Source organism: Oryctolagus cuniculus, chromosome 16 (genome assembly GCF_051225735.1).
Source record: "Oryctolagus cuniculus isolate XC-2025 breed Fujian yellow rabbit chromosome 16, ASM5122573v1, whole genome shotgun sequence".
Taxonomy (NCBI): domain Eukaryota; kingdom Metazoa; phylum Chordata; class Mammalia; order Lagomorpha; family Leporidae; genus Oryctolagus; species Oryctolagus cuniculus.
Window position 1 is genome coordinate 4,285,807 of NC_142882.1, and position 144,179 is coordinate 4,429,985.

Here is a 144,179-nt window from a genome sequence, read left to right on the forward strand (position 1 = left end):
AATAAAGAATCATGTCATCTGCAAAGAGGTATAGTTTGAGTTCTTCCTTCCCAATTTGTATCCCTTTAATTTCTTTTTCTTGCCTAATAGCTCTGGCTAGAACTTCCAGAACTATATTGAATAGCAGTGGTGAGAGTGGGCATCCCTGTCTGTTACCAGATCTCAGTGGAAATGCTTCCAACTTTTCCCCATTCAATAGGATGCTGGCTGTGGGTTTTTCATAGATTGCTTTGATTATATTGAGGAATGTTCCTTCCATACCCAGTTTGCTTAGATTTTTCATCATGAAAGGGTGTTGTATTTTATCAAATGCTTTCTCGGCGTCTATTGAGATAATCATATGGTGTTTCTTCTGCAGTCTATTAGTGTGGTATATCACATTGATTGTTTTGCACACATTAAACCAACCCTGCATACCAGGGATAAATCCCACTTGGTCTGGGTGGATGATCTTTCTGATGTGTTGTTGCAATCTATTGGTGAGAATTTTATTGAGGATTTTTGCATCTATGTTCATCAGGGATATTGGTCTGTAATTCTCTTTCAATGCTGCATCTCTTTCCGGCTTAGGAATTAAGGTGGTGCTGGCTTTGAAATAATTTGGGAGGACTCCCTCTTTTTCGATTGTTCTGAATAGTTTGAGAAGAAATGGGATTAGTTCTTCTTTAAATGTCTGGTAGAATTCAGCAGTGAATCCATCTGGTCCTGGGCTTTTCTTTGTTGGGAGGGCCTTTATTACTGTTTCAATTTCTGTCTCAGTTATGGGTCTGTTTAGGTTTTCGATGTCTTCCTGGTTCAAGTTAGGTAGGTTGCATGTGTCCAGGAATCTATCCATTTCTGATAGGTTTCCCTGTTTGCTGGCATACAGGTCCTTGTATAATTTCTGATGATTCTTTTTATTTCTGTGGTGTCTGTTGTTACGTTTCCTTTTTCATCTCTGATTTTATTGATTTGGGTCTTTTCTTTTTTTAGTTAGTTGGGCCAATGGGGTGTCAATTTTGTTTATTTTTTCAAAAAACCAGCTCCTCTTTTGGCTGATTTTTTGTAATGTTTTTTTGGATTCAATCCTGTTGATTTCTTCTCTGATTTTAATTATTTCTCTTCTCCTACTAGATTTGGGTCTGGTTTGCTGTAGGTTTTCTAGATCCTTGAGGTGAATGGAAAGCTCATCTATTTGGTGCCTTTCCAATTTCTTGATGTAGGCACCTATTGATATAAACTTTCCTCTTAACACTGCTTTTGCCGCGTCCCATAAGTTTTGGTATGTTGTGCTGTTATCCTCATTTACTTCCAGAAAATTTTTGATTTCTCTTTTAATTTCTTTTATGACCCATTGTTCATTCAGGAGCATGTTGTTCAATCTCCATGTGTTTGTGTATGCTCTAGGGATTCCTGAGTTGCTAATTTCCAACTTCATTCCACTGGAGTCTGAGAAGCTGCATGGTATGATTCTAATTCTTTTGAATTTGCTCAGACTTGCTTTATGGCCTAGTATGTGGTCAATCCTAGAGAAGGTTCCATGTACTGCTGAGAAGAATGTAAAATCTTTAGCTGTAGGATTGAAAGTTCTGTATATATCTGTTAGATCCATTTGGTCTATAGTATCGTTTAAATCTACTGTGTCCTTGTTGATCTTCTGTCCTGTTGATCTGTCTATTTCTGAGAGTGGAGTATTGAAGTCCCCCAGTACTATTGTATTGGGGTCTAAGTCTCCCTTTAAGTCCATTAACAAATCTTTTAGATAAATCGGTGCCCTGTAGTTAGGTGCATATACATTAATAATTGTTATATCTTCTTGTTGTATTGATCCCTTAATCATGATATAGTGTCCCTCTTTGTCACTCTTAACAGTTTTTGTGGTAAAGTTTATGTTGTCCGATATTAAGATGGCTACACCCGCTCTTTTTTTCATTTCTGTTGGCATAGTATATCTTTTTCCAGCCTTTCACTTTCAGTCTGTATGGATCTTTGTTGGAAACATGCATTTCTTGTAAGCAGCAAATAGATGGGTTTTGTTCCTAACCCAATCAGCCAATTGGTGTCTTTTAACTGGACAGTTCAGGCCATTAACGTTCAATGTGACTAATGATAAGTGGTAACTTTGCCCTGTCATTTGCCAAAGATAAGTTCTAATATATGCTTTGAATTCCCTGTGATCTTTTGCTGTGAGCTTTCCTTCCTTTACCTTCTTTCATATTGATGACCGTGTTTCTTTGTTTCTGTGTAACACATCTTTAAGCATCTTTTGCAGGGCTGGACGAGTGGCAACAAATTCTTTCAATTTCTGTTTGCTATGAAAAGTCTTTATTTCACCTTCATTCACAAATGAGAGCTTTGCAGGATATAATATTCTGGGATGGCAGTTGTTCTCTCTTAGTACCTGGGCTATATCTTGCCATTCCCTCCTAGCTTGTAGGGTTTCTGATGAGAAGTCAGCTGTGAGTCTGATTGGAGATCCTCTGAGAGTAATCTGACGTTTCTCTCTTGCACATTTTAGGATCTTTTCTTTATGTTTCACTGTGGAGAGTTTAATTACAACGTGTCGTGGTGAGGATCTCTTTTGGTCGTGTTTATTAGGGGTTCTGTGGGCTTCCAGTACTAGGATTTCTCTGTCCTTCTCCAAACCTGGGAAATTTTCTGCTAATATCTCACTAAAAAGGCCTTCTAATCCTTTCTCCCTCTCCATGCCTTCAGGAACTCCTAGAACCCGAATGTTGGTTTTTTTAATAGTATCCTGAAGATTCCCAACAATATGTTTTAGATTTCTAATTTCCTCTTTTCTTTGGTCTGACTGTATCCTTTCCTGTTCTCTGTCTTCTAAGTCCGATATTCTCTCTTCTGCTTCACCCATTCTGTTTGTAAGGCTCTCTATTGTGTTTTTCATTTGATCTATTGAATTCTTCACTTCATTACGATTTCTCGTCACTCTCACAGTTTCCTGTTGTACTAGTTGTTTCGTTTCATTTTTGATTCCTCCTTAATATTTCATTTTCATGAGAGAGGTTTTCTATCTTGTCCATTAAGGATTTCTGTAGTTCAAGAATTTGTTTTTGAGAACTTCTTAATGTTCTTATCAATTTTTTGAGATCTGCTTCTTGCATTTCTTCTAACTCATCATCTTCATAATCTTGAATTGGGGTGTCTTTTTCATTTGAGGGCGTCATGGTGACTTCCTTGTTTTTATTACCTCTGTTTTTGCATTTGTTATTTGGCATATTGGAGATATTTGGTTTCTTCCCTGTGGTGCTTTTTCTTGTTATACTATGACTCTAGATTAAGTGGACTTTCTGTTTTTGATGGAGCCTTAGAGGCTTGAGATGGGTGTGGCCTGAGAGCTCTGTTTGGTGTGCCGAAGGTGACACTCCCAGGTTAGGCGTAGTAGATCTCTCTCTCTCTTTCTTTCTTTTTTTAATTCAAACAGGAAGTTATTCCACAAAGCTGAATGAAGTTGGAGGTAGTTAGTAGGCAAATGATATACCCACAGGAGTCAGAGATCGGAAGCTCTTTCCCAAGGACCACACAGGGAATCTGTTCTACACTCAGAGTAGGCTCAGATTCTCCTTCAGTCTCCCACTGGGTTGCCAAAGTTACGGAATTGTAGCGTCTCTGGAGAGTACTCACGTGAATTCCATGAGTTCTCTCCCCCACCATCTCTTTGGTCACAGTCTCAGTTCAGTAGCACCACAAATTTACTAGGTCCTAATCTGTTAATTCGCCCCGCCCAGAGTCAGGTTTTTCTGCTAGGCTCAGGGCCGGTGCAGACCTGAGGTTGCTCTGCTTATGACGTATGTCCAAGATGGCGCCTGCCCTTTGTCTTGCTTGCCCTTGAGAGGTGAGCAGAGAGAGAGAAACCCGTATCCGTACCAGTCACCGTTTTTTCTCTCTCTCTCTCTTCCAGTTAGCCTGGTGAACTTTTCCCCCCAGAGGTCGTTCCTTCTAGTCTCCTCTCTCTGCTTGCCTGCCAGTGTCTCGGGCTATTGAGGTTCGGCTCACCTCGCGTTCCAGCGCTGGTTTGTTGAGTCTGCCGCTGGTGTCCCAAACTGTGGGCTCCCACGCTCTCCATGCAGGTCCACTGTGAATCACGCATTCCGGAAGAGTTTCTTCTGCTGTTTCCTCCCCTACTCTTCCTTGAACCTACAGTATCCCCACTTTTATTAAACTGTCTCTCCCCGGACTATCAGTGTGCTCCCTTCCTATTCCGCCATCTTGTCTCCTCCCCCCTCATGTTCAATAATTTTAATGTGTGTAATGCCTTGTCTTGAAATGCCTTAATTTTATCACATATCATATAGATTTGAAATTTTGTGATAATCACACACAAACTTTTCATTATACATAGAAGTGATTATGCAGACTTCTTTTCCATCTGCTCATTTCTGTTTATTATCAATTTGGCTTTAGATTTACTTTTGCCAATACCAGGCAAAAGAAAGTGATTTTACATCTTGACCTGAAAATAATTCAAAAGAAAGTAACAATTTTAAGCTGATCTAATGACATTTAGACCTTTCACTCTATTTTGCAACTATTATCTCTGTCATATTTTAAAATATTTTCATCACTCAAAATCAGGTTCCTTATGCATAAATGGTCACTCTCAGTCCCTTGTCTTGCTGGTAACACAACCACCAATCTGTTTCTATTTCTGTGGATTTAATGGTCCTGAGTGTTTCATATAAATGAAATATTGGACTCTGTGGATTTAGGTGACCTTTCATTTTGCATGGTGTTTTCGAGGGGCCTCCACATTATTGCAGGTATTTACATTTTTTATGACAAAATGATAATTCCTTATAGTAATTCATTGTTACAAAAGACAGAATTTCTTTTTTTAACTGCAAAATAATATTCTTATAGTGTACATACCATGATTTCTTTATCCAGTCATCAGTTGATGAATTGCTGGGTTGATTCCATACTTAGCTATATAGAATTGAGGTGCAATGAACATGGGGGTGCAGAGACCCCTTTTCATGCTGATTTCAATTTGTTTGGGTTAATTCCTAGGAGTCAGTTGGCTGGGGCATATGGCAGATCTCTTTTCAGCTCTCAGAGATTTCCATACTGTCTTCCACAATGAATGCATCAGTTTACATTCCCACCACCTGTGGATTAGGGTGCCTTTTCATACAAATCCTCTCCTGCACAGGTTGGTTGTTGATTTCTGTATGAAAGCCATTCTGATGTGTGAGGTGAAACCTGATTGTGGTTTTGATTTCATTTCCCTGATGGCTAGTGGTCCTGAACATTTTTAAAGTGCTTTTGGCCATTTCAATTTCTTCTTTTTGAAAAATGCGTGTTAAAGTCATTTCCCATTTCTTAACTGGATGTTTAGTTTGTTGCTGTTTTGTTCCTATTGCTATTGCGGGGAACTGGATCAGATGTGGAGCAGCCAGAACTCAAGCCATTGACATATAGGATGCCAGCACTGCGTGTGGAAGCTTAATATACTACACCACAGCCCACCTCCAGTTTCCATTATTTTTTATTTTTTTATTTTTATTTCATTTTTTAAGGTTTTTATTTAATGAATACAAATTTACATATGTACAGCTTTTAGTGTTATAGTGTTTCTTCCCCCCTTTCCCACCCTCCCACCTGCACTCCCATTCCCTCTCCCATTCCATTTTCTTTTTTTTTTTTTGCACGTGCACACACACTTTTATTTAATAAATACAAATTTCAAAAGAACAGCTTGTGTATTACAGTGGCTTTCCCCCCTCAAAATTTCACTCCCACACGCAACCCTCCCAACTTCTGCTCCCTCTCCCATCCCATTCACATCAAGATTCATTTTCAATTATCTTTATATACAGAAAATCCATTTAGTATATATTAAGTAAAGATTTCAACAGTTTGTAAACACAGAGAACACAAAGTGAAAAAGACTGAGTACTAGTTATGGCGTTAATTCACATTGAACACCTCATTAAGGACAGAGATCCTACATGAGGATTAAGTGCACAGTGACTCCTGTTGTTGACTTAACAAGTTGACACTCTTGTTTATGACGTCAATAATCTCCCTAGGCTCTTGTCATGAGTTACCAAGGCTATGGAAGCCTTTTGAGTTTGCCAACTTCGATCTTATTTAGACAAGGTCATAATCCAAGTGGAAGTTTACTCCTCTCTTCGGAGAAAGGTACCTCCTTATTTGAGGGCCCATTCTTTCTACTGGGATCTTACTCGCAGAGATCTTTCATTTAGGTCCTCTTTTTTTGCCAAAGTGTCTTGGCTTTCCATGCCTAAAATACTTTCATTCTGTTCCATTTTCTATTCAGATTCTTTTTCAACTGACTTCATATATTGAAGACCTACTCTTTACTAAGAGAGATTTCCACTCTTTGCACCCAGACACACATGATATGAAGTACAGTTTGAAGACAAGTTTTCCCTTTAATTCTCATAGTACAACTCATTGAGGACAGAAGTCCAGCATGGGGAGCAAGTGCACAGTGACTCCTGTTGTTGATTTAACAACTGACCTCTTAGCTATGAGGTCAGTGATCACCTGAGACTCTTGACATGAGTTGCCAAGGTTACAGAAGCCTTTTGAGTTCACAAACTCCATCAGTTTTTTATATAGGGGCATATGTGAAGTGGAAGTTCTATCCTCCCTTCTAGAAATCCCTGTCCTTGCTCTAGGGAGTGGTTTTAGCTACTTGAATGAATATAAGTTGGTTGCTGTAGATTGTTGGATTGATTTCTGCATTTCTATTCTGTTCCAAAGAAGTACATCCTTCTTTGATGGCTTTTTCTTTCCACTGGGGTCTCACTCACAGAGATCCTTCATGCAGAACCATTTTTACCACTATGTCTTGGCTTTCCATGCCTGAACTTATCTCATTGTGTTTTCAGTCAGGTCTTAGTGGCTGATTCTGAGGTCAGAGTGCTGTTTAGGGTGTTTGTCATTCTATGAATCTGCTGTGTGGACTGCTTCCCATGTTGGAACTTTATCTTCTTTGTAATTCTGTCTATTGTTATTACAAGGCACTTGTCTTATTTATGTGATCCATTTTTCTGATGTTCCCATGTACATGATCAAGTCCATACTTAATACGATCACTTTTACACATAAGATGGGAACAGTGCCACCAAGCTAAATGGGATTTGGAGTCCATGGAACATTTTTGGCTTCACCCTTAGGGGTAGATCTGTGTGAATGTGTGCTGATCTGTACAGCTCCTCCCTCTTCCATTCCCATTCTTATTTTTAACTGGAATCTATTTTCAATTGATAATACATTTATGATTAATTCTAGGTTAAGTAAGGAGTTTAGCTAATGGTATTAAGCAGAGAAGAAAAAAAGAATGAAGAAATAGAAAAAGTGAAATAATAAAGTGTACCCTCGACAGTCAATCCAAGGGCTGTTCAAGTAATTGCTTCTCATAGTGTCTATTTCACTTCAACAGGTTCCCTTTTAGATGCTCTGTTAGTTGTCACAGATCAGAGAGAAGATATGATATTTGTTCCTTTGGGAGTGGCTTATGTAACTAAGTATGATATTTTCCAGATTCATCCATTTAGCTGTAAATGACCGAATTTCATTTTTTTAAACTGCTGTGTAGTATTCCACAGAGTACATATCCCATAGTTTCTTTATCTAGTCTTTGGTTAATGGGCATTTATGTTGATTCCATGTCTTGGCTATTGTGAATTGAGCTACAATAAACATACAGGTGCAGATTTCTCTTTTATTTGCTGATTTCATTTCCTTTGGGTAAATTTCAAGGAGTGGGGTGGTTGGATTGTATGGTAGGGATATATTCAGATTTCTAAGGTATCTCAAAACTATTTTCCATAGTGGATTTAACAGTTTGCATTCCCAGCAGCAGTGAATTAGGGTTCCTTGTTCCTAACACCCTCACCAGAATTTGTTGTTTGTTGATTTCAGTATGAGAGCCATTCTAACTAGAGTGAGGTGAAACCTCATTGTGGTTTTCATTTGCATGTCCCTGATGGCTAGTAATCCTGAGCTTTTTTTCATGTGTCTGTAGGCCACTTAGATTTTGTTTTTTTTTTGAGAAATGTCTACATCCTTTGCCCACTTCTTGACTGGGTTGTTTGCTTGGCTATTGTTTTTTTTTTCTCTTTTTTTTTTCTTTTTTTTTTTATTTATTTAATGAATATAAGTTTCCAAAGTACGAATAATGGATTACAATGGCTTCCCCCCATACCGTCCCTCCCACCCACAACCCTCCCCTTTCCCACTCCCTCTCCCCTTCCATTCACATCAAGATTCATTTTCGATTATCTTAATATACAGAAGATCAGCTTAGTATACATTAAGTAAGGATTTCAACAGTTTGCTCCCACACAGAAACATAAAGTGAAAAATAATAGATGATTTTTTTTTAATGATGATGAAATCAGATCAGACCTATTGTCATGTTTAATCCCAGTGAGAGTCAAGTTGGGAGTTGATAGTTTTTTCTTTTTCTTTTTTTTTTTTTTTTTTACAGAAGATCAGTTTAGTATGCATTAAGTAAAGATTTCAACAGTTTGCACCCCCATAGAAACACAAAGTGAAATATACTGTTTGAGTACTCGTTATAGCATTAAATTTCAATGCACAGCACAGTAAGGACAGAGATCCTACATGAGGAGTAAGTGCACAGTGACTCCTGTTGTTGACTTTACCAATTGACACTCCTGTCTATGGCATCAGTAATCTCCCTATGCTCCAGTCATGAGTTTCCAAGGCTATGGAAGCCCTCTGAGTTCTCCGATTCTTATCTTGTTTAGACAAGGTCATAGTCAAAGTGGAGGTTCTCTCCTCCCTTCAGAGAAAGGTACCTCCTTCTTTGAAGACCTGTTCTTTGCACTGAGATCTCACTCACAGAGATCTTTTGTTGCTTGGCTATTGTTGAGTTTTTTGATCGCTTTATATATTCTAGTTATTAATCCTTTATCAGTTGCATGGTTTGCAAATAATTTCTCCCATTCTGTTCCTTGCTTCTTTACTTTCCTGTTTGCTGTACAGAAGCTTTGCAATTTGATGCAATCCCACTTGTTAATCTGGGTTTTTATTGCCTGTGCCTCTGGGGTCTTTTCAAAGAACAATGTGCATAGGCTGATGTCTTGCAGGGTTTCCCCAATGCTTTCTTTTACTTTGATGGTATTGGGTCATAGATTTAGGTCTTTAATCCATTTTGAATGGATTTTTCTGTAGGATGTAAGGTAGGGGCCTTGCTTCATATTTCTGCATGTGGAAATCCCTGTCCTTGCTCTAGGGAGTGGTTTTAGCTACTTGAATGAATATAAGTTGGTTGCTGTAGATTGTTGGATTGATTTCTGCATTTCTATTCTGTTCCATTGTTCTATGCATCTGTTTTTGTACCAATACCATGATTTTTTGATTATAACTGCTTTGTAGTATGCTTTAAATCTGTTATTGTGATGCCTCTGGCTGTATTTTTGTTGTATAAGATTGCTTTAGCTACCCTAGGCCTCTTAGGTTTGCAAATCAATTTCAGCATCATCTTTTCTACATCTGAGAAGAATGTATTTGGTATTTTCATTGGTATTGCATTGAATCTGGAAATATTTTCAGAAGAATGGACATTTTGATGATGATGATTATTCCAATATATGAACATGTAAGTTTTTTTCCATTTTTTAAATGTCATCTTCTATTTCTTTTTTTAGAGTTTTGTAATTCTCATCATAGAGAACTTTTACCTCCTTGGTTAAATTTTTTCCAAGGTATGTACAATTTTTGTAGCTATTGTGCATTGGATTTATCTCAGAAGTTCTTTCTCAGCCGTGTCATTGTCTGTGTATTCATGGGCTGTAATTTTTTGTGTATTGATTTTATATCCTGATATTTTACCAAACTCTTTTGTGAGTTCCAGTAGTCTCTTTGTGGAGTCTTTCAGTTCCCCTATATATATATAATCCTCCAACACCTTGACATCAGGTCCAGGTGCTGTCTTCCACTGTTGTATTTTTCTTGCATCCCTAGCTTTTAAGACAGTAACATCTGCTCCCATATCAATTAAACCCACAAAGGCAATGTCATCTAAATATAGAGTCAATTTTGGCCTCAGATTGAAGATGGGCATCGACCAGTTAATGGTGGTGGGACTCCCTTTTACTTGCTGGGCTGAGGGCTGCCCCACTGGGAGTTTAAATGCTTAGTCTTGGAATCTTTTGCCCAATGAAAGCCTTTTTTACATCTGGGACACAGCATTTTGGGCTTGACCCGTCTTTCAGCATTTGGGCAGTTTCGCCATAGGTGTCCTATTTCCTGGCATCCCCAACAAACTGGAGGGTCATTAGACTTCTTTGTGTTCAGTTTGTTAATGGCTGCAGTTAGGGCCTGTATGGATGTATCGGCAGGGTTTACCTCCTTTGTGGCTACTATCCATTTAGAAATGTCTTCATTATGGACTGGGGTGATTGCTGCTTTTGCCTCTTTGGTAGCACCTTCCCAAGCTAATTGTTTGATCAAATTGTCTTGATGGGGGCCAGGCAGTAGTCTTTTCTCTACTGCCTCCAAGACTCTGGCAAGGAAATCAGGGAACCATTTGCCTGGGCCTTGAATTAGATTTCTAAAGAGCTGACTATAATTAGGAGGATTTATATTTTTAAGGCTTTAATTGCCAAATCTCTGACCTGATCAAAATAGGCAACTACTCCAATGTGGGCCTGTTCTTGAGGATATATGTAGGTACCACGGCTTGTAAACATATCAAAGGTTACTGCTATTCCATAGGCAGCATTATTCCTTGCCACAGTTTCATCCTCTTCCTCATAAGAGGCTTTCCACTGTAAAAACTGTGGTCTCGACAAACATACTTTGAGCAATGCAACCCAGTCAAAATGCATTTAAAGGTTTGCTGCCCATTGTGTGAGCATTTGTTCAAAGTAGGGAGAGTCAGGACCTGACTCTTGAGAAGCCTTTTTTAGCATAGTGAGGTCATTTATGGGTGTTGGAATCCAGGGTCTGAAATCTGCATCCTCTCCTACATTAACAGCAAACGTGCAGGTGGGATGGGGTCTAGCAGCTGCCCTAAGAGCTTAGGGTGCCTGAGTACTACCACAAATGTGGGGATCCTCACTGGGTGTGGATGGGATGACCTCGCATGAGTTATTGTCTAGAGGTCCTCTAAGTTCATCACATGGGTATGTGGGGGGTGGCTGACTAGGCATTGATACCTTGTTTGCTAAAGATACAATGATGTTGATGAACTGATTAGGAATCTCTGAATTGAGAGTGATGAGTTGAGCCACGGTACTTGGGATACCTGTACTTGTGGGTTTCTCTGTGCATAGGATTGCTATGAGATATGTGTGGGAAACAAGGAAGTGTTCTGTGGCTGCCCTGGATACTGGGTGTGTGGGGCTACCCCTTCCTCTTTTGTCCTTTGGGGAGTCTGATGCTGGAATGCTCTTGGCTATACCTGACTGAGACTGGCCCTTCTAGGTTCTCACCTGACAGCTCCCATTGCACCCTGTGAGGCAGTCTATTTGTGTCATATTAAACAGTAAAGTTTTTGGATCAAATTTTACAGCAGTTCATCTCTAGGATCTTGCTAACCATAGACTTTGATATCATCAAAGCACCTGGGGGTAGAAAATATGGGCCAAAAATAGGTTTTCCATCTTGTATTTTTCACCTGGACACAAGACTTGAGCTGGAGAGCCCCAGGGAAGAAAGGATCCCTTACTCTAGGAAAAGGGAGGTGGCTTGGCAGAAAGGAATTAGACTGAAAAGCATTGGAACGGCCATTCCAGTCCAGTAGAAAACCACACAGATGTGCATACATGAATGCATAAAATACAATATGTGAGTGTACCTGCCTAGGACTGAAGGTTCCTCCACAATTGAGTTCTAGGGTTTTGTACAGATTTCCTAAATGCTTCCTTTGCTTTTTCTCATTCCCCTACTGCAGATTTCCTTCCTGTGTGTTGGCTGGTTGATAGTTTGTGCTTCTTTGAGATGCAAAACAGCCTTCATAAGGATGGAGATATGGTGATTGCTGATCCCCTGCCATGTATAGATACATCACTAACTGAAGCATCAATAATCCCATGTTATATGCCAAGTGTAAGTGGCCTTTGATTTATTCTTATTTCTGATGGCTGTCCTGATAGTTACTTCTTGAGGATTCTACAAATGGCTAGATAAATGCTTAGATAAATGGTGAGATAAAATTCTGTGTCCCTGGCCTGTCCATCCCTTACCTCACATAGATATTGTTGATAATTTATTTGTGGTCTCTTGATCACATTTCTTTTTTGCCTATCTCTTATTGGTGAAGTGAGAGACTGCTTCTCCTCATAGAAGAAAAGTGAGGGTATTGGCTTCTCTTCTTCTCCACTTTGATCAGCTCAGTAATCCTTTATGCCTCGGCAAAACACTGTCTCCCGATGGTTACCATGAAATGAACATCCTTGTGTTTACTTGAGCTCTTCTTGCTCTGATCAACTTTTCTGCAAGGCACTTGTTTTGGAGTCCATGGAAATGCATTTTTTTTAAAAAAATCCCAAGGAAAATAAAAGATAGACCAAGACAGAAAATGTTTCATTACATACGATGAACATTTTTGTGTTTAGACAACTACCTAAATATAGATATTTCAAAATATAGGTTATTCTGACTCCTCCCTTATGTTTTCCTTCCATAGTAAAATATAAAAAATATTTTTCTTTTATGATTATTCAGGCCTAAATACATATTTTAGGTCTAGCATAATTTATTTGAAATCAATTTTAGAATGTTCCTCACTTTCTAACTGGCTTCTACCTTAATAATGCAGTTATTAGGAAGACAGTACATAGATCTTTGATAGAAGACATATGTTAGGGCATCAATCTTTGCATTATGACTTAAGCCAATGGATTCTGAGAATCCAAGATAATGGACAATATGATTTGTGCAACCAAGCAATTCGTATGATACAGTATTGTAGGCATATATCTGCAGAGCACTCCACTTTTATGATGATGGATACTAGCCAGTTATAACAATATTATTCCCTTCACATTGATGATCTTAACAGGTGGCCTGAGTTGGTATGTGCAAATAGCGTCTCATTGATACTCTGATTTATTAGTAATTGTGCTGGCCTGCTGCACCAGTCTAACAGAACCTGAAGGAGGGAGTGGGAATGAAAAGAGGGACAAAGGCACAGAGAATGCAGCCAAGACAACATGGCTGATAAATACTTATTTATTTATTTATTTTTTATTTTTTGACAGGCAGAGTGGACAGTGAGAGAGACAGAGAGAAAGGTCTTCCTTTGCCATTGGTTCACCCTCCAATGGCCGCCGCGGCTGGCGTGCTGTGGCCGGCGCACCGTGCTGATCCGATGGAACCAGGTGCTTTTCCTGGTCTCCCATGGGGTGCAGGGCCCAAGCACCTGGGCCATCCTCCACTGCACTCCCTGGCCACAGCAGAGAGCTGGCCTGGAAGAGGGGCAACCGGGACAGAATCTGTACCCCAACCGGGACTAGAACCCGGTGTGCCAGTGCCACTAGGCAGAGGATTAGCCTAGTGAGCCGCGGCGCCGGCTGATAAATGCTCATTTATTCCAGTGTCTCAGCGATATTTATACATAACCAGCTACAGCTCAAAGAAGCACAAAAGATAACAACATATGCAAGCAGCTTATCAAGCCTCCAGTAACACAGATAATTTTTACACAGTGTTCTTTATCATCATCCTCCTTCAGGATGGGAGTATGTGACTTTCTTATCCCAGGAATTCCACAAGCCAAGATTGGCCTTGAGTTGTTCAAAGGCTGCCTACATCTCCTCCTTTTTTATTTTGTTGAGAATGGTCTCTGTCTTAGGTTGCCCTCAGTCATCTCTGTTCTTACCCATCATTGGTAACTCTGGCAGCTTGGCATAGAGCCCTGTCTTAGGTTGGTACAGGATGCTGAGTGTCCTATCCAACTCTGAGGACCGTTCCAGCTAGGCATTAGGTGAGAGTCAAGGATGGATACGATATTTGGCCAAATATCAGTTATTTTTATTACAAGGGAGGTTTAGTGTGAAGTTTTAAATGATGGATCTCAGTCCATATACACTGTATTGAAGTTAACGTAAGTTGTAAAACACACGGAAAAATTCCAGTACAAAGTAGGAAAAGCAGTAGCGGTCCAGCCAACATTAATAACCAATGGATCCACTGAAAGCCTCCAAATTATAGGGGGTTGGTAATGGACATATGTTGTATTTCACTCTTAAGCTTATCAATAACAGACGCTATGTATGGCATTGTTAGTAATGTTAAAACAGCATCCCCCAGGCAGATTCACAACTTATATGATCTTTCAACAGCAAGTAATTGATAGCTGCATGGTTTAAAAGTACTCCTGAGTGAACTTGATCCAATTCTTTGGCTATATTGGACAATGCAGTAGCAGTAAGATTGATCATTTTGGTCACCAAACATGCAAGCCTTCGTAGTCCATGATTATTTCCATAAGCCAATCCAGGAACTCCTGTACTGATATAGCCATGGTAAAGGCAGTGTCTTCTCTGATTAGGATGACATTGTCATCTCAGTTCTCAGGTAATGAACATAATAGTACTGCTTCTTCCTAGCAGAATCCCAAAGTATCCCTTATGCAACAGCTCACAGATCCCCATGGGGAGGGCCTGCGCTCCCATTTTGGGCATTAGGACTGTGTAGGTGGAGGTACTGAGGTCTAGTCGTACGCTCTCCCTAGTGGCTCACTGCAAGGTACCAACTGATTTAAGGTGTTTTGTTGAGGAACAAATGTCATGGCCCCAAAGATTTGTCGGCTCTGTCGGGCCAAGGCCTTGGACTGGCTCCGCTTCCAGTTTCCCAAACTCCATTCTTTTAATGAATTACCTTCTTTATCAGTTTTGGAGTGACATTCATTGGCCCAATGCCTTCCCCTTTTGCACTGAGAGCAAATCCCAGGAGGAGCCCTATTTTGATTTTTAGCTTTTGGACAATTTTTTGGACATGTCCCTGCTACCCATATTCATAGCACCCTTGTTTATTGGGCATAGCCCTCCTTGCTGATTCTTATAATGACATACCATGCAGAGAGGCAGCCATGGCTAATCCTTGAGTATAAGAAGGTCCTATGTCAGCACATAGATTAATATACCCCTCCAAATCTGTCTTTTTTCTATAAGGACGAATAGCCAGCTTACATGGGATATTGGCATTTTAATAAGCCAATTGTTTTACAAAATCCATTCCTGCTTGTGGATCCCCAAAGATCTTTCCTGCTACTTGCAACAAGAGATTAACAAAATCATCATATGTCTCATCAGGCCCCTGCATGGTCTTTGAAAGTGACTCTCCCATTTTTGCTCCTTTTGAGGGGAGAGTGATCCAAGCTCAGTGCGCAGCCACAGCTGTCTCCTGAAAAACAGCAATGGGCTGTACTATTTGAGCTAAGATATCCTCATATGCCCCTTGCCCTGCCAACATATCAAAAGTCCAGCCAGCATTAGCTCCCTGAGCATTAAGTCGAGCAGTTTTGCGGCATTGATCAAAAAATTCTGACTTCTATACCAGGTAATCTCCCCCAGAAAGACATGCTCTAGCTATTGTCTTCCAACCAGCTGGTGCAAGTACCATGGATTCTAAGCTTTGTAGCAATGTCATTGTATATGGGGCTATAGGGCCGAAAGAATCACAAGCAAATTTTAATTCATTCAACATTTTAAATGATACGGGAGTATGTTTCCTCATGTTCTGCCCATCTTCTTGATATTCCTCTACAGGGAAAGGTGCCAAAAATACTTCAGCCCCATCTTCTCCTGCCTTTACAGCATTTTGAATAACTTGTTCAACCCCAACATGAGGGCAATGGGAATAAGAAAGGTCTGGGGGGAAAGTTCCTGTTGATTACGAAGACTTTGGAATTGTCTAACTAATCTTGTTTGGCCTTTTCCAATAAAACCTGTTTCTCTAATCATTCAACCTCCTCTTTCAACCGACTGATATATGGGAAGCTTTGGGCCATGGATCCTGTCCCAAAGGACCCAGAGGGTCCCTTAAACATGGTCCATATTCTACACTTTTCTCTTCTGGGTTTGCTATTTTCTGTGGCACGGTGTCACAAGAGAGCTGTTCTGCCTCTGATATCTGACTGTGTGCCTCCTCAATTGTTTCCTGAAGATTCTGTACAGCCCATTGAACACTAGCCTTTCCTTTTTATGCTAATAGCGCTTCTTTTATCAGAGACCATAAAGAAAATACCATAACAGGAAGATCATCGGGACTGAAAGTCTGCAAATGGGTATTCAATAATAAATCCCAATGTTCCTCATCTACAACTCCCTCCTCAGTGAACCAAGGACTAATCCTGTCCAGAGCACTGACAAATTGCCCTACAGTTTGCTCTTTAACCCCATTCCCTGCACCTGAAGTAAAACTTTAACGGCTTTAATTACCTCTCTTTTTCCTTGTGCTTGTCCCATATTGTGCTGTTGCTTACTGAGGATTAGAGGTAGTGGGTACTTACCTACTCCTCTGCATTACCGAGCTTGCAGCTTCCTTCTTTTTTTGGGATTCCTCACATAGTTCCCCCATATTCAGGTCCCTGTTCAGGCACCACCTGTGTGGGCCTGCCACATCAGTTGAACAGAACCTGAAGGAAGGAGTAGGAATGAAAAGAGGGACAAGGGCGCAGAGAATGGAGCCAAGACAAAGGGCTGATCAAGGCTCATTTATTCCAGTGTCTCAGCGATATTTATACATAACCAGCTACAGCTCAAAGAAGCACAAAAGATAACAAGATACACAAACAACTTATCGGGCCTCCTGTAACACAGATAATTTTCACAGAGTGTTCTTGATCAACATTCTCCTTCAGGATGGCAGTATGTGACTTTCTTATCCCAGGAATTCCACAAGCCAAGATTGGCCTTGTCTTGTCCATAGGCTGCCTACAGGTATGTACTGAGAGTTGCTGCCCTGGATTCAGGAAAACCCCTCTGGAAGGAAAGCCTACCTGTTGTTTTGATTGCACACCTTGTCTTGAGACTGAGATTTCCAATCTAACAGGTAAGTCAGTGCCTGCATCATGGAAAGTTGACACCTGTTTCCGATAATTTTCAACATCTCCATGGAAAGAAGAAGATGTGGAATATGACTGCTGAGAAAATTCTTCCACCTTCACTTAGAAATTAATCCTTATAATCAGTAATAATTCTCAAAAGGTAAAACTTTACATGACACTCTACTCTATGTATTTATGAAGGCATCTGAAAGAATGAGTGTCACAGGAAGGCTGACCATGTTGAGTTCATGGTGAAATAGATGGTAAAAAATGAATAGAATCAGAAATTGGAGAATATCCACCACATTAAACAGTGTGGGATTTCTCAGATTTGAAGCAGTACTTTGCTATCATCACAATATCATAAAGATTTTACAGTTTTTGCTTGTGTTGTATGAGTAGTTATTTGAACCATATATTTTGTATTATTCTAATTTTTATTGTTGATAGTGAAAGGTTTTATTGTTGATAGTGAAAGTTTATGGCAGCAGAGTATAACTCGTGGTATTAGTGTAGTGTATGTACTAATTCAGTATAGGAAAATCATGTCTGTGTTCATGTGCATGTATAAATAAAAATGTTTTCACCAAATTCAAGTGTAGCATGCTTGGAGTGAGAAAGGGCAACCCTAAACAAACTGTGTGTTATATGAAAAACTGTCTTAGAAATCATAGAGCATATCATCCTGAGGATAATACTCATCAAATATCATGAAGAGTGCTAACATTAAGCTTTGAGAAAGTCACTGTTGCTCTAAACATAAATCTTCAGGAACATTCATATGCTTACACATGTACACACATATATAAAATTATATCAAAAGAACACAGGCTCACATACAAGGTAGTAAGTATGCATAGCAGGGCTTGAACCATGGCACAGTGGGTTAATGCCCTGGCCTGAAGTGCCAGTGTCCCATATGGGCCCCGGTTCTAGTCTAGCTGCTTCTCTACTGATCCTGCTCTCTGCTATGTCCTGTGAAACAGTAGAAGATGGTCCAAGTCCTTGAGCCAATGCACACACATGAGAGACTTGGAAGAAGCTCCTGGCTCCTGGCTTCAGATCAGCACATCACCAGCCACTGAAGCCATCTGGGGACTGAACCAGTAGACAGAAGTCCTCTCTCTCTGTCTCTACCTGTCTCTGTAAGTCTGTCTTTAAAAAAAGTAAGTATGCATAGCAAGGTAGGTCAGTGACAGCAAATTCAACACAAGCCCTTGAAGGTAAAATGTGGACATTATAAGGAAACTGAAGTAAATAAAAATTTGAAGAATTTAAAGTTGGTGATCAGAAAACAAGCAAAATTTATGAACCTCAGGCAAGATGGAACACTATGAAAATAAGATCACACTATGTGTGTGGGTGTATGTGTGTGTGTGTGTGTATACACAAAGACAGCTGAAGAGGTCTCTGTCGATATTAAAAATAGTAATATTAGAACATATTAATCATTTAATGGTGATACATTGAAGAATACAGAAGAAATTCAGAAATTTCCTGATAGAAATCTTGTCCAATACATTGAGAAATATTTGAAAAATCCAAATATCCTCACAGTTATTAAAATAATTCCCAGTACTTATATGTGTTCCACAATTTTAAGATGACTTTTACCAAACTTTCACATAGGAAAGGAACTCTTTTCTCAACTCCTGTAGAGAACAGGAAAAATGGAAAAATTCTGTTTCTTCTACAGGAACATCTTAAATTGATTGATCAAATACTTCCAGACAATTCAGCAAAATGAAATTGTAAGACACTGTTGTTGAAATAAATTCTCACATTTGAAATCTGAAACAATGTAAATCCAACAGTATTTTAAAATAGGTTACATAATGCCAAAGTGATGTATACAATCTAATTCAGTTTATAGTCCCTGAAAAAATGTAATACTAGTTAGAATAATGGAAGAAAAACACTTGATGTAATCTAACTGATCTAAGAATTGTTAAAAAGAACAAAACAACTCAAACATAACAAAAAGAAGAATCAGTTTTCATTCTTAAAGAGTATTTGCAGAATTCAATAACATAGAAGTTATGGCTGAAGATTGGACACAAAGTTGAAGAAAAAATGCAACTTCTGCAGGTAATTATCCGAGGCTTGGCTCCATGCATATTGTCAAAAAATGACATACAAGATATACAAGTGGCATCATTTACAGCTGCTACTGGGATGGTGTAATGAAATGAGGGATTCAGTAACTGAGTTAAGTAGTGCTGGAATACAAAATTAAACACACAAAACAGTTATTTTTGCTTACCAATTCTGGGAAATAAGCTGTGAAAAATGGTACATGTAATGTCTCCAACGTAGGAAATATCCCAAAGTAAGAATACAGGTTGGAAGACATCTGCATGTTCAGACATTGGACAATGCTGGAGCAATGTATAGAAAAAAAGAGGATGCAGAAAGAGCTGGAGAGAAAATTCATGTTCACAATAAAAAGACTAGTGGAAAGATGTCAGTAGCGTACAGGTGTTCTACATACTGACTTGGATTACAGGCAGCATCCTAGTGTGTTCCTTTATGGAAGCCTGCTCAAGGGTGGCAACTACTCCACTTGGTATCAAGTAGACAGCTCTTCTGTGTTTTTCTAGAACTTGACCATTTGCCTTCTAATGGTGGTCTGTCCAGCAGTGCTTACTGCTAGAATGACATGATCCAGATTCTACCTTAGAGCGATGTGCTTTAATGAGATCACTGGGTGCTTCCTGCACATTCAAAATTCACAAAGTAAACCTCCCAGTCCATGATACTTAAAGTGGGAACAGGGGGCCAGGGCTGTAACATAGTAGGTTAAGCCTCCGGCTGGGATGCCAGCATCCAAGTTGGGCTGCAGTTCCAGACCCAGCTGCTTCACTTCCAATGCAGCTCTCTCCTGATGCTTGAGAAAGCAGCAGAAGATAGCCCAATTTTCTGAGCCCACACCATGGAGAAGACCCAGAAGAAGCTCCTAGTTACTGGCTTCAAAATGGTCCAGTTCCAGCTATTAGCATCATTTGGCGTGTGAATCACTGGGTCAAAAGTTCTCTCCTTTTCTCTTTTTCCTCTCTCCATTTTTCCCCATCCCTTTTTCCCTGTCCTCCTGTCCTCCTTTCTCTCCCTCTTCCTCCTTCCTGCTTCTCCTCCTCTTTCTGAATCTGACTCTCATGTAAAGTATAAATAAATAAATAAATAAATGCTCATTAAAACAAAGACTGCAACCCTTGGGTGGTTGAATACACCATGAAAATACAGAGTGAATAGCACCATTAAAACAAGTCCTCATTGCAGGCATGGAAAGTCAAGACTTTCTAGCAAAAATAGACTACATGGAGGAACTCTGTGAAAATGCAACCCAATCCTTCTTCCTTGCTCTGTAGTTCCAAGGTGTAAGGCATGTAGCAACATATGGATTCTCTTCTCATTATTCATTCATTATAAAGGCAAGATCACTGGAACTGAAATTCCATATTCTTTGCATGAAAAAACTAAGTCCTGAGTTAATGTGCGAATGATATTTCTGATTATAATTTCTATCATTTATAACTAGATCATATGTTTCTTTATTAACTAAATAGTACATTCTGTGAGGGCAGAGTAGGAACCATGTCCTGTACAGGAATATGGGTCATGAGGCATGGGGAATGAGAAGATGCCCCACCTTGCCTTGCTTCTTTGGTGCAAAATCTGAGGATATGGGGCTTTATTTGTGTGGTCACCAAGGGGCAAGCTGCAGAGGAGCAAAGTGTTTTCCCGCCACTGCCCCCTGTAAGCTCCTCACTGCTCTGCAGCTCAATGGGCCCTCCCAGACTCTATCCCAAGTGGTGAGACCTGGGGAAGAGTGGAGATGTGTGAGTAGGGGGGTTCCCCTGGGGTTCTCCTTGTGAATTGTGAGTAGAAAAGAGGAGGAGGGGGAGGAGATGAAGAGGACAGAGGAATTAGAGGAAAACTGCAAGAATGACAAGGAAGAGAAAAAAACAATATAGAAGAGGAAATATATTTTCATGTAGAAGGAGAATTTTCAACTTAACATAGCGAGAAAGCAACAAAGACAATAAAAAAGAAACCTCAAAAGTCAAGTTTACTGTAATCAATACACAATTCTTCTTAAGTGCTGAAACTTAACTGAAAAGTGATCGCTGTTAAATGTAAGAGTGGGAATAAGAGAGGAAAGAGATGTGCAATTTGGGACATGCTCAAGCTGACTTACCTCAAACAGTAGAGGTAGAAACATACCAGGGGATTCCAATTCAATCCCATCAAGGTGGCATGTACTAATGCCATCTCACTAGTCCCAGTGATCAATTTCTGTTCACAATTCATCATAAAGATAGGACTAAGAACCAAAGAGATCACATAAACAAGACTAGTGTCTGCAAATACTAGCTGATAGAATAAAAAAGGGAGAGAATGATCCAACATGGGAAGTGAGATACACAGCAGAACCATAGAATGGCAGATGTCCTGAACAGCACTCTGGCCTCAGAATCAGCCCTTAAGGCATGCAGATCTGGCTGAAAAGCCCATGAGAGTATTTCAGGCATGGAAAGCCAAGACACTCTAAAAAAAAAAAAAAACTAAATGAAAGATCTCCATGAGTGAGATCCCAGTGGAAAGAACGGGTCATCAATGAAGGAGGTACCTTTCTCTGAAGGGAGGAGAGAACTTCCACTTTGACTACAACCTTGTCTAAATAAGATAAGTCAGTGAACTCAGGGGGCTTCCATAGCCTTGGCATCTCATGACTACTGATGGCACAAACAAGAGTGTCAACTTGTTAAGTCAACAACAGGAGTCACTGTGCACTTACTCCTCATGTAGGATCTTTGTCCATAGTGTGCTGTGCATTGAGATTTAATGCTATAACTACTACTCAAACAGTATTTTTCACTTTATGTTTCTGTGTGGGAGCAAACTGTTGAAATCTTTACTTAATGTATGCTAAACTGATCTGTATATAAAGAGAATCGAACATGAATCTTGATGTGAATGGAAAGGGAGAGGGAGTGGGAAAGGGGAGGGTTACAGGTGGGAGGGACGTTATGGGGGGGAAGCCATTGTAATCCATAAGCTCTACTTTGGAAATTTATATTCATTAAATAAAAGTTTAAAAAAAAAGTCAAGTTTACAATTTCATTTGTTGGAAACATAAAATTCTGTGCCCAACATTTGAAAGATGGCTCTTCTGTCAGGAGCACAGCAAGCGTGAACAAGTCTTCAACATGAAGTAGACAGTTCATCACAACTGAATACACAGGGCATTTGAAATACAAGGGGCACCTGTGTTTTCTCCTTGAGGAAGTTTTGTGTCAGTGTCTGTAGAAATGTGTGGTGTTTTTTTGTTTGTTTGTTTGTTTGTTTGTTTTTTGGCATGCAATTCTATCTACAGGCAAGTCTTGAAAAAAAACTTCAGAGAATAAGACCTTTTTGTAGTTAGAACTGCTACCAATAGTAATTTTTATATGAAAATACTTTTCAGATTTCCATATAAAATAGACGGCAGGCCTTCAAATTCACTAGGTGCAGTGCATTTTGATCTACGGTACTTGAACCCACACAGTGATTCTGACATCTTCTAAAGTTCTGTATTTTTATGATCCTCCTTCTTTCAGGCTTTGAATTTGAGTTTGTTTTCTGATTTGGAATGGGAGCTGATGCCTAGGTTTTATAAGGCAAAGATTAACCATTGTAAATGCCAAGCCTTGTACTCACTATTCTCCACACTTTGATAGCCTGCCTCTGCTGACCACATAGCCTTCAGGTGAGTTATTCTTCAATCCTATGACCTTGCAAAAAGTTGTGTTCATGTTGACACTGTTCAGGGAATCATATAATGCTGTGCTAACTTAACCACTTTGGCCCATGAATGGAACATGTGCAGTAATTCACCAAGAGTGATTTGCATTTAATTCATTATCCTTTCCTTTGAAAATTAGTTTATCCTCGTCGCAGTGTATGGAATGTAGACAGAACATTCCAGAGCCTGTTCTGGCATTTGCTACAAATCCAAGGAGATGGGAGAGCCAGCCATTGACACAAAAGAAATCAACTAATGTTCATCCAAACTTGATTGTTGTGTTGGTCACCTAGATTTTCCGTATAACAACATACCATGACGTTGTGAATTAACTACAGAAATTTATTTTTAGAATTACAGAGGGAAGACAAGGGTCAAGATACATGAGGTTGGTGATTGTTAAAGACACATTTCCTGCCTCAAAGAAAGACATTTTTTTCTTTTCCTCTTCACACTGTCTTCACCAGGTGGAGATGTACAATCTCTCTCCACATGCTCATATTGAAAACATCCAAGAAAGTGGGTAGGTAAGTCATAAAAAATTGTAATTACCTCCCAAAGACCTCATCAGCTATGATCACACAACAGAGCAGTATTTCAGCCTCTGTATATTTGCACAACACATTCATTCTATAGCAGTGATAGGATTGTAGTTGGTAATAATCATGGTTGGAATCTTTTCCCTAAGCATCTCTGTGTCCTCCGTGCTGGTTTGTGTCCTAGAACTACCAGTATGTTCTGGCTCTGGTATTTACCAATGAGGACATCAGCTGGAACCCCTCTCTTTTGCCCAACATGACTCTGGGATTTGATCTGTATTGTGTCATGCACAGTGACCTAAGGACAAGGGAGAGTCTCCTCATCTGGCTTTCAGGGCTAGACAAAGACTTCCCACATTGCAGCTAAAGAAGAGTGAGATCTCTACTGTAGAGGTACTCTCCAGGACAAGAATTTCTACTCAGATTGGGCCACTCCTGGAACTCTACAAATTCCCACAGATTGGTAAGAAGGGGAGACAGAAAACCCACATTCATCTGGGTGACCTTCTCAAGTGTACAAAAAGATGTAAAATAAAAATTTTCTTTGTCCAAAGGTAGAATATAAAGAGGAAGCACTCAGAGATAGGAGTAGTGATATTTTCTCTATTTTACATAGAGAGAAGAAAATGGTAAAGGAGAAAAGGACTTTCCTGGACATGTTTTATAAGAGTTGTGATCTATAATGCTCTCAAACTGGTGCTGGCAAATTGTCATAGTAGGTACATCCACTCCCTGCAGTGCTGGCATCTCATATTGGCACTGTTTCCAGTTCTGGCACTTTTCTTGTGTTCCAGCTCTCTGCTGAAAGTTATGGATTTTATAGCTTGTAATGAATGCTTCAAATGTAGCACTTCAAACTTATTTAAGGAAAATATACATTCTAATTGTAAAAAAAGTATAGAATATGATCATACATTTCTGTCTAAATTGAAGTTTAGGGGCAAAGAACCATGGAAAATAACATTTTGGTAAGGAGAGATCAGACTGCAGTGGCCTGGGCTATAAAAACCATAATGTTCAGCATTAAGAATGTAGAAGATGGAGTTACAAGATGGTGGAATAGGGAGGGAGCTTACTGATCCAGCTCAGGATAAAATAGTTGTAAAAAAGTGGAGATAGTGTATTCTCAGGGAAGAGTTGAGAAAAAAAGGCAGAGGAAACTCTTCCAAAATTAGAGAGAGACAGTGGACCCATGGGGAGGATGTGAATGCCCACAGCTTGGGACTCCAATAGCTGAGAGCTACACATGTGTGCTGGAAAGTGAGGTGAGATGAGACCACAGTAGCCCAAGACACTGGTGAAAAAGTGGCAGGAAGAACCTAGAAGTAATGAGGCTTGAAGCCCCATGGGTGAAATTTCACCAGCCTAACTAGAAAAGAGAGAAAAAAGAGGATGGTGCAGACAAGTTTTGCTCTCACTGATCACCCTACAAAGACATACAAGCCAATAGAGCAGTTGCCATTTAGGACATAAGTAGCAGCTGCACTTGCTCGTGTCTGCACCAAGCAATCAGCTGAGTGGAGACTCCTGATTCTGGTTGGGAGAAATAACAGGTGAATCAGAACTTGTGATTGTGTGAGGCTTCTGTACTGGGACTGTGAAAAAAAAAAAGGTTGTGTGGGAGAACTCAATGTGTGGCTGAGACTTTAAGCAGTCTCAGAGGGAGATGCCACAAGCTTGGTTGGTCCTCGTAACTCTGTGAGAGACATTTCTGGGGAAATACACTGAGGACTGCACAGATCCTTTGTGTGGTCCTTGGGACAGAGTAGATAAATATTATACCCACTGGGGCTCCTGCTTTTGCATTGGTCTCCATCGAGGAGAATAGCTCAGCTGCGAGGTATTACTTTCCTTCTGATTAAAATGAGAGGAGATTGACCGCACCCAAAGTGGGTTTTTCACTTTATGCACACTCTTGATCCTGGAGAACTAAACAGAGCTCTCTGGCCACACCCACCACAAGCCTCTAGAGATTCACTGAAAACAGTCCACTTATCTACAGGGTCATAGCTCAATGCTAAAAGCTGACACAGTGGACAAAAAAGAAGAAACCAACCACTATTTCATAAAATGCAAAACAACAAATGCAACAATCCAGGAAATAAGAAGAAGGATGAAAATATGACACTCCCAAAGTAAAATGACACTTCAATACAAGATTAGGTAGAAGAAATGCAAGCAATGGAATTTAAAATACTGATGATAAGATTGCATAGAAGGAATCAAAAGCAAATACACAAACTGCTGAAATCGACGCAGGAAATGAAAGAAAATCTATCTCATGAAAATGAAATCCTAAGGAGGAATCAAAATGAAATGAGGAATTTAGTAGAACATGAAATTGAGATACTGAAGAGAAATCAAAATGAAATGAAGAATTCAAGAGAACAAGGAAAAAATGCCATTGAGGGCATTAAAAACAGAATCAGTGAGGCAGAAGAGAGAATATTGGTCTTAGAAGACAGAGCACAAGAAAGTATACAGTCAAACCAATGACAAGAAGAGGAAATTAGAAATATAAAAAATGTTGGGAATCGACAGTATTTATTATGAAACTCAACATTCAGGTTTTAGGAGTTCATGAGGGCATGGTGAGAGAGAAAGTATTAGAAGGTCTTTTTAGTGAGATACTAGCAGAAAACTTCCCGGGTTTGGAGAAAGAAAGAAACGTCCAAGTATAGGAAGCATACAGAACTCCCAGTAGACATGACCAGAAAAGATCCTCGCCACAATACATTATAATCAAACTCACCACAGTGAAACATAAAGAAAAGAATCGAAAATGTGCAGGGGAGAAACACCAGATTACTTTCAGAGGATCTCCAGTTACACTCACAGCAGACTTCTTATCAGAAACCGTACAGACTAGGAGGGAATGCCAAGATATAGCCCAAGTACTAAAGAGAAAACTGTCATCCCAGAATATTATAACCTGAAAAGCTCTCATTTGTAAATTAAGGTGAACTAAAGACCTTCCATTGCAAACAGAAATTGAAAGAATTTGTCACCAGGCTTCCAGCTCTGCAAAAGATGCTTGCAGATATGTAACACACCGAAACACAGTCCTCAATACAAAAGAAGGTCAAGGAAGAAAATCTCTCAGTAAATAATCATGGGAAGTTCAAATTATATATTATAAATCTCTTTGGAAAAAGGACAGGGCAAAGTCATTACTTATGAATAGTTACATTGTATACAAATGGCCTCAACTCTCCAGTTAAATGCCAGAGACTGTCTGAATGAATTAAAAAACAAAACACATCTATTTGCTACTTACCAGAAAGACATCTTTCCAACAAAGGAGCATGCAGACTCAAAGTGAAAGGTTAGAAAAAGTTATTCCATGCCAACAGAAACCAAAAAAGAGCTGGTGTAGCCATCTTAATATCAGACAAAATAGACTTTAACATGAAAAGTGTTAAAAGAGAGAAAGAGGGGCACTATATAATGAGTAAGGGATCAATTCAACAAGAAGAGGTAACCATTATAAACATTTATGCACATAATTACAGGGCACTGGACTATTTAAAAGAAATGTTAAGTGATTTAAAGGGAGATTTAGACTACAATACAGTAGTATTGGGGGACTCGAATAATCCACTTTCAGCAATGGACAGATCAACCAGACAGAAAATCAACAAGGAAACAGCAGATTTAATTGACACTACAGACAAATGGATCTAATGAATACCTATGGAACTTTTCATCTTTCGGTTGCAGAATACACATTCTTCTCAGCAGTGCATGGAACTTTCTCCAAGAATGACCATATGCTAGGCCATTAAGCAAGTCTCAGCAAATTCAAAAGAATCAAAATCATACAATGCATCTTGTCAGACTACAATGGAATGAAGCTGGAAATTAGCAACTCAGGAATCCCTAGCGCATATGCAAACACATGGAGACTGAACAACATGCTCCAAAATGAACAGACTCATAGAAAAAATGAAAAGAGAAACTGAAAACTTTCTGGAAGCAAATAAACAACACAACATATCAAAACTTATGGGATACAGCAAAAGCAGTGTTAAGAGGAATGCTTATAGCAATAGGTGCCTACATTAAGAAATTGGAAAGGCACCAAAAAATGAGCCATCAATGCATCTCTAGGCTCTTGTATAAAACACAGCAATGCAAACACAAAACTAGTAGAAGAGAAATAATTAAAATTAGAGAAGAAATCAACAAAATTGAATCCAAATAATAAACGAAAGATCAGAAAAATTAAAAGCTTTTTTTGAAAAAATAATCAAAATTGACACACCCTTGGCCCAACTAACCATGAAAAGTTGAGAGAAGACCCAAACCAATAAAATTAGAGAAGAAAAAGAGTTTAACACAGAAACCTCAGAAATAGAAAGAAAAGTCATCAGAAATTACTACAAAGAGTTGTATGCCAACAGACTGGGAAATCTAACAGAAATGGATAGATTCCTTGACACATACACCCTACCTAAATTGAACTATGAAGACATAGGAAACCTAAACAGACCCATAACCAACACAGAAATGGAATCAGTAATAAAAGCCCTCCCAACAAAGAACAGCCCAGGACCGGATGGACTCACTGCTGAATTCTACCAGACATTTAAAGAAGAACTATCTACAATTCTTCTCAAGCTATTTAAAACAATCAAAAGAGGGAATCCTCCAAGATTCTGTCTTTGAAGCCAGTACACATTATTTTCTAAACCTGAAAAAGATTCAACAGAGAAAGAGAATTACAAACCAATTTCCCTCAAGAGCATAGATACAATAATCCTCAGTAAACTCGGGCCAGTAGAATTCAACAACATATCAGAAAGATTATCCACCCATACCCAGTGGGATTTATTCTTGGTATGCAGGGATGGTTCAATGTTCAAAAATCAATCAATGTGATATCCACATTAACAAACTGCAGAGGAAAACCATATTATTATCCCAATAGATGCAGAGAAAGCATTTGATAAAATACAACACTCTTTTATGATGAAAATTCTAAACAAATTGTGTATAGAAGGAACATTCCTCAACACAATCAAAGCAATTTATGAAGAACTCACGGCCAGCATGAAAAATGTTCAGATCATTAGCCATCAGGGAAATGCAAATCCGAATCACAATGAGGCTTTACCTCACCCTGTTAGAATGGCTTACATACAGAAATAAACTAACAACAGATGCTGGTGAGGATGTGTGGGAAAAGGCACACTAATCCACTGTTGCTGTGAATTCAAATTGGTAGAGTCACTATAGAAGACAGTTTGGAGTCTTCTCAGAAACCAGAATATAGCCATACCACACGACCCAGCCATCACACTCCTCAACATTAACATAATTGAAATTAAATTGGCAAATAAAAGAGCTATCTGGACCTCAATGTTTATTGCAGCTCAATTCACAATAGCTAAGACATGGAATGGGCCTAAATGCCCATCGATGGAAGACTGGATAAAGAAACTATGGATATGTATTCTATAGAATTGTACACAGTAGTAAAAAAAAATGAAATGCAGTCATTTGCAACAAAACAGAGGAATCTGGAAAAATCATGCTGAGTAAAATAAACCAGTCCCAAAGGGACAAATATCATATGCTCTCCCTGATCTGTGACAACTAACTGATCACCTAAATGGAAACCTGTAGAAGTGAAACTGACACTATGATAAGCAATGACTTGATCTACACTTGTTCTGACTTTCAAGGAACAGCTTACTATTTTATTCCTCTTAGTATTTTTTTTCTATTCAATGCATTCTTTGAACTCTTTAATTAACACAGAAATTTTCTTAGGGGTATAAATCCAACTGAAGTGATATCCCTGTTAAAAATAGGAGTGGAATAAGAGAGATAGGAGATGTACATATTGCCATATGCACCCTTGGACTTACCCCTAATGGTAAATCTAAAAAGGTGCCATGGGGCTCCAAATCCCATTAAGTTGGCAGATACCAATGCCATCTTACTAGGTAAATTGATCAGTTGAAGTTCATAACTGATCATAAAGGTATGATTAAGTGTCAAAGGAATCACATAAACAAGTCCAGTGTCTGGTAATAATAACTGATAGAATTAAAAAGGAGAGAACGATCCCAACATGGGAACAGGATACACAGCAGACTCATATGCCCTTAACAGCACTTTGGCCTCAGAATCAGCCCTTAAGGCATTTGGATTTGGCTGAAAATTCCATGATTGCAACAGAGGCATGGAAATCCAAGATACTGTGGTAAAAAAAAGGCCTAAATGAAGGATCTCTGTGAGTGAGATCCATTGAAAGAAGCAGCCAAGAAAGAAGGAAGTACCTTTTTCTGAAGGAAGGAGAGAACTTCCACTTCAATTATGACCTTGTCTAAATAGTTTAGGTGAGAGTTTGTGAACTCAAGAGGCTTCCATAGCCTTGGAAGCTCATGACAAGAGCCTCAGATGATTACTGATGTCATAAATAAGTGTGTCAATTGCTAAATCCACAACAGGAGTCACTGTGAACTTGCACCCCTTGTAGGACCTCTGTCTTTAATGTGTTATACTTTGAGAATTATCGCTAAAATGAATCTTCAAAATTTACTTTACAAAAAAAACCACTTTACTTTATAGTTTGTGTGTCTGTGTGGGTGCAAACTGTTGAAATTTTACTTAGTATAGAGTTGATCTTCTGTATAGAAACATAATTACAAATGAATCTTAATGATGAATAGGATGAGAGAGGGAGTAGGAGATGGGATGGTTTGTGGGAGGGTGGGTGGTTATGGGATGAAGAATGTAATACTTTATCCATTTTAGTATTTTTTTTTGTTCTAGTACTATTGGTTGAACTCTGTAATTAATGCACAATTATTCTTAGGTGTTTAAATTTTAAGTGAAAAGTGATCCCTGTTAGGAATCTGGAAAGCATTATGCTGAGTGAAATAAGCCAGTCCCAAAGGGACAAATACCATAGGTTCTCCCTGATCCGAGACAACTAACTGAGCACCAAAAAGGAAACCTGTTAAAGTGAAATGAACACAATGAAAAATGATGACTTGATCAGCCCTTGCCCTGACTGTTGATGAACAACTTAATATGTTATCCCTCTTAGTATTTTTTGTTTGTTCTACTTAATACTTTTTGTTGAATAATGTAATCAATACACAGTTATTCTTAAGTGTTGAAACTTAACTGAAAAGTGATCGCTGTTAAATATGAGTGGGAATAAGAGAGGGAAGAGATGTGCAATTTGGGACATGCTCAAGCTGACTTACCTCAAACGGTAGAGTTAGAAACATACCAGGGAATTCCAATTCAATCCCATCAAGGTGGCATGTACCAATGACATCTCACTAGTCCCGCTGATCAATTTCTGTTCACAATTGATCAGAATGATAGGACTAAGAGCCAAAGGGAGCACACAAAGAACACTGGTGTCTGCAAATACTAGCTGATCAAATAAAAAAGGAAAGAATGATCCAACATGGGAAGTGAGATACACAGCAGACCCATAGAATGGCAGATGTCCTAACAGCACTCTGGCCTCAGAATCAGCCCTTAAGGCACGAAGATCTGGCTGAAAAGCCCATGAGAGTATTACAGGCTTGGAAAGCCAAAACACTCTGGCAAAAAAAAGGGACCTAAATGAAAGATCTCCATGAGTGAGATCCCAGTGAACAGAACGGGTCATCAATGAAGGAGGTACCTTTCTCTGAAGGGAGGAGAGAACTTCTACTTTGACTACAACCTTGTCTAAATAAGATAAGAGTCAGTGAACTCAAAAGGCTTCCATAGCCTTGCCGACTCATGACAAGAGCCTAGGGTGATTACTGAGGCCATAAACAAGAGTGTCAATTTGTTAAGTCAACAACAGGAGTCACTGTGCACTTACTCCTCATGTAGGATCTCTGTCCTTAATGTGCTGTAGATTGTGATTTAATGCTGTAACTAGTACTCAAACAGTATTTTTCATCTTGTGTTTCTATATGGGTGCAAACTGTTGAAATCTTTACTTCATATATGCTAAACTGATCTTCTGTATATAAAGAGAATTGAAAATGAATCTTGATGTGAATGGAAGGGGACAGGGAGCAGGAAAGGTGAAGGTTGCGGGTGGGAGGGAAGTTATGTGGGGTAGCCATTGTAATCCATAAGCTATACTTTGGAAATTTGTATTCATTAAATAAAAGTTAAAAAAAATTTGCACAATTGTTTCATAACATACATTTTCCATGAATTTTTGAAGACTTCTCATTGCATGGAGTGCATCTTTTCCATTCCTAATCTTTTTTAGTGAATCATTTGCATTCAGATTGACTCTACTTTTAGTTTCTACACATTAGAGAGAACAGGAGATATTTGCTCTCTGATTTAGATTTACTTTTCTTGTTAACTGAACAGACTACAAGTTTCATCATTGTACTGGTAATAAATCAAACTCATCAAGACAATGAACTTTCATTTTTATGTAAGTCAGTGAATTCTGTGTGTGTTGTGGCTATACTTCATCTCAATTGTATGAGCCTCTATTAAAAACCTCACTAGTAGCATCAGAGCAGTGAGTACCCAATGGAAAATGTGTTTTGCTTAAAATACTAGGCATCTCATTTATAGCAGTATGAGTTTAGAAAACTTCTGAGTGGAATACTAGAGTTCTCTTATTGCCCTCTTGTCCCATCCTTATTAGATTTACTTCATTAGCAATACATCACACTGATATGCAAGCACAAATGATTAGTCAGTGTTGATCATCACTATTACCTACAGGACATACTATCCATTGTGTTCACTCTCGTGTTGTGTAGTATGTGGGTTTTGCAAAAGATTAAAGGTATGTAGCTGCCCTGTCCATCATAATAGTTCTGAAAGTCACTTGCATTCAAGCAGTACAGTTGTCTACAGCCATCACCCTGCCCTTGGTGTTTGTGGTGGTGGGAATAAAGAGGTGACTTCTGGCTGCTGTTGTCTGTCTTATGGTAAAAAGCAAAGAGTACTCAAATAGTTACTAGTTCTCATGAGAGCATCAACCAAGGTTGAAGGTGCAAAAACAGATCAACATGAGATGACCGTGGTTAACACTAGTGGAAGGGTTTCTTGTTTTACACCTGAAGATGTGGTGATTTGACATACAGAATCGGAACTTCTGAATTCAGGGTGATTACTGGTTCCACATTGATTGAAAACCACATGTCCTAGTGGGTATCTCTATACATGATTTGTTTGGGGTCTATGTGGCATCAAGACCATATGTGCCTGCCCAAAAATGCAGTGTGGGAGGCTGCCCTGTGGCTCTTTATCTTTAAAGTGTGTGACACAGGAGTTTTCTGGTCTGAAACCTTTATGAGAACCTTGCCTGATGCTGCCCTTCATGCCATCTGATGTAATCCAGGTACATAATTGCCAAAAGTTCATGGAGAGGTTTATTGACAAAGCCCATTGACCAAATGTAACTGAGAGGAGTTTCTCCCTTGAGTCTTTTTATCCATGAACTTGGAGGAAATCCTGGCACCTGGGGTGAAGAGGATGAATCACAAACATGTTTTCTTTCCTGTATTTTGCACCTGGCAGAAGACCTGAGCTGCAAAGCCTGAGGGCAGAAAGGGTTTACGATTCCCCCATAGACAAATGGACAGCTGGTGGAAAAAGTCAGATGGAGCAGTATTAATGTGGCTTGATTCAAGGAATCACACACACACACACACACACACACACATGCTATATGTATGCACCTGCATAACCCTGCACGTTCCACTGTGGTTGTGTCCTAGGGTTTTTCTCAGACTCTGAAAATGTTTCCTTGGATTTTTCTGTTGCTTTTTCTGCAGCTATATCTCCTTGTGATTTGTCAGGATGGTCCCAAGTGCTATTCCGAGATTGAACGGAGTTTTTACAAGGATGGAGACATTGAGATTGCTTCCTTTTTCCCCATTTACATACACCGCGTTAACAGAATCATGAATATTTTCCAAAGAGATCTCACATTCATCCGGTAAGTTCCATTTGCCATAATCATTTTCCCTTGATTTACATAATAGCTACTTGTTATTGGGTCTGCAGACCCAATAGACATATGTGGTTTCCTACTCTTTGCATTCTCTGTCTCTCCTAAAAAGTGCTGATAATTAATTTGGAGCATGAGGTGACATTTTCTTTCTTGTGTTCATGCACGGTTCAGGGAAAGGTTTTCTAATTGTAGGAAGGAGGAGAGTCAGGTTGGGATCTTCCTGTGCTTCCCTGTCCATGTTCATCTACTCAGGTGCCTGTTGTGCCTCAGTATTAGATTCTTACGGAACCCATGCACTGTAATGAATGAACTGAGTTACATGAGCTCTTCCACATGTGCACACAATCTTTTCTGCTATGTACTAGATTTGGGGCCATGAGAACACTTCATTTCTTCTACATTGTAAAGAAGAAAAGATATTCAAGAGAGTAAGTTTTCACTAGTTAAAAGCAATCTTGGCTCAACACCTTTGCACAAATATAATAATTATATTTTAATGATGAACATAAGAAATTTAACGTTTGGAATCTACAACCCTCATGATGTGTCCCTGATTCTTTCCTTTTCTGGGAAAAATACATTTCAGAAGGGGGATTATTCTGCTTCCACCCCTCTTTAAGATACATTTTTAGAGCTAAATATAAATGTTTTATATATATATACATAATATACATATATATAAAACATTTATATCTATATATAAATAATATTTATATATCAATAATATATATTGATATATAAATATATATAATTATTTATTTATATTTATTTGTTATATAAATAAATACATTTTATATAAATAAAATATATTTTATATAAATATATTTATTTATTTATTTATATATAAATTATATATATATATACATATATATATATAAAGCGACTCCAGTCCACCCAGGGAGTGTTTCCAGCTTCTCCAAAGTGCTCCTCCCCTTTCACTGTTTCCCTTCTTTCAAGCTCTGAATCTGATTTCAGTTTTCTGGCTTGGGGTGGTCCTTGATCGGTACATTTGATGGGGAAGAGATTTTTCTCGATAAACTCCAAGATTCCATCTACCATCTCCATGCTTTGATGTCATCCAAATTTCTGATCACATAGCCTTCAGCTGAGTTATTCTCTTTCCCCATTGCATCCTGCAGCCTTATGATCATATGACTCTTATTTCAAGAAGTATTTGTGATGTGACATTATGGTGTAAAAGCAGATCTTATTTTATAGAATCTTTTAGGCTGGGTGACCGGATAAAGATACTAGCAGCTTTGGTTCTGGTGAGGACAACTGTCCTGCAAATACGATGCTCTTGACACTCTGTCCTAAGCAAATGCACATATAAAGATTAGAACACTTGAATTTTTGACCATGACCAATCCATCTGTCAGAGTAATTACAGAAGAATTGATGATAATCTGGATTGCAGGCTTTTCCCTTAAAGATCCTTGTGCCTTTCATGCAGGTTTCAATCCAAAAACTACCAATATGTTCTGGCCTTGGTTTTTGCTATTGAGGAGATCAACAAGAACACTCAGCTTTTACCCAACATGACATTGGGATTTGATCTCTATAATGTCATGCACAGTGACATGATGGTGATGGAGAATCCCTTCATCTGGCTTGCGGGAATGGAAAAGCATGTTCCCAATTACACGTGTAGGAAACAGAGCAAGTCTGTAGCCATAATATCAGGAACAAGCATTGCTGTCCAAATGGGGACACTCCTGGAACTCTACAAAATTCCACAGGTGAGTGTGTAAGGGAGAGGGAAAAAGCACATCACCTTAGGTGCCTTACTTAGACCCAAAAGTTTAAGTGACAGAGACCTTATATATTTCACACAGTGCATATTCTAAGTAGAAGGTGTGCAGAGATTTGGTGAAGTAGCCACATTTGTTCTAAAGTGATGTGGGTGAGTGATAATGAGAAATGTTTTCCTCAACCTGTGAGTCTAATGACTCATGAACAAGGAAGTTTATATGTAATGGGAGATGAGAAAAATGAAATATTCTAAAATCTTCTGATCCATCCATCATTTGTTTAATTTCTTCAGGAATAAGATTATTCACTATAGCAATAACCTTACACAGATTTCTTGCCTTTTCCCTTAGCTGACTCTTGGATCTTTTGAACCTCTTCTGAGTGACAGTGCTCAGTTTCCTTCCATCTATCAGATGGCCCCCAAAGACACTTCTCTGGCTGTTGGCATGGTCTCCTTGATGCTTCATTTCAGCTGGACCTGGGTGGGTTTGGCCATCTCAGACCTCCCAAAAGGTATTCAGTTTATGTCCAATTTGAAAGTCGAGATGCAGAAGAATGGCATCTGTGTAGACTTTGTGGAATTCATCCCAGTCACTGAGGAGTCACGTATTTCACTCCAGAATAGGTTTCATATCCAGATCCTAAAATCATCAGCAAATGTGGTGATTCTTTTCTGTGACACTGATTCACTCATAGGTGTCAGCTTTCCAACATGGAAACATGTAATGACATGGAAAGTCTGGGTCACCACCTCACAATGGGATTTTGCCAGTGATGAGCGTCATATTCTGCTCCACTCATTCCATGGGACTCTCATTTTTTCACACCACCATAGTGAGATCTCTGGTTTCAAAAACTTTCTTCAGACAGTTAACCCTTCCAAATACCCAGAAGACTTTTACCTCTCTACATTCTGGTCACTATATTTTGATTGCTCAGTTACTGGGCCATCCTGCAAAACCTTGAGAAACTGTCCACTGAATGCCTCCTTGGAATCCTTGCCTTTTCATCATTTTGATATGAGCATGAGTGATGGGAGTTACAACATATACAATGCTGTGTATGCTGTGGCCCACAGTGTACATGAGATGCTTCTACAAGAGTTAGAAATGCAGCCAGTGAGCAATGGGGCAAAGGTGGCATTTTCTCCTTGGCAGGTAATTTGGTTTCCTTTGCATGACTTGTATTATTGGAATGATCCCCTTAAAAGCTTCTGCGGGTTTTCAAACCAATAACTTGGGATCCTTCCTTCAATCACAAGATATAAATGAGCCTTTTTTTGTAATTTGTGATTAGAAACAGGGTTCCATTTTCAAGTGGGAAGGTAACTTGGATAAGCATCACTGCTGTGTCTTAAAAATTACTCTCCCATCCTGACAATTTAATTATGACTTGTGAATACCTAGACTGTGTCATTCCATTTTCAATCTAAGCAGTAAAAAAATTATTACTTTTTAGTGTCAAATGTTGCTGAGTATGCTCATCCACAATGTACATAAGACATCTCATTAAATTGCATACTATTTTATTCTGGTAACTGCATTACAGATGGTTGTCCTAGGGACACTGGGAAAATAAGTGAGTGTTGGTAACGTGGACCACATTTTGAAACTGTCATAATTTTACAGTTAGATATTTTTGATTGCCCTTGTTTTTGGATGAGCGTGAGTGAAATCACACTTATTTTGATGTAGTCCTCATCAGGTTTTTAGTTTTAATTCATTGAGTGGCTATAAAAAGTTCCCTTTGTTTATTTGTGATTACAGACAAAAGGCTTTCTCTAACCTGGGTTTGATGTGTTATTGCTTGGGCAGTCTTCATGAGAATATGATGCATTTTTTCAGTTGCACCCATTTCTCAAGAACCTCCAACTTACCAATCCTGCGGGTGACCTAGTGAATTTGAATCACATGAGGAATTTGGAAGCTGAATATGACATTCTCAACTTTCTGAATTTTCCATATGGTGTTGGACATAAGGTTAAAGTAGGACAGTTTTCCCCGTATGTTCCACAGAGCCAACAGTTGTCTCTCTCTGAGAATTTGATAGAGTGGGCCACAGGAATTACAGAGGTAAGTTGGTCTGATCATAAGATTCACACTATACATTGTTACCCTCCAATTAATATGGGGATTTGTGCAACTTGGCTTATTATAACTTACTTAGAGACATTAAACCACACCCCTCCCAATCTAAATACTTTGTTATGTTTTTAGTGTCTGAGGATGGACAGTACACACACTTGTTCCTCCACATGTTTTGAATCTTTTTATTTAGGAAATAAACTTGCATGTCATGATTGTGTCAGAAATAGGTGTTTACAGTTTCAGTGAATAGGTTATGCAGGACTTGAAAACCCTCTACTTGGAACAGAAGTAACATTCCCAATATGACCAATATTCATTTGATTTTTCTCAGACTCCACGTTCAGTATGCAGTGAGAGTTGCAGCCCTGGATTCAGGAAAGCCCCTCTGGAGGGGAAGCCTACCTGTTGTTTTGATTGCACACCTTGTCCTGAGAATGAGATTTCCAATCAGACAAGTAAGTCAGTGCCAGCTTCATGGAGAAATTAACACCTGTTTCTTAGAATTTCCTCTTCTCCATGAAAAGAAAAGGATGTGGATTATGACTGCTGAGAAGATTCTTTTCATCTTCTGGTGGAAGTTAAACCTTATATTCAGTAATAATCCCTAAAAGGATAAAATTTTGCACACTATACTTTACCACATGTAGTATTTGCAAAATCATTTAGGTAAATTCATGTCTGCATTCCTTGTGTGTGTTTAGATAAAATGCTTTCACCAAATTCAAATATAGCATGCTTGCAGTGAGAAAGCACAACTCTCATCCAACTGTGTGTAAGACGAAAAGCTGTATTAGAAATTATATAGTATATCATGCTAAGGATAACACTCATCAGATATCATAAATGAGCTAAGCTTAGCCTTTGAGAAAAATCATTGCTTATGAAAATATATATCTTCAGGAACATTCCTATGCATACACACATACACTCATGAGTAAAATTTATTTCAAAATAATACATGCTGACATGCATGGTAAAAAGAATGCATAGCAAGGTAGGTTAATGACATCAAATTCAACACAAACCCTTGAAGATAGGATGTGGACATTATAAGGAAACTGAGGTAAATAAAAATTGGAAGAGCTTATAGGTGGTGCTCATAAAACAAGCAAAATTTATGAACCTCAGAAAGTTGGAACAGTACTAAAAACAAGATTACAATGTCTGTGTGTGTTACACAAAGAGAGCTGAAGAGATCTCTGCACAGATATAAAAATAGTAATACTAGAACTTTTTAATCATTTAATGGTGATAGTTTGAATAGAGAAGAAATTCAGAAATTTCCAGATATAAAAATGATGAAATACATTGAGAAATTTTTAAAAAATTCAAGTATCTTGAAGATTATTAAAATAATGCTTAATACTTTTATTGTGATAAACACTTTCACATAGGAAAGGAACTCTTTCTCAACTCCTGTACAGAATAGGAAAAATGGAAAAATTCTGTTTCTTCTACAGAAACATCTTAACTTGTTTGGTCAAATACTGCCAGATATTTCAGTAAAATGAAATTGTAAGACACTGTTGTTGGAATAAATACACAGATTTGAAATTTTAAACAACATAAATCCAACAGTATTTTTAAATAGTTTACATCATGCCCAATGGCTTGCATACAATAATAATAAGAAGAATAGCATGACTGAAGAAAAACATTTAACAAATCTAAGTGATCTGAGAATTATACAAGAAGAACAAGACAACTCAAAAATGCCAAAAAGAAGGATCAGTTTTCAATCCTAAAGTGTGCTTTAGAATGCTAAAATCATGGAAGTTATGGCTGAAGATTGGATACAAAGTTGAAGAAAGAGTGCAACTTATGCAGGAAATTACCAGGATGGTCTGCTTTGTGCATATAATAGAAATGAAAGCCATGCAACTTATTATAAAGGAAGATATAAAAGTGGAATCATTTTCAACTAATCTTGGGATGGTGTAATACAATCAAAAATCAGTAACTGAGTTAAGTAGTGCTGGAATACTAGATTAATTACAAAAAACCAGTTATTTTTGCTTACCAATTCTGGAAAACAAAGCTCTGAAAATGAGCACATGTAATATCTCAAAAGTAGGAACTATCCAAAGATAAGACCACCTAAATTTTGGAAGACATCTTCAAGTTGCAATATCTGACATCGATGGAGCAATGTATAGAAGGGGATACTGACAGAGAAAGAAACTGATCCTCTGTAAAAAAAAAAAAAAAAAAGAAATTATCAATTCCCAACTTGACTCTCACTGGGATTAAACATGACAATAGGTCTGCTCTGATTTCATCATCATTTAAAAAAATCATCTATTATTTTTCACTTTATGTTTCTGTGTGGGAGCAAACTGTTGAAATCCATACTTAATGTATACTAAGCTGATCTTCTGTATATTAAGATAATCGAAGATGAATCTTGATGTGAATGGAAGGGGAGAGGGAGTGGGAAAGGGGAGGGTTGTGGGTGGGAGGGACGGTATGGGGGGGAAGCCATTGTAACCCATGAGTCGTACTTTGGAAATTTATATGCATTAAATAAAAGTTTAAAAAAATTAAAAAAAAAAGAAAATTCATGTTCAAGGATAAAAAGGTAGCAAAGTGGAACTATGCCAGTAGGGTTCAAGGTGATCTCCAGACTGACTTTGATTACAGGCAGCATCCCAGTGTGTTCCTTGATGGAAATTTGCTCAAGGGTGGCATCTTATCCAGAAGGTATCAAGTGTACAACTCTTCTGCGTTTCTCTAGAACTTGACCATCTGCTTTCTAATGGTGATCTCTCAATCAGTGCTTGCCCATAGAATGGCTATCCAGATCCTACCTTAGAGAGATGTGGTTTAGTGAGATAACAGGGTACTTTCTGTGCACCCAAAATTCACACAGTAAATATCCCAGTGCATGAAATTAAGAGTGGGAACCTGGGCCAGTACTGTGACTAGGAGTTGAAGCCTCTGGCTGGAATGCCAGCATCCCAGTTGGGCTGCAGTTCCAGTCTCAGCTGCTTCACTTCCAATGCAGCTCTCTGCTGATGCTTAGGAAAGCAGCAGAAGACAGCCCAAGTTTCTGAGTCCACACCATGTAGGAGACCCAGAAGAAGCTCCCATTTATTGCCTTAAGACAGCCTAGTTCCAGCTATTACCATCATTTGGGGTGTGAATCACTGGTGGAAGATTTCTTCCTTTCTCTTTTTCCCTCTTTCTCTTTCCCCTTCTCTTTTTCCCTGTCCTCCTGTCCTTCTCTCTCTCCCTCTCACTCTCCCTCTCTCCTACTTTTCCTCCTCCTTCCAAAACTCTGCCTTTCATTAAATTATAAATAAATAAATAAATAAACACTCCTTAGAAATAAAACTGGGATCCTTTGGTCATTAAGAGGGCCATGAGAATCCAGAGGGAATAACACCATTAAAACAAGGGCTTACTGCAGGCATAAAAAGCCAAGACTCTGGCAAAAAATAGCCTCCATGGAGGATCTCCGTGAGACCTCAATGGAAAGAAATGGTCATCAAAGAAGAATATACTCTTCTCAGAAGGGAGGAGAGAACATCCAACTGCTTATGGCAATGTCTAAATACTGATGGCAGCCCATGTCAAGAGCCTCGGCTGATCACTGATGTCATACATAAGAGTGTTAATTGTTAAAGGAATAACAGAGTTACCGTGCATTTATTCCCCATGTAGGAACTCCATCCATAATGAGTTGTGCTTTGAGAATTGACTGCAATTTTTCCCCAAACTCTATTCTATATGTAGTTTGTCTTCATGGATGCAAACTGTTCAAATCTATGCTTAATATGGAGTTGGTCTTCTATATTTAAAATCAAACTAAAAATGAACCATAATAAAGAAGGAGATGGGAGAGGGGGAGGGAGGTGGGATGAGAGTTGGGATGGGAAGGTGGTTTTAGGGGAAGGAACCCCTATATTCCCGAAGTTCTATCTATGAAAAAAGCATTAGTTAAAAAAAGTTGAATTATGAAAGAATGTATTCATTAAGAAAACAAGGACTGCTGCTTGCTCTTGTTCAAAGTGAGGATGCAGCAAGCATGTGCAATGTATAAAGGTCAGAGTAGTCTTTACCACACATAGAAACTCCTGGCATCTTGATCATCACTTCCCAATCTGAAGAAACTGTGAAGAATGAATTTGTGGTGTTAAAATGAAACAGGTCAAAAAGGTAGGTTTTTAAAGTACCATGAGTAGGTTCAGAGAGTAGCCCTTAGTACTTTGTTAGGACAAAAAGAGCATGTACTCATGAGTATGTAAGGTACTTAGGGAGATGGAGTAAGAACTCTGGCTAACATGAGGAAGATGGCATGAATAATGGCCAATAATTTGTAGATGTCATCTTATATGCTATTTCAACACCAAATAAGGACTACTTGCTTAAACTGGCTAAGTCGGGTCCTTGTGAATCAGGAAATTGGGATGATGTTATTGTATGTTTCTCACTAGATATGGACCAGTGTGTGAAGTGTCCAGATCTTCAGTATGCCAACACAGAGCGAAACCAGTGCTTCCACAAAAGAGTGACCTTTCTGTCGTTTGAAGATGCCCTGGGGATGACCCTGGTCTGCACAGCTCTGTGCTTCTCTGTCCTCACCGTTGTTGTCCTTGGGGTCTTTGTGAAGCACCGAGACACTCCCATAGTCAAGGCCAACAATCGTTGTCTCAGCTACATCCTGCTCATCACCCTCATCTTCTGCTTCCTCTGCTCCTTAGTGTTCATTGGTCGTCCCAACAAAACCACCTGTGTCCTCCAGCAGACCACATTTGGAGTGGTATTCACTGTGGCTATTTCCACTGTCCTGGCCAAAACTATCACTGTGCTTCTGGCCTTCAGGGTCACTGGCCCAGGGAGAAGAATGAGACACTGGCTGATATCAGGGTTACCTAACTCCATTATTCCCATCTGCTGCCTGATCCAACTGGCTCTCTGTGGCTTCTGGCTTGGGACTTCTCCTCCCTTTATTGACACAGATGCACACTCAGAGCATGGCCACATCATCCTGGTGTGCAACAAGGGTTTGGTCACTGCTTTCTACTGTGTCCTTGGCTACCTGGGTTCCTTGGCCCTGGCCAGCTTTACTGTGGCTTTCCTAGCCAGGAATCTGCCTGACACCTTCAATGAAGCCAAGTTCCTGACATTCAGCATGCTGGTGTTTTGCAGTGTCTGGGTGACCTTCCTGCCTGTCTACCACAGCACCAAGGGGAAGGTCATGGTGGCTGTGGAGGTCTTCTCCATCTTGGCCTCCAGTGCAGGGCTCCTGGGCTGCATCTTTGTTCCCAAGTGCTACATTATTCTCTTCAGACCTGAGAAGAATGCTTTGAAAGGATTCAGGGATAGAATAATTTCCAAGGAAACAGATGTTCTCAGGAATAGCTCTTAGGCTCTCTCATTTTTCAATGGTTAGAAACTAAAATTTATAAAACTGATTTTGCATTGTGATGTTATAAAATAACTTGCAGCATGTGACCTCCTTATGAACAATTTATACTTTTCTTAAAACATTTTTGTTCTGAAGGACCAATCCACAGAAAATGAAGAGAGAGTGGGATAAACCTTCCATCTTGTGATGGAATGTGAAGATATCTGTAGTGGGCCAGTGCTGGTTCATGCCAAAGCAAGGAGGTTAATTCAGGTGTCCATGTGAGTACCAGGGATGGAAAGGCTTAGGCCATCTTCCAGAGACTTTTCTAGATCTTAACAAGGAGCTGAGTTGCAAGTGGAGCAGACAGGCCATGAACTCGCACCAACATGGGATGTTAGGTTTACAGGTGGTGGTTATATCCACTACACCCTCATGGTGGTCCTAATCCTCCTCCTTCAAAATAATACTGTGTACTAATTTCTTAGCCTGGGTTTTATGTTCATAAGCACAAACCCATCTCATTTCTTTTCAATCCTGTATTTTCATTGTCAACTCATTGACCTTGTTATCTTCCTATTTTGATAAAATGAATTACACATTTGGTTGCTACTTTTAATCATTCATTGGAGTCTATACTAAAATCAGCTTAGTAATATAGTTGGAATATTTCAGTGCAATCATTAGACATGTTGTCATTATAATATGTATAATTCATTGTCCAGAAACTCCTTAATTATATATCATTTCATATGAATTTCAAATGATGTGATACACACCAAGATTTCATTATATGTAGAAGTGATTCTGCAAACTTTTCCATCTGTTCATTTTGTTTATTATAAATTTTGCTTTGATTTTCTTTTGCCAGTGCCAGACATAAGAAGTTTCTATTTGATGTAATCCCAATTGTTAATTTTCGCTTTGAATGCCTGTGATTCTGGGCTCTTTTCCAAGAATTCTTTGCCTGTGCCTATATCTTACAGGGTTTCTCCAATGTTCTCCAATTATTTGATGGTGTTGGGTCATAGATTTAGATCTTTAATACATGTTGAGTGGATCTTCGTGTAAGGTGTAAGATAGGGGTCTTGCTTCATGCTTCTGCACGTGGAAATCCAGTTTTCCCAGCACCATTTGTTGAATAGACTATCCTTGCTCCAGGCATTGGTTTTAGATCCTTGATCAAATACAGGTTGGCTGATGATGTTTAGATTGATTTCTGGTGTTTCTATTCTGTTCCATTGGTCTACCCATCTGTTTCTGTACCAGTACCATGCTGTTTTGAATATAACAGCCCTGTAGTATGTCTTGAAATCTGGTATTGTGAAGCCTATGGCTGTGTTTTGTTGTACAAGATTGCTTTAGCTATTTGAGATATCCTGTGTCTCCATATGAATTTCAGCATCATTTTTTACAGATCTGTGAAGAATGTCTTTGGTATTTCGATTGGTATGGCATTGAATCTGTAAATTGCTGTTGGGAGAATGGACATGTTGATGATACTGATTTTTCCGATCCATGAGCATGAAAGATTTCTCCATTTTTTGGTATCATCTTCTATTTTTTTCTTTAAGATTTTGGAATTCTCATCATAGAGTTCTTTAACATCCTTGGTTAAGTTTATTCCAAGGTGTTTGATTGTTTTTGTGGCTATTGTGAATGGGATTGATATTAACAGTTCTTTCTCAGCCATATCATTGCCTGTGTATACAAAGGCTGTTGATTTTTGGGCATTGATTTTATATCCTGCTACTTTGCCAAACTCTTCTATGAGTTCCAATAGTCTCTTAGTAGAGTTCTTTGGATCCTCTAAGTAAAGAATCGTATCGTCTGCAAAGAGGGATAGTTTGACTTCTTTCTTCCCAATTTGTATCCCTTTAATTTCTTTTTCTTGAAGGTACCTTTCTCTGAAGGGAGGAGAGAACGTCCACTTTGACTATGACCTTCTCTAAATATGATCAGAGTTGGTGAACTCAAAAGGCTTCAATAGCCTTGGTGACTCATGACAAGAGCCTAGGGTGATTACTGATGCCACAAAAAAGAATGTCAATTTGTTAAGTCAACAACAAGAGTCACTGTGCACTTACTCCTCATGCAGGATCTCTGTCCTTAATGTGCTGTAGATTGTGATTTAATGCTGTAACTAGTACTCAAACAGTCTTTTTCACTTTGTGTTTCTATGTGGGTGCAAACTGTTGAAATCTTTACTTCATATATGCTAAACTGATCTTCTGTATATAAAGAGAATTGAAAATGAATCTTGATGTGAATGGAAGGGGGGGAGAGGCAAAGGGGAGAGTTGCGGGTGGGAGGGAAGTTATGGGGGGGAAGCCATTGTAATCCATAAGCTGTACTCTGGAAATTTATATTCATTAAATAAAAGTTAAAAATTTTCTTTTTCTTGCCTAATTATTCTGGCTAAAACTTCCAGAACTATATTGAAATGCAGTGGTGAAAGTGGGCATCCCTATCGGGTACCAGATCTCAGTGGAAATGCTTCCAACTTTTCCCCATTCAATAGGATGCTGGCCGTGAGTTTTCATAAATTGATTTGATTGTACTGAGGAATGTTCCTTCTATACCCAATTTGCTTACAGTTTTCTTCATGAAAGGGTGTTGTATTTTATCGAATGCTTTCTCTGCATCTGTTGAGATAATCATATGTTGTTTTTGCAGTTTGCTACTGTGGTGTATCACATTGATTTATCTGCAAACATTGAACCATCATCCCTGCATACCAGAGATAAATCCTACTTGGTCTGGGTGGATGATCTTTCTGATGTGTTGTTGCATTCTATTGGCCAGATTTTATTGAGGATTTTTATGTCTATGTTCATCAGAGATATTGGTCTGTAATTCTCTTTCTCTGCTGCATCTTTTTCAAGTTTAGGAATTAAGGTGATGCTGGCTTCATAGGAAGGATTTGGGAGGATTCCTCTTTTTTGATTGTTCTGAATAGTTTGAGAAGAATTGGTGTTAGTTCTTTAAATGTCTGGTAGAATTTAGCAGTGAATCCATCTGGCCCTGGGCTTTTCTTTGTTAGGAGGGACTTTATTGCTTATTCAATTTCTGTCTCAGTTATGGGTCTGTTTAGATTTTCTATGTCTTCATGGTTCAATTTATGCAGGTGGTATGTGTCCAGGAATCTATCCATTTCTGATAGATTTCCCTGTTTACTGGTATACAACTCTTTCTAATAATTTCTGATGACTCTTTATTTCTGTGGTGTCTGTTGTTACATTTCCTTTTTCATCTCTGATTTTATTGATTTGGGTCCTTTCTCTTCTTTTTTTAGTTAGTTGGTCCAATTGTGTGGCAATTGAGTTTTTATTCAAAAATCCATCCATTCATTTTGCTGATCTTTTGTATTTTTTTGATTCAATTCTGTTGATTTCTTTTCTAATTTTAATTATTTCTCTTCTCCGAATAGTTTTGCATCTGGTTTCTCTAGTTTTTCTAGATCCTTGAGATGCATTGGCTCTCATTATTTGGTCCCTTTCCAATTTCTTGATGTAGGCACCTATTGCTATAAACTTTCTTCTTAACACTCATTTTGCTTTATCCTGTAATTTTTATATGTTGTGTTGTTATCCTCATTAACTTCCATAAAGTTGTTGATTTCTGTTTTGCTTCTTCTATGACTCACTGTTCATTTCAGAGCATGTTGTTCAGTCTCCATGTGTTTGCATGTGATCTAGGGATTCCTGAGTTGCTAATTTCCAGCTTCATTCCTTTGTGGTCTGAAAAGATACATGGTTTGATTTCGATTCTTTTTAATTTTCTGAGACTTGCTTTATGGCCTAGTATGTGGTCAATCCTAGAGTAGGTTCCTTGTACAGCTGAGAAGAATGTGTATTCTTTAAGTATAGGATGAAAAGTTATGTAGATATATGTTGGATTCAGTTGGTCTATAGTTTTTATTAAATCTGCTGTTTCCTTGTTGATCTTCTATCTGATCGATCTGTCTATTTCTGAGAATGGAGTATTGAAATCCCCCTATACTACTGTATTGGAGTGTAAGTCTTCTTTTTAAGTTCCTAAACATATCTGTTAAATAACCTAGTGTCCTGTGATTAGGTACATGTACTTTTATAATAGTTACATCTTCCAATTAGTGTTGAATTGAACACTTAAGCATTATATACTGCCCCTCTTTGTCTCTCTTAACAGATTTTTTGTTAAAGTTTATTTTGTGTGATATTAAGATGGCTATGCCAGCTCTTTTTTTGGTTTCTGTTGGCATAGAAACACTTTTTCCAACCTTTCACTTTTAGTCTGTATGCTCCTTTGTTGGAAAGATGTGCTTTTTGCAAGCAGAAAATTCATGGGTTTTGTTTTTTAATCCAGCCAGCCAGTCTATGTCTTTTAATTGGAGAGTTGAGGCCATTTACATTCAATGTGACTATTGATAAGTAGTGACTTTGCCCTGTCATTTTTTCCAAAGATATTTCTTTTTTTTTTTTTTTTTTCATTTTTTTTTTTTGTATTCTTTTTTTTTTTTTTTTTTTTATCTTTTATTTAATGAATATAAATTTCCAAAGTACGACTCATGGGTTACAATGGCTTCCCCCCCATACCGTCCCTCCCACCCACAACCCTCCCCTTTCCCACTCCCTCTCCCCTTCCATTCACATCAAGATTCATTTTCGATTATCTTAATATACAGAAGATCAGCTTAGTATACATTAAGTGAGGCTTTCAACAGTTTGCTCCCACACAGAAACATAAAGTGAAAAATAATAGATGATTTTTTTTAATGATGATGAAATCAGATCAGACCTATTGTCATGTTTAATCCCAGTGAGAGTCAAGTTGGGAGTTGATAGTTTCTTTTCTTTTCTTTTTTTTTTTTTTACAGAGGATCAGCTTAGCATGCACTAAGTAAAGATTTCAACAGTTTGCACCCCCATAGAAACACAAAGTGAAATATATTATTTGAGTACTCATTATAGCATTAAATCTCAATGCACAGCACATTAAGGACAGAGATCCTACATGAGGAGTAGGTGCACAGTGACTCCTGTTGTTGACTTTACCAATTGACACTCCTGTCTATGGCATCAGTAATCTCCCTATGCTCCAGTCATGAGTTTCCAAGGCCATGGAAGCCCCTTGAGTTCTCCGACTCTCATCTTGTTTGGACAAGGTCATAGTCAAAGTGGAGGTTCTCTCCTCCCTTCAGAGAAAGGTACCTCCTTCTTTGAAGACCTGTTCTTTCCACTCATTTTTTCCAAAGATATTTCTAATAAATTCTTTGAGCTTCCTGTGATCTTTTACTGATCGATTTTCTTCCTTTACCTTTTTTGTATCACTGGCCATGTATCTATGTTTCTGTGTGTAACAAATCTTTAGGCATCTTTTGCAGGGCTGGATGAATGGTGACAAATTCTTTCAATTTTATTTTTTTGCTATGAAAGGTCTTTATTTCACCTTCATTAACAAATGAGAGCTTTGCAGGATATAATACTGTGTAGTGGCTTTTTTTTCTCTTAGTACTTGGGCTATATCATGGCATTCCCTCCTAGCCTGTAGGGTCTGCTGAGAAGTCTGCTGTTAGTCTAATTCGAGATCTTCTAAGAGTAATCTGATGTTTCTCTCTTGCCCATTTTAGAAACTTTTCTTTATGTTTCACTGTGGTGAACTTGATAACAACGTGTTATGATGAAGCTCTCTTTTGGTCTGTTTATTGGGATGTCTATGTGCTTCCTGTACTTGGATTTCTCTTTCCTTCTGCAAACCTGGGGGATTTTCTGCTAGTATCACATTAAAAAGGCCTTCTAATCCTTTCTCTCTCCACACCTTCAGGAACTCCCTGGACCCAAATGTTGGGTTTTTAATAGTATCATGTATCAATATTTTTGAGATTTCTTATTTCCTCTTCTTTCCTTTGGTTTGACTATATACTTTCCTGTGCTCTGTCTTCTAAGTCAGATATTCTCTATTCTGCCTCACTGATTTTAATTTTAAGGCTCTCAAATGTGTTTGTTTGTTCTATTGAATTCTTCATTTCATTTTGATTTCTCTTCAGTATTTCAATTTCACGTTCTACTGAATTCCTCGTTTCATTTTGATTCCTCCTTAATATTTCATTTTCATAAGAGAGATTTTCTGTCATGTCCTGCTTGGGTTTCTGTAGTTCATGCATTTGCTTATGATAATTTCTAAATGTTCTTATCATAAATTTTTCAATTCCATATTTTGCAATCTTCTCTTTCATCATATCATAATCATGTACTGGAGTGTCATGTTCATTTGGGAGCATCATGATGTTTTCCTTGTTTCTTGTTGGCATTGTGGAGATATTCTTTGCATTTTTCTTCTTTTTTTTTGTTTTTTGCTCTGGTGGCTTTTCTTGCTATACTATGACTCTAGATTAAGTGAACTGTCTTCTTTTGTGAATCTCTAGATGCTTGTGGCCTCATCAAGACATTTCTTTTTACTAATCTTAGAATGTTGGTGTGACACTGCATCTCCTCATAGAAGAAAAGAGAGGGTATTTGTTATACTTCCTGTCCTCCATTCTCCAATTTGATCAGTTTGAAAAAACACTGTCTCCCAGCCCAGGCACTGAAATGAACATCCTTGTGTTTACTTGAGTTCTTCTACATGTGCTGATCAACTTTTCTACCTGGCACTTGATTTGGGGACCATAAGAATGCATTTTAAAAAATCCCCATTGAAAATAAAAGATAGGCCAAGAAAGAAAATGTTTCAGTTCATAAGTAATAATTTTGTGTTTAGACAACTGCAAAAATATATAGATATTTGAAATTTGTGGTTATTCTGCCTCCTCCTCTCTTAGGTTTGCATTCGTAGTAAAATATGATATTTTTCTTCCATGTAACTACCTTTATATTTAATTTAGACCTAAATATATCTTTGAGGTCTAGCATAATTTTATTATCATACCAATTTCTGAAGGTTTCTGACTTTCAAACTGACTTCTACTTTAATAATCCAGTTAGTAAGAAGGCAGTACATAGATCTTTGATAGAAGATAGATATTAGGGCATCGTTCTTTGCATTATGATTTTTTATTATTTGACAGGTAGAATTACAGACAGTAAGAGAGAGAGAGAGAGAGAGAGAGAGAGAAAGGTCTTCCTTCCATTGGTTCACTCCCCAAATGGCTGCTACAGTCGGCATTGAACCGATCTGAAGCCAGGAGCCAGGTGCTTTTCCCTGGTCTCCCATGTGTGTGCAGGGGCCCAAGCACTTAGGCCACCCTCCACTGCCTTGCCAGGCCACAGCAGAGAGCTGGACTGGAAAAGGAGCAACCAAGAATAGAACCTGGCACACATATATGGTGTGCCGGCACCACAGGCAGAAGATTATCCAAGTGAGCCATGGCACTGGCCCCTGCATTATGGTTTAAGCCAATGGATTCTGAGAATCCACTATAATGGACCATATAATTGGTTTAACCAAGCAATTCATGTGATGCAGTATTTCAGGCATATGTCCGAAATCCTCAAGAATTAAAATGATGCATTCTAGACAGTTATAACACTATTATTCCCTTCACACTGGTTATCTTAACAGGTGGCCTGAGTTGGTATGTGCAAATAGTGTCTCATTGATACTTGGATTTATTAGAAATAATTGAGTCACACATATGTGTATTCATTATATGAAGAATCTATTCTATTCTGACTTGGCTTGTTTCCTTTTTTTGTTTAAAATAGGAGTGCTCATAGTTTAGGTATAAATGCATGGGCATTTATTTTCAATGTGGAAGCATCATTTATCTTTTTATTATACAAGATGTAGACATGGGAAATTAAATCCAAAATTAAATATAAAGAAAAATAGATAAACCATGCACAACCATATTCCTCAGAAACAATAATTATCATATTATTCAGAGAATGTTGTGTACAGATATGCTTTTTCTTGGTTCTTCTGGGATCTTATGGATCCCCTTACATTGAAATCAGATGAACATTGGTGCTGCAGAACAACATTCAGGTTGTCTTTGCAGTCCAACAATGGTGGGTGTTAGGGAGTCTGTTCTTGCTCTTCTGCACAAGTCTGGATTCCTTCAGGGGCTCAAGGTAACCCTCAGACCCTGTGAGCACACCCATGGCTGACGATGGATTGGAATTTTTCCACAGGACTGTGCTAAATGCCACCTAGAGAGACCATTGGGTCTCTTCATTAATGTTTTATTAGCTTATATTTATTTACTTATTTGCAAAGCAGAGGGAGAGAGAAAGAGATCTTGCATCCACTGGTTCACTACCTAAATGGCCAATAAGACTGGAGCTGGGCTGATCCGAAGCCAGAAGCCAGGGGCTTTTTCTGTATCCCACTTGAGTGGAAGGGCCCAAGAACTTGGCCATCCTGCACTGTTTCCCCAGGTGATAGAGCAGGGAGCTGAATCAGAAGAGGAGCAGCTGGACATGAATCAGTACTCATGTAGGATGCCGGTGCCAGAAGTGCAGACTTATGCTGTTGCACCACAGTACCACCTCCAGAGATCTTTATCATGCAACTCTGGGAGTTTACGGAGGCCCTCGTGTAGACCACCACTTGCCCCTAGATTGAGACTTCATCCAAATAGGTGTTTGTGCACCAAAGACTCAGGTGAGATTCCTCAGGCAACAGCAGCCCTCAGCAAGAGTTTCACCTTGCACAGGAGCCCTCAGAGCTTTCAAATCTTATCCGGCATCAGAATTAGCAAGGCAGGTGTATTGAAACAGTAGGACCACTTGTACATGCACTCTCTGCCTTTATATCCCATAGGACTTTGTGGAGGTCAGAGGATGAGCACATGCCCCTGGCAGTGATATGGTGCCTCTTCCCAATCCTGCTTCTTCCTTGCTCTGCAATTCCAAGGTGTAAGGCATGTAACACTATGTGAAATCTCTTCTCATTAGTCAGTTTTATTGCAAACACACATTTTCATATTTTATTACAAACACACATATTCATAACACACATTTTCCATGCAATTTCTAAGCCTTCTCATTGCGTGGACTTCGTCATCTCTGTTCTCAACCTTTGTTCAGTGAACTGTGTGCATTCAGAATGACTCTACTTTTAGTTTCTACACATGAGACAAAATAAGAGATATTTTCTCTGATTTAGATTGACTTTTCTTGTTTAAATGAATAGGTGAAAGTTTCATCACTGTACTGGTAATAAATCTAACTCATCAAGTCATTATGTTCTCATTTTTATGCAAGTCAGTGAATTTTGTGTGCATTGTGGCTATACTCATTTTCAATTTGCACGAGCCTCTATTCAAAATCCCCCTTATGGCATCAGAGCAGTGGCTAGGCAATGGAAAATGTGTTTTGCTGAAAATATTAGGCATCTCATTGATAGCAGTTTGAGTTCAGAAAACTTCAGAGTGGAATAATAGCATTTTCCTATATGCCCTCTTTACCCCATCCTTTTAGATTTATTTTATTAGCAATACATCACACTGGCATGCAAGCACAAATTATTAGTCAGTGTTGATCATCATTATTGCCTGCAGCACATGCTATCCATTGTGTTCATTCTTGTGTTGTGCAGTCTGTGGGTTTTAACAGAGTTTAAAGGTATGTAGCTGCCCTGATGGTGACCTACAAAAGCATCCTGAAAGTTGCTTGTATCCAAGCAATGCAAGAGTCTGCAGGCATTACTCTGCCTTTGGTGTTTGTTGTGGTGGGAATAAAGAGGTGACTTCTGGCTGGTATTGTCTGCTTTGTAGTAAAAAGTGGTAAGTAGTCAAAGAGTCCCTAGTTCGCATGAGAGCATCAACCAAGGTTGAAGGTGCAAAAACAGATCAACACGAGATTACCACGGTTAACAGCAACATGGAAGAGTTTCATGTTTTACAACTGAAGATGTGGTGATTTGACATACAGAATGGGAACTTAAACAGGATTGGTTTGGGGTCTGTGTTGCATCTAGGTAATGTGGGCCTGCCCAGAACACTGGGTGCGGGAGGTTGCCCCATTGCTCTCTGGGTCTTTGAAGTGTGTGACACTGGAGATTTCTGGTCTGAAACCTTAATGAGATCCACACCTGATGCCTCCGTTCGTGTCCTCTGATGCAGTCCAGGTACATAATTGTAAAAAGTTCATGGAAAGGTTTTTGACAAAGCCCTTGGACCAAATGTAACTAACAGGGGTTTCTCCCTTGAGTCTGCATCCATGGACTTGGGGAAAATCCTGACACCTGTGGTGAAGAGGATCTTCACAAACATGCTTTGTTTCTTGTGTTTTTCACCAGGACAGAAGACCTGAGCTACAGATCCTCAGGGCAGAAAGGGTTCCAGATTCCCCCATGGATGAGTGGACAGCTGGTGGAAAGACATCAGATGGAGCAGTATTAAAGTAGCTTGATTCAGGCAATCTCTCTCTCTCTCTCTCTCTCTCTCTCTCTCTCTCTCACACACACACACACACACACACTATATGTATGCATCTGCATGACACTGCATGTTGAAATGCTGTCCTGTCCTAGGGTTTTTCACAGATTTTGAGGATCTTCACTTTGATTATTCTGTTGCTCTTTCTGCAGCTGTATCTCTTTGTTTCTTGTTATGATGATTGCAACAACATTTTTCCAGATGGAATGGAGTTTTTACAAGGATGGATGTATTGAGATTGCTGCTTTTCCCCCCTTTGCACATACTTCTTTCCAAGAACCATGTATAATTTCCAGAATATTCTCACACACAGATGGTAAGTTCTTGCTAAAATAATTTTCCATTAATTTACAAAAGAGCTAATTTTTGGGGGTGTGCAAATGAATGAAGAAATGTGTTCTTTGTCTCTTCTTGTCCATCATCTGTCTCTTGTAAAAACTGACAATTAACTCTGGACATGAAGAAGACATTTCTTCTTGCCTAGCACCTTGAATGGTTCAGGAAATGTTATCTCATCATAGGAGGAAGCAGAGTCTGGTTGGTATTTTCTTGTCCTTCCCTGGCCCCGTTCATCAGCTCAGGGGCCTATTGCGCCTCAGCAGCAGATTCTTACAGAACCCATACACTGAAATGAAAAAACCTGAATTACATGAGCTCTTCCACATGTGCTCTCAAACTTTTCTTTTATGTGCTTGATTTGGGGCTATGACAACATTTCATTTCTTCTACAGTTTTAAAGGAGAATGATATTCAAGAAAGTAAGTTTTTAACTAGGTTAAAGTAATCTCAGGGCAACAGCTTTGCACAACTACAATAATAATTATATTTTAATGATGAATATACCATAAGAACTTCAATGAAATCTACAACATTCACAATGTGTCCCTGATTCTATCTTATTCTGTAAAAATACATTTCAGAAGGGGGTTTATTCTGCTTCTTCCCCTCTTTAGGATACTTTCTTTTTGTAGCTAAATATAAATGCTTCATATGTATATACATATATTTATAAATTTTATGCTTACAAATTATAGTATCTTGTAGGACAGCATAATTTTCTTCTCACCTGTTTATGAAGGTGCTAATTTTCTAAGTGGTTTTTACTATAATGCTCCCAGAAGTAGGTTGACACTGCATAGATCTTTGATAGAAGGTAGATATTAGGACATAGATTATTGCACTATCATTAGCGCCAATGGATTTGAGAAGCATATTTGGTGCCACCAAGGTGATGCAACTGATTGAGTATTTTAGGCATTTGTCCAGAGATCTCTCCAGAAAATATCTAATGGAAATTGGCTTGGTGTTATGATTTTACTCACATTGATTTTTAAAAATTTGCCTAATGTGATATGTGCACAAGGCATCCAACTTATGAAATATTTATTTATTTTAGTAGTAGTATTCCCCATGGTTATTCATGCAGCACATCGTTTAAGTGTACCCTAAATGGCACAGATAAGGAGATAGTGAATTTCCAGCATCAAGAGTAGATTCTATGAATAGAAGCAAGATTCCTCCAAGATGTATGCCATGCAAATTGGAGATCATAATCTAATCTTAGCAAACCCAAAAGAAAATACCTGTGTTGATGATACTTGGAAAAACAAGCCATATTGAATATCAATAGATTTAGACACTATACCGTCTAATGCTGGATTCACCAAAACTCAAATAAACAGTAATTCCTGATAAACTGTTCTTAGAGATAATAAAGGCAGCATAAAACAGTTTGAAATGGCGAAGCTCACAAATACCTAGTGTGTTAAAGAGCCTTCTAGACATTTTCGTACTGGACAGGAATTGGAGAAAGAAATGAGAGGATGAGGAATTGACAGAAGTGTAGAAGAATGAGGAGAGGAACAGAGATATATGAAACACAAAACTGAATATTATTTGATTCATTTAGCAAGAATTTTCTCAAATTTCCTCATTCTGCAGAGAAAGTATTAATGACATATTTGGATAACAAATATTTATAGAAACTATATATAAAACAATATAAAGCAACCATTTACATGGTTATAGAATACCTATATATAAATATATAGAGAGAATATGTATATAATATACATACACACATATATACATATATACATACATATTATGTTGCAGCATGAACCAAGACCTGAAAAACTGTCACTTTCTCTGGAGCACACAATAACCCTTAACAAACTGTGCATGATCTAGTCCATTCATCAAGACTCAACACACCGGACATCAAAAATAAATACAAAGGACTCCTCATTTACATTTTTGTGAAATGCCACAACCCAGAAAGTAGAATTGCATCATGTTCTTTGCATGGAAGACTATTTATGATCAATTCTGTAGGGAAAATTGAGTGAAGAAGGCCTGTTTGGAATACACTGATACCACTGTTAATGATTTACTTTAAGATATGCTTAGTGTTCTAAAAATGGATGACTGTCTTAATTGTAAAGCATCACAGGTCTCACAGCACAAGGTTTCAAGTCCACCCAGTGATTGTTTAGGCTTCTCTAAAGAGCCCCCCCTTTTCACTGTTTCCCTCCTTGTAACTCTGCATCTGATTTCATTATGCTGGCTTGTGATGCTGGTTGATGGGTAAGTTTGATGAGGAAGAGATTTTTCTGAGTAAATGGCAGGCTTTCACTCTACCATTCTCAGTGCTGTAACATCATCCCTCTTTCTGATCACATAGCCTTCAGTTGAATTGTTCTTTCTTCCAATTACAACCTGCAGCCTTATGATCATATGACTCCTATTTCAAGAAGCATTTGCTGATGTGATCAGAAGAAGAATCATTGTAGTTTGTGAATTGAGGAAACATGTGTGGAGGCATGCTAAAGATGATGTGACTTTCCTTGTCATGCTTTCTTGGACAACTGGAATGTTCTTCCTAGGTGTTCACGAACATTCGAGAGGGCAAATATAAAAACTTAGAAGATGATTTAAATGCCAGAGATGATTTAAATTGATGAGGTGTGCATCATAAATGAGATCATGTTCTTTGGCTGAATGGACAACCATGTGGTGTAAAAGCAGATCTTGTTTTTCAGAATTATATAGGCTGGGGGGTCAGGATCAAGGTCATATCAGCTTTTGTTCTTTTGAGGATTCTGTCCTGCGAACACAGCAGTTTTCACACTCTGTCCTCTGCTAATGTACAGAAAAGGATTAGATCATATGAATTTTTGGCCACAACCAATCCATTTGTAACAGTTATTGCAGTAAAATTGAGGATAATCTGGATTGGAGGCTTTTTCCTTAAGATCCTTGTGCCTTTCATGCAGGTTCCAGTCCCCAAAAAAAAGTTATGTTCTGGCCTTGGTTTTCACTATTGAGGAGATCACAAAAAAACCCCATCTTTTACCCAATGTGACCTTAGGATTCGACCTCTATAATGTCATGCAGAGTGATGTTGTGGTGATGGAGATTCTCCTCATCTGGCTTGCTGGACTGGAAAAGCCCGTTCCCAATAACACGTGTCAGAAACAGAGAAAGTATATAGCTGTAATATCAGGAACAAGCATTACTATCCACATGGGAACACTCCGGGAACTATACGAAGTTCCACAGGTGAGTGTGCAAGGGAAAGGGAGAAAAGCACATCACCTTTAGCTGCCTTAATTAGACACAAAAATTTACATTACAGTGACCTTATACATTTGCCACAGTGTGTGATCTAAAGAGAAGGTGTGCAGAGATTTGTCCTTAAGTAGTGTGGGTGAGTGAAAGTGAGAAATGGTTTCCTGAACGTGTGAGTCTAATGACTCATGAACAAGGAAGTTTATATACAGTGGGAGATGAGAAAAATGAAATATTCTAAAATCTTCTGACACTCCCATCATTTGCTTAATTTCCTCAGGAATAATTTTGTTCAATATAGCAATAACCTTACAGAGATTTCTCGCATTTTCCCTTAGCTGACTCTTGGGTCTTTTGAACCTCTTCTGAGTGACAGTGGTCAGTTTCCTTCCCTCTATCAGATGGCCCCCAAAGACACTTCTCTGGCCCTTGGCATGGTCTCCTTGATGCTTCATTTCAGGTGGATCTGGGTGTCTTTGGCCATAACAGACTGCCCAAAAGGTATTCAGTTTAATTTTGATTTAAAAGTTGAGATGCGGAAGAATGGCATCTTTGTGGACTTTGTGGAATTGATTCCAGTCACTGAGGAGTCATGTATTTCACTCCAGAATAGGTTTCATATCAAGATCCTAAAATCATCAGCAAATGTGGTGATTCTTTTCTGTGACACTGATCCCTCATAGTCATCAGTTTTAAAACATGGAAACATTTAATGACACGGAAAGTCTGGGTCACCACCTCAGAATGGGATTTCACCACCAGTGAGAAACTTCCTGCTCCATTCATCCATGGGTCTCTTATTTTTTGACAGCACTGGAGTGAGATCTCTGGTTTCACAAACTTTCTTTGGACAGCTAACCCTTCCAAATACCCAGAAGACATTTACCTCTCTAGATTCTAGTCACTGGCTTTTGGATGCCTAGTTTCTGGGGCATCCTGCAAAACCTTGCTGTATTGTCCACTGAATACCTCCTTGGAATCATTGCTTTCACATGATTTTGACATGACCATGAGTGATGGGATTTATCACATATACAATGCTGTGTTTGCTGTAGCCCACAGTGTACATAAGATACTTCTACAAGAGTTAGAAATGCAGTCAATGAACAATGAGGCAAAAGTGACATTTTCTCCCTGGCAGAGAACTTGGTTTCCATTGCATGGCATGTAGTCCTGACTGATCCCCTTAAGAGCTTCTTCAGGTGGTCATTCCAAGTAGCTTGGGATGTTTTCTCAAAACACCAGAAATCATGCAGTTGTTTCAGTGTCTAGAATATAAATGTGCCCCCTTACTTGTATTTCAGCAGCAACAAGGTTCCATTGACTACTGGGAAAGCATCTGTGGATAAGGATCAGTGCTGTTGGTGACCCAACCTGACAGCTGCTCTCTCTTACATTGCAGCAGTGTTAATGAATTGGTGAGCTCCCCTTTGCACAGGGTGGGCCCCATGTTCCATCTCTCTCCAGAGCAGGTGGAGAAAGGTAAGTCTTCACCAGCAGAGCCTTTAAAAAAGACAGTGAGAGCAGCAAGGTTTGGCAAGTAGGGCAACAGCCCTGTTTGCCTCAGGTCAACTTTCATGCTGGTTCTCAAAGCTGCCAAAACTCCAAGTATCCACTGAGGTAATCCCTGTCCCCCATGCTCCTACCAGATGGCTTTCCCCACACTCTCCATCCCTGTAAGCTCGCCAGTTCTTGGGGAAATGGATGCCACTGCTAACTGGCAGGAGTGGCCGCTGGAGTGGTGCCTCCTGATTTCATGGCTTTTAATAGGAACCTCTTGGGAAATGAAGTGTTTTCTCAGAGGAAGGAGTCTCAAGGCATGCTTCAATGTCAGGGTGAGTAGGTGGGGATGTGGCCTTTTTTCCCAGAGGGACCTCTTGGGGCTCCTCAAAGCACCTTCCAAGTGGCCACACTGTAGTTTAGCGGAGTCCCTGGGGCCCCAGCCTGGAGGGTGGGGTGCCTGCCATTGAATTCCTGGATCTGCCTCCTGGGCCTTGAGTCTCAGTGCAGCTGAGAGCACTCACAGTAGGAATGTCTATCCCTCTCAGAAGGCACTTGCATTAGTCCATTTTCTGTTGCTATAACAGAATACCTGGGTAGTTTAGACAGAAAAGGAAAGAGGGTGATTTAGCTCATGGTTTTGGAGGCTGAAAGTGCAAGACTGGGAGGCCCCGTGGGTTCTGCCTCTGGTGAGGGCCCCTTGGCTGCACCACATCCTAGTGGATGACATCATGGTGGGAGTGTGTGAGAAGGATCATAAGACCATACAGGAAGCCAGAGACTGAGCTGGGGAAGGGGCTGTCTTGGTCTCTGTAGCAACTCATTCTTGCAGGAACCAATGCAGTCCACGAGAGGAGTGTCAGTTTCTTCTGTGAGTGATGCCACCATTGACATGACTACAGCCTCTTTAAGGCCCCAGCACCACACTGGGGACCCAAGTCCCAAAACACAAGCTCTTGTGGGGGATAAACAATGTCCAAACCAAGGGGCATGGATTATGGAGAACAAAAATGTATGTGCAGATTTAAAAAAAATATTTTGCATCAAAATAAACAATTTTAAATTCCATTTTCTCCTGAACCTATTGAGGTACCTTCATGTAGTAGGTACAATAAAATATAGTCAATGTGAAACTGTAATAAGACAAAAGAAGTGTGGGAACCTGCATTTTAATGATCTACCTTGATCTCAGTGACTGCAACTGGTTCAGGACATAGGAGTCTGTCTGTAAAGGGGGTTGACATTGGTCACTCCATAATATGCCATTTTGGCATATGGCTTACTTTGAGTTAAAGATACTTTTAAAAATAGCAGGTGTTGGCACTCTTCTTCCTGAGAGCAGGAAATGGAACCCCCTGGCAGGGGTCCTCCTGGTGCCTTGCTGACATCAGAGATGGGAAATGAAGGCCAAAGGAACTTGGTACACTTTTTTTTTTCAAATTCATTTATTTACTTGAAAAAGTTAGAGTAGGAGAGGCAAAGAGAGAGAGAGAGGGAGGGAAAGGTCTTCCATCCGCATGCCTGTGTACTTGAAATTCATGACTTTTGTTATATATACCTTATACTTCAGTTAAAAGAGTTTCAAGTGAAAGAAAGCTATGCCAGGCAAATGGTAAGTACTCAATGAATTTAATTTGCCACCAGCACCAGCATTATCATCATCACCATCATTGGTATTATTTTCACCATTACCATTGCCATCATGATCATTGTCAGTAGCAGCATCACCTTCATCATCATTGTCATCACCATCATCATTATCATTATCATTATCATCATCATGTCATCACTGTCACTGACATAACCATCATCATTCTTTAAAGACTGATTTCTTTGAAAGAGTGATGGGGTTGGGGAGAGAGACAAAGAGAGCTTCCATCTGCTAGTTCACTCATCAAATGCCACAACAGCAAGCTGAAGCCAGGAGCCCAGATGTTCTCCCACATGGGGCCATTACCTGCTGCCTCCTAGAGTGCATTAGCAGGAAGCTGCATAGGAAATGGTGGAGCCAGGGTTTGAACCAGGCACTCTGACATGGCATATGGCCATTCTAAGCAGTATCTTAACTGCTGAGCCAAATGTTCACCTAATCTAATTTTATTTTCAACAAACTTTTTGAAGTACCCTCACATAACACCTGGTCTTGGCAGATGGGAGTGAAAGATTATCCCAGTGGCCTTTCAAATCAATCCTGTGGATTGTCTATGGAAAAGGCAATCACCAGGGCACTACAACAGTCCCCAAGGCCAGAGGCAGCCTATCCCCATCCCCACCCCACCCTCCACCCCCACCCACTCCCACCTCCACCCCTGCCAAAAGCTGGTGAGAGGCTATTTTCCTCATTCTTATCACAACAAGGAAAAGAATTCTGGTGACAACTTGATCAAGCTTGGGGGAGGGTTCTTCAGCAGTTGAGACTTAAGATGAAACCACAGTCCTTATTGGTTCCAGGCTTCTGAGAGCCCAAGACCCAGCTAAGTTGTGCCCAGGTTTCCAGTTCTCAGAAACGGCAAGATAATTAAGTGTGTGCATTGTTTTAAGCCATCAATTGCGTGCATCAACAATAGAAAACAGCATAGTGGCCTGATGTGTGGCACTGTGGTGTGAGGAGTTATCTCTTGTATCTTTCCTGTTCATCAATAACATCGACAGTGTCCCTGCTGTCTTAGTCAAAGGCACCTCCACCTGTATTCTTCCTCTCCCTGAAGAGTGACCCAGAGGTGCAGGATGCTCCTTATGCATACCTGAGCTCTTCCAAATGAAGACAAAAAAAATTCCTGGAGAGACATGACGCATCTGGAAGCTGATGTTGTAGCGCCACCTCGTGGTTTCAGTAAATTATGTTTTTCTAAGAAATTTTATTTTTCCAAGTTCGGATCCTGGAGTTCAAAATAATTTCTCTTCATCTTTTTTAGCCTTTGAAGTTACATTCAAATGTTCATTTTTTGCTTTTGGTCATGTTTTTCTTCCCTAATCACTATCCTAGAAGTTTTTCAGAACTAACTTTCATCTTTGTTGATTTTTTTTTTTTATCTTTGGTTTTAAAAAAGGGGTTTACTTACTTATTTGAAAGGCAGAGTGGCACAGAGACAGGAGAGATGGAGACAGAGAGAGATAGACACACACAGAGAGGTATCTTGCATCCACAGGTTCACTCCTCCAGGTGGCTGCAACAGCCCCAGATGAGCTAAGCTAAAGCCAGAAGCCAGGAACTCCATCTCCCACATGGGTGGCAGGGGCTCAAGTGCTTGGGCCATCCTCTTTCACCTTCTCAGGTGCATTATCAGTGAGCTGGACCAGAACCAGAATAGCCAGAACTGGAGCAGCATCCTGCCACAGAATGTAGGTGTTGCAGCGGCAGCTTTAGCTGCTCTGCCTTTGTTATAAATTTCGTCATTTTGTGCTCTTGGCTATATTATCTAGTCTAGTGGAGTCAGGTGTAGTGTGTTTTCTGTTTGTACTTTTTGAGGCTGGTTATTGTTTGTTTTTAACCTTTTTATTTTCTTTTTGAAGATTGATATTATTTATTTGAAAGAGTTACAGAGAGAGGTAGAGACACAGAGAGAGGTCTTCCATCTGCTGGTTCACTCCCCAGATGGCTGTAACAGCCCAGCCAGAGCTGTGCTGATCTGAAGCCAGGAGCCAGGAGCTTATTGCAGGTCTCCCACATGGATACAGAGGCCCAAGGACTTGGGCCATCTTCCACTGTTTTTCCAGGCCATAGCAGAAAGCTGGATCAGAAGAGGAGGAGCCGGGACCAGGACCAGTGCCTTATGGGATGCTGGCACTTCAGGCCAGGACTTTAACCCACTGTGCCATAGCACCAGCCCCAATCTTTTTCTTTTCAATTCTGGTCTACTCCTGTATGACTATGGAAAATAAATAAGACAGATAGCATGTTAGAAGGAGATGTGTGGTGTAGAGAAAAGTAAGGAGCAAGTAGATAAGGAAGGTATTTGTCAGCTCAGGTATTTGCCACTGATGGGGTGGTTTGAACAGCAGAAATCCATTTTCTTGCAGCCCTGGAGGACAGAAATGCAAGCACCTGGTGCTGGCTGATTCCATTCCTCATGAAGATTCTCTTCCTAATACATCATGTCTTCACAATCTTGTTTAACTTTAAGTACATCCACCCAGGGAGGATCTCCAAATGCAAAAAATCCACAGGAATACTGGGATGAAAAGGTGGCATACATGTTCCACGTGCCCTGGGGTGCCCTCGTAGAGGCACCTTGGAGGTTAGGACTTCCAGATGTGAATTAGAGGGGCACACGGCATTCACCACAGGGAATGTGGAGGGAGCTCAATCACAGAAACACTAACAGTGGGAAGAAGGGGTTGAAGTGAGCCCATGGACGTTTGTTTGTTTGTTTCTTCTTTCCTTGTAAATGATTTATTTATTTGAAAGGCAAAGTTACACAGAGAGAGGAAGAGATAGAGATATTGATCTTCCATCTGCTGGGTCACTTCCCAAATGTCCACAATGGCCAGGGCTGAGCCAGGCTGAAGTGAGAAGCCAGGAGATTCTTCCAGGTCTCCCAGGTGGGTGGTGGGACCCAAGAATTTGGATCATTTTCTCCTGCTTCCCCAGGCCATTAGAAGGGAGCTGGATTGGAAGTAGAGCAGCTGGGACTTGAACTGGTACCCATAAGGGATGCTGGAGTCACAGGCCGTGGCTTTACCTACTATACCACAGCACTGGCCCTCCATAAATATTTTTGATAGAAGAGCATTCCCGACAGGAATTTCAAGTACAAACAGACGTCTGGATGTGTGTGTCTCTTGGTTTGCTCAAGGAGAGGTAAAGAGATGGGGAGAAGTGTGAGAAGCCATAGACCAGTGGGGAGTGCGAATCCCAGACTGGGAAATGGAAGGTGTCACTGGCAAGCCTAACATGGCTTTGACATAGAACGAAATGTAATTTACATGCTTTAAAAGAACCCCTTGGTGTGCTGTGCTGAGAACAGTCTGAAGAGAGGCAAAGGGGGAAGTTTGGAGGCTCTTGGGATATTTGGGATGATCTCAGTGACAGAGGATGGTAGTTGGAAGAAGATGGTAAATGGTGGTAGTCGGCAGAGGCAGGAATCCAGGAGTATTACTTAAATAAAAAATCTAAAATTACTATATTTTTTGACAGGCAGAGCTAGAAAGTGAGAGAGAGTATGATGAGAGAAAGGTCTTCCTTTCCGTTGGTTCATCCGCCAAATGGCCACCACGGCCGGCGTGCTGCGGCGATCCAAAGCCAGGAGCCAGGTGCTTCCTCCTGGTCTCCCATGTGGGTGCAGGGCCCAAGCACTTGGGCCATCCTCCACTGCCTTCCCAGGCCACAGCAGAGAGCTGGACTGGAAGAGGAGCTATCGGGACAGAATCCGGCACCCCAACTGGGACTAGAACCCAGGGTGCCGGTGCCGCAGGTGGAGAATCAGCCAAGTGAGCAGCAGTGCCAGCCTAAAATTACTTTATTTTATTTTATTTATTTATTTATTTTTTTTTTTTTGACAGGCAGAGTGGACAGTGAGAGAGAGAGACAGAGAGAGAAAGGTCTTCCTTTTGCCGTTGGTTCACCCTCCAATGGCCGCCGCTGCAGCTGGCGCACCGCGCTGATCCGATGGCAGGAGCCAGGATCCAGGTGCTTTTCCTGGTCTCCCATGGGGTGCAGGGCCCAAGCACCTGGGCCATCCTCCACTGCACTCCCTGGCCATAGCAGAGAGCTGGCCTGGAAGAGGGGCAACCGGGACAGAATCCGGCCCCCCAACCGGGACTAGAACCCGGTGTGCCGGCGCCGCAAGGTGGAGGATTAGCCTATTGAGCCACGGCGCCGGCTCAAATTACTTTATTTTAAAGAATGTTTATTTTCTTTTAGGGGCAGATGTTGTGATGCAACTGGTTGCACTACTGATTACAACTGCATCCCATATGGAGAGTGCCAGTTCTAGTCCCACAAGCTTCACTCCCAATGCAGCCTTCTGCTAATGTATCTGGTGAGGCAGCAAATGATGGCCCTAGTGCTTGGCCCCTGCCGCCACAATAGCCAGAGTTGCACCAGTCCAAAGCCAGGAGCCTCCTCCATGTCTTCCCACATTGGTGCAGGAGCCCAAGAACTTGGGCCATCTTCTACTGATTTCTCAGGCCACATCAGAGAGCTGGGTTGGAAGAGAAGCAGCTAAGACTAGAACTGGTGCCCATATGGGATGCTGGCACTGCAGGCAATGGCTTTACCCCATATGCCAGAGTGCCAGACCCTGCTTAATTTCTTGATTTTGGTGATGATATCATGAGTGTATGGATATGTCTAGACTCATCAAAAGTGTGTAATTTTTGATATATCAGGCATGCCTTAATAAATTTAAAAAGGGTGAGAACTCCCCACCCCAGACTTTTCTTCAGGTAACAGTGTGATTCTTTTGGAGATAATGTAGGGAGCAATCTGTGCTCAAACTTAAAAATTCAAGACCATTGATTCTAAAGAGATTTTAAGTAGAGTGTGCTCACCCTTGACCTTTTGGGGCCATGACAGTCAGTTGTGGGAAATAATCAATCTGTTATTCTCTAAGAAGTGTTAGCTTAGAATATAGCTATCTGTAATAATGAAAGCATTCTAAATAAGATATCATCACATCATTGAAACCATCCTGGGAAAATCACCTACTTGGTAAATGTCAACTCTAAGCAATTATTAAATAGGGTAGTGAGTGTCATTGTTGTGAGAAAAAATAAAATTAGATGGTGAATTATACTTTGTAGCATTAACACATGTAGCCTTTTTTATGATTAAATGTTAATGATTTATTCAACAAATTTCGTTAATGTGCTCCTTGAATGAGAACAGGAGTTCATAAATATATTCTGTATATGGCTTATATATTCTGAAAACTCAATTAACATTCAGATAAATTTATATATATTCACAAAACCCACGGAGGGTGGCATGAGCTTATATACATCATCAGTGGTCTCATTTATAAAGGTGTGATGTGGTCCATGCTCCAATTATGTTTTCTGGTTTTGGGTGAATACTGATGTCTTTCAGATTTAATTTATTTGAGAGGTAGAGTTACAGACGGAGAGAGTGAGAGACAGAGAGAAAGATCTTCCATGCACAGGTTCACTACCCAAATAGCCACAATGACTGGAGCTGGGCTGATCTGAAGCCAGAAGCCTGGAGCTGCTTCCAGCTCTCCCATGTAGGTGCAAGGGCCCAAGCACTTGGGCCATCTTCCACTGCTTTCCCAGGCCATAGGAGAGAGCTGGATCAAAGGAGGAGCAGCCAGGACTAGAGCTGGCATCCATATGGGATGCTGGCACTGCAGGCGAGGATTAACCTACTTTGCCAGAGTGCCAGCCCAATACTCATGTCTTTAAACACTGCATTTCCCATAGCCATTTTAGGACATTACTTGGAATCTATTTCTGTTTTACCAGAAGTCTTCAGGATGTAGGTCATAACATAGGCATTATTATGGAGGAAATTTTGCTGTAAGATACAGTCATTATGTCCATATTTGCTGACATTAAAAATATTTCAAGGGAAAATACAGATTTGACCAACTTGTAATTACCATTATTTGCCCTGAATTGTTTTGGACATTTTTACACAATTTTGTCCTACTTGATGAATGTCCTGCTATACAGTTTGTAATTAAATAGTTAAAAATGGGTGCTTCAGTGGCAAACTTCTCCCAATACTGATAGTGTTTAAAGACATATCTTTAAATATGGGAAGAACCCATCTTTCCTTCCTTTTCAAAGGCTTGAATAGTATCCTGTTGTCTGTCTAGACCATCCTTCACATATCCATTCTTTGTAGACATTTAGGTTGATTCCATATCTTTGCTATTGTGCATCATTTGGCAGTGAAAAAAAAGTGCAGAAAGATGGGGAAGAACCCATCTTTCATTTTGCCTGATCCTGCTGATCTTGAGATGAAAACCGGGTCATGGTGTTGTACCTCAATAAAAATACCTGTAGATGCTACCAGGTGCTTAATTCATATCCTGCTTCTAGAGGAGATTTACCTGCCAGGGAAGAAGCACAATCTAGTCTACATTTCATGGAGATCCCATTTCTACTTCTCTCCCAAAGTGTTTCATGGAGAGCATGAGCCACTGCATACATGACATTGTAGATGAAAGAGATGGAGTCTGATAAGGTCAGCAAGTTAATGTTTCCTGGAAAAATCTCTAGGGAAGCATTTGGTGGGACTCCAGTTTTTCCACATAGCAACCCATCAAGTGAGCAGCCAAAAATATGAATCCACAATTAACTGAAGTAAAAGTCTTATGGGTATTGGGAGGGGTTTACTGTTTTGAGAAGGTGTCTGAGACCAAGGACTTCCTCCTTGTGGTGTGAAAAAAGTGCAGCATGTGGTTCATCTCATACACACATTGTAACTAAGTGTACTGATAATGTTGTCCACCAGTTATCTTGAAGTTATTTCTTCTGTTTAACTGAACTTTTGCATTGCTTTACCAACATCTCCCCATTTCCCTACCATCCAGCCCCTGGTAAGCAATATTTTACTCTTGGTTTTGGTGAGTTTGCCTTTTTAATAATCTGCATGTGTATGACATCAGACAGTATTTGTCTTTCTGTACTTGGCTTTCTCAGCAAATGTAATGTCTTCCATATTCATCCATGCTGCCAAAAATGGCAAGATTTCCTTCCTTTTCAAAGGCTTGAATAATATCCTGTTGTCTCTCCAAACCACCCTTTCTTCACACATCCATCTCTTTGTAGACATTTAGGTTCATTCCATATCTTCGCTATTATGAATCATCCAGCAGTGAAAATGAAAGTGCAGAAATTGCTTAGGTATACTGATGTCTTATCATTTGGATATATGCCTTGCAATATACATACATGCACACACATACACATGTACATACACATAGACCATATGTACATATCTATTGATGGAATATATGGTCATTCTATTTTTTAAGGTTATTCATTTATTTGAGAAGTTGAGTTACACACAGTGAGAGGGAGAGACAGAGAGAAAGGCCTTCCTTCTGCTGGTTCACTCCCCAGATGGCTGCAATGGCCATAGCTGTGCCAGTCCAAAGCCAGGAGCTTCCTCCTGGTCTCCCATGTGAGTGCAGGGGCCCAAGCACTTGGGCCAACTTCTACTGCTTTCCCAGGCCATAGCAGAGAGCTGGATTGAATGTGGAGAAACCTGGACTAGAACCAGCACCTATAGGGGATGTTGGTGCCGCAGACAGAGGATTAATCACTATGCCACGGCGCTGGCCCTGGTCATTCTATTTTGAATTTCTTGAGGAATCTTCATGCTGTTTTCATATAGGTGTACTAATTCACATTCCCTCTAGCAGTGTACAAGCATTTCCTTATTTTCTTATCAGAACTAATTTATTTTATGTTATGATTTTGATGATAGCCCAGGCACAATCTCATTAGAATATTTATATTTTTTCTATCGATTAGTGATATTGAGTTTTTTAAATGTAACTGTTGGTCATGTATATATCTACTTTTTAGAAATACATATTCAGGACCTTTGCCATGCTTAAGTAATCCTATTTGCCTTGTTACTATTGAATTATTTGAACTGCTTATATAGTTTTGTTATTAACAGATTACAGTATGTATTATTTTCAACCATAATCTTAACATTCTTTAATGATGGGAATATGTTCTGAAAAATGCATCATTGAGTAATTTCAATTGCTGTGCAAACAACATGACATGTTTTTACACAAATCTGACAGTGAAGTGTCTACTACACTCGGAGACCGATAATATTTGATACCCATATTTCCCTCCCTCCCTTTTTTGCTTATTTTTTCAAAGAGATGCTTTCAATCCCCTCTACAATCACAGGCTTAATTCACTACTAACCATGATACTTAACAAGTAAAATGTAGGAAGTTCACAGTTCACAGAAATAAGGTCTAAATAGATAGGATATCTATTTGATTCCTGTAGGTTTTTTTGTATTCTATATTAACTATCACATACTAGGGAAAAATATATGAAATTTGTCTTTTGGGGACTGGCTTATTTCACAAAGTATAATGGTTTCCAGTTGCATCCATCTTGCTAGTGTCACTTCAACTACAGCTAAGTTGATTTTCACCAAAGATTTCAATAATGTACAATGAGGATATGATATTCTGTTTTAAAAAATGGTGCTGAGAAACATGGATATCAAAATGTAGCCAATGAGATCACATCCTTACCTCAAACCACATGCAAACACTAACTCAAAATGGGTTAAGTTGGCTGGTGCTGTGATGAAACAGTAAAGCTGCTGCCTGCAGTGCTGGCATCCCCTATGGGCACCAATTCAAGTCCCTGCTGTTCCACTTTTGAGCAAGCTCTTGGGTATTGTCTGGGAAAGCAGTGAAAGACAGCTCAAGTCCTTGGCCCCTGCACCTGCATGAGAGACCTGGGGGAAGCTCCAGGCTTCTGGCTTCGGATTAGCCCAGCTTCAGCTGTTGCTGCCATCCTAGGAAGAGAATCAAGATGTAAGACTTTCCCCCTCTCTCTCTCTCTTTCTCTCTTTCTCTCCCTAACTCGGACTTTCAAATAAATAAATAAATCTTTAAAAAGATTAAGAACTTGGACATAGACATGAAACTATAAAGCTACTAAATATGAATGATGACTTTTGGAAATGACCTCAAAGCCAGCACAACAAATGTAAAAAACAGATAAATAGCGGTCCATCAAACTAAAGAGCTTCTGCAAAGCAAACAACCAACAACATGAAAACACAACCTCCGCCATGAGAGATGTGCAGCCACGTGCCACATTACAGTGTTTTGATCACATTACAACAGTGGCCCCATAAGATTATGATGCAGCTGGAAAATTCCTATTACCTGGTGATCCTGCAGCCTTTTTAATATCCAGGCACAATGCATTAATGCATTCCTGTGTGTTTAAGGTAATGTGGTATAAACAAATGTACTGCATTACCAGTCATATAAGTAGCACATATAATTCAGTATTCTACATAATAATTAATTATGATGAACAATTTTGCTACTGGTTTGTGTGCATGCTATAACATAAATTTTATCATTACTTTGGAGTGTATTCCTTCTGCTTTCATGTATAGCCCTGTGGAACTGTGTTCTTTCTACCTTTTATTTGTCGAGTGGTTATTGGTACAGTTAGCCTGTGATTATAGAGTGGACTGAAATTATGTTTTTTTCAAAATTTAAAGAGAAAATAAAACTTGCCAACAGACATATGAACAGATGCTCAGATCACTAGCCATCAGGGAAATGCAAATCAAAACCACAATGAAGTTTCACCCACCCCAGTTTGAATGGCTATCTTAAAAAAAATAGTAAATACTGGTGAGAATGTAGAGAAAAAGATACCCTAGTACATTGCTGGTGGGAGTTAAACTAGCACAATCATTATAGAATACAATATGTAGATTCCTCAGAAATCAGAATCAGGGCCCCACTGTGGCACAGCAAGTTAAGCGGTGGCCTGCAGTGCCACAATACTTATGGGTACTGGTATGAGTCCCAGCTTCACTATTTCCAATCCAGCTCCCTGCTAATGCACCTGGAAAAGCAGTGGAGGATGCCCAAGTCCATGGGGCTCTGCACTCACATGGGAGACCTGGGAGAAGCTCTTGACAACTACCTTCAGCCTGGCCTAGCCCCGTTCAGTGCAGCCATCTGGGGAGTGATCCAGTGGATGGAAGATCACTCTCTGTCTTTCCTTCTCTCTCTGAAACTCTGCCTTTCAAAGTTTTTACTGTGCCCTTCCATCCATGCCCAGGTTTCTGTGACACAGTGCCATCTTGAAACCTTGCCTGCCACAATCTTGGAAACAACTAACAATTGCCTCCAGAGGCTTGACCACCCCATCCACTTACATGCAGCCCCATGGAGTGAGCAGCATCACTAACCTCCCCCATTGCCAGGCTACCCACTGACCCTTTAGCAGCTCTGTAAAGCACTATTCCAGCCTCATTGGCTGAAACCACCATGCCATGTCTTCAGAAAGTGGCATGGCCATATTGTGTACCCATCTGTGCCTACAGAAAACCACCAACTGCCCTTCCAACCCTTCTAAATCTCTGCCAAACAGCCAGGATGCCCCACTGAACCCTCAGTAGCCTTGGTTAGCAATCAGCAGCCCATTCTGAGTGGCTAAGATTACCAGAATGCTGAGAAGTCTCCTGAGTGTATCAACTCACTGAGGCCTTGTGAAGAAGAACTCACACTCATTTTCTCAAATTATTTTGAGACTCATTCTGTGATCCTGATAGCAGTCATAAAAAGAAAATTACAGACCAATATCCTTGATGAGCAAACATGCAAAAAAATCTTATGAAAATACTAGGAAGCTGAATGAAAAAGCAGATCAAAAAGTTATGTATCATTCTTAAGTGGGACTTATCCTAATTATGCAAAGATGTTTCAATCTATGTAATTCAAAAAACTTAATATATTATATAGACAGAATGAAGGATAGAAATCCTATGAACATCTCTATACTTATAAATAGGTATTCAAAGAAATTTATTGCATTGTGATAAAATTAATAAATTAGATACAAATGTATATCACAATATACTGGAGATTATTCATGACACACCCATTCCAACATTGTCCTGAATGAAGTGAAGCTTGAAAGCATCTTCTATAAATCTGAAGCAAAAGAAAGATTTCCATTTTATTTTTATTAAAATTGATTCTACTAGTGTTAGCCATAGCAGTTTTTCAAGAGAAGGAAGCAAAAGGCATACTGACAGGAAACAGAGAAATCAAATTATTTCTGTTGGCAAATAATATGATTCCATACACAGAAAAATCTGAAGACTTATCCAAAAAACTTTGTTAGAGCTCAAGCAAATTCAGAAGGTTGCAGGGTACAAAATAAACAGACAAAATCATTAGCATTATATACCAAAAATAATTTTCTCAAAAGGAAATCAATAAGACAATCTCATTCATAAAAGCTAGGGAAAAACCACCTAGGAGAAGATTTAATGAAGGCAGATGATCATTTCTACAATGAAAATTGCAAAAAAAAAAAAAAGGAGTGATGTAAGAAATTCTGATGGATAAAAAAGGAAGAGTTCCAATGTTCATGGATTAGAAGACTGAATGTGATGGAATGTCAACATGTCCATGGTGAAATCAAATTAGAGAATAATCTGCATTTTCCATGAAGTTCTTGAATACTCCATGTATATTAAAATGTTCGTGCTTCCAAAGCTGTTTAAAAATTCATTGTAATCTCTATCAATATACCGTTGGCATTCATGCATCTGTAGCAAAGTGGTCTTCCACAAAGGTGCCAGAAATTTATTTATTAAATAGGATTTGGTAAACTGGATATCTGTATACAGAATGAATGAACTAGATTCACATTCCTCACCAAGTGAGGAACATGATGATTCTTCTCCCCCATCTGCCCCCCAACCCATACTCTCTCCTTTCTTCCTCCTCCCTCTTCCTTTCTCATTATTTTTTTTACAGAGATCAATTTTTCAGTTAATTTTTATACTCATAAAATTAACTCTACACTAACTAGAGAGTTCACCAATTACTATGAAGAAAAAAAAAACAACAAAACAAAACAGACAAACAAAAAAATATTGTTCCTCAACTGTCAAGGCAGGGGCTGTTCAAAATCAGTGCATCTCAAAGTGTCAGTTTTGCTCCTATAGATTACATTTTAGGTACTCTATTAATTACTGCATATCAGAGAAACCACAATTGGAAAAGAATAGAAACTCCAGATATTAATCCACACACCTACAACTAACTTATCTTTGGCAAAGGAGCAAAAAACAACCCCTGGAGCCAAGAGAGTCTCTTCAACAAATGGTGCTGGGAAAGCTGGATTTCTCTACACACAGAAGCATGAAACAAGACTCCAACCTTACACTTTAAACAAAATTCCACTCAAAGTGGATCAAAGATATTTAGCTACATCACGATACCATCAAATTACTAGAGAACATTGTGGAAACCCTAGAAGACATTGACATAGGGAAAGACTTCTTGGAAAAGACCCCAGAAGCACAGGCAATGAAAGCCAAAGTTAACAACTGGGATTACACTGAAGTAAGAAGCATCTGCACTGCAAAAGAAACACTCAGCAAAGTGAAGAGGCAACTGACAGAATGGGAGAAAATATTTGCAAACTATGAAACACAAAGGATTAACTTCCAGAATCTATGAACAGCTCAAGAAACTAAACAACCACAAAACAACCACTCAAGAAATGGACAAAGAACCTGAACAGACATTTTTCAAGAGAGGAAATTCAAATGGCCAATATACACATGAAGAAATGTTCAGGATCACTAGCCATCAGGGAAATGCAAATGAAAACCACAACAGGGTTTCACCTCATCCTCGTTAGAATGCCCCTCATACAGAAATCAACAAACAGCAAATGCTGGTAAGGATGTGAGGAGAAGGGTACTTTAATCTTTTGTTGGTGGGAATGTAAACTGGTAAGCCATAGGAAGACAATATGCAGATATATCAGAAATCTGAATATAGACATGCCATATGATCTAGCCATACACTCCTGTGAATTTATCCAAAGGAAATGAAATTGGTTTATGAAAGTTATCTTTCCCCCCATGTTCATCACAGCACAATCTACAATAAAAAAGATATGGACTCAACCCTGATGTCCATCAACGGTTGACTAGATAAAGAAATTATGGTATATATACACTATGGAGTATTACTCAGCTGTCAGAAAAGAGAAAAAAAGCCTGTCTTTTGCAATATGACTGTCACAACTGAAAACCAGTACACTTAAAGAAACAAGCCAGTCCCCAAAAGACAGAAATCATGTTTTCCTTGATCTGATGTAACTAATAGTTTATCTGAAATGTAATGTACTAGAGTGGAATAGACATTTTGAGAATAAATGATTGTTTATAGCCCTTGTCTCTTCCATTGAGGAACCGTGTTTCGTTTTGCTTGCCTTCTCTTCATACTGTTTGTTGAACTCCTTTAGAGTAGGGTTAACTATATGATCATTAAGTATACTAAAAATAGATCATTATAAAAATGATCTGGAGTGAGGGAAAACCTCACTGTGATTTTGATTTGCATTACCCTGAGGTTAGTGATCCTGAGCATTTTTGCAAGTGCCTGCTGGCTGTTTTAATTTAAAATCTTGAAAAATGTCTAAGTCTTTTGCCCATTTATTCACTGGATTGTTTGTTTAGTTGTTGAATATCAGGTGCTCTTCTTTTCAAAAAAGATTTATTTTATTATTCAACAGACAGAGTTACAGAGAGAGGTAGAGACAGAGAGAGGTCTTTTATCTGCTGGTTCACTCTCCAGATGGCTGCAATGGCCGGAGCTGCACCAATCCAAAGCCAGGAGCCATGAGACAGGAGTCTCTTCCTGGTCTCCCATGTGGGTGGAGGGGCCCAAGGACTTGGGCCATCTTCTACTGATCTCCCAGACCATTGTAGAGAAAGAGCTGGAACAGAAGAGGAGTAGCCTGGACTAGAAACAGCAGCCATATGGGATGCCGGCCAGGGTTTTAACCCGCTGCAACACTGTGCCGGCCCCTTGTGCTCTCTTAATAGATTCTGGATGTTAACCTTTTATAAGTTGTGTAGCTTGCAAATATTTTCTCCCATTCTATTGGTTGTTTCTTCACTTTGCTGAGTGTTTCTTATGCAGTGTAGAAACTTCTCAGCCGGATGTAATCCCATTTGTCAATTTTGGCTTTGATTTCCAAAATTTTGGGGTCCTTTACAAGAAGTCTTTGCCTGTGCCAATGTCTTGTGGTGTTTCCCCCATGTTCTATAATGATGTAGTGGTATTGGGTCATAGATTTAGGACTTTGACCCATTTTTAGTGGAATTTTATGTAAGGTGTAAGGTAGGTGCCTAGTTTCATACTTCTGCATGTGGAACTCTGGTTTTCCCAGCAACATTTGTTAAAGAGACTGTCCTTGCTCCACGGATTGAATTTAGCTCCTTTGTCAGATGTATTTAGACATGGTTGTTTAGGTTGATTTCTGGTGTTTCAGTTCTGTTCCATTGGTCTGTCCATCTGCTTTTGTGCCAGTTCTAGGCTGTTATAATAGTCTCTTGGTGGAGTCTTTTGGATTCCCTAGCTATAGCATCATGTCATCTGCAAATGGAGATTGTTTGATTTCCTACTTTTCAATTTGTGTTTTTTTTTCTTAGCTCATGACTCTGGCTAAAACTTCCAGGACTATATTAAATAGCAATGGTGAGAGTGGGCATCCTTGTCTAGTTCCAGATATTAGGTGGAATGCTTCCAGCTTTCTCCCATTTAACAGGATGCTGGCCCTCTGTTTGTCATACATTACCTTAAGCAAAGGAATGTTCCTCCTACACCCAATTTGCTTAAGGTTTTCACCATGAAAGGGTGTTGTGTTGTATCAAATGCTTTCTCTGCTTCTATTAAGATAATTATATGGTTTGTCTTGAGTTTGTTACTGTCATATATCACATTGATTGATTTGTGAATATTGAATGCATCCCTGCATCCCAAGGATAAAGCCCACTTTGGGTGAATGATGTTTCTGACATGTTGTTGGATTTGATTAGCTAGGATTTTGTTGAGGATTTTTGCATCTATGTTCATCAGGCATATTGGTCTATAGTTCTCTTTCTCTGTTGCAGCTTTTTCATGTTAGGAATTAAGGTGATGCTGGCTTCATAGGAGTTTGAGAGAATTCCCTCCATTTCAATTGTTTTGAATAACTTGTGAAGAATTGGAGTTAGTTCTTTAAATGTCTTGTAGAGGGGCCAATGCTCTGGCATAATGGGCTAGGCATCTGCCTGTGGTTCTGGCATCCCATATGGGTGCTGGTTCGAGTCTCAGATGCTCCACTTTGGTCTGGCTCTCTGCCATGGCCTGGGAAAGCAGTGGAAGATGGCCCAGGTCCTTGGGCCCCTGCACTCACACTGGAACCTGGAAGAAACTCCTGGCTCTTGGCTTCAGATCAGCGCAGTTCGGGCCTCTCTGTCAATTGGGGAGTGAACCAGCAGATGGAAGACTTCTCTTTTTCTACTTCTCCTACTCTCTCTATGTAACTCTGATTTCAAATAAATAAATAAATCTTTAACAAAATGTCTGTTAGAATTCAGCAGTGAAGCCATCTGGTCCTGGGGTTTTCTTTGCTGGGAGGGTGTTTTTAACTGATTAAGTTTCTGCTTTGGTTATTGGTCTATTTAGGATTTCTATATTTTCATGACTCAATTTTGGTCAGTTGTGTGTTTCTAATTATCTAACCATTTCCCTAAGATTCTTAATCTCCTCCCTGTCTTATTACCACTCATATATTTAACAGAGATCACTTTTCAGTTAAATTTAAACACCTAAGAATAATTGTGGGTTAATTACAGAGTTCAACCAATAGTATTAAGTAGAAGAAAAACATTGAGGTGCAGAGAGCTTTTTTGTTTGCCTATTTAATTTCCTTTGGGTAAATTCCAAGGAGTTGGATGGCTGGTTTCCTCCTCCTTCTTCTTTTTTTTTTTAACAGGCAGAGTGGGCAGTGAGAGAGAAAGAGGGAGAAAGGTCTTCCTTTGCCATTGGTTCACCCTCCAATGGCGCACCGCATGGATCCAATGGCAGGAGACAGATACTTATCCTGGTCTCCCATGGGGTGCAGAGCCCAAGTACCTGGGCCATCCTCCACTGCACTCACTGGCCACAGCAGAGAGATGGCCTGGAAAAGGGGCAACCAGGACAGAATCTCGTGCCCCGACCAGGACTAGAACCTGGTGTGCCGGCACTGCAAGGTGGAGGATTAGCCTAGTGAGCCACGGCGCTGGCCATCCTCCTTCTTTGAAGGCCCTGTTCTTTCTACTTGGATCTCACTCGCAAAGATCTTTCATTTAGGTCCTCTTTTTTTGCCAGAGTGTTTTGGCTTTCCATGCCTAAAATACTCTCATGGGCTCTTCAGGCAGATCCAAATGCCTTAAGGGCTGATCCTGAGGCCAGACTGCTGTTTAGGACATCTGCTATTCTATGAGTCTACTGTGTATCCTGCTTCCCATGTTGGATCGTTCTCTCATTCTTTTATTATATAAGTTAGTATTAGCACACACTAGTCTTGCTTGTGTGATCCCTTTGACACTTAGTGAAAATAAGTGTGATCAATTGTGAACTGAAATTGATCACTTGGACTAGTAAGTTGGCATTGGTACATGCAACTTTGATGGGATTGTACTGGAATCCCCTGGCACATTTCTAGTATATGCTTTGAGCTTCCTGGGATCTTTTACTGGGAGGTTTTCTTCCTTTACCTTCTTTCATATAGATGGCCCTGTTTCCGTGTTTCTGTGTGTAGCACATCTTTAAGCATCTTTTGCAGGGCTGGACGAGTGGTGACAAATTCTTTCAATTTCTGTTTGCTATGAAAGGTCTTTTGTGGGCAGCCACAGGTAGTCACTCCCTTTGTTTACACTTAAACATATGGAGACTTCCCCGGCACAGACAATTGGCCTAGGGAGATTCCGGGAAGAGGCAGGAAGAACCTAAACCTTTCACAAGAAATGATACAGATAATCAGTCACACCTATAACCTGCATTTATCACCTAAGTGTTTTATTGTACCCTTGTAATCAATAATTAAGAACCTTATTGGGAACTCTTTGTAACCTTAAGAGCCTTTTTGATATGTAAATCTTTTGTGCTCCTTCTTGTAAACAACTGGTCATGTTTAAATACTACTGGATTTATTCAATAAAGGAGCCTTGATCAGGACTTGTCTTGGCTCCATTCTTTGCGTCCTTGTCCCCACATTCCCACTCTCTGTTTCAGGAAAACCCAGTTCATCGTGCCGCAGGCTGGCACAGTCTTTATTTCACCTTAATTCAAAAATGAGAGCTTTGGAGGATATAATATTCTGGGCTGGCAGTTTTTCTCTTAGTACCTGGGCTATATCTCACCATTTCCTCCTAGCCTGTAGGGTTTCTGATGATAAGTCTGCTGTGAGTCTAATTGGAGATCCTCTGAAAGTAATCTGGCATTTCTCTCTTGCACATTTTAGAATCTTTTCTTAATGTTTCACTGTGGTGAGTTTAATTACAACATGTCATGGTGAGGATCTCTTTTAGTCATGTTTATTAGGGGTTCTATGAGCTTCCTGTACTAGGATGTCTCTGTCCTTCTTGCAACCCAGAGAGTTTTCTGCTAATATCTCACTAAAAAGGCCTTCTAATCCTTTCTCCCTTTCCATGCCTTCAGGAACTCCTAGAACCCGACTGTTGGTTTTTTTAATAGTATCCTGTAGATTCCAAACAACATGTTTTAGATTTCTAATTTCCTCTTCTTTTCTTTGGTTTCAGTGTATACTATCCTGTGCTCTGTCTTCTAAGTCTGATATTCTCTCTTCTGCTTCACTGGTTCTGTTTTTAAGGCTCTCTAAGGTGTTTGTCATTTGATCTATTGAGTTCTTCATTTCATTTTTATGTCCCTTCACTATCAAAATTTCATGTTTTACTAGTTTCTGCGTATCAGTTTGATTCATCCTTAAGACTTTACTTTCATGAGAGAGATTTTATATCCTGTCCAGTAAGGATTTCTGTAGTTCAAGAATTTGTTTTTGAGAATTTCTAGATGTTCTTATCATAAAGTTTTTTAAATTCATATATTGCATTTCTTCTATCTCATCATCTTCATAGTCTTAGATTGGGGTGTTTTGTTCATTTCAGAGCATCATAGTGTCTTCCTTGTTCTTGTTTCCTCTGGTTCTGCATTTGTTGCTTGGCATTGTGGAGGTATTCTTTGGTTGTTTCTTCTCTCGCTGTGCTGTTTTTTCTCGTTATGCTATGACTGTATTAAGTGGACTGTCTGCTTTTGATGGATCCTTAGAGGCTTCTGATGGGTGTGGCCAGAGAGCTCTGTTTGATTCTTCAGGCTTAAGCTTGCACCAAAGCTGACACACCCAGATTAGGCATGGTAAATCTCTCTCTCCTTTTTTTTTTTTTTTGATTCAGAAGGGAAATAATTCTGCACAGCTGAGTGAATTGAAGGCAATCAATTTCTGATCTCTGACTCCTGTGGGTATAATATTCTTCTCCTCTGTCCCTAGGACCACACAAAGGATTTATGCAGTCCTCAGTGTAAACTCAAATTTCTCTGCTGTCTCCCACTGGGTTGCTAAAGTTACTGAGGTTGTGTACTCTCCGAAGATCACTCAGATCTCCATGAGTTCTCTCCCACACCTTCAGTCCTTCACAGTCTCAATTCATTAGCTCCACACATTGACCAGGTCCCAACCCTCTGTCATTTCACACCACCAGAATCAGGTTTTTCTGCTTGGCTAATGGTGAGTGCAACCCCTACGTTGTCCAAAATGGCACCTGCTCTTTGTCTTGCTCACCCTTGAAAGTTGAGTGGAGAGACTCGTGTCCATACCAGTCCCCTTTTTTTTCCCCTCTCTCCTCTAGTTAGCCTGGTGAACTTTCCCCCATGGGGCCTCAAGCCTCGTTCCCTCTAAGCTCCTCCTTCAGCTTTCCCACGGGTATCTCGGCCAATGTTCCGGCTCACCTCCCTTTCCAGCATTGGTGCATAGATTCTGCGGCTGGGGTCCCTAGCTGTGGGTGGCCATGCCCTCCATGTAGGTCCACCGTGAACCTGCAGTTCCAAAAGAGTTTCCTCTGCTGTTTCTTCCCTAATTCTTCCTTGAAACTGCAGTATCTACACTTTAATAAACTGTCTTTTCCCGGACTGTCAATGTGCTCTCTCTTTTGCTTCACTGATTCTGTTTTTAAGGCTCTCCAAGGTGTTTGTCATTGGATCTATTGAGTTCTTCATTTCATTTTTGTGTCCCTTCACTATCATAAGCTCATGTTCTACTAGTTTCTTCATTTCCTTTTGATTCCTCCTTAAGATTTCACTTTCATGAGAGAGATTTTCTTTCCTGTCCAGTAAGGATTTCTGTAGTTCAAGAATTTGTTTTTGAGAACTTCTAGATGTTCTTATCATAAAGTTTTTGAAATCTGTATCTTGCATTTTCTATCTCATCACCTTCATAATCTTGAATTGGGTGCTTTGTTCATTTCAGGGCATCATAGTGTCTTCCTTGCTCTAGTTTCCTTGGTTTCTGCATTTGTTGCTTGGCATTGTAGAGATATTCATTGGTTTCTTCTTTTATTTTCCTCGATGTGCTGTTTTTTCTCGTTATACTATGACTCTAAATTAAGTGATCTGTCTTCTTTTGATGGATCCTTAGAGGATTGTGATGGGTGTGGCCAGAGAGCTCTGTTCAGTTCTTCAGGGTTAAGGGTGTGCCAAAGGTGACACACCCAGTTTAGGCTTGGTAAATCCTCTCTCACTCTCTCTCTATCTGTTTCTCTCTCTTTTTTTCAGAAGGGAAGTATTTCCACACAGCTGAGTGGAATTGAAGGCACAGTGTCTGAGCTCTAGCCCCTGTGGATATAATATTCATCTGCTCTGTCCCAAGGACCACACAAAGGATCTGTGTAGTCTTCAGTGTAAGCTCAAATTCCCCTGCAGTCTCCCACCAGGTGCCAAGGTAACCGAGTTTGTGGCGTCTCTGGAGAGTACTCACCTCTTGGGTACTCCATGAGTTCTCTCACACACCCTCAGTTGTTTTATTTTTTCACAGTCTCAGTTAATTAGCTTCACACATTCACTAGGTTCTAACCTCCTGTTATTTCTCCCCACCAGAGTCAGTTTTTTTCTGCTTGGCTGATGGTGGGCACAACATTGACCTCAATATCTCCATCCTTTTTTTAATTTTATTTTGGACCGGCAGAGTGGACAGTGAGAGAGACAGAGAGAAAAGTCTTTTATTCCATTGGTTCACCCCCAATGGCTTCTGTGGCCAGGACACTGTGGCTGGTGCACCACGCTCTTCTGAATCCAGGAGCCAGATGCTTCTCCTGGTCTCCCATGTGGGTGCAGGGTGCAAGGACTTGGGCCATCCTCCACTGCACTCCTGGGCCACAGCAGAGAGCTGGACTGGAAGAGGAGCAACTGGAACAGAATCCGGTACCCCGACTGGGACTAGAACCTAGTTTGCTGGCACCACAGGCAAAGGATTAGCCTATTGAGCCATGGTGCCGGCCTAATATCTCCATCTTTGTAATAACTCCGTTCAATCTGGAAAAAAGTAGTTGAGATCATCATGACAACACAAGGAGATTCAGCTGCATAAGGAGCAACAGGAAAATCAAAGGAAACCTCTTTGAAGTCTGTGAAAAACCCTAGGTCACAACTGCAGTGGAACATGCAGTGTCATGCAGGTGCATACATATAGCATGCACGTATGTAGGTGTGTGTGTGTGTGATTGCTTGAATCAAGGCACTTTAATACTGTTCCGTCTGACTTCTTTCTACCAGCTGTCCACCCATCCATGGGGGAATCTGAAACCCTTTCTGACCCAAAGCTCTACACCTCAGGTCTTCTGTCCTGGTGAAAACACAAGAAGGAAAACATGTTTGTGAATCATTCTCTTCACCCCAGGTGAAGAATTTCCTCCAGGTTCATGGATACAAAGACTCAGGGAGAAATTCCTATTTGTTACATTTGGTCCATGGGCTTGTCAATAAACCATGCCATGAATTTTTTGCAATTATGTACCTGGATTGCATGAGAGGGCACAAAGTGATGCATCAGGCAAGGTTCTCAGTAAAGTTTCATACCAGAAAACTCCAGTGTCACACACTTCAAAGATTCAGAGCAATAGGGCAGCCTCCCATGCCATTGTTCTGGGCAGGCATCCATTGTCTTCATGCCACACAGACCCCAAACCAATCCTATTTACAGAGATACCCAATAGGATATGCGGTTTTTCAATCACTGTGGATCCAATAATCACCCGGAATTCAGAAGTTCCCATTCAGGATGTCAAATCACTTCAATTTTAGTTGTAAATCATGAAACGCTTCTACATTGCTGTTAACCACAGTAATCCCATGATATGTTTTTGCACCTACAACATTGGTTGATGCTCTCATAGGTGCTAGGGATGATTTCAGTACTTTTCACTTTTTACTCTAAAGCAGAAAATACTCACCAGAAGTCATCTTTTTATTCCCACCACCAGAAACACCAAGGGCAGGATGAAGCCTGCAGATACCTGTACTTCTTGAATGCAAGTGACTCTCAAGATTATTATGGACACCATCAGGAGACCTATTTACCATTAAACCTTTGCCAAATTTACAGACTCACAATACACAATGGATAGCATGTCCTGTAGGCAATAATGATGATCAACATTGGCTAATCATTTGTGCTTCCTTACCAGTGTGATGTATTGCTAATTGAGTAAATCTAATAAGGATGGGACAAGAGAGCATATAAGAGAGCTCTATTATTCCACTCAAAAGTTTTCTAGACTGAAACTGCTATCATTGAGATGCCTAAGAGTTTAAGCAAAACACATTTTCCATTGCCTAGTCACTGTTCTGATGCAATTAGTGAGATTTTGAATAGTGGCTCATGCAAATGAAGACACAGTAAAGGCCCAAAATATAGAACAGAATTCAGTGACTTGTATAAAAAGGAAATTATAATGTCTTGATGAGTTAGACTTATTACCTGTAAAATGATGAAACTTGTTGTCTATTCAGTAAATCTAAGTCAGAGAGCGATTATCTCTTGCTCTCTGTAATGTGTAGAAAATAAAAGTAGAATCACTCTGAATATACATGATTCACTGAACAAAGGTTGGGAATGGAGAGAAATAACTCCATGCAATGAGGACGCTTCAGAAAACTCATGGAAAATGTGTGTTATGAAATAATTTCAAAAATTTAGCAGCCAGATATATTCATCACTTTGTTTAAGTGTTTCCCTCATATTTATCACTTTTTATCTTCTACATTCTTCATGCTGAATTTGATGTTTTTTATAGCTTGAAATGAAGGCCTCAAATGTAGAACTTCAGTATTTTTATAGGGAAATATATATTCCAATTGAATAAATGTATAAAAATCTGATACACATTTCTGTATAAATTGAATTTTAGCAACACTATCTTAAAAGTTCAAATTTTTCATTGAGACTTATTATAATTTCTTTTGAAGTCCAATAACATCTAGGTTATTGTAAAGTAATTTCCAAAAATAAAAACATGAACACTTGAGTTGGTAGGTAAAGAGATCTCTGTGTGTACAGGGAACACACACAGGAACTTACACTCAGTCTGCATTGAGAACACTGTCTCCAATGGACTCTATCCTGGAATACTTCTCAGGCTCAACACACTTCAAATCAAAAGTAGAAATTACTGTAAGCAAGTTGTAAGATTAATGTCATAGTAAGCAGAAAAGGAAACCAATAAAACCCACAATGCGGAGGTGATCTATCATGTCAGCACTCACTGTATCAATTCTCATTAGCTCCAAATTAGCTATGCTGGTATGTAAAGTCTACACAAGTGCATTTTTGTATTATGTCCCACCCAAAAGCCACACATCATCCATCTGACATACTGAATCTTATGTAGCTCCTCTGAATGTAACAGAATCTGTTTCTAGCAATATCCATCTAACCTAGGACTAATACTGCTGATTACTGGGAAGAGTCCAAGATGGCTGAATAGATAAGGGCTTACTGTTCTAGGCTAGGTGTAGACAGTAAAAGTAAAAGTGGAGAAAATAAGTTCTCAGTTGATAGAAAACCGCAGTTGGAATTCTATGGAAGGAAGAAGAATGCTGTGGATCAGTGTGGAAGGTGCAGACATGCAGTATGATCAAGGACACAACACACAATCCCAGCAGCCAAGATCTGGAGAAAGCAACAGCTTAGAGAGGGAGGGAAGATCAGACTACAGTGCATGGGCCACTGGTTACATAACTGGAGGGATTGTTTCAAGTCAAACACCTGATAGAAAATGGGAGAATATGGCTACGTATTCTTCCAGATACATTTTAAAACTTACATTTTAAAAAGCAGAAGGAACAATAAAAATATCATCAAAAATGTGTAGAGGAATTGAACAGACATTCCTCCACAAATAGATGAGCAAAAGGCGTCACCGAGGGTGTTAATCATCAGTAAACTTGGAATACTATTCAAAGCCACACTGATATACCACCTCACATCTTCTCCATTAGCTACAATATTACTGTTTTTAAAGATTTCATTTGAAAAGCAGAGGGAGAGAGTGGGAGACAGAATGAGAAGTGATAGAATGAGAGATTGAGAGAGGTAGAGAGAGAGAGAGAGAGAGAGAGAGAGAGAGAGAGAATGTCTTCCATCCCCTGTATCACTCTCTAAATGGCCACAATGGGGCAGAGCTGAGCAGATCTAAGTGGGAGCCAGAAGCTTCTTCCAGATCTCCAAAGCAGGTGCAGGGGACCAAGCACTTAGGCCATCTTCTTCTTCTCTCCAAGTTCAAAATGATTGAAAATGGAGCAGCCAGGACTGGAATCAATGCCCATATGGGATGCCTGAACTAGAGGCAGAGGCTTTACCTGTTATACCACCACACCAGCCCCAATAATAGTTTTTACATGAAGTGTGTATACCTTAAACAAATAAATAACAGAAAAAAGACAAAATATAAAAGTTAAAGTTTTTAAACTTCAAAGGTGCATGTCATGCAATGGAAATGGTTACCTGCCAGGCAGAAAATGATACCTTTGACCCATTGCTCATGGCTGCATTTCTGACTCTTGTGGAAGCATCTCATGAATGCTGTGGGCCACAGCATATATAGCATTGTCTATCCTGTAACCCCCATCACCCATGGTCATTTCAAATTCATGCCAAAGCTTTCATTCCAAGGAGGCATTCAGTGGACAGAATTAGAAGGTCTCGCAGGATGCCTTCAGAAACTGAGCAATAAAAAACCTCAACCAGAATCTGGTGATGTAAATGTCTTCTGGATTTTTGGAAGGGTTAGCTGTCTATAAATTTTGAAAACTAGCAAATGAGTGGATAAAGTAAATGGAATGGAATGAGCAGGAAATGGAATGAGTGGAACAGGAAATGTGTCTCACTGTTGTCAAAATCCCACTGGGAGATGGGGATGCAGATTTTAGACTTTGTTGTCTAAGCAAAGAATAACCACATTTGCTGATGATGGCAAGGCTGTTGCATAACACGTCTTCTTGGTCACTGGGATAAATCTCCCAAAGGCTACACATATGCCATTCTTGCCTATTTCTAACTTTCAAGTCTGATAGAAATTGAATACTTTTCAGGTGAAGAGATGGCCAGTCCCACAGAGGCTGGGCTGAAATGAAGCATCTAAGAGACCATGCATGGGTCAGAGGTGTGTTTTTCAATGTCATCTGAGAGAATGAAAACTGAATGAACAGGCTCAAAATGCCAAAAGGTCAGCTACAAGGGGAGAAAAAAAAACATTCAACATAAAATGACAACCATAATGTACAATCTCAACACCAAAAGTTATTAATTGTGCTTCAAAGTGGTGGAAGACTAGAATATTCCATGTTCCTAATTATCTCCCTTAGTAACCTGGAGTTTCCATGTAACAAAATACCATGATATTTTTACTTAACAACAGGAATTTATTTTTTGAATTGCTGAGGCTAGGAAGATCGGGTTCATGTACATGAGTTTGGCCTCTGTCAAAGACACATTTCCTGCCTCAAGAAGAGACATTTTTCCTTTCCTTTTCTCACTGTCTTCACCAGTTGGAGAGATTTAACAAGCACTCTGCATATTCTCAAATTGAAAACATCTAAGAAAGTGGGTAGGTAAGTCATAAAAAATTGTATTATCCCCCCCAAAGAACTCATCAAATATGATCATGCTACAGAGCAGTATTTCAACCTCTGCATATTTGCACAAAAATTCATTCTATAGGATTGGGGTTGATAATAATCATGGTTGGAATCTTTCCCCTTAGGGTCCTCGTGCCCTTTGAACAGGTTTCCATCCAAGAACTACCAGTATCTTCTGGCTCTGGTATTTACCATTGAGGACAGAAGCTGGAAACCCTCTCTTTTGCCCAACATGACTCAGATTTGATCTCTGTCATGTCATGCACAGTGACCTAAGGACAAAGGAGAGTGTCCTCATCTGGTTTCTGGGCTAGACAAAGACATCGCATACTATCACTGAAGGAGAGTGAGACCTCTACTGTAGTAGTACTCTCAGGGACAAGAATTTCAGCTCATATTGGGATACTCCTGGAACTCTACAAATTTCAGCAGATGAGATTGTGTAAGAAGGGAAGAGAGAGGGGCCAGAACTGTGGCTCTCTTGGTTAATCCTCCGCCTGCAGTGCCAGCATCCCATATGGGTGACAAGTTCTAGTCCTGGTTGCTCCTCTTCCACTCCAATTCTCTGCTTTGCCCTGTAGGGCAGGGGAGGAAAGCCCAAATGCTTGGGCCCCTGACCCTGCATGGGAGACCATGAGGAAGCACCTGGCTCATGGATTCGGATCAGTGAAGCTCTGGCTGTAGTGGCCATTTAGGGGATAAACCAATGGAAGGAGACCTTTTGCTCTGTCTCTCACTGTCTAACTCTATCTGTCAAACTAAAAAAAAAATAAAAAATGTAGGGGAGAGAGAAAATACACATTCATTTGGGTGACCTTCTCAGGTGAATAAAGAGGTGAAAAATGGAGATTTTCTTTATCCAAAGTTATAATTTGAAGAGGAAGTACTCAGAGATTGGAGTAGCCATACTTTCAGTGTTCTTAGAGAGGAGGAAATGGAAAAGGAGAAAGGGAAGTTTCCTGAAGGTCTGTGTTAGAAAAGTTGTGATCTACAAAGCTACAAAACCATGGGGGATTATTAGGATGAACACTAGTTAATTTCATTTGTGCCAACAGCTGGCTCTCCCAAGTCCTTGGATTTTGTATTTGTAGCAAATGGCAGAACATGCTATGGAATGTTCTAAATTGCATGGGCCATGATGAAGAGAAATTGATTTTCAAAGGAAACTAGTATTTATTATACAAGTCACTCTTGGTGAGTTTTTGCACATGGGCCAAAATGGTTCTTTAAATTAGCACATCATTATATGATTCCCTAAACAATGTCAACATGAACATGACTTTGCACAAGGTAATTGGATTGAAAATAACTCAGCTGAGGTCTATGTGGTCAGCAGAGGCAGGATATCTAAGTGTGGACAATGGTGGAGCACAAGGCTTGGCATTTATAACTGTTACGTCTCTTCCTTATCAAACCTGGGCATCAGCGCCCATCCCACATCAGGAAACTAACACCAATTCAGAGCCTCAAAAGGAGAATCATGAATGCAGAAAATTTAGAAGACATCAGAATCACTTACTGGGGGGAATTCAAAAGGCACTGCACCTAGTGCAGCTGAATGATTGCCATCTAATTTTCTATGGAAATTTGAAAAGTATGTTAATATAAATAATTACTATTATTAGCAGTTTTAAAACCAAATAGGTCTTATTCTCTGAATCTTTCCTCCATATCTGCATGCAGATAGACTTGCAGACACGGACACAAAACTTCCTCAAGGAGAGAACACAAGTGCCCCTTGTATTTCAAGTGTTCTGTGTGCTGTGATGAACAGTCTATTTCTAGTTGATGGCTAGTTCATACTCACTGTGTTTCTAAAAGGAAGAGGCATCTTTCAATTGTTGGGCACAAAATTTTATGTGTTTCCAGAAAATCACATTGTAAAATTGACTTTTCAAGTATCTGTTTTTGAAGATTTATTTTATTACTTTGAAAGACAGATTTACACAGAGAGGTAGAGACAGAGAAAGAGGTCTTCCATCCACTGGTTCACTCTCCAGGTGGCCACAATGGCCCAAGTTGCACTGATCTGAAACCACGAACCAGGAATTTCTTTCAGGTCTCCCACATGGGTGCAGGAGCCTAAGGACTTGGGCCATCTTCTACTGCATTCCCAGGCCATAGCAAAGAGCTGGATTGGAAGAGGAGCTACCCAGACTTGAACAAGTGACCATATGGGATGCTGGCACTTAGGGCCAGGGCTTTAACTTGCTGCTCCACAGCACTGACCCTCAAGTATCTTTTTATTATCTATGTTACCTTCTAGTGAGGTATGCTGAAAATTCTCCTTCTAAGCAAAAATGTATTTTCTGATCTATATTCTTCCTCTTCTCTTCTTTGTCATTCTTCCATTTTCCTCTGATTCCTCTGTCCTTTTCATCTCCTCCTCTTCCTATGCTCTATAAAGCTGTATATGATCTCTGCCAAACAGGCTTCTGCTGACAGTTTGCAAGTGGAAATGATATATAATTCCATCCTTTATATCTTCGAACAGGGAGTCAGTAATAAGATATGCTGACACTGGGAAATGTAACAGGTGGGGGTTTAAGGTCTAAAGCAGTTATTTTAGATTTAATGTTGTTTGATTCTGCTGTCATCAACAATGGTCTATTTGTCTTTCATGTGTCTAATGAGGCTGCTTTATACAGTCCTTCTTGCATGATTTTTCACCTGTGAAGTAAGTGGATACTTATCACTATCATTTTCTGCACTTAAGAATTGTGATGGTTTCTCCTGGTCATGGGATGATCACATGTTGAGTGATGTCATGTTTTTCTCCATACTCAGGCTTTATCTGCAGTTCTCACAGTAATTTGCTCCATTTTGATGGAGAGCTCCACACAAATCTTTTCCTACTATGATGGCTCTTGGCCTTTGACTGTTGTTGGTTCATGCAAAAATGTTCAAGTGTTTGCAATCCACTTCCTTTCTTCCTAGGGTTTTCTCTCCTCCAGTAAATTCAGCAAAGTAACCCAAATTATACTGTTTGAAAGAACCTGATGTTTTATGGTAGCTACTCCCATGTTTTCTTTGAGAAGAAAGAGAAGGAAATGTTTTTAAAGAGGAAGAAGGGAAATCCAAAACACAAGGAAGCAGAATTGGGCAGAAGCTCTGACTCACCACAGGTGGATCTGAAAGGCACGGCCACCCCCAGGTCTACTATATAGACATCACAGAGTGCGTCCCAATAGTCTCCCTGTTTCAGTAAGTTCTCAAGGTGATTCTGAGGGTTGAAGAAACAAGGAAACAAATTAACTTCCTCTTCAAATGTTAGAGTCTCCATGAGGTAAGACTTCCTGTTCCAGAATAAATGAATTCCACAATATACTCTACAACTGAAGATGTAAATTTCCAGCCCAAGGGAGACAAGGTGCACTGGAATTTTTTTACATTACAGGATTACTAGGTTTCACCAAAACAGTGGGGAAGAAACTGGAAGGATTCTCCCTACTCATGATACCTCAGGGGAACTCCCACACTCACTCATCCCACTCCTCCCCAGGTCTCACAACTTGAGGCAGAGTCTGGGAGGGCCTGTGGAGCTGCAGAGCAGTGAGGAGCCAACAGGGGCAGTGGCATGAACACACTTTGCTCCTCTGCAGCTTGGCCCTGGGAGTCATGCACATAAAGCTCCACATCCTCATATTCTGCACCAAGGAAGGAAGTGGGGTGGGGCCTGTTCTCATTCCCCATGCCTCATGACCCATATTCCTGTACAGGACATGGTTCCTGCCTCTGTCCTCTCATGAGAAACCTGTGCTCACAGTGCTGAGGCTCCTGACTTTGGCTGCAGCTCAGTGTGAAAGTACTCATTATGGCTGATGTGTGGATCTCTGTGAACTTCAGGTTTCACTCTGGAGGAGCTGGCCTGAGAGGTTCCACAAGAAAGAGTCCTTGGGACCACACCCAGCCCCCTTAGGTGCATTCACTGCGGTCTTGCAGGCAAGGACAAATCCATCCTCTGCCAAGGGCACCCTCAAGTGCCTGAGGGTGGTATTGACCCTGACTGAAAGGAAGGGAGACCTGGGCATTAAGAGGAGCTCCAAGTCAAGAGTTGGTGAACTGAAACATCCAAGAATAATGTAAGGGATCTCCGTGGGAACACCAGATGGCTCTGCAGGAATAAAATGTGAGTGAAAAAAAGTTCCAAAGACTATTTAGATAGGAATTCCCTCTGAGCAATGGGATTGCAGTTGGTTTTCTTTTCTCCTTTATAAATACTTAGATTTATTTGCCTTAAGGATACTATTGAATAATGAGAACAGCCCAGTTTCACATTGACTGCCATGCCAATGTGTATCATTTTAATCAAGTAAACAAGCCTATCATGCAATAGACAACTCATGAAAGGCAAGTAAGCAAAGAATATACTATTCAGATAATACACAAACATATGTTCTAGCTATGAATGATAGAAATTATAATCAGAGATGTCATTGGCACATTAAGTCAGGGCTTAGTTTTTGCATGCAAAAATAAAAATTTCAGTTCCAGTGATCTTGCCTTTACACACACACATACACACACAATTGTTTTAAAATGCAAGGACTCAGTTACCAATTGACATGGATATTAGAAGATGCATATGCTATTGACTATTAACACACATTTGAGTATGACTCAGGAAGTGTTTCTATGTTCTGAGACAACCACATATAGTTATGATATCTCCCATGTAATCCCTTCTCAGACTGTAGAAGCTGAAGACACTGTTGGAGTGTTTGGGGAGAAATAAGTAATTCTATGAGGAACTTACTACTGTGTTTGAGATGATGGGGACATTTAAGATGGCTCAATTAGGGAAATGGCTCTCCAAAGGTGGTTAGAATCAGCATGATCTGGTTCTTCTCTTCTTACCTTTTAAGAATAATGGAAATTGGAGCAGGGATGTGGTGTAGTATGTGAACTTTCCACCTTGAGTGCTGGCATCCCACATGTTGACGGCTCCGAGCCCTGGCTGCTCCACATCTGATCCAGTTCCCTCTAAGACCAAAAAGAACTCAACAACAAAAAAATAAACATCCAGTGAAGAAGTGGGAAATGACTTCAACACGATTTTTCAAAAAGAAATTGAAATGGCCAACGGCACTTGAAAAATGTTCAAGATCACTAGCCTTCAGGGTAATGAAACCAAAACCACAATCAGGTTTCACCTCACCTGTCAGAATGGCTCTCATATAGAAATCAACTAACAGCTTGTTGTGGAGAGGATTTGGGGAAAAAGTACCCTAAGCCACAGGTGGTCGGAATGTAAACTGATGTAGTCAATGTGGAAGACAATATGGAAACCTTGAGAACTGAACATAAATCTTCCATATGTCCCGCAAACTGACTTCTTAGAATTTACCCAAACAAAATGAAATCAGCATGAAGAAGGGTCATCTGTATCCCCATGTTTATTGCAGCTCAATTCAAAATGGCTAAGATATGGAGTCAATCCAGATATCAACTAATGACTGCATAAAGAAACCATGCTATACATACTCTAATAATATTAATCAGCAGTAAAAAAAAAAAAGAAATCCTGTCTTTTGCAACAAAGTGTAATGAATTGGAGTGAAATTGGTAATTTGCAAGTCCATGTTTACTTATAGCCTTTGTATCCATTTTTTGTGGAATAGTGTTGGTTTCTTCACACCATATGTAGAACATGTTACATACGGTAGGGTTAATCTCATGAGTATAAAGTAAACTAGAAAATAGTTCCTTGCAGGGCCAGCACCATGGCTCACTTGGTTAATCCTCTGCCTGCAGCAATGGCATCCCATATGGGTGCCAGGTTCTAGACCCAGTTGCTCCTCTTCCAGTCTAGCTCTCTGCTGTGGCCCGGGAGTGCAGTGGAGGATGGCCCAAGTGCTTGGGCCTCTGCAACTGCATGGGAGACCAGGAAGAAGCACCTGGCCCCTGGCTGTGGATCAATGCAGTGCCAGCCATAGCAGTTATTTGGGGAGTGAGCCAATGGAAGGAAGATCTTTCTCTCTCTCTCTCTCTCTCACTGTCTATAACTCTACCTGTCAAACAAAAAAAAAGAAAATAGTTCCTTGCAAAACTTAAGAGTGGGAAAAGAGAGGGGGGAGGAAGAAGCGAGAGATTGTGGACACAAGGGAGTGTTATGTGGGAGGCATCACTATGTTCCTACATCTGTATATATGTAATTCATGAGACTTGTACACCTCAACTAAAATTTGAAATATAAACATATTGAGTAACTTGCAAACAATAAAATGTATTTTAAAATGCAAATGAACCAACAAAATATAAGTAATTTATGAACAATGCAGATAGGATGAGGGGCATTTCTGCACAGATAAATATATGACCATAGGGCATTACAAAGAATGCTAATCAGCAATAAGCATGGACAAACTATTCCACACCAGAAGGAGCCACCACTTCACATTTACTCCATGGCTCAAATAAATTTCAAAATTTTCAAAGTGATAGAGAAGCCATAGGGAATTTGGAACCTTCAAACCATGATAGTGAGAAATTTACAGCACATATGGTACAGAAGACAGTTGTCACCTCCTTAGCAAATTCAACATAAAATTCATTTATGACCAAAATGTTCCACACCTAATAGTACATTCAAAAATTATAAAATACATAAAAATCTTTGTACATAAGTGCTTGTCTCCACACAGCCAAGGTTGGAAACAACATGCAAGTGAGTATATGGTTAATTGAAAACACAAAACACAATGAATTACTACAAGGAATTATCAGTTTGTCATGAAAAATGTAGATACCTGCAGTAATGTGGATTCCCCTTGAAAGTGCCATGCAAAATGAAAGGTCACCTAAACCACAGAATTCAATACTTAATTTATGAGAAACCCACAGTACCATAAATCTATGGAAACAGAAATGGATTGGTGGTTGGGTGACTGGCAAGAGAAGGAACTGAGGGTAACCATAAATGGATAAGGAATTTGATTTGTAGTGACAAAAATATTTTAAAATATGACATAGATGATTGTGGCACAAAAGAGTGAAATGTCTAAATGAAATTTGTTTAGTTTAAAACTGTTACTTTGTTGAATTATTTTCTCCTCAAGATTAATAACCATTTTCTTATGTTTGGTATTGGCAAAATTAAATTTAAAGCCAAAATTAATAATAAAAAGAAATGAACAGGTGAAAAGAAGTTTGCAGAATCCTTCTACCAACATATAATTAAAAGTTGGTGTGTGATTATCACATCATTTTAAATCAATATGAAATGATATATAATTAAAATTATTTAACATGTCTAATGGTTGCACTGAAAATATGCATTCTATATTATAAAGCCCACTTTAATATAGACTCTAATGAAGGAAAACAGTAAACAAACATGTAACTCATTTTATTAAAATAAGAATATCACAGTGTTGACTAGCTGACAAAGCAAATAAAGAAATGAAATTTTCAAGGAGAGCCTTTATCTGAGATAGGTTTGTGTTTGTGAACATAAAACCCAGGCTAAGAAATTTGTACACAGTGTTACTTTGAAGAAGAGAGGAGGAATGGGGCCAGCATGGGGGTGTAGTGGATATAATCATCACCTGTAACCCTGCCATCCTATGTGGGTGCCAGTTCATGTCCTGGCAGCTCCACTTGCAATCCAGCTCCCTGTTGATGATCATGAGAAATCAGTGGAAGATGGCCTACATCTTTCCATCCATGATACTCACATGGACACCTGAATTAAACTCCTTGCTTTGTCATGAACTATCAATAGGCCACTGTAGATACCTTTAGAGTCTATCACCAGATGGAAGGTTTCTCCCACTCTCTCTTTCTTTTCTGTGAATTGGTCCTTCAGAACAAAAACATTTGAAGAGAAGTATAAATTGCTCATCAGTAGATTATACTCTACAAGTTATTTTATAACATCAGAATGCAAGATTGGTTTCATAAACCTTGGTTTCTAATCATAGAAAACTGTGAGAGCCTTAAGAGCTACTCTTCAAAACGTCTGTTCCCTTGGAAACTATTCTATCCCTGAATCCTTTCAAAGCATTCTTCTTAGGTCTTAGGAGAATAATGTAGCACTTGGGGACAAAGATGCAGCCCATGAGCGCCACACTGGAGGCCAAGATAGAGAAGACCTCCACAGCCACCATGACCTTCCCCTTGGTGCTGTGGTAGACAGGCAGGAAGGTCACCCAGACACTGCAGAACACCAGCATGCTGAACATCAGGAACTTGGCTTCATTGAACGTGTCAGGCAGATTCCCGGCCAGGAAAGCCACAGTGAAGCTCAGCAGGGCCAAGGAACCCAGGTAGCCCAGGACACAGTAGAAGGCAGTGACTGAGCCCTTGTTGCACACCAGGATGATGTGGCCATGCTCAGAGTGTGCATCTGTGTCAATAAAGGGAGGAGAAGTCTCAAGCCAGATGGCACAGACAGCCAGTTGGATCAGGGAGCAGATGGGAATAATGGAGTTAGGTACCCCTGATATCAGCCAGTGTCTCATCCTTCTCCCTGGGCCAGTGACCTTGCAAGCCAGAAGGACAGTGATAGTTTTGGCCAGGACAGTGGAAACAGCCACAGTGAATGCCATTCCAAATGTGGTCTGCTGGAGGACACAGGTGGCTGTACTGGGACGACCAATGAACACTAAGGAACAGAGGAAGCAGAAGATGAGGGCAATGAGCAGGATGTAGCTGAGACAACGATTGTTGGCCTTGACTATGGGAGTGTCTTGCTGCTTCACAAAGACCCCAAGCACAACAGCGGTGAGAACAGAGAAGCACAGAGCTGTGCAGTCCAGGGTCATTCCTAATGGTTCATCATAAGCCAGGAAGGTCATAGCTTTGTGCAGGCAGTGATCTTGCTCTGTGCTGGCATATTGATGATCCAGACACTTCACACACTGGTGCATATCTGGTGAAAAATGTACAATAGCATTATCCAAAGTTCAGCTATTTCTAATTTACAAGGTCCTTCTTGAACACACAACTAGCTTGTTTATTTTTATTTTATTTTTTTGACTTTTGTTTAATATAAATTTCCAAAGTACAACTTTTGGATTATAGTGGCTTTTCCCCCATAATCTCCCTCCCACCCACAACGATCACATCTCCCACTCCCTCTCCCATCATATTCTTCTTTATTCATTTTTAATTATCTTTATATACAGAAGATCAATTTAGTATAGTTTAGGCAGATAGTCCTTATTTGATTTTGAAGACAGCACACAAAAATGACATCTAGGACATTATTGGCCATCATTCATGCCCATCTCCCTCATGTTATCCAGAGTTATTACTTCACCTCCCTAAGTCCCTTCCATACTGATGAGTACATGCTGTTTTTCTCCTAACAAAGTCCTAAGGCCTACTCCCTGAGTCTACTCATGGTGATTTAAAAACATACCTTAACTTGTGTCTTGTTAGCACCAAAAAATTTGTTCTTCATTATTTCTTCAGATTAGGAAGTGGTGATCAAGGTGCCAGAGGATTCCATGGTGGTGAGGGCTACTCTGCCCTTATATATGGTGCATTCTTGCTGCATCCTCACTTTGAACAAGAGCAAGTAGAGCCCTTGTTTTTTTATTTTTAATTTTTTATTTAACAAATGCATTTTTTCATAGAAAGAACTTTAGGAACATAGTGGTTCTTTCCCCTAACCCACCCTCCCACCCCAACTCCCATCCCACCTTCCTCTCCCTCTCCCAATCCTTGTCATTATGGTTCATTGTTAGTTTGATTTTATATACAGAGGACCAACTCCAAATTAAGCAAAAATTTCAACAATTTGTATCAATGCAGACACACAACATATACAGTTTGGGGGAAAATTTGCAGTTGGTTCTCATAGTACACCTCATTAGGGACAGAGGTCCTATATGGGGAGTAAGTGCACAGTGACTTCTGTTGTTCCTTTAGCAATTAACACTTTTATGCATGACATCACTGATCATCTGAGGGTCTTGCCATGCATTGTAAAAGCTATGGAAGCCTTTTATGAACATAGACTAAGTCAACATTTTGACATGGCCATAAGCAAAGTGGATGCTCTCTCTGCCCTCCAGAGAAGGGAATATTTTTCTTAGATGACTGTTTCTTTCCATTAAGGACTCATAGAGATCCTCAATGTAGGCTATTTTTTTTTTGTCAGAGTCTTGGATTTCCATGCCTGTGATGAGCCCTTATTTTAATGGTGCTATTCATTCTGTACTCTCATGGCCTCATCAACCACCCAAGGGCTCAAGTCTGTTTTCAATAAGTGTTTGTTTATTTATTTATTTATTTATTTAAAATTTTCTTGAAAGACTGAGTTCCAAAACAGGAGGAGAATAGGAGGGAGGGAGAGGGAGAAGGACAGGAGGACAGGTATAGAGAGGGAGAAAGGAAGAGATGGAAAAAGAGAAAGGGAGAGATCTACTACCTGGTGATTTAGACCCCAGATGGCAACAATAGCTGGAACTGAGCCACTTTGAAGCCAGAAACTGGGAACTTCTTCTAGGTCTCCTATGTGGGGGTGGGCTCAGAAACCTGGGCCATCTTATGCTGCTTTCCGAGGCATCAGCAGAGAGCTGGACTGGAATTGAAGCAGTTGGGACTGGAAGTGGTGCCCAGTTGGGATGCTGGCATCACAGCCAGAGGCTTAACCTACTATGCCACAGTGCCAGCCCCAGATTCCTTCTCTTAGTAACATGGACTGGGAGATTTACTTTGTGAATTTTGGGTGCACAGAAAGCACACAACCATCTCACTAAAGCACATCTCTCTTAGATAACATCTGTATTAAGTCATTCTAGGTGCAAGCACTGATTGAGAGAACACCATTAGAAGGCAGGTTTTCAAGTTCCAGAGAAACACAGAAGAGCTGTACACTTGATAGCAGCTGGATTAGTTGCCACCCTTGAGCATGTTTCCATCAAGGAACACACTAGGATGCTGCCTGTAATCAAAGTCAGTCTGTAGTTCACCTTGAACCCTACTGGCATATTTCTACTTTCTTGCCATTTTATCCTTGAACATCAATTTTCTCTCCAGGTCTGTCAGTATTCTCTTCTTTTCTATATATTACCCCATTGTTGTCCAATATCTCAACTTGCAGATGTCTGCCAATATTTAGTTAGTCATAAATTTGCTAGATGAGAAAACCCCAGGAAGAAAGAAATGGATTGTAAACAGTTGAATGCTTTTGCAGACAAAACAACACACAAAGGCTAATAGCCACCCTAAATGGAAAAAAATTATGTGTATTTCACTATGAATCTGGGGCAACTTAATGTGGGAATCCCAGATAAATTCTGAGACATGAGAGGAAAATGAAATCACTCAACATGGGATTATTCCATGACCAAGAGAAACTCTCATGGTTCTTAAGTGGAGGAAAAGATTGTGATAAGGACACAGGTAACTCACAAGTAAAAATTCATGCAAGAAGCACCTTATAAAGCAATCTCATTAGACACATGAAGGAAAAATAGACATTTGTTGATGGCAGCAGAATAAAAGAATATTAAATTTAAAATAACTGCTTGAGCCACTAAATCCCCAACTGTTAGATTTCCCAGTGTCAGAATCTCTTCTTACCACTGATGACCTATTCGAAGAGATAAAGGATGGAATGATATATCGTATCCACTTGAAAACTCTCAGCAAAAGCCTGTTTGGCAGAGATCAGATACAGCTTTCTAGAGAAGAGGAGGAGGAGGAAATGAAGAGGACAGAGCAATCAGAGGAAAACTGGATGAATGACAAAGAAGAGAAGAGGAAGACTAAATACAGATCAGAAAATATATTTTTGCTTAGAATGGAATTTTCCACTTATCTCGCCCAGAAAGCACCATAGATAGTAAAGAGATACTTGAAAACGCAAGTTTACAATTTGTCGTGTTGGAAACATAAAATCCTGTGCCCAACAATTGAAAGATACCTCTTCTGGTCAGAACATGCGAGGGTGTATAAGCTGTCAACATGAAATCGACTGTTCATCATGACTGAATACTCAGGACACTTCAAACACAAAGGGCACCTGTGTTCTAACCTTAGGGAAGTTTTGTGTCAGTGCCTGCAGAAATGCACGATGTGTTTCTTGACCTGCAAGTCAATCTGCATGCAAGTCTTGAGTTAAGATTCAGAGAATAAGACCTATTTGCAGTTAGAACTGCTACCAATAGTCATTATTTATATGAACATACTTTTCAGATTTCCATAGAAAACTAGATGGAAGCCATTCAGCTTCACTAGGTGCAGTACCTTTTGATCTACAGTACTTGAAGTCCCCCCAGTGATTCTGACATCTTCTAAATGTTCTGCATTTAAGATTCTCCTTCATTCAGGCTTTGAATTTGAATTAGTTTCCTGATCTGGGGTGGGAGCTGATGCCCAGTTTTGAAAAGGAGGAGGCTTAACAGTTATAAATGCCAAGCCTTGTACTCCACCATTCTCCACACTTAGATATCCTGCCTCTGCTAGCCACATAGCCCTCAGATGAATTATTCTTTCCCAAGACCTTGCACAAAGTCATGTTCATGATGATGCAGTTGAGGAGTCATTTAATGATGTGCTAATATAAATAACCATTTTTGTTCCATGATGGAGCCTGTGCAAAATTCAGCAAGATTGATTTGTTTTTAATTCATTTTGCTTTCCTTTGAAAATCTGTTTCTCTTCCTTGTGGAACATGTAATTTAGACAGAACATTCCAGAGCCTGTTCTGGCATTTGCTACAAATACAAAATCCAAGGACTTGGGAGAGTCATCTGTTGACACAAATGAGAGTAACTAGTGTTCATCCCAATTTACTTGTGTTAGTAATAACATACCATGACTTTATGACTTAACAACAGAAATTTATTTTTCAGAATTTCTCTCAGCTGGTAAGACCAGGATCAATATACATGAGGTTGGTGTTTGTCCAGGACACGTTTCCTGCCTCCAGTAAAGATAATTTTCCTTTCCTCTTCTCACAGTCTTCACCTTTTAGAGAGATGTAACAAACTCTCTCTGCAGTCTCATATTGAAAATTGTGAGAAAGCAACTAGGTAAGCCATAAAAAATTGCTATTACCTCCCAAAGACCTCATCAACTATGATCATGCTACAGAGCAGTATTTCAACCTCCCCATATTTGCACAAAACCTTCATTCTCTAGTAGTTCTAAGTTTGGAGTTGATAATAATCATGGTTGGAGACATTTACCAAGGATCCCTAAGGATCCAAGTGCCTTTTGTGGCCAGGGAAAGCAGTGGAAGATGGCCCAAGTCTTTGGTCCTTTGCAGCTATTGGGAAGACCTGAAGAAGCCCCTGGCTCCTGTCTTTGGATCAGCTCAGCTCCAGCTGTTGTGATCATTTGAGAGTGAACCATGGGATGGAAGATACTCTCTCTCTCTCTTTCTGACTGTATCACTCACATTCACTCTCTCAATCTTCCAAACAAAATCTTTAAAACAAAAATTATTGTAGCCAATCGAGCAGACGTGAGGTGATATCTCAGTGTGATTTTGAATAGTATTCCAAGTGTACTAATGTTTAGCACCCTTGGTAAGGCCTTTGGCTCATCTATTTGTGCATGAATGTCTGTTCAATTCCTCTATGCAGTTTGGATGATATTTGTATTGTCCGTTCTGTTTTTTAATTTGTATGTTGGAAACATGTATCTGGAAGGATATGTAGCCATATTCTCCCATTTTCTCTCAAGTGGTTGACTCTTGAAATCTCTCCTTCCAATTACATAACCAGTGGCTCAGGCACTGCAGTCTGATCTCCCCTCCCTCTCCAACACTGTTGCTTTCTCTGGCTCTTGGCTGCTGGGTTTTTCTGTTGTGTCCTTGAACATACTGCATGTCTGCACCTTCCACACTGATCCACAGCATTCTTCTTCCTTCCATAGAATTCCCACTGTGGTTTTCTCTCTAACTATCCCAGGAGAATGTATTTCTTCCACTTTTACTTTTATATCTCCTCCTAGATTATAACAGTATGTCCTTCTCATTCAGCCATCTTGGTCTCTCTTCAGTAATCAGCAGTATTATTCCTAGGTTAGATGGATAATGGTAGAAACAGAATCCTGATAGATTACCAGAAATGGCAAAACTAGCAAAGTGTCATGTTCTGTTATATTCAGAGGAGCTGCATCAGATTAAGCATGGCTAGAAGATGGATGATGTGGGGATTTTTGTCTGGGACATAATTCAGAATGGTTAAAAATGCAGTGTTGTAGACTTTACATACCAGCATAGCTAATTTGGAGTTACTGAGAATTGATACAGTGAGTGCTGACATGCCAGCTCACCTCTGCATTGTGAATTTTCTTAGTTTCCTTTACTGCTTGCTATGACATTAAGTTACAATGTACTTATAGTGATTTTTACTTTTGATTTGAAGGGTATAGAGCCTGAGAAGATAGTCCAGGATAGTCCATTGGAGACAGTGTTCTCGATGTAGAATGAGTGTAATTTCATGTGTGTGTTCCCTGTACACACAGAGAACTCTGTACCTACCCGCTCAAATGTCCACATATTTTTATTTTTGGAAATTGCTTTACAGTAACCTACATGATATTGGACTTCAATATAAATTATTAAAAGTCTCAAATAGAAAAAATATTATCAACTTTTATGATGTTGTTGCTAAAGTTCAATTTGACATAAATGTATAATCTCAGATTCCATATAAGTTTATGCAATTAGAATATATATTTCCCTGAATTAAGTCTGAAGTTCTAGAATTGAAGCATTCATCACAAACTATAAAAAATGTCAAATGCAGCATTAAGGATATAGAAGATGAAAATGTTAGATATGAAAGAAACACTGAAGCTAACAATATTGAATAAATCTGGGTGCTAATTTTTAAAAATTCATCCATAACTGTTTCATAACACACATTTTCCATGAATTTTCTGAAGCCTCCTCATTGCATGCAGTTCATCCTCTCCATTCCCAATCTTTTTTTCAGTGGAGTGCATTCAGGTTGTCTCTATTTTTAGTTCCTACACATTAGAGAGAACAGTGGATGCTTGCTCTCTGATTTAGATTTATTTTTCTTGTTTAACTGAATAGACAACAAGCTTCATCAATGTACCAGTAATAAGTTTAACTCATCAAGAAATTATATTTTCAATTTTAGGCAAGTCACTGAATTCTGTTGTGTATTTTGTTTGTATACTGCATCTCACTTTGCATGTACCCCTAATCAAAATCTCAAACTGTTGAAATCTTTACTTAATATATGCTAAACTGATCTTCTGTATATAAAGAGAATTGAAAATGAATCTTGATGTGAATGGAAGGGGGGAGCGAGAAGGAAAGGGGAGGGTTGCGGGTGGGAGGGAAGTTATGGGGGGGGGAAGCCATTGTAATCCATAAGCTGTACTGTGGAAATTTATATTCATTAAATAAAAGTTAAAAAAAAATCTCCCTAATGGCATCTGAGCAGTGGCTAAGCAATGAAGAATGTGTTTTACTTAAAATATTAGGCACCGCATATACAGTAATTTGAGTTTAGAAAACTTTTGAGTGGAAAAATAGAGTTCTCATATATGCCCTTTCTACCCCCCTTATTAGATTTATTCTATTGGCAATACCTCACACAAGTATACAAGCACAAATGATTAGTCAGTGTTGATCCTCATTATTGCCTATAGGACATGGTATCCATTTTGTTCACTGTTGTGTTGTGCAGTCTGTGGATTTGGCAAAGTTTTAATGCTACCTAGCTGCCCTGATGGTGTCCTACATAAGCATCCTGAAAGTCACTTGCATTCAAGAAGTATAGGTGTCTGGAGGCATCATTCTGCCCTTGGTGTTTGTGGTGGTGGGAATAAAGAGGTGACTTCCAGCTGGTACTGTCTGCTTAGAGTAAAAAGCTATAAGTACTCAAATAGTTCCAGGTTCTCATGAGAGCATCAACCAAGGTTGTAGGTGCAAAAGCAGATCATTATGGGATTACCAGGGTTAACAGCAACGTGGAAGTTTTTTATGTTTTACAACTAAAGATGAAGTGATTAGAAATGCAGAATGGAAATATCTGAATTCAGGCTGATTACTGGTTGCACAGTGATTGACAACCACATGTCTTAGTGGGCATCTCTGTAAACAGGACTGGTTTGGGGTCCATGTGCTATCAAAGTGATTTGTGGCTACCCAGAATACTGGCTGAGGGAGGCTGCCCTATTGCACTTTGGGTCATTATAGTGTGTGATGCTGGAGATTTCTGGTCTGAAAGCTCACTGAAAGCCTCACCTGATGCCCCCCTTCATGCCCTCTGATGCAATCCCGGTACATAATTGCCAAAAGTTCATGGAATGGTTTATTGACAAAGCCCTTGGACCAAATGTAACTAGCAGGAGTTTCTCCCTTGAGTCTTTGTATCCATGGACTTGGAGGAAATCCTGGCACATGTGGTGAGGAGAATGATTCACAAACATGTTTTTCTTCTTGTGTTTTCCACCAGGACAGAAGACCTGAACTGCAGAGCCTCAGGGCAGAAAAGTATCAGATTCCCCCATGGACGAGTGGACAGCTGGTGGAAAGAAGTCAGATGGAGCAGTATTAAAGTGGCTTGTTTGAAGCAATCACACACACACACACACACACACACACACACACACACTATGTATCCACCTGCATGACCCTGCATGTTCCAGTGCTCTTGTCTCATAGGGTTTTTCACAGATGTTTTCTTTGATCTTTCTGTTGCTCTTTCTGCAGCTGTATCTCCTTGTGACATGTCAGGATGGTCCTGACTGCTATTCCCAGATGGAACAGAGTTTTTACAAGGATGGAGATATTGAGATTGCTGCTTTTTTGCACATTTACACATATGAGGTTCCCATAATCATGAAGAGGTTCATCAAATATCACAGATTCAGATGGTAAGTTCTTCTTGCAATAATCATTTTCCATTTATTTACATATTAGCTACTTGTTTTTCGGTCTGCAAATCTATAGGCAAATATGTTCTGTATGCCTGCCCTGTCCATCTTCTGTCCCTCCTAAAAACTACTGGTAATTGATTTGGGGCATGAAGAAGACATTTCTTTCCGCCTGGCACTGTGGATAGTTCAGGGAAATGTTGTCTCATCAGAGGAGGAAGCAGAGTCTGGTCGGTATCCTCCTGTCCTTCCCTGTCCACTTTCATCAGCTCCAGGGCCTATTGTGCCTCAGTAGCAGATTCTTACAGAACCCATGCACTGAAATGAATGAACTGAGTTACATGAGCTCTTCCACATGTGCTCACACTCTTTTCTGCTACATACTAGATTTGTGGCCATGAGAACACTTCATTTTTTCTATAGTTGTAAAGGAGGAAAGATTCAAAAAGTTTTTTCTATGTAAAAGTAATCTCAGGGCAACACCATTGCACAAATATAGTAATTATATTTTACTGATGAATATACCCATAAGAATTTCAATGGTTATAATCTACTACATTTATAGTGTTTCCCTGATTCTGCCTTTTCTGGGAAAAATAGATTACTTAAGGGGGATTATTCTGGTTTTTTTTTTTTTGCCCCTCTTGAAGATCCTTTATTTGTAGCTAAATATAAATGTTTCATATACATATATAGTATATATAAATTATATGCATGCAGAATATAGTATCTTGTAGGACAGCAGAATTGTTTTTTTCAAACCTGTTTATGAAAGTGCCAATTTTCTCATTGGTTTCTTCTGTAAGGCTATAGGAAGTAGGTTGCAGCTGCATAGAACTTTGGTAGAAGGTAGGTATTAGGATATAGATCATTTCAGTATCATTAAAGCCAATGGATTTGAGAAGTATAGTTGGTGCCACCAAGGTGATGCAACTGATGAAGTATTTTAGGCATTTGTCCAAAGATCTCTGCAGAAAAAATCTAATGGATACTAGCTTGGTAGAACAATATTACTTCACATTGATTTTTATAAATTCACCTAATTTAATATGTGCACATGGGGTCCAATTCATGAAATATATATTTATTACTACTAGTAGTATTCCCCATGGTTATGCATGCAGCACATCATTTTAGTGTACCCTTAATGATGGAGACCAGGAAATAGTGACTTTCCAGTAGTAGGAAAAAAGGCTATGAATAGAGCCCAAGTTCCTCCAAGATGTATGCCATGCAAACTGGAGATCATAATCAAATCTTAGCAAACCCAGGGAAAATATCTGTGTTGATGATACTTGGAAAAACAAGAAATACTGAACTGTCAATAGATTTAGGTGCTATACCCTCCAATGTTAGATTCACTAACTTTAGAATATACAACAGTTACTGATAAACTGTTTTTAGAGATAAAGAACACAGCATAAAAGAGATAAACTCTTACAAATTCCAGTGTGTCAAAGAGCTGTCTAGACATTTTGGTATAAGGCAGCAGCTGGAAAAAGAAATTAGAGGATGTGGAATAATGGAAGTGTCATAGTAATGAGGAGAGAAACAGATATATGAAATACAAAACTGAATTTTATTTGATTCATAGCAATGATTTTCAAATTTCCTCATTCTACAAAGTATGAATGACATATTTGGATAGCAAATATGTATGCAAATTATATATACATAAAACACTATATATATAGCTACTGTGTGCATGGTTATAGTATACCTATGTATAGATATATAGAGAGAATACATATATAATATGCATACATATATCCATATTATGTTACAGCAAGGACCAAGAACTGAAAAACTGTCACTTCCTCTGGAGCACACAGTAACCCTTAGGAAGCAGTGTACGTGACCTAGTCTATTCATGAGGAATCAACACACAGAACATCAGAAATAAATACAAGGGGCTCCTCATTTGCATTTTTTGTGAAATGTCAGATCCTAAAAAGTAGAAATGCATCATTTTCTATGCATGGAAGGCTATTTATATTCAATATTGTAGGAAAACTTGAGTGAAGAAGGCCTGTTTGGAGTAAATACTGATATCACTCATAATGAAATGTAGAAATGCATCATTTCCTTCACATGTAAGGCTATTTATATTCAGTATTGTAGGAAAATGTGAGTGAAGCAGGCCGGTGTGGAGTAAATACTGATATCACTCATAATGATTTACTTTAACATATGTTTAGTGTTCTAAATGCATGACTGGCTTAATTGTAAAGCATCAGGTGCCTCATAGCCCAGTGATTCATGTTCAGCCAGGGAGTGTTTCCACCTTCTCTAAAGTGCTCCTCCCTTTTCACTATTTCCCTTCTTTCAAGCTCTGAATTCAATTTTATTTTCTTGGCTTGTGATGCTTGTTGATGGGTAAGTATGATGGGGAAAAGATTTTTCAGGATCAATTACAGACTCCCATCTACCATTCTCAGTACTGTGACATCATCCCTCTTTTTGAACACATGGCCTTCAATTGAGTTATTCTCTTTTGCCTTTACAACCTGCAGCCTTATGATCGTATGACTGCTATTTCAAGAAGCACTTAATGATGTGGTAAGATGAAGAATCATTGTAGTTTGTGGATGTAGGAAACATTTAGAGGCAGTGCTAAAGATGATGTGACTTTCCTTGTCATGCTTTCTTTGACAACTGGAGTGTACTCCTAGGTGTGCATGAACTTTAGAGAGGACATTCCAGAGCCTGTTGTAGCATTTACTTTAGATATCAAATACACACACTTAGAAGAGGTAGCTGTTGCCAGAGATGATTAAAATTGATGAGGTTTGCATCCAAAAATAAGATCATGTTCTTTGGCTACATGGACAACCATGGGATAACATGCCCAAGACATTATGATGTGAAAGCAGATCTTATTTTTCAGAATCATTTAGGCTTGGAAACCAGTAAAAGTTGGTAGCAGCTTTGGTTCTGGTGAGGACGTGTCCTGCAAATACAACAGTTCACACTCTGTACTCAGCAAATCTACACAGATTAGAACATATGAATTTTGGCCATGACCAATCCATCTTTCACAATAATCACAGAATTGATGATAATCTGGATTGGAGGCTTTTCCCTTAAAGATCCTTGTGCATTTCATGCAGGTTTCAGTCCAAAAACTACCAGTATGTTCTGGCCTTGGTTTTTGCTATTGAGGAGATCAACAAAAACCCCCATCTATTACCCAACATGACCTTGGGATTTGGTATCTATAATGTCATGCACAGTCATATAACTGTGATGGAGAACCCCTTCATCTGGCTTGTGGGACTGGAAAAGTACGTTCCTAATTATACATGTAAGAAACAGAGCAAGTCTGTTGCTGTAATATCAGAAAGCAGCATTGCTGTCCAAATGGGGACACTGCTGGAACTCTACAAAATTCCACAGGTGAGTGTGTAGTGAAAAAGTGGGATAAAGTACATCACCTTAGGTGCCTTACTTAGATCCAAAAATTTAAGGGAAAGAGACCTTATACATTTGACACAGTATGTGATCTAAAGAGAATGTGTGCAGAGATTTTGTGGATTAGCCACATTTGTTCTGAAGCAGAGGTGTGGGTGAGTGAAAAGGAGAAATGTTTTTCTCAACCTATGAGTCTAATGATTCATGAACTAGGAAGATCTCATGTAGTGGGAGATGAGAAAAATGAAATATTCTAAAATCTGACACTTCGATTATCTGCTTAATTTTTTCAGGAATAATATTTTCCACTATGACAATACCCTTACACAGATTTCTTGCCTTTTCCCTTAGCTGACTCTTGGGCCTTTTGAACCTCTTCTGAGTGACAGTGGTCAGTTTCCTTCCCTCTATCAGATGGCACCCAAAGACACTTCCCTGGCCCGTGGCATGGCTTCCTTGATGCTCCACTTTGGGTGGACCTGGGTGGGTTTGGCCATCTCAGACCTCCCAAAAGGTATTCAGTTTATGTCTGATTTGAAAGTAGAGTTGCAGAAGAATGGCATCTGTGTAGACTTTGTGGAATTGATCCCAGCCACTGAAGAGACACTTTCTTCATTCCAAAATAGTGTTCATATCCAGATCCTAAAATCATCAGCAAATGTGGTGATTCTTTTCTGTGTCACTGAGTCACTCATAGGCACCAGCTTTCAATCATGGTGGAAGTTAATGATGTGGAAAGTCTGGGTCACCACTTCACAATGGGATTTTGCCAGTACTGAGGAACCTTTCCTGTTCCACTCATTCCATGGGACTCTCATTTTTTCAGACCACCATAGTGAGATCTCTGGTTTCAAAAACTTTCTTCGGACAGCTAACCCTTCCAAGTACCCAGAAGACTCTTACCTCTCCAAATTCTGGTCACTGGCTTTTAATTGCTCAGTTTCTGGGGCATTCTGTAAAACTTTGCAGAACTGTCCACTGAATGCTTCCTTGGAATCCTTGCCTCCGCATCATTTTGATATGACCATGAGTGATGGGAGTTACAACATATACAATGCTGTGTATGCTGTGGCCCACAGTGTACATGAGATGCTTTTACAAGATGTGGAAATGCAGCCAGGGAACAAGGGGGCAAAGGTGGCATTTTCTCCCTGGCAGGTGACTTGGTTTCCATTGTTGACATGTACTCCTGAAGTGATCCCCTTAAGAGCTTCTGCAGCTGTTCAATCCAAGTAGCTTGGGAACCTTTCTCCAAAACACAAGATAAAAATGAGCCTCTGCCTGTAATTTGTCATTAGCAAAAGGGCTCCAATGAAAAGTGGGAAGGTAATTTGGGTAAGCATAAATGCTGTGACTTAAAAATATTCTCCAATTCTGTCCATTTAATTTTGACATGTGAAATACATAGACTGTGTTATTCCATTTTCAACTTCAGCGGTATGGCAATTATTTTCAGGTTCAAATGTTACTGAGGAAGTTCTTCTACAATGAACATAAGGGATCTCATATAATTTGCACAGTTCTTTATTCTAGTAACTTTATTACAGATAGTTGTGCTAGGTACACTGAAGAAAAGAGTGTTGGTAGCTTGGAATGCACTGTTGGAAGTGGTCTGAATCTCACAGCTAGATATTTTTGATTCCCCTTGTTTTTATAGAAAAATGTGTGAAATCATACTTACCTTGATGTAGTTCTCATCAGGATTTTTTTTTTTACTTCAATTCATTTGGTGGTCCTAAACAGGTTCTATTGTTTATTTGTGATTACAGACAAAGAGAGGCTTTCTCTAACCTGGGTTTGGTGTGTTATAACTTGGTCAATCTTCATGAGAATATGATGTATTTTTTCAGTTGCACCCATTTCTGAAGAACCTTCAATTTACCAATCCAGCTGGTGACCTAGTGAATTTTAATCACAAGAGGAATTTGGAAGCTGAATATGACATTCTCAACTTTTGGAATTTTCCATATGGTTTTGGACGTAAGGTTAAAGTAGGACGATTTTCCCCATATGTTTCACAGAGTGAACAGTTGTCTCTCTCTGAGAATTTGATAGAGTGGGCCACAGGAATTACAGAGGTAAGTAGGACTGATCATAAGATTCACATGACACATTGTTACCCCCCCAACTGCTAAGGGAGTATGTGCAGTATGGCTTATTAAAAAGACACTTAGAGACATTAAATCACTCCACTTCCAATCCAAATACTTTCTTATGTTTTTAGTGTCTGAGGATGGACAGTACACACACTTGTTCCTCCACATCTTTTGAAACTATTTAAGAAAATCAAATTGAATGTTGTCATTGTGTCAGAAACAGATTTTTACAGTTTAAGTGAACAGGTTTGCAGGACTTGAAAACCCTCTACATGGAACTTAAGTAATAGTCTGAACTATGAACAACACTCATCTGATTTTTCTCAGACTCCACGCTCGGTATGCAGTGTGAGTTGCAGCCCTGGATTCAGAAAAACCCCTCTGGAGGGAAAGCCTGCCTGTTGTTTTGATTGCACACCTTGTCCTGGGAATGAGATTTCCAATCAGAAAGGTAAGTCAGTCCCTGCCTCATGGAGAAGTTACCACCTGTTTCTTAAATTATCAAACTATCCATGGAAAGAAAAAACTGTGGAATATGACTGCTGAGAAAATTCTTCCCACTTTCAGGTAGAAATTAATCCCAATAATCAATAATAATCCACAAAAGGATAAAACTTTCCATAATATACTCTGTATTATTTATGAAAACATATAAAAGACTGAATGTCTCTGGAATGCTGACCATGTTGGAGTTCAGGCTGATATACATATGGTAAAAATGAATAGAAACCAAGATTGGAGAATATTCACCCCATAAAACAATGTGGCATTTCTAAGATTTATTCCATGAATCAGAGCTATGCTATCCCATGTATCATAAAGATTTTCCAGTTTTTGCTTGTGTTGCATGAGTAGTTATTTGCACCATGTATTTAGTATCATTCTAATTTTTTGAAACTTATTGTTGATAATGAAAGGTTCTGGCAACAGAGTACGGTCCATGGGAGTAGTGTGGTGTATGTGCTAATTCAGTAGGAAAACTCATGTCTGAGTTCCTTGTGCTTATATAGGTAAAAATGCTTTCACCAAATTCAAGTGCACCATTCTTGGAGTGAGAAAGTGCAACTCTAAACAAACTGTGTGTTTTATGAAAAACTATGTTAGAAATCATACAGTATATCATCCTGAGGATAATACTCACCAAATATCACAAATGGGGCTAATCTTAGCCTTTGACGAAAGTCATTGCTGCTTAAAATATAAATCTTCAAGAACCTTCTTATTCTTACATATGTACACACATTTATAAAATTTATAACAAAAGAACACAAGCTGACATACACGGTAATAACTATGCATAGTGAACCTGGCACTGTGGCACAGTGGGTTTAAGCCCTGGCCTGAAGCACCAGCATCCCTTATGGGCACCGGTTCTAGTCCCAACTGCTCCTCTTCTGATCCAGCTCTCTACTCTGGCCTGGGATAGTAGTAGAAGATGGCCCATGTCCTTGGGTCCCTGCACACACATGAGAGACTCTGAAGAATCTCCTGTCTTCAGATCAGCACAGCTCTGGCTGCTTCAGCCATCTTGGGAGTGAACCAGCAGATGGAAGGCCTCATTCTGTCTCTACTGCCCTCTATAACTCTGTCTTTTAAAAAAAATAATTATGCATACCAAGGTAGGTCAATGACTGCAAATTCAGCACAAGCCCTTGAAGGTAAAATGTGGACATTATAAGGAAATTGAAGTAAGTAAAAATTGGAAGAATTTAAAGTTGGTGATGATAAACAAGAAAGATTTATGAACCTCAGCAAGATGGAACAGTGCGAACAATAAGATTACTCTGTATGTGTGTGTGTGTGTATACACAAAGAGAGCTGAAGAGGTCTATTTAGATATAAAAATACTAATATTAGAGCTTATTAATCATTTAATTCTGATACATTGAAAAATATAGAAGAAATTCAGATATTCTCAGATAGAAATATTATGAAATATGTTGAGCAATATTTGAAAAATCCAAATATCTTCACAGTTATTAAAATAATTCCCAATACTTGAATTGTGTTGAACAATTTTCAGAGGAACTCCTTTCTCAACTCCTATAGAGAACAGGAAAATCAAAAAATTCTGTTTCTTCTATGGGAACATCTCAAGTTGATGGATAAATACTGCCAGATATTTCAGCAAAATGCAATTGTAAGACACTGTTGTTGAAATAAATTCATACATTTGAAATCTCAAACATGTAAATCCAACAGTATTTTTTAAATAGGCTACATCTTGCCCAAAGAGTTTCATAAAATCAAATTCAGTTTATAGTACATGAAAAATGTAATAATAATTAGCATAACTGAAGAAAAATAGTTAATAAAATCTAAGTGATCTATGAATTGTAAACAAAGAACAAAACCACTCAAACATGACAAAAAGAAGGATTAGCTTTCAATCCTAGAGTATTTTAGAATGCTACAAAACATGGAAATTACAACTGAAGATTGGATACAAAGTTGACGAAAGAACGCAACTTCTACAGAAAATTACACAGGAAGTTCAGCTCCACGCAAATAGTCAAAAAAGAATGACATTAAGCTTACTAAAAAGGAAGATTTAAAAGTGGCATCATTTAAAGTGATATCAGGATGGTGTAATGAAATCAGTGAATTGGTAATTGAATTAAGTAGTGCTGGTATACCAAATTGGACAAAGCAGTTACTTTTCCTTACCAATTCTGGAAAACAAACCTATGAAAGATGGCACTTGTAATGTCTCAAAAGTATGAAATATCCAAAGGTATGACTAACTAAATATTGGAAGAAATCTGCAAGTTGAGACATCAGTCTTCGATGGAGCAATATATTGAACATAAGATGATACAGACAGAGCTGGAGAGAAAATTCATGTTCAAGGATAAAAAGACAGGAAAGTGGAAATATGCCAGCAAGTTTCAAGCTGATCTACAGACTGACTTTGATTACAGGCAGCATCCTAGTGTGTTCCTTGATGAAAACGTTCAAGGGTGGAAACTAATCCAGCTGGTATCAAGTGTACAACTCTTCTGTTTCTCTAGAACCTGACCATTTGCCTTCTAATGGTGGTTTGTCAATCAGTGCTTTCCCCTATCATGATATAATCCAGATTCTACCTTAAAGAGATATGTTTTAGTGAGATCACTAGGTGATTTCTGTGCAACCAAAATTCACAAAGTATATCTCCCAGTCCATGATATTAAGAGTGGGAACCTAGGGCCGGTGCTGTGGTATAGTAGGCTAAGCCTCTGGCTGGGATGCTAGCATCCCAGTTGGTCAGCAGTTTCAGTTCCAGCTGTTTCACTTCCAATGCAGCTCTCTCCTGATGCTTGGGAAAGCAGCTGAAGATGGCCCAAGTTTTGGAGCTCACACCAATACAGGAAGCCCAGAAGAAGCTCCCAGTTACTGGCTTCAAAACAACCCAGTTCCAGCTATTAATGTCTTTTGGGGTATGAATCAATGGGTGGAAGATCGCTCCCCTCCTCTTTTTCCCTCTTTCTCCCTGTCCTCCTCTCCTTCTTTCTCACTCTCTCTCCATTGTGCTTCTCCTCTTTCTGAAATTCTGACTTTCATGTAAATTATTAATAAATGAATACTCTCCAAAACAAAGACTGCAACCATTGGGTGGTTGAATAGGCCATGAGAGTACAGAGGAAATAACACCATTAAAAGAAGGGCTCATTTCAGGCATGGAAAGCCATGACTCTGCAGTAAAAAATAGACTACATGGAGGATCTCTGTGAGACCTCTGTTGAAAGAAAAGGTCATCAAAAAGGGATGTACTCTTCTCTGAAGACAGGAGAGAGCAACCACTTTGCGTATGGCCCTGTCCAAATACCGATGGAGTCTCTGGTCACAAAAGGCTTCCATAGCCTTGGCAGACCATGGCAAGAGCCTCGTGGGATCACTAACGTCATACATACATAAAATTGTTAATCATTAAAGTAACAATAGAGGTCACTGTGTACTTAGTCCCCATGTAGGACCTCTGTCCCTAATGAGTTGTACTATGAGAATCAACTGCCAATTTTTTTCCCAAACTGTGCTCTATATGTGGTCTGTATGTGTGGATACAAACTGTTGAAATCTATGCTTAACATGGAGTTGGTCCTCTGTATTTAAAATCAAACTGAAAATGAACCATAATGAAGAAGGAGATGGTATAGGAAGAGGGAGAAGGAGATGTGATGGGAGTGGGAGTGGGAGGCTGGGTATAGGGAAAAGAACCCCTATATTCCTAAAGGTGAATGTATGAAAAATGCAATCATTAAATAAAAACTTAAAAACTGAGGGCTTCTGCTTGCTCTTGTTCCAAGTGAGCATGCAGCAGAATATGCCCTGTATAAGGGCAGAATAGCCCTCACCACACATGGAACCCTCTGGCACCTTGATCATCAGTTCCCAATCCAAAGAAACAATGAAGAAGGAATTTGTGGTGTTAAAATAACACAGGCTAAGGTATGCTTTTAAAGCACCATGAATAGGTTCAGAGAGTAGCCCTTAGGGCTTGGTTAGGAGAAAAAGAGAATGTACTCATCATTATGTAAGGTACTTAGGAAGATGAAGTATTAACTGGCTAACATGAGGAAGATGGACATATATAATTGCCAGTAATTTTATATGTCATTTTATATGCTGTCTTTCACATCAAATAAGGACCATTTGCCTAAACTAGCTACGATGGGTATTATAGAAGATACTTGTGAATCAGGAATAACTGAACTTGAGATGATGTTAATTACGTTTCTCACCAGATATGGACCAGTGTGTGAAGTGTCCAGATCTTCAGTATGCCAACACAGAGCGAGACAAGTGCTTCTACAAAACACTGACCTTTCTGTCTTTTGAAGAGCCCCTGGGAATGACCCTGGTCTGCACAGCTGTGTGCTTTTCTGTCCTCACTGCTCTGGTTCTTGGGGTCTTTGTGAAGCACCGAGACACTCCCATAGTCAAGGCCAACAATCGTTGTCTCAGCTACATCCTGCTCATCGCCCTCATCTTCTGCTTCCTCTGCTCCTTACTGTTCATTGGTCATCCCAACACAACCACCTGTGTCCTCCAGCAAACCACGTTTGGAGTGGTGTTCACCATGGCTATTTCCACAGTCCTGGCCAAAAGTATCACTGTGGTTCTGGCCTTCAAGGTCACTGCCCCAGGGAGAAGGATGAGACACTGGCTGATATCAGGGTTATCTAACTCCATTATTCCCATCTGCTCCCTAATCCAACTGGCTGTCTGTGCCATCTGGCTTGGGACTTCTCCTCCCTTTATTGACACAGATGCACACTCTGAGCATGGCCACATCATCCTGGTGTGCAACAAGGGCTCCGTCACTGCCTTCTACTGTGTCCTGGGCTATCTGGGCTCCTTGGCCCTGGCCAGCTTCACTGTGGCTTTCCTGGCCAGGAATCTGCCTGACACCTTCAATGAAGCCAAGTTCCTGACGTTCAGCATGCTGGTGTTCTGCAGTGTCTGGGTGACCTTCCTGCCTGTCTACCACAGCACCAAGGGGAAGGTCATGGTGGCTGTGGAGGTCTTCTCCATCTTGGCTTCTGGTGCAGGGCTCCTGGGCTGCATCTTTGTTCCCAAGTGCTACATTATTCTCTTCAGACCTGAGAAGAATGCTTTGAAAGGATTCCGGGATAGAATAGTTTCCAAGGAAACAGATGTTTTGAAGTGTAGCTCTTAATGCTCTCACAGTTTTTCAGTTGTTAGAGACTAAGGTTTATAAAACCGATTTAGCATTGTGATGTTATAAAATAACTTGCAGAATGTAACCTTCTAATAAACAGTTTATGCTTCTCTTAAAATGTATTTGTTCTGAAGCACCAATTACAGAAAAGGAAGGGATAATCAGAGAAACCTTCCATGTGGTGATAGACTCTGAAGATATCTGCTGTGGCCCAGTGCTGGTTCATGTCAAAGCAAGATCATTTCAGTTGTCCATTTGAGTGTCAGCATCTTAGGCCATCTTCTACTGCTTTTTCTGGATCATTAACAGGGAGCTGGATTGCAAGTGGAACAGCCAGGATATGAACTGGCACCCACATGGGATGTCATAGTTACAAGTGGTAGTTATATCCAGTACACACTCACACTTGTCCCAATCCTCCTCTCTTCAAAAATAATACTGTGTATAAATTTCTTAGCCTGTGTTTCATGTTCACAAACACAAACTGATCTCAGATAAAGGCTCTCCTTGAAACTTTTCATTGCTTTTCATTTCTGTGTTTTCATTGTCACCTGGTGGACATTGTAATATTCATATTTTAATAAATTGAGTTACACATTTGCTGTTTTCTAAGATTTATTCATCTATTTGAAAGAGTTTACACAGAGAGAGGAGAGGCAGAGGGAGAGAGGTCTTCCATCTGTTCATTCACTTCCCTATTGGCCACATTCCACAGAGCTGCACTGATGTGAAGCCAGGAGCCAGGGGTTCCTGGTGCAGGGTCTTAGAGACTTGGTCCATTTTCTGCTGCTTTGCCTGGCCTAGCAGAGAGCTGGATGAGAAATGGAGCACTGGGTCTCAAACCGGCCCCCATATGAAATGGCGGAGCTTCAGGCCAGGGTGCTAACCTGCTGTGCCACAGCATCTGCCCCTGCTTGCTGTTTTTATTCATTCATTAGTATATTTATTCATTCATTATTCATTTAATATTAAGGTTGGCTTTATAATATTGCTGGAGTATTTCAGTGCAAATATTAGACATGTTCAATAATTTTTTTCAGGTTTTTTTTTAACTTTTATTTAATGAATATAAATTTCCAAAGTACGGCTTATGGATTACAATGGCTTCCCCCCCATAATGTCCCTCCCACCCACAACCTTCCCCTTTCCCACTCCCTCTCCCCTTCCATTCACATGAGGATTCATTTTCGATTCTCTTTATAAACAGAAGAGCAGTTTATCATACATTAAGTAAAGATTTCAACAGTTTGCTCCCACACAGAAACATAAAGTGAAAAATAATAGATGATTTTTTAACTGATGATGAAATCAGATCAGACATATTGTCATGTTTAATCCCAGTGAGAGTCAAGTTGGGAATCGATAATTTCTTTTTTTTTTTTTTTTTTTTTTTTTTTTTACAGAGGATCAGTTTAGTATACATTAAGTAAAGTTTTCAACAGTTTGCACCCACATAGAAACACAAAGTGAAATATACTGTTTGAGTACTCATTATAGCATTATGTCTCAATGTACAGCATACTAAGGACAGAGATCCTACATGAGGAGTAACTGCACAGTGACTCCTGTTGTTGACTTTACAAATTGACACTCTGGTTTATGGCATCAGTAATCTCCCTATACACCAGTCATGATTTTCCAAGGCTATGGAAGCCCCTTGAGTACTCCGACTCTTATCTTGTTTAGACAAGGTCATGGTCAAAGTGGAGGTTCTCTCCTCCCTTCAGAGAAAGGTACCTCCTTCTTTGAAGACCTGTTCTTTCCATTGGGATCTCACTCACAGAGATCTTTCATTTAGGCTTTTTTTTTTGCCAGAGTGTCTTGGCTTTCCATGCCTGAAATACTCTCATGGGCTTTTCAGCCAGATCGGAATGCCTTTAGGGCTGATTCTGAGGCCAGAGTGCTGTTTAGGACATCTGCCATTCTGTGAGTCTGCTGAGTATCTCGCTTCCCATGTTGGATCACTCTCCCCTTTATTTATTCTATCAGTTAGTATTAGCAGGTAGTAGACTTGTTTATGTGCTCCCTTTGACTCTTGTTCCTTTCATTATAATCAATTGTGAACTGAAATTGATCACTGGGAATAGTGAGGTGGCATTGGTACATGCCACCTTGATGGGATTGAATTGGAGTCCCCTGGTATGTTTCTTTTTTTTTTACTTTTATTTCATGAATATAAATTTCCAAAGTACGACTTATGGATTACAATGGCTTCCCCCCCATACCGTCCCTCCCACCCACAACCCTCCCCTTTCCCACTCCCTCTCCCCTTCCATTCACATCAAGATTCATTTTCGATTATCTTAATATACAGAAGATCAGCTTAGTATACATTAAGTAAGGATTTCTTTTTTTATTTTTTATTTTTTTTATCTTTTATTTCATGAATATAAATTTCCAAAGTACGACTTATGGATTACAATGGCTTCCCCCCCATACCGTCCCTCCCACCCACAACCCTTCCCTTTCCCACTCCCTCTCCCCTTCCATTCACATCAAGATTCACTTTTGATTATCTTAATATACAGATCAGCTTAGTATACATTAAGTAAGGATTTCAACAGTTTGCTCCCACACAGAAACATAAAGTGAAAAATAGTAGATGATTTTTTTTAAATGATGATGAAATCAGATCAAACCTATTGTCATGTTTAATCCCAGTGAGAGTCAAGTTGGGAATTGATAATTTCTTTTTTTTTTTTTTTACAGAAGATCAGTTTAGTATACATTAAGTAAAGATTTCAACCGTTTGCACCCCATAGAAACACAAAGTGAAATATACTGTTTGAGTACTCGTTATAGCATTAAGCCTCAATGTACAGCACATTAAGGACAGAGATCCTACATGAGGAGTAAGTGCACCGTGACTCCTGTTGTTGACTTTACAAATTGACACTCCTGTTTATGGCATCAGTAATCTCCCTATGTACCAGTCATGAGTTTCCAAGGCTATGGAAGCCCTCTGAGTTCTCCGACTCTTATCTTATTTAGACAAGGTCATAGTCAAAGTGGAGGTTCTCTACTCCCTTCAGAGAAAGGTACCTCCTTCTTTGATGACCTGTTCTTTCCACTGGGATCTCACTCACAGAGATCTTTTTGCCAGAGTGTCTTGGCTTTCCATGCCTGAAATACTCTCATGGGCTTTTCAGCCAGATCCGAGTGCCTTTAGGGCTGATTCTGAGTCCAGAGTGCTGTTTAGGACATCCGCCATTCTATTAGTCCTCTGAGTATCTCACTTCCCATGTTGGATCACTCTCCCCTTTATTCTATCGGTTAGTGTATCAGGTACTAGACTTGTTTATGTGTTCCCTTTGACTCTTAGTCCTTTCATTATGATCAATTGTGAACTGAAATTGATCACTTGGGATAGTGAGATGGCATTGGTACATGCCACCTTGATGGGATTGAATTGGAATCCCCTGGTATGTTTCTACCTCTACCAATTGGGGCAAGTCAGCTTGAGCATGTCCCAAATTATACATCTCTTCCCTCTCTTATTCCCACTCTTATGTTTAACAGGGATCACATTTCAGTTAATGCTTTCTGTGTAGGATGAAAAGTTCTGTAGATACCTGTTAGATCCATTTGGACTATAGTGTCATTTAAATCTACTGTCTCCTTGTTGGTCTTCTGTCCTGTTGATCTATCTATTTCTGAGAGTGGAGTATTGAAGTCCCCCAGTACTATTGTATTGAGGTCTAAGTCTCCCTTTAATTTCCTTAACAAATCTGTTAAATAAACTGGTGCCTTGTAATTAGGTGCATGTACATTGATAATCGTTATATCTTCCTGTTGAATTGATCCCTTAGTCATTATATAGTGCCCCTCTTTTTCTCTCTTAACAGATTTTGTGATAAAGTTTATGTTGTCCGATATTAAGATGGCTAGGCCCGCTCTTTTTTCATTTCTGTTGTCAGGTATATCTTTTTCCAGCCTTTCACTTTCAGTCTGTATGCATCTTTGTTGGAAAGATGTGTTTCTTGTAAGCAGCAAATAGATGGGTTTTGTTCCTTAACCCAATCAGCCAATCTGTGTCTTTTAACTGGACAGTTCAGGCCATTAATGTTCAATGTGACTAATGATAAGTGGTAACTTTGCCCTGACATTTGCCAAAGATAAGTTCTAATATATGCTTTGAATTCCCTGTGATCTTTTGTTGTGAGGTTTCCTTCCTTTACCTTCTTTCCTATTGATGACCGTGTTTCTGTGTTTCTGTGTGTAACACATCTTTAAGCATCTTTTGCAGGGCTGGACGAGTGGTGACAAATTCTTTCAATTTCTGTTTGCTATTAAAAGTCTTTATTTCACCTGCATTCACAAATGAGAGCTCAGCAGGATATAATATTCTGGGCTGGCAGTTTTTCTCTCTTAGTACCTGGGCTATATCTCGCCATTCCCTCCTAGCTTGTAGGGTTTCTGATGAGAAGTCAGCTGTGAGTCTGATTGGAGATCCTCTGAGAGTAATCTGACGTTTCTCTCTTGCACATTTTAGGATCTTTTCTTTATGTTTCACTGTGGAGAGTTTAATTACAACGTGTCGTGGTGAGGATCTCTTTGGGTCGTGTTTATTAGGGGTTCTGTGAGCTTCCTGTACTAGGATTTCTCTGTCCTTCTCCAAACCTGGGAAATTTTCTGCTAATATCTCACTGAAAAGGCCTTCTAATCCTTTCTCCCTCTCCATGCCTTCAGGAACTCCTAGAACCCGAATGTTGGGTTTTTTAATAGTATCCTGTAGATTCCCGACAATATTTTTTAGATTTCTAATTTCCTCTTCTTTTCTTTGGTCTGACTGTATCCTTTCCTGTGCTCTGTCTTCTAAGTCTGATATTCTCTCTTCTGCTTCACCCATTCTGTTTGTAAGGCTCTCTATTGTGTTTTTCATTTGATCTATTGAATTCTTCACTTCATTATGATTTCTCATCACTATCACAGTTTCCTGTTGTACTAGTTGTTTCATTTCATTTTGATTCCTCCTTAATATTTCATTTTCACGAGAGAGATTTTCTATCTTGTCCATTAAGGATTTCTGTAGTTCAAGAATTTGTTTTTGAGAACTTCTTAATGTTCTTATCAATTTTTTTGAGATCTGCTTCTTGCATTTCTTCTATGTCATCATCTTCATAATCTTGAATTGGGGTGTCTTTTTCATTTGGGGGCGTCATGGTGACTTCCTTGTTTTTATTACCTCTGTTTTTGCGTTTGTTATTTGGCATATTGGAGATATTTGGTTTCTTCACTGTGGTGCTTTTTCTTGTTATACTATGAATCTATATTAAGTGGACTGTCTGTTTTTGATGGAGCCTTAGAGGCTTGAGATGGGTGTGTCCTGAGAGCTCTGTTTGGTGTGCCGAAGGTGACACTCCCAGGTTAGGGGTGGTAGATCTCTCTCTCTCTCTTTCTTTCTTTTTTTGATCCAAAAGGGAAGTAATTCCGCACAGCTGAACGAAGTTGGAGGTAGTTAGCAGGCAAATGATATACCCACAGGAGCCAGAGATTGGAAGCTCATTCCCAAGGACCACACAGGGAATCTGTTCTGCCCTCAGAGTGGGCTCAGATTCTCCTTCAGTCTCCCACTGGGTTGCCAAAGTTACAGAATTGTAGCGTCTCTGGAGAGTACTCACGTGAATTCCGTGAGTTCTCTCCCCCACCGTCTCTTTTGTCACAGTCTCAGTTCAGTAGCACCAGAAATTTACTAGGTCCTAATCTCCTGTTAATTCGCCCCGCCCAGAGTTAGGTTTTTCTGCTAGACTGAGGGCCGATGCAGACCTGAGGTTGCTCTGCTTATGACGTATGTCCAAGATGGTGCCTGCTCTTTGTCTTGCTCGCCCTTGAGAGGTGAGCGGAGAGAGAGAAACCCGTGTCCGTACCAGTCAACTTTTTTTTTTTCCTCTCTCTCTCTCTTCCAGTTAGCCTGGTGAACTTCTCCCCCCGGGGGTCGTTCCCTCTAGTCTCCTCTCTCCGCTTGCCTGCCGGTGTCTCGGGCTATTGAGGTTCGGCTCACTGCGCGTTCCAGCACTGGTGTGTTGAGTCTGCCGCTGGTGTCCCGAACTGTGGGCTCCCACGCTCTCCACGCAGGTCCACTGCGAATCACGCGTTCCGGAAGAGTTTCTTGTACTGTTTCCTCCCCTACTCTTCCTTGAACCTGCCGTATCTCCACTTTTATTAAACTATCTCTCCCCGGACTATCAGTGTGCTCCCTCCTATTCCGCCATCTTGTCTCCTCCCCCCTCATGTTCAATAATTTTAATGTGTGTAATGCCTTGTCCTGAAACTCCTTAATTTTATAACATATCATATAGATTTGAAATGATGTGATAATCACACACAAACTTTTCATTATACATAGAAGTGATTATGCAGACTTCTTTTCCATCTGCTCATTTCTGTTTATTATCGATTTGGCTTTAGATTTACTTTTGCCAATACCAGGCAAAAGAAAGTGATTTTACATCTTGACCTGAAAATAATTCAAAAGAAAGTAACAATTTTAAGCTGATCTAATGACATTGAGACCTTTCACTCTATTTTGCAACTATTATCTCTGTCATATTTTAAAATATTTTCATCACTCTAAATCAGGTTCCTTATGCATTAATGGTCACTCTCAGTCCCTTGTCTTGCTGGTAACACAACCACCAATCTGTTTTTATTTCTGTGGATTTAATGGTCCTGAGTGTTTCATATAAATGAAATATTGGACTCTGTGGATTTAGGTGACCTTTCATTTTGCATGGTGTTTTCGAGGGGCCTCCACATTATTGCAGGTATTTACATTTTTTATGACAAAATGATAATTCCTTGTAGTAATTCATTGTTACAAAAGACAGGATTTCTTTTTTTTAACTGCAAAATAATATTCTTATAGTGTACATACCATGATTTCTTTATCCAGTCATCAGTTGATGAATAGCTGGGTTGATTCCATACTTAGTTATATGGAATTGAGGTGCAATGAACATGGGGGTGCAGAGACCCCTTTTCATGCTGATTTCAATTTGTTTGGGTTAATTCCTAGGAGTCAGTTGGCTGGGGCATATGGCAGATCTCTTTTCAGCTCTCAGAGATTTCCATACTCTCTTCCACAATGAATGCATCAGTTTACATTCCCACCACCTGTGGATTAGGGTGCCTTTTCATACAAATCCTCTCCAGCACAGGTTGGTTGTTGATTTCTGTATGAAAGCCATTCTGATGTGTGAGGTGAAACCTGATTGTGGTTTTGATTTCATTTCCCTGATGGCTAGTGGTCCTGAGCATTTTTCAAGTGCTTTTGGCCATTTCAATTTCTTCTTTTTGAAAAATGCGTGTTAAAGTCATTTCCCATTTCTTAACTGGATGTTTAGTTTGTTGCTGTTTTGTTCCTATTGCTTTTGCGGGGAACTGGATCAGATGTGGAGCAGCCAGGACTCAAGCCATTGACATAGGATGCCAGCACTGCTTGTGGAAGCTTAATATACTACACCACAGCCCACCTCCAGTTTCCATTATTTTTTATTTTTTTTATTTTTATTTCATTTTTTAAGGTTTTTATTTAATGAATACAAATTTACATATGTACAGCTTTTAGTGTTATAGTGTTTCTTCCCCCCTTTCCCACCCTCCCACCCACACTCCCATTCCCTCTCCCATTCCATTTTCTTTTTTTTTTGAACGTGCACACACACTTTAATTTAATAAATACAAATTTCGAAAGAACAGCTTGTGTATTACAGTGGCTTTCCCCCCTCATAACTTCACTCCCACACACAACCCTCCCAACTTCTGCTCCCTCTCCCATCCCATTCACATCAAGATTCATTTTCAATTATCTTTATATACAGAAAATCCATTTAGTATATATTAAGTAAAGATTTCAACAGTTTGTACCCACACAGAACATAAAGTGTAAAATAATGTTTGAGTACTAGTTATAGCATTAATTCACGTTGAACACCTCATGAAGGACAGAGATCCTACATGAGGATTAAGTGCACAGTGACTCCTGTTGTTGACTTAACAAGTTGACACTCTTGTTTATGACGTCAATAATCTCCCTAGGCTCTTGTCATGAGTTACCAAGGCTATGTAAGCCTTTTGAGTTTGCCAACTTCGATCTTATTTAGACAAGGTCATAATCCAAGTGGAAGTTCACTCCTCTCTTCGGAGAAAGGTACCTCCTTCTTTGAGGGTCCATTCTTTCTACTGGGATCTTACTTGCAGAGATCTTTCATTTAGGTCCTCTTTTTTTGCCAGAGTGTCTTGGCTTTCCTTGCCTAAAATACTTTCATTCTGTTCCATTTTCTATTCAGATTCTTTTTCAACTGACTTCATATATAGAAGATCTACTCTTTACTAAGAGAGATTTCCACTCTTTGCACCCAGACACACATGATATGAAGTACAGTTTGAAGACAAGTTTTCCCTTTAATTCTCACAGTTTGAAGACAAGTTTTCCCTTTAATTCTCATAGTACAACTCATTAAGGACAGAAGTCCAGCATGGGGAGCAAGTGCACAGAGACTCCTGTTGTTGATTTAACAACTGACCTCTTAGCTATGAGGTCAGTGATCACCTGAGACTCTTGACATGAGTTGCCAAGGTTACAGAAGCCTTTTGAGTTCACAAACTCCATTAGTTTTTTATATAGGGGTATATGTGAAGTGGAAGTTCTATCCTCCCTTCAGCATAAAGTACATCCTTCTTTGATGGCTTTTTCTTTCCACTGGGGTCTCACTCACAGAGATCCTTCATGCAGAACCATTTTTACCACTATGTCTTGGCTTTCCATGCCTGAACTTATCTCATTGTGTTTTCAGTCAGGTCTTAGTGGCTGATTCTGAGGTCAGAGTGCTGTTTAGGGTGTTTGTCATTCTATGAATCTGCTGTGTGGACTACTTCCCATGTTGGAACTTTCTCTTCTTTGTAATTCTGTCTATTGTTATTACCAGGCACTTGTCTTATTTATGTGATCCATTTTTCTGATGGTCCTATGTATATTATCAAGTCCATACTTAATATGATCACTTTTACGCATAAGATGGGAACAGTGCCACCAAGCTAAATGGGATTTGGAGTCCATGGAACATTTTTAGCTTCACCCTTAGGGGTAGATCTGTGTGAATGTGTGCTGATCTGTATAGCTCCTCCCTCTTCCATTCCCATTCTTATTTTTAACTGGAATCTATTTTCAATTGATAATACATTTATGATTAATTCTAGGTTAAGTAAGGAGTTTAGCTAAGGTATTAAGCAGAGAAGAAAAAAAGAATGAAGAAATAGAAAAAGTGAAATAATAAAGTGTTCCCTCGACAGTCAAGCCAAGGGCTGTTCAAGTAATTGCTTCTCATAGTGTCTATTTCACTTCAACAGGTTCCCTTTTAGGTGCTCTGTTAGTTGTCACAGATCAGAGAGAAGATATGATATTTGTTCCTTTGGGAGTGGCTTATGTCACTAAGTATGATATTTTCCAGGTTCATCCATTTAGCTGTAAATGACCAAATTTCATTTTTTAAACTGCTGTGTAGTATTCCACAGAGTACATATCCCATAGTTTCTTTATCTAGTCTTTGGTTAATGGGCATTTATGTTGATTCCATGTCTTGGCTATTGTGAATTGAGCTACAATAAACATACAGGTGCAGATTTCTCTTTTATTTGCTGATTTCATTTCCTTTGGGTACATTGCAAGGAGTGGGATGGTTGGATTGTATGGTAGGGATATATTCAGATTTCTAAGGTATCTCAAAACTATTTTCCATAGTGGATTTAACAGTTTGCGTTCCCAGCAGCAGTGAATTAGGGTTCCTTGTTCCTAACATCCTCACCAGAATTTGTTGTTTGTTGATTTCAGTATGAGAGCCATTCTAACTAGAGTGAGGTGAAACCTCATTGTGGTTTTGATTTGCATGTCCCTGATGGCTAGTGATCCTGAGCTTTTTTTCATGTGTCTGTAGGCCACTTGGATTTCGTTTTTTGAGAAATGTCTACATCCTTTGCCCACTTCTTGACTGGGTTGTTTGCTTGGCTATTGTTGAGTTTTTTGATCGCTTTATATATTCTAGTTATTAATCCTTTATCAGTTGCATGGTTTGCAAATAATTTCTCCCATTCTGTTCATTGCTTCTTTACTTTCCTGTTTGCTGTACAGAAGCTTTGCAATTTGATGCAATCCCACTTGTTAATCTTGGTTTTTATTGCCTGTGCCTCTGGGGTCATTTCCAGGAACACTGTGCCTAGGCTGATGTCTTGCAGGGTTTCCCCAATGCTCTCTAGTACTTTGATGGTATCGGGTCATAGATTTATGTCTTTAATCCATTTTGAATGGATTTTTCTGTAGGATGTAAGGTAGGGGCCTTGCTTCATATTTCTGCATGTGGAAATCCCTGTCCTTGCTCTAGGGAGTGGTTTTAGCTACTTGAATGACTATAAGTTGGTTGTAGATTGTTGGATTGATTTCTGCATTTCTATTCTGTTCCATTGGTTTATGCATCTGTTTTTGTACCAATACCATGCTGTTTTGATTATAACTGCTTTGTAGTATGCTTTAAATCTGGTATTATGATGCCTCTGGCTGTATTTTTGTTGTATAAGATTGCTTTAGCTACCCTAGGCCTCTTAGGTTTGCAAATGAATTTCAGCATCATCTTTTCTACATCTGAGAAAAATGCATTTGGTATTTTCATTGGTATTGCATTGAATCTGGAAATATTTTCAGAAGAATGGACATTTTGATGATGATGATTATTCCAATATATGAACATGGAACTTTTTTTCCATTTTTTAAATGTCATCTTCTATTTCTTTTTTTAGAGTTTTGTAATTCTCATCATAGAGAACTTTTACCTCCTTTGTTAAATTTTTTCCAAGGTATTTACAATTTTTGTAGCTATTGTGAATTGGATTTATCTCAGAAGTTCTTCCTCAGCCATGACATTGTCTGTGTATACATGGGCTGTAATTTTCTGTGTATTGATTTTATATCCTGATATTTTACCAAACTCTTTTAAGAGTTCCAGTAGTCTCCTTGTGGAGTCTTTCAGTTCCCCTATATATATAATTCTCCAACACCTTGAGGTCAGGTCCAGGTGCTGTCTTCCAATGTTGTATTTTTCTAGCATCCTTAGCTTTTAAGACAGTAACATCTGCTCCCTTATCAATTAAACCCATAAAGGCAATGTCATCTAAATATAGAGTCAATTTCGGCCTCAGATTGTAGATGGGCATCGACCAGTTAATGGTGGTGGGACTCTCTCTTACTTGCTGGGCTGAGGGCTGCCCCACTGGGAGTTTAAAAGCTTGGTCTTGGAATCTTTTGCCCAATGAAAGCCTTTTTTACATCTGGGACACAGCATTTTGGGCTTGCCCCGTATTTCAGCATTTGGGCAGTTTTGCCATAGGTGTCCTATTTCCTGGCATCCCCAACAAACTGGAAGGTCATTAGACTTCTTTGTGTTCAGTTTGTTAATGGCTGCAGTTAGGGCCTGTATGGGTGTATCGGCAGGATTTACATCCTTTGTGGCTACTATCCATTTAGAAATGTCTTCATTATGAACTGGGGCGATTGCTGCTTTTGCCTCTTTGGTAGCACATTCCCAAGCTAATTGTTTGATCAAATTGTCTTGATGGGGGCCAGGCAGTAGTCTTTTCTCTACTGCCTCCAAGACTCTGTGCAAGGAAATCAGGGAACCATTTGCCTGGGCCTTGAATTAGATTTCTAAAGAGCTGACTATAATTAGGAGGATTTATATTTTTAAGGCTTTAATTGCCAAATCTCTGACCTGATCAAAATAGGCAACTACTCCAATGTGGGCCTGTTCGTGAGGATATATGTAGGTACCACGGCTTGTAAGCATATCAAAGGTTACTGCTATTCCATAGGCATCATTATTCCTTGCCACAGTTTCAGCCTCTTCCTCATAGGGGTCTTTCCACTGTAAAAACTGTGGTCTCAACAAACATGCTTTGAGCAGTGCAACCCAGTCAAAATGAGTTTGAAGGTTTGCTGCCCATTGTGTGAGCATTTGTTCAAAGTAGGGAGCGTTAAGACCTGACTCTTGATAAGCCTTTTTTAGCATAGTAAGGTCATTTATGGGTGTTGGAATCCAGGGTCTGAATTCTGCATCCGCTCCTACATTAACAGCAAACGTGCAGGTGGGATGGGTCTAGCAGCTGCCCTAAGAGCTTAGGGTGCCTGAATACTGCCACAAATCTGGGGATCCTCAGTGTGTGCAAATGGAATGACCTCACATGAGTTATTGTCTAGAGGTCCTCTAAGTTCACCCCATGGGTATGTGGGGGGTGGCTGACTAGGCATTGATACCTTGTTTGCTAAAGATACATTGATGTTGATGAACTGATTAGGAATCTCTGAATTGAGAGTGATGAGTTGAGCCACAGTACTTGGGATACCTGTACTCTGTGCACAGGATTGCTATGAGATCTGTGTGGGAAACAAGGAAATGTTCTGTGGCTGTTCTGGATACTGGGTGTGTGGGGCTGCCCCTTCCTCTTTTGTCCTCTGGGGAGTCTGATGCTGGAATGCTCTTGGCTAAGTGCTGGCTGAGACTGGCCCTTCCAGGTTCTCACCTGACAGCTCCCATTGCACCCTTGAGGCAGTCTATTTGTGTCATATTAAACAGCAAAGTTTTTGGATCAAATTTTACAGCAGTTCATCTCTAGGATCTTGGTAACCATAGACTTTGATATCATCAAAGCACCTGGAGGTAGAAAAGATGGGCCAAAAATAGGTTTTTCATCTTGTATTTTTCACCTGGACACAAGACTTGAGCTGCAGAGACCCAGGGAAGAAAGGATCCCTTACTCTAGGGAAAGGGAGGTGGCTTGGCAGAAAGGAGTTAGATTGAAGAGCATTGGAATGGCCTCTCCAGTCCAGTAGAAAAAAGCATAGATGTGCATACATGAATGCAGAAAAATACAATATGTGAGTGTACCTGCCTAGGACTGAAGGTTCCTCAGCAATTGAGTTCTAGGGTTCTGTACAGATTTCCTAAATGCTTCCTATGCTTTTTCTCCTTCCCCTACTGCAGGTTTCCTTCCTTGTGTGTTGGCTGGTTGATAGTTTGTACTTCCTTGATATGCAAAACAGACTTCATAAGGATGGATATATGGTGATTGCTGATCCCCTGCCATGTATAGATACATCACTACCAGAAGCATCAATAATCCCATGTTATATGCCAAGTGTAAGTGGCCTTTGATTTATTCTTATTTCTGATGGTTGTCCTTATAGTTACTTCTCAAGGATTCTGCAAATGGTTAGATAAATGCTTAGATAAATGGTGAGATAAAATTCTGTGTCCCTGGCCTGTCCATCCCTTACCTCACATAGATATTGTTGATAATTTGTTGGTGGTCTCTTGATCATATTTCTTTTTAGCCTATCTCTTATTGGTGAAGTGAGAGACTGTGTCTCCTCATGGAATAAAAGAGAGGGTATTGGCTTCTCTTCTTCTCCACTTTGATCAGCTCAGAAATCCTTTATGCCTCGGTAAAACACTGTCTCCTGATGGTTGCCATGAAATGAACATCCTTGTGTTTACTTGAGCTATTCTTCTTGCTCTGATCAACTTTTCTGCAAGGCACTTGTTTTGGGGTCCATGTTAAATATAAGAGTGGGAATAAGAGAGGGAAGAGATGTGCAATTCGGGACATGCTCAAGCTGACTTACCTCAAATGGTAGATTTAGAAACATACCAGAGGATTCCAATTCAATCCCATCAAGGTGGCATGTACCAATGCCATCTCACTAGTCCCAGTGATCAATTTCTGTTCACAATTGATCATAATGATAGGACTAAAAAACAAAGTGATCATATAAACAAGAATAGTGTCTGCAAATACTAGCTGATAGAATCAAAAAGGGAGAGAATGATCCAACATGGGAAGTGAGATACACAGCAGACCCATAGAATGGCAGATGTCCTGAACAGCACTCTGGCCTCAGAATCAGCCCTTAAGGCATGCAGATCTGGCTGAAAAGCCCATGAGAGTATTTCAGGCATGGAAAGCCAAGACACTCTGGGGAAAACAAAAACCTAAATGAAAGATCTCCACGAGTGAGATCCCAGTGGAAAGAATGGGTCATCAAAGAAGGAGGTACCTTTCTCTGAAGGGAAGAGAGAACTTCCACTTTGACCATAGTCTTGTCTAAATATGATCAGAGTCGGTGAACTCAGGGGGCTTCCATAGCCTTGGCAGCTAATGACAAGAGCCTAGGGTGATTACTGATGCCATAAACAAGAGTGTCAATTTGTTAAGTCAACAACAGGAGTCACTGTGCACTTACTCCTCATGTAGGATCTTTGTCCTTAGTGTGCTGTACATTGAGATTTAATGCTATAACTAGTACTCAAACAGTATTTTTCACTTTATGTTTCTGTGTGGGAGCAAACTGTTGAAATCTTTACTTAATGTATGCTAAACTGCTCTTCTGTATATAAAGAGAATTGAAAATGAATCTTGATGTGAATGGAAGGGGAGAGGGAGTGGGAAAGGGGAGGTTTGAGGGTGGGAGGGATGTTATGGGGGGAAGCCATTGTAATCCATATTCTGTACTTTGGAAATTTATATTCATTAAATAAAAGTTTAAAATAAATAAATAAATAAATAAATCTTTTAATTGCTCAAAAAAGACAGTATTGTTGAAATAAATTCTCACATTTGAAATCTGAAACAATGTACATCCAACAGTATTTTTAAATATGTTACATAATGCCAAAGTGATGTATACAATCTAATTAAGTTTATAGTCCCTGAAAAAATGTAATAATAGTTAGAATAATGGAAGAAAAACACTTGATGTAATCTAACTGATCTAAGAATTGTTAAAAAGAACAAAACAACTCAAACATGACAAGACAAAAAGAAGAATCAGTTTGCAATCTTAAAGAGTATTTGCAGAATTCAATAAAATAGAAGTTATGGCTGAAGATTGGATGCAAAGTTTAAGAAAACATGCAACTTCTGCAGGTAATTATCCGAGGCTTGGCTCCATGCACATTGTCAAAAAAATGACATACAACTTACTAAAAAGGAAGATATACAAGTGGCATCATTTACAACTGCTACTGGGATGGTGTAATGAAATCAGGGATTCAGTAACTGAGTTATGTAGTGCTGGAATACAAAATTAAACACACAAAACAGTTATTTTTGCTTACCAATTCTGGGAAATAATCTGTGAAAAATGGTACATGTAATGTCTCCAACGTATGAAATATCCCCAAATAAGAATACATGTTGGAAGACATCTGCATGTTCAGACATTGGACAATGATGGAGCAATGTATAGAGAAAAAGAGGATGCAGAAAGAGCTGGAGGGAAAATTTCATGTTCATGATAAAAAGCCAGAAAAGTGGAAATATGTCAGTAGGGTACAAGGTGTTCTACATACTGACTTGGATTACAGGCAGCATCCTAGTGTGTTCCTTGATGGAAGCCTGCTCAAGGGTGGCAACTACTCCACTTGGTATCAAGTAGACAGCTCTTCTGTGTTTTTCTACAACTTGACCATTTGCCTTCTAATGGTGGTCTGTCCAGCAGTGCTTACCCCTAGAATGGCATGATCCAGATTCTACCTTAGAGCGATGTGCTTTAGTGAGATCACTGGGTGCTTCCTGCACATTCAAAATTCACAAAGTAAACCTCCCAGTGCATGATACTTAAAGTGGGAACCGGGGGCCAGCATGGTAACATAGTAGGTTAAGCCTCTGGCTGGGATGGCAGCATCCCATTTGGGCAGCATTTCCAGTCCCAGCTGCTTCACTTCCAATGCAGTTCTCTGCTGATGCTTGAGAAAGCAGCAGAAGATGGCCCAAGTTTCTGAGCCCACACCATGTAGAAGACCCAGAAGAAGCTCCTAGTTACAGGCTTCAAAATGGCCCAGTTCCCGCTATTAGCATCATTTGGCGTGTGAATCACTGGGTCGAAAGATCTCTCCCTTTCTCTTTTTCCTCTCTCTATTTTTCCCCATCCCTTTTTTCTTGTCCTCCTGTCCTCCTTTCTCTCCCTCTTCCTCTTCCTGCTTCTCCTCCTCTTTCTGAAGCTGACTTTCATGTAAATTATAAATAAATAAAGGAACACTCATTAAAACAAAGACTGCAACCCTTGGGTGGTTGAATACACCATGAAAGTTCAGAGTGAATAGCACTATTAAAACAAGTCCTCATTGCAGGCATGGAAAGTGAAGACTCTAGCAAAAACAGACTACATGGAGGAACTCTGTGAAAATGAAACCCAATCCTTCTTCCTTGCTCTGCAGTTCCAAGGTGTAAGGCATGTAGCACCATATGAACTCTCCTCTCATTATTCATTCATTACAGAGGCAAGATCACTGGAACTGAAATTCCATATTCTTTGCATAAAAAAACTAAGTCCTGAGTTAATGTGCAAATGATATTTCTGATTATAATTTCTACCATTTATAACTAGATCATATGTTTCTGTATTAACTAATTAGTACATTCTGTGAGGACAGAGTAGGAACCATGTCCTGTACAGGAATATGGGTCATGAGGCATGGGGAATGAGAAGATGCCCCACCTTGCCTTGCTTGTTTGGTGCAAAATCTGAGGATATGGGGCTTTATGTGTGTGGTCACCAAGGGCCGAGCTGCAGAAGAGCAAAGTGTGTTCCTGCCACTGCCCCCTGTAAGCTCCTCACTGCTCTGCAGCTCAATGGGCCCTCCCAGACTCTATCCCAAGTTGTGAGACCTGGGGAGGAGTGGAGATGTCCCATAATTTCTTTATCCAGTCTACTGTTGATGGGCTTTTCGGTTGGTTCCAGGTCTTAGCTATTGTGAATTGAGCTGCAATAAACATTATGGTGCAGGCAGCTTTGTTGTTTGCCAATTTAAATTCCTTTGGGTAAATTCCAAGGAGTGGGGTGGCTGGATTGTATGGTAGGGTTATATTCATGTTTCTGAGGAATCTCCAGACTGACTTCCATAGTGGCTTTACCAGTTTGCATTCCCACCAACAATGGGTTAGTGTCCCTTTTTCCCCACATCCTCTCCAGCATCCACTGTTGGTAGATTTCTGTATGTGAGCCATTCTCACCGGGGTGAGGTGAAACCTCATTGTGGTTTTGATTTGCATTTCCCTGATTGCTAGTGATCTTGAACATTTTTTTCATGTGTCTGTTGGCCATTTGGATTTCCTCTTTTGCAAAATGTCTATTGAGGTCCTTTATAGCCATTACCTATATTCTCACTAATCAAGAGTTTATATTTTACTTGTTAAACTTATGCTGTGAGGCATTAAGCCTTTCTACTATAATACAAATTTAACATGTTATCTCAAAACTAAAAGAGAAAGAAAGAAAAGGGAGTTGGAGGGCAGCTAGGAGGGAGAGAAGGGGGGGAAGAAAGGAAAAGAGAAGAGAGTATAATTATAACATTAGAATTGCATCTATGAACTATATTGAATCTGTTCAAAACTAAAAGCTTAAAAAATTAACAAGTACACATACTAGATCATTGTTATCTATAGTTACCCTATTGTGCAATAGAGCACAAGACTTCCTCATATTTAACTGTAATTTAGTGCTCATTAATCTTCCCCCTCTACTTTCCCGGGTTTTGGGAAACATCATTGTACTCTCAACTTTTATCAGATCAATATTTTCAGATTCCACAAATAAAACGAGATCATGGGGCACTTACTTTTTTTCCTGGTTAATAATTACATTACATACAATTTATAATAGAAGCATCATTTAATATAATGTTTGTATTGCTGCATATGACAGGGTTTCACTCTTTTTGTGGCTAAATAGTAATCTTGTGTATGTGTGTGTGTGTTTGACACTGTCTTTAACACAGGCTACTTCCATTTCCCGGCTATTGTGAGTAGTGCTGCAATAAACTTGGGAGTGCAGATTTCCCTTTGACAAATTGATTTCACTGCTTTTGGATAAAAATCCAACAGTGGGATTGCTGAACTATATGGTAGTTCTATTTGAAATTGTTGAGGAAATTTCATATTGCTTTTCACAATGATCACAGTAATTTCCATTCCCATCAATAGTGCAGAAGAATTCCCCATTTTCCACATCTCCACCCTCTCTTATCCTTCATTTCTGTATAACAGCCATTGTAACTGGAGTAAAGGACTGTATCACTATGGTTCTGATTTGCTTAGTGATGTCGAGTTTTGTTTTTTCACACACCTGTTGTTCCTTTGTATAACTTTGAGAAAAATATTTATGCTGATTGGTAGCACATTTTAAAATTGGATTATTTGCTCCTGTTTATTGAGTTCCTGATATATTACAGTTATTAAACATTTGTCAGATAAATGATTTTCAACTATTTTCTTTATTTCTGTAGGTGGTCTCTTCAATCTGTTGATTGTTTCCTTTTCTTTGCAGAACCTTTTTAGCTTGATGAAATTTCATGTATTTATTTTGGTTTGTTTCCTGTGCTTTTGTGGCCTTAAGCATAAAAATCCTTGTCCAATGAAAAAAATATGAACACAAACCAATATTTAAGAATGTTTACCCCATAAAACAATGTGGGACTTCTCTGATTTATTCCACTTAGCAGTAATATGCCATCATCACATGTATCATGAAGATTTTCCAATTTCTGTTTGTGTTGGATGATTAGTGATTTTCACCATATATTAGGTATCATTTCAATTTGAAACTTATTGATAATTGTGATAGATTCTGGCAACAGAGTACAATCTGTGTAAGATGTCCTATGTGCAACTTCATTCTAGGTAACTTTGTGTCTGTGTTTTTTTTGCATGTATAAATAAAAGTGCTTTCACCTAATTCACATATAACATGCTTGAAGTGAGGAAGCACACCTCCAAACAAACTGTATTGTATGGAAAACTATATTAGAAATTATACAGTATATCAACCTGAGGATAATACTCATCAGATATCATAAATGGGACTAACCTTAGCCTTAGAGAAAAATCAGTGCTTCTCAAAATATAATTCTCTAGGAACACTCATATGCATCCAGGCACATACTCATGTATATAATTTATATTGAAAGAGCACAGGCTGACATCCTCATTGATAAGTATGCATAGCAAAGTAGGTCAATGAAAGCAAATTCAACACAAACCCTCGGAGATGGGATGTGGATATTATAAGAAAATGGAAGTAAATAAAAATTAGAATATTTAAAGTTGATTGTCATCTAAAACAAGGAAACTTCATGAACCTCAGCAAGATTGATCAATAGGAAAAACATGGTTACAGTGCATGTGTACAAAGTTGAAGGGGTTCTGCACGGATGTAAGAAATACTAATAGCAGAATATAATCACTAAATGGTGACACATTGAAGAATACAGAAGAAATTCGAACATTTAGAGGGAAATATTATGAAGCATATTAAGAAATATATTAAAAATCCAAATATACCCATGGTTGTTAAAATAATTTCCAATAGTTTTTTTGTTGTAAACAATTTTCATATTTGCATATTATCCAAAAATGAGGACATGGAACTTATTGGAAATGAAGATATAAAAGTGGCATTGTTTTAAAATGATAATGGGATTGTGTAATTAAGTCAGTGTATCAGTAATTGATTAAGTAGTGCTTGAATACAAGATTAAACACAGAGAAAAGTTATTTTCACTTAGCAGTTCTGGAAAATGAAGCTTTGAAAGATTGCATGTATGATATCTTAAATGTATGAGATATCCAAATGTGAAACTACCCTAATATTGGAAGACAACTGCAAGTTCAGACATGGGACATCATTGGAGCAATATAAAGAAAAGGAGAGGATACTGAAACAGTGGAGAGAAAATTCATTTTCAAGGATAAAAAGACAGGAAAGTGGAAATATGCCAGTAGGGTTCAAGATGATCTAGACCAACTTCTATCACAGGCAGCATCCCAGTGTGTTCTTGATGGGAAGTTGCTCAAGAGTGGCAACTAATCCAGCTGATATCATGTGTACAGCTCTTCATGTTTCTCTAGAATTTAACCCATAGCCTTGCTAATGGTAGTCTCTCAATCAAGCTTGACTTTAGAATGACTTAATCCAGATCCTACCATAGAGAGTTATGCTTCACGGAGATAGCTGGATGCTTTCTGTACAGCCAAAATTTGCAAACTTCCAGTCCATGATATTAAGAGTGGTATAGCAGGTTAAGCCTCTGCCTGTGATGCAGGCATCCCAAATGGCACCAGTTTCAGTCCCAACTGCTTCATTTCAAGTCCTGTTCTCTGCTGATCCTTGGGCTTTTGGACCCACACCCACTTGGGAAATCCAGAAGAAACTCCTGGTTACTGGTTTCAGATCAGCCCCACTCCAGCCATTACAGTCTTTTGGGGTATGAACCACCAGGTGAAAGATTTTCTCTCCCTTTCTCTCTCTTCCTCTCTCTCTTTTTCCTTTCCTCTCCTCCTCCCCCTGTCACTCTCCCTCTTCTTTCCTCCTTCTACTTCTCCTATTTCTGTAACTCTGCCTTTCATGTAATTAAAAAAAATAAAATAACTTTCATTAAAAACAAACACAAGGAACCTTGACTGATTGATTAGGTCATGATATTATTGAGTGAATAGCACCCTTAAAACAAGGACTGCTGCTTGCTCTTGTTCAAAGTGAGGACGCAGAAAGAATGTGTCATGTATAAGGGCATAGTAGTCCTCACCACACATGGAATCCTCCGGTACCTTGATCATCACTTCCCAGTCCTAAGAAACCATGGAGAATGAGTTTGTGGTGTTAAAATGACACAGGTTAAGATATGTTTTTAAAGCAACATGAATAGGTTCAGAGAGTAGGACTTAGGGCTCTGTTATTAGAAAAAGAGAATGTACTCATCAGTATGTAAGGTACTTAGGAAGAATAAGTAATAAATGACTAACATGAGGTAGATGAACATGAATTTTTTTATTTTTAATTTTTTTAAAATTTTATTTATTTATTTATTTTTGACAGGCAGAGTGGACAGTGAGAGAGAGAGACAGAGAGAGAAAGGTCTTCCCTTGCCGTTGGTTCACCCTCCAATGGCCGCCGCTGCAGCCGGCGCACCGCGCTGATCCGATGGCAGGAGCCAGGATCCAGGTGCTTTTCCTGGTCTCCCATGGGGTGCAGGGCCCAAGCACCTGGGCCATCCTCCACTGCACTCCCTGGCCATAGCAGAGAGCTGGCCTGGAAGAGGGGCAACCGGGACAGAATCCGGCGCCCCGACCGGGACTAGAACCCGGTGTGCCGGCGCCGCAAGGTGGAGGATTAACCTATTGAGCCACGGCGCCGGCCCAAAAATTTTATTTATTTGAGAGACAGAGTAACACACAGCAGAGGGAGAGACAGATAGAAATGTCCTCTGTCTGTTGGTTTACTTCCCAAATGGCTGCAATGGCCAGACCTGTACTGATGCAAAGCCAGGGGCTAGGCATTTCTTTCCATCTTGAGAGGAGTTCAGGGGCTCAAGGACTGGGGCCATACTCTGCTGCTTTCCCAGGCCATAGCAAAAGCTGAATTGAAAGAGCAGCCAGGACTAGAACCGGCACCCATGAGGGATTAACCTACTGAGCCACTAGCCGGCCCCTGAAGAACAAGACTAATTGCCAAAAATTCCCTACATGTCATTTTTATAAGTTGTCTTCAGTAAGAAATAAGGAGTATTTGCTCAGTCGGGTATTCTAGAAGGACCTTGTGAATCTGAAATAACTGAACTTGGGATGATGTTATTGTACATTTCTCACCAGATGTGAACCAGTGTGTAAAGTGTCTGGATCATCAGTATACCAGCACCGAGTCTGACCACTGCCTGCACAAAGCTGTGGCCTTCTTGGCTTATGAAGACCCATTAGGAATGAGCCAGGTCTGCACAGCTCTATGTTTTTCTGTCCTCACCACTGGGGTTCTTTGTGTCTTTGTGAAGCACTGAGACACTCCCATAGTCAAGACCAACAATCATTGTCTCAGCTACATCCTGCTCATTGCCCTCATCTTCTGCTTCCTCTGTTCTTTACTCTTCATTGGTCATCGCAATACAGCCACCTGTGTCCTCCAGCAGACCACGTTTGGTGTGGTGTTCACCATGGCTGTTTCCACTGTCCTGGCCAAAACTATCACTGTGCTTCTGGCCTTCAAGGTCACTGCCCCAGGGAGAAGGATGAGACACTGGCTAATATCAAGGGCACCTAACTCCATTATTCCAATCTGCTCCCTGATCCTACTGGCTCCATGTGGCTTCTGCCGTGGGACTTCTCCTCCCTTTGTTGACACAGATGCACACTCTGAGCATGGCCACATCATCCTGGTGTGCAACAAGGACTTGGAAACTGCTTTCTATTGTGTCCTTGGCTACCTGGGCTCCATTGCCATGGCCAGCTTCACTGTGGCTTTCCTAGCCAGGAATCTGCCTGACACCTTCAATGAAGCCAAGTTCCTGACATTCAGCATGCTGGTTTTCTGCAGTGTCTGGGTGACCTTCCTGCCTGCCTACCACAGCACCAAGGGGAAGGTCATGGTGGCCGTGCAGGTCTTCTCCATCTTGGCCTCCAGTGCAGGGCTCCTGGGCTGCATCTTTGTCCCCAAGTGCTACATTATTCTCTTCAGACCTGAGAAGAAGCCTTTGAAAGGATTAAGGGATAGAATAATTTCCAAGGAAACAGATGTTCTGAACAGTAACTCTTAAGGCTGTCTCAATTTCCCATGGTTAGAAACTAGTATTTACAAAAGTGATTTTGCATTCTGATACTAAAAATTAACTTGCAGAATGTAACCACCTTATAAACAATTTATGCTTCTATTTAAATGTTTTTGTTCTGAAGGACCAATTCACAGAAAAGAAAGAGAGAGTGGGACAAACCTTCCATCTGCTGATAGATGCTGAAGATATCTAAGTGGCCCAGTGTTGGTTCTGAAGAGAAGCTCTTGAGGCTCTCTCAGTTTCAAGGATTGGAAAGTAGTATTTAGAAAACTGATTTTGCACACCAACAATAGATGCTGGAGAGGATGTGGGGAAAAAGGGACACTAACCCACTGTTGGTGGGAATGCAAACTGGTAAAGCCACTATGGAAGTCAGTCTGGAGATTCCTCAGAAACCTGAATATAACCCTACCATTCAACCCAGACATCCCACTCCTTGGAATTTACCCAAAGGAAATGAAATTGGCAAACAAAAAAGCTGTCTGCACATTAATGTTTATTGCAGCTCAATTCACAATAGCTAAGACCTGGAACCAACACAAATGCCCATCAACAGTAGACTGGATAAAGAAATTATGGGACATGTACTCTATAGAATACTACACAGCAGTCAAAAACAATGAAACCCGGTCCTTTTCAACAAGATGGAGGAATTTGGAAAACATCATGCTGAGTGAATTAAGCCAGTCCCAAAGGGACAAATATCATATGTTCTCCCTGATTGGTGACAACTAACTGAGCACCAAAGGGGAAACTTGTTGAAGTGAAATGGACACTGTGAGAAACAGTGACTTGATCAGCTCTTGTCCTGACGGTTGATGTACAATGTAATACTTTATCCATTTTAGCATTTTTTTTCTAGTAACATTGGTTGAACTCTGTAATTAACACACAATTATTCTTAGGTGTTTAAATTTTAACTGAAAAGTGATCCCTGTTAGGAATTTGGAAAACATTATGTTGAGTGAAATAAGCCAATCCCAAAGGGACAAATACCACTTGTTCTCCTTGATAGGTGACAACTAACTGAGCACCAAAAAGGAAACCTGCTAAAGTGAAATGAACACTATGAGAAATGGTGACTTGATCAGCCCTTGCCCTGACTGCTGATGAGCAACTTAATATGTTATCCCTCTTAGTATTTTTTTTTTGGTTGTTCTACTTAATACTTTTGGTTGAATACTGTAATCAATACACAATTCTTAAGTGCTGAAACAACTGAAAAGTGATTGCTGTTAAATATAAGAGTGGGAACAAGAGAGGGAAGAGATGTGCAATTCGGGACATGCTCAAGCTGACTTACCTCAAACAGTAGAGTTAGAAACATACCAGGGGATTCTAATTCAATCCCATCGAGGTGGCATGTACCAATGCCATCTCACTAGTCCCAGTGATCAATTTCAGTTCACAATTGATCAGAATGATAGGACTAAGAACCAAAGGGATCACATAAACAAGAATAGTGTCTGCAAATACTAGCTGATAGAATAAAAAAGGGAGAGAATGGTCCAACATGGGAAGTGAGATACTCAGCAGACCCATAGAATGGCAAATGTCCTGAACAGCACTCTGGCCTCATAATCAGCCCTTAAGGCATGAGGATCCAGCTGAAATGCCCATGAGAGTATTTCAGGCATGGAAAGCCAAGACACTCTGGGGGGAAAAAAAAACCTAAATGAAAGATCTCTGTGAGTGAGATCCCAGTGGAAAGAATGGGTCATCAAAGAAGGAGGTACTTTTCTCTGAAGGGAGGAGAGAACTTCCACTTTGACCATGGCCTTGTCCAAAAATGATCAGAGTCAGTGAACCCAGGGGGCTTCCATAGTCTTGGAAGCTCATGACAAGAGCCTAGGGTGATTATTGATGCCATAAACAAGAGTGTCAATTTGTTAAGTCAACAACAGGAGTCACTGTGCACTTACTCCTCATGTAAGATCTTTGTCCTTATTGTGCTGTACATTGAGATTTAATGCTATAACTAGTACTCAAACAGTATTTTTCACTTTATGTTTCTGTGTGGGAGCAAACTATTGAAATCTTTACTTAATGTATGCTAAACTGCTCTTCTGTATATAAAGAGAATTGAAAATGAATCTTGACATGAATGGAAGGGGAGAGGGAGTGGATAAGGGGAGGGTTGCGGGTTGGAGGGACATTATGGGGGAAGTCATTGTAATCAATATTCTGTACTTTGGAAATTTATATTCATTAAATAAAAGTTAAAAAAACTGATTTTGCATTCTGATGCTATATAATAAGTTGAACATTTTAATTACCTTATGAACAACTTACATTTCTCTTAGAAACTTTTTAATTCTCATACACTGAATAACAAAACAGAGATAGATTGGGGAAAACCATCTAGTGATATACTCTGAAGATATCCGCAGTGGTGCAGTGCTGGTTCAGGACAAAGAAAGGAGCTCAGTTAGGTTTCCATCGGGTGTCAGGGACTGCAAGAGGCCATTTTCCACTGCTTTTTCTGGTTCATTAACAGGGAGCTGGATTGCAAGTGGACAGCCAGCATATGGCCTGGCACCCACATAGGATGTCGGGGTTACAGGTGTTTGTTATATCCACCACACCCCAACACTGGCTGCAATCATCCTCTCTTCAAAATAATACTGTGTACAAGTTTCCTAGCCTGGGCTTTATGTTCACAAACAAAACCCATCTCAGATAAAGGCTGTCCCTGAAAATTTCATTTCTGCATTTTCATTGTCAACTCATCAACATTGTAATATTCATATTTTAATAAAATGAGTTACATGTTTGTTTGCTGTTTTCATTCATTCACTAGAATCTATATTAATTTTGGCTTTGTAATATAGTTGGGATATTTTCATGCAATCATTGGACATGTTAAATCATTTCAATATGTATATGCATTATCCAGGAAATCCTTAATTATATATCATTTCATACAGATTTGAAATGATGTGATAATCACACACCAGGTTTTCATTATATGTAGAACTGATTCTGCAAACTTCTTTTCCATCTGCTCATTTCTGTTTATTATCAATTTGGCTTTAGATTTACTTTTGCCAATACCAGACATAAGAAAGTGATTTTTATATCTTCTTCAGCAGAAAATAATTCAACAAAAAGTAACAATTTTAAAGTGAAGTAATGGCATTTGGACCATTCACTCTCTTGTGCAACTGTTATCTCTGTCATATTTTAAAAATATTTTCTTTGCTACAAATCAGATTCCTTATCCATTAATGGTCACTCTCAGTTCCTTCTCTTGCTGGTCACACAACCACCAGTCTGTTTCTGTTTCCATGGATTTAATGGTCCTGAGTGTTTTGTATAAATTATATATTAGACTCTGTGGATTTAGGTGACCTTTGATTTTGCATGGTGTTTTCAAGGGGCATCCACATTATTGCAAGAATCTACATTTTTCATGACAAACTGATAATTCCTTGTAGTAATTCATTGAGTTTTGTGTCTCCATACACTGACTTGTGTGTTATTTTTCACTTTGGCTGTTTGGAGACACACACTGATGTACAAGAGATTTTTGCATATTTTCTAATTTTGGAGTGTACCATTAGGTGTGGGATGTTTTGGTCATCAATGAATTTTATGTTGAATTTGCTAAGGAGGTGACAACTGTATTCCATACCATATGTGTTGTAACTTTATAGCATGGTTTGAAGTTCCAAATTCTCTATGGCATCTCCAACAAGTAAAAACTTTGAAATTTTTTGTAGTCAGGTAGTGTTTGTGAAGTAGAGGCTCCTGGTGTGGAACGGTTTGTCCATACTTATTTCTGATTAGCATCATTTGTTATGTCCTTTGGTCATTTATTTATCTGTGCAGAAATATCCATCATATTATATTCCCATTGTTCATGAATTATATTTTGTTGTTACTTCTACTTTTTAAAAATATATGTTCTTGTTTGTAAGTTACTAAATGTGTTTATATTTCAAATTTTAGTTGATGTATAAAAATTTCATGAGCATCACATATACAGTTTTAGAACACAGAGACGCTTCCCACCTATTCATTCATCCTGTCCACAATCTGAAGCTTACTTTTTTAAAAAGACTTATTTATTTTATTTGAAAGAGTTAAACAGAGAGAGGAGAGGCAGAGAGAGAAGGAGAGAGAAAGAGAGAGAGGTCTTCCATCTGATGATTCACTCCCCAATTGGCTGCAATAGCCAGGGCTGTGCCGATCCAAAGCCAGGAGCTCCTTCCAGGTCTCCCATGACTTGGGGCATCCTCCACTGCCTTTCCAGGCCACAGCAGAGAGCCAGACAGGAATTGGAACAGCCTGGTATCAAACCGGTGCCCATATAAGATGCCGGCACTTCAGACCAGGGTGTAATCCCACTGCTCCACAGCGCCGGCCGCAATCTTATGCTTCTTCCTCCTCCCTCTCCTATTGCCACTCTTAATTTTTGCAAAGAACTGTTTTCTAGCTTACTTTATACTCAAGAGATTAACCTTACTGTATGTAATGTGTTCTACAAATCATATGAAGAAACCAAACTATTCTTCAAAATAAAGACAAAGGCTATAAAAAAAAAAAAACCATGGAATCTCAAATTGTCAATTTTACTCCAACATTACATTTAGGCACTTGTTATGACAGATAAGAGAATACATATGGTTATGTCTGTTTTTGATACTTGCTGATTTCTCTTAAGTGCCATGGTTTCCAGCTGCATCAATTTTGTTTCAATAGACAAGATTTTATTCTTTTTTTTTCCTGCTGATTAATATTCTTAGAGTATATATACCATGGTTTCTATATCCAGTAAGCTATTGATGGATATCTGGGTTGATTCTATTTCTTAGCTATTTTGAATTGAGCTGCAATGAACATGGGGGTATAGATGCCCCTTTTTCATGCTGATTTCACTTTGGGTAGATTCCTAGGAGTTAGTTGGATGGGTCATATGGCAGATCTATTTTCCACTCTCATAGGTTTCTATACTGTCTTTCACAACTACTGCATCACTTTACATCCCCACAACCTGTGGATGAGGGTACATTTTCCTTCAAATCCTCTCCAGCACAGGTTGTTTGCTGATTTCTGTGTGAGAGCCATTCGGACAGGTGAGGTGAAATCAACCTAAATGCCCATCAATGGAAGAATGGATAAAGAAACTATGGATATGAACTCTATAGAATACTACAAAGTGGCAAAAGCAAAAAATGAAATCTGGTTATTTGCAACAAAATGGAGGAATCTGGAAAACATCATGCTGAGTGAAATAAGCCAGTCTCAAAGGAACAAATATCCTGTTCTCCCTGATCTGTGACAACTAACTGAGCACCTAAAAGGAAACCTGTAGAAGTGAAACTGACACTAGGAGAAGCAATGACTTGATTAGTTCTTGTCCCGACCTTTGAGGAACAGTTTACTATTTTATTCTTTTTAGTATTTTCTTTTTCTACTTAATACCATTGGTTGAACTCTTGGATTAACACTGAATTATTCTTAGGTGTTTAAAATTCACTGAAAATTGATATCTATTAAAATAAGATTGGGAGGGGCCAGCCCTGTGGCTCAGCAGGTTAAAGCCATGGCCTGAAGTGTCATTATCCCATATGGGTGCCGGTTCAAATCCCGGCTGCTCTTCTTTGGATTCATCTCTATTCTATGGCCTGGGATAGCAGTAGAAGATGGCCCAAGTTGTTGGGCCCCTGCACCCATGTGGGAGACCCGGAAGAAGCTCCTGTGTCTTGGCTTCCGATTGGTGCAGCTCTGGCCATTGCGGCCATCTGGGAAGTGAGCCAGTGGATGGAAAATCTTTCTATCTGTTCTACCTCCCTCTGTAACTCTGTCTTTCAAATAAATAAAATAAGCCTTTCAGAAAGAATGAGAGTGAGAATAAGAGATGGAGGAGATATACAGTTTGGCACATCCTCCCTCAGACTTATTCCTAAGGGTAAAGCTAAAAATGTGCCTTGGGGGGGAGGAGGCAAGATGGCGGAATAGGAAGGGAGCACACTGATAGTCCGGGGAGAGATAGTTTAATAAAAGTGGAGATACTGCAGGTTCAAGGAAGAGTAGGGGAGGAAACAGCAGAAGAAACCCTTCCAGAACGTGTGATTCACAGCGGACCTGCGTGGAGAGCGTGGGAGCCCACAGTTCGGGACACCAGCGGCAGACTCAACACACCAGTGCTGGAACGCGAGGTGAGCTGAACCTCAATAGCCCGAGACACCGGCAGGCAAGCGGAGAGAGGAGACTAGAGGGATCAAACCCCGGGGGCGAAAAGTTCACCAGGCTAAATGGAAGAGAGACAAAAGAAAAAACAAAAGGTGACTGGTACGGACATGGGTTTCTCTCTCTCCGCTCACCTCTCAAGGGCGAGCAAGACAAAGAGCAGGTGCCATCTTGGACATACGTCATAAGCAGAGCGACCTCAGGTCTGCATCGGCCCTCAGTCTAGCAGAAAAACCTGACTCTCGGTGGGGCAAAGTAACAGGAGATTAGGACCTAGTAAATTTGTGGTGCTACTGAACTGAGACTGTGAAAAAAGAGACGGTGGGGGAGAGAACTCATGGAATTCACGTGAGCACTCTCCAGAGACGCTACAATTCTGTAACTTTGGCAACCCAGTGGGAGACTGAAGGAGAATTTGAGCCCACTCTGAGGGCCTTACAGATTCCCTGTGTGGTCCTTGGGAAAGAGTTTCCGATCTCTGGCTCCTGTGGGTATATCATTTGCCTGCTAACTACCTCCAACTTCGTTCAGCTGTGCGGAATTACTTCCCTTTTGAATCAAAAAAAGAAAGAGAGGGAGAGAGATTTGCCATGCCTAACCTGGGAGTGTCACCTTTGGCACACCAAACAGAGCTCTCAGGCCACACCCATCTCAAGCCCTAAGGCTCCATCAAAAACAGTCCACTTAATCTAGAGTCATAGTATAACAAGAAAAAGCACAACAGGGAAGAAACCAAAGAATATCTCCAATATGCCAAATAACAAATGCAAAAACAGAGGTAATAAAAACAAGGAAGTCACCATGATGCCCTCAAATGAAAAAGACACCCCAATTCAAGATTATGAAGATGATGACATAGAAGAAATGCAAGAAGCAGATCTCAAAAAATTGATAAGAACATTAAGAAGTTCTCAAAAACAAATTCTTGAACTACAGAAATCCTTAATGGACAAGATAGAAAATCTCTCTCATGAAAATGAAATTATGGAGGAATCAAAATGAAACGAAACAACTAGAACAACAGGAAACTGGGATAGTGACGAGAAATCATAATGAAGTGAAGAATTCAATAGATCAAATGAAAAACACAATAGAGAGCCTTACAAACAGAATGGGTGAAGCAGAAGAGAGAATATCGGACTTAGAAGACAGAGAACAGGAAAGGATACAGTCAGACCAAAGAAAAGAAGAGGAAATTAGAAATCTAAAACATATTGTCGGGAATCTTCAGGATACTATTAAAAAAACCAACATTCGGGTTCTAGGAGTTCCTGAAGGCATGGAGAGGGAGAAAGGATTAGAAGGCCTTTTTAGTGAGATATTAGCAGAAAATTTCCCAGGTTTGGAGAAGGACAGAGACATCCTAGTACAGGAAGCTCACAGAACCCCTAATAAACACGACCAAAAGAGATCCTCACCACGACACGTTGTAATTCAACTCTCCACAGTGAAACATAAAGAAAAGATTCTAAAATGTGCAAGAGAGAAACGTCAGATTACTCTCAGGATCTCCAATCAGACTCACAGCTGACTTCTCATCAGAAACTCTACAAGCTAGGAGGGAATGCCGAGATATAGCCCAGGTGCTAAGAGAGAAAAACTGCCAGCCCAGAATATTATATCCTGCTGAGCTCTCATTTGTGAATGAAGGTGAAATAAAGACTTTTCATAGCAAACAGAAATTGAAAGAATTTGTCGCCACTCGTCCAGCCCTGCAACAGATGCTTACAGATGTGTTACACACACAAACACAGAAACACAGTCATCAATATGAAAGAAGATAAAGGAAGGAAACCTCACAGCAAAAGATCACAGGGAATTCAAAGCATATATTAGAACTTATGTTTGGCAAATGGCAGGGCAAAGTTACCACTTATCATTAGTCACATTAAACGTTAATGGCCTGAACTGTCCAGTTAAAAGACACCGATTGGCTGATTGGGTTAAGGAACAAAACCCATCTATTTGCTGCTTACAAGAAACACATCTTTCCAACAAAGATCCATACAGACTGAAAGTGAAAGCCTGGAAAAAGATATACCATGCCAACAGAAATGAAAAAAGAGCGGGCGTAGCCATCTTAATATTGGACAACATAAACTTTACCACAAAAAATGTTAAGAGAGACTTCAATACTCCACTCTCAGAAATAGACAGATCAATAGGACAGAAGATCAACAAGGATACAGTAGATTTAAATGACACTATAGCCCAAATGGATCTAACAGATATATACAGAACTTTCAATCCTACAGCTAAAGATTTTACATTCTTCTCAGCAGTACATGGAACCTTCTCTAGGATTGACCACATACTAGGCCATAAAGCAAGTCTCAGCAAATTCAAAAGAATTAGAATCATACCATGCAGCTTCTCAGACCATAAAGGAATGAAGTTGGAAATTAGCAACTCAGGAATCCCTAGAGCATACGCAAACACATGGAGATTGAACAACATGCTCCTGAATGAACAATGGGTCATAGAAGAAATCAAAAGAGAAATCAAAAACTTTCTGGAAGTAAATGAGGATAACAGCACAACATACCAAAACTTATAGGACGCAGCAAAAGCAGTGTTAAGAGGAAAGTTTATATCAATAGGTGCCTACATCAAGAAATTGGAAAGACACCAAATAGATGAGCTTTCAATTCACCTCAAGGATCTAGAAAACCTACAGCAAACCAGACCCAAATCTAGTAGGAGAAGAGAAATAATTAAAATAAGAGAAGAAATCAACAGGATTGAATCAAGAAAAACATTACAAAAAATCAGCCAA

General features: G+C 39.6%; 2 protein-coding genes across 2 annotated transcripts; both read left to right on the forward strand.

Moving 5' to 3' along the window:
- Positions 1-34,729: 34,729 nt before the first annotated feature.
- Positions 34,730-42,479, forward strand: LOC149121406 (vomeronasal type-2 receptor 116-like). Its single transcript, XM_089316307.1, has 5 exons — positions 34,730-35,008; positions 35,372-36,178; positions 36,866-37,093; positions 37,440-37,563; positions 41,545-42,479. The coding sequence occupies exons 1-5, from the start codon at positions 34,808-34,810 to the stop codon at positions 42,477-42,479; spliced, it is 2,295 nt and encodes a 764-aa protein (XP_089172433.1). The 5' UTR covers positions 34,730-34,807.
- Positions 42,480-50,881: 8,402 nt separating this feature from the next.
- Positions 50,882-112,568, forward strand: LOC127482645 (vomeronasal type-2 receptor 116-like). Its single transcript, XM_089316308.1, has 8 exons — positions 50,882-51,044; positions 56,192-56,382; positions 101,239-101,402; positions 104,513-104,798; positions 105,165-105,971; positions 106,664-106,891; positions 107,237-107,360; positions 111,634-112,568. Exons 1-8 carry the CDS (start codon positions 50,882-50,884, stop codon positions 112,566-112,568), a joined length of 2,898 nt encoding a protein of 965 aa, XP_089172434.1.
- Positions 112,569-144,179: the final 31,611 nt, after the last annotated feature.

Coding starts and splice junctions, on each gene's coding strand:
- LOC149121406 (XM_089316307.1), top strand. CDS start 34,808: ATGACATTGGGATTTGATCTCTATAATGTCATGCACAGTGACATGATG. Junction 36,179..36,865: donor TGGCATTTTCTCCTTGGCAG/GTAATTTGGTTT, acceptor GCATTTTTTCAG/TTGCACCCATTTCTCAAGAA. Junction 37,564..41,544: donor TGAGATTTCCAATCAGACAA/GTAAGTCAGTGC, acceptor GTTTCTCACTAG/ATATGGACCAGTGTGTGAAG.
- LOC127482645 (XM_089316308.1), top strand. CDS start 50,882: ATGCCGGTGCCAGAAGTGCAGACTTATGCTGTTGCACCACAGTACCAC. Junction 51,045..56,191: donor TTTGTGCACCAAAGACTCAG/GTGAGATTCCTC, acceptor ATGTGACCTTAG/GATTCGACCTCTATAATGTC. Junction 101,403..104,512: donor AAATATCACAGATTCAGATG/GTAAGTTCTTCT, acceptor CATTTCATGCAG/GTTTCAGTCCAAAAACTACC.